This window comes from Aquarana catesbeiana, linkage group LG01, assembly GCF_042186555.1.
Source record: "Aquarana catesbeiana isolate 2022-GZ linkage group LG01, ASM4218655v1, whole genome shotgun sequence".
In the NCBI taxonomy this organism is placed as follows: Eukaryota; Metazoa; Chordata; class Amphibia; order Anura; family Ranidae; genus Aquarana; species Aquarana catesbeiana.
The window spans coordinates 146,875,130-147,003,962 of NC_133324.1; the positions used below are offsets into that span (position 1 = coordinate 146,875,130).

The 128,833-nt window shown below is 42.7% G+C and overlaps 1 long non-coding RNA gene across 1 annotated transcript; it reads right to left on the reverse strand.

The window, feature by feature from the left end:
- Nucleotides 1–64,043: 64,043 nt before the first annotated feature.
- On the reverse strand, nucleotides 64,044–120,293 carry LOC141124275 (uncharacterized). The gene is made up of 3 exons (XR_012240880.1): nucleotides 120,197–120,293; nucleotides 74,840–74,898; nucleotides 64,044–64,183 (listed from the first exon to the last, which is right to left on the reverse strand). It is a non-coding gene; the product is annotated as an uncharacterized lncRNA (long non-coding RNA).
- Nucleotides 120,294–128,833: the final 8,540 nt, after the last annotated feature.

Below are 128,833 nucleotides of genomic sequence, written 5' to 3' on the forward strand. Positions count from 1 at the left end.
AGTTCATTTTGTTCCTCATTAATGTACACACAGCACCCCATATTAACAGAAAAACACAAAATTGTTGACATTTTTGCAGATTTATTAAAAAAGAAAAACTAAAATATCACATGGTCCTAAGTATTCAGACCCTTTGCTCAGTATTTAGTAGAAGCACCCTTTTGATCTAATACAGCCATGAGTCTTTTTGGGAAAGATGCAACAAGTTTTTCACATCTGGATTTGGGGATCCTCTGCCATTCCTCCTTGCAGATCCTCTCCAGTTCTATCAGGTTGGATGGTAAACGTTGGTGCACAGCCATTTTTAGGTCTCTCCAGAGATGCTCAATTGTGTTTAAGTCAGGGCTCTGGCTGGGCCATTCAAGAACAGTCACAGAGTTGTTGTGAAGCCACTTCTTTGTTATTTTAGCTGTGTGCTTAGGGTCATTGTCTTGTTGGAAGGTAAACCTTCAGCCCAGTCTGAGGTCCTGAGCACTCTGGAGAAGGTTTTTGTCCAGGATATCCCTGTACTTGGCCGCATTCATCTTTCCCTCGATTGCAACCAGTCGTCCTGTCCCTGCAGCTGAAAAACACCCCCACAGCATGATGCTGCCACCACCATGCTTCACTGTTGGCACTGTATTGGACAGGTGATGAGCAGTGCCTGGTTTTCTCCACACATACCGCTTAGAATTAAGGCCAAAAAGTTCTATCTTGGTCTCATCAGACCAAAGAATCTTATTTCTCACCATCTTGGAGTCCTTCACGTGTTTTTTTTAGCAAACTCCATGTGGGCTTTCATGTGTCTTGCACTGAGGAGAGGCTTCCATCGGGCCACTCTGCCATAAACCCTCGACTGGTGGAGGGCTGCTTAGAATTAAGGCCAAAAAGTTCTATCTTGGTCTCATCAGACCAAAGAATCTTATTTCTCACCATCTTGGAGTCCTTCAGGTGTTTTTTTTAGCAAACTCCATGTGGGCTTTAATGTGTCTTGCACTGAGGAGAGGCTTCCGTCGGGCCACTCTGCCATAAAGCCCCGACTGGTGGAGAGCTGCAGTGATGGTTGACTTTCTACAACTTACTCCCATCTCCTGACTGCATCTCTGGAGCTCAGCCACAGTGATCTTTGGGTTCTTCTTTACCTCTCTCACCAAGGCTCTTGTCCCCCGATAGCTTAGTTTGGCCAGACAGGCCAGCTCTACGAAGGGCTCTGGTTGTCCCAAACATCTTCCATTTGAGGGTTATGGAGGTCACTGTGCTCTTAGGAACCTTAAGTGCAGCAGAATTTTTTTGAAACCTTGTCCAGATCTGTTTCTGAGCTCTTCAGGCAGTTCCCTGACCTCTTGATTCTCATTTGCTCTGACATGCACTGTGAGCTGTAAGGTCTTATATAGACAAGTGTGTGGCTTTCCTAATCAAGTCCAATCAGTATAATCAAACACAGCTGGACTCAAATGAAGGTATAGAACCATCTCAAGGATGATCAGAAGAAATGGACAGCACCTGAGTTAAATATATGAGTGTCACAGCAAAGGGTCTGAATACTTAGGACCAGGTGATATTTCAGTTTTTCTTTTTTAATAAATCTGCAAAAATGTCAACAATTCTGTGTTTTTCTGTCAATATGGGGTACTATGTGCACATTAATGAGGAAAAAAAAATGAACTTAAATGATTTTAGCAAATGGCTGCAATATAACAAAGAGTGAAACATTTAAAGGGGTCTGAATACTTTCCATCCCCACTGTATATATATTTTTTGGTAACTCCAGTCTTTTTATAGCCTGCTCACCCATTTTTGGCAAATTTCATCATGATTAACAAATGCATCTCATATTAAAATTACTTTTTATAAGAAGAATACTAACGGCAAATACACTGTTCACTTTTCAGTGAAGCTGCGCTCTGCAAAGGAATTTTCCCCAAAGCTTAGTGAATGCAGTGACGCTTCTTTACAGTATGAAAACAACAGATCCTACAGGATGGTGCAAAATGCCTTTCATCCTGCAAAGTAGTTTGTCTGACATGGATTTTTACTTTGGCCACATATTATTCACCCAACGCTCATCAAACCAGATCTATTCACACATTTTTAAGCAAGGTATACGCCATAACACAGCTATACTTTTTTTATCAAAAAATTATTTTCGATACCTCCAGTCTTATTTTTGTCAAATTGCATCATTATTAAGAAATACACCTCTGAATAAAATTATTTTTTTATAAGAAGAACACAGTCTCTTTAATCTTAGTCATGGATTATATCCCAAACATTTTACTCCCATACTTTATTCTGTTGCATTCATTTTTTTTTTTTTTACAGACATCAAACTATTTTTTTTTCCAAAAGTGAAAATTCTTGCCATGCCTTGGTCAGATCACTTACCTATTTGTCTTGTAATTGGTGGTTCAATAATTCATTTTTATCCAGACAAGACATAGTTTTGGAAATACATAACCAGGCCACCTACTTAAACCATCTTCACATCTCTTCACCCAGACCTCTTTGGGAGGTTGATATCATTACTCAACAATAAACTAGAAGATGCCCTCTAAAAGGAAAGAAAGACTTAATTAAAAGACCTCTCCTGTCAGTTATCTACTTGGAAATCCAGTCAATTGCGTTCTTTGAACAACAGATTGAGCAACAGATTGAAGCCACTAAGGCTCGGTTCACACTGGGGCGACTTGTCAGGCGACCTAGTCGCCTGACAAGTCGCCTCCCGTTCTGTGCTATGGAACCGTTCTAATCGGAGCGACGCAAGTCGCTCCGACTTAGAAAAAGGTTCCTGTATTACTTTGGGGGCGACTTGGGGCGACTTGCATAGACTTCTATGCAGAAGTCGTCTCGCAAGTCGCCCCGGCAGTCGTTTGCAGGTCGCCTCGCTGAGGCGACCTGCAAGTCGTGCCGCCCATGTGTGAACCGAGCCTAAAGTGGAGTTAAAGTTATTAATAAAAGGTAAAAAAAAAAAAAAAAAAAGAAATCCTCCGCTGGAAGAAACAATGCTTTTATTCCTGTGTGAATATGCCAGGACCAATCTTATTCAACAGCTAAATTGAAAGAATACTATTACCCTTATAAAAATTACCCTTATAAAACCATGAAGTCTTTAGTCTTCATTTATACCTTAATTACAACACCCACCCTTTCGACCAGACTTCACCAGATTGCTTTTCTGAATCCCTACCTTTCCTAAAATCTCTAAACTATAAAGTAACAGTTCCATAGAATAGCTCTAGCTATTAAATCCATGAGATCTTCACAAATGTCAAGCTCAAGAGGCTTTCTGATTGTATTTTATGAGAAATATATTGATATTCTAGCAGCCTGCCTAGTTAATTTGATCGTCATTGTAAAATCTAACCCTGCCTTACATGCATTATCTCTTTCTGCAAATATTGCAATTCAACACCTGACATTTTAGAAATCCCAGCTCAATTCTCTGTTTTCCTCCTATTGCTTGCTATATAAAAAATGGTTGAGGTTACATCATGGGAGCATCTCTATTACCTGTTCACTTTTGGATATCAGGTCTTGACTAGTCCCACACCTCAGCGGACTACCCCATAGCTGTAAGGGTTGTCCCATTTCCTCAAACTCCTATATTTTCCTGGTTGAGCAATCTAGAACAATCCAGATGTCAACAATGTCAATTACAAATGATCCAGATATCAGCAACATTGAGTTTGTGGGGATTAATTTAAATCAAGTCTATTTCTTACAATATCCTGGAGGCCCTTACCCAATATTTAACCTCCCTCTCCCCACCTCTTTGTATAATAAAAAAGGAGAACAGTTCAAGAGAAGGGAAAAAGAGGGTTGGCACTTTAAATGAAGCATGCAGCATGAAAGCAAACAGGCACTATGGGGGTTATTTACAAAAGGCAAATCCACTTTGCACTGCAAGTGCACTTGAAAGTGCAATCGCTCTAAATCTGAGGGGTAGATCTGAAATGAGGGGAAGCTCTGCTGATTTTATCATCCAATCATATGCAAGCTAAAATGCTGTTTTTTATTTTCCTTGCATGTCCCCCTCGGATCTACAGCGACTGCACTTCCAAGTGCACTTGCAGTGCAAAGTGGATTTTCCTTTAGTAAATAACCCCCATGTGTCTGTAAAATCGTTTATTGATCCATATAACAGTATAGATAGGGTCAAAACACAATGCAAGTAAAACATTTAAATAAATACAAATGAATTCATATATAATACACACATATAAACATAACATGATGGTATTAACTTGTGACGTACCAATTTCTAGGATTTATGTTCACATGATGTGTGAAACAAAATATAATAGTTGTAAACATAACATAGTCAGACATGATTGTATGAATTGGTAGATATGATAAAAATGTAAAACTGTAATTGTGGCATCAGAAAGCTCAACGCGTTTAGTGGCTGCCTGCCACTCATCAGTTGCAGATGCGACAGGGGTATCTAAGAAATATATACAGTATCTCACAAAAGTGAATATACCCCTCACATTTTTGTAAATATTTTATTATATCTTTTCATGTGACAACACTGAAGAAATTACACTTTTCTACAATGTAAAGTAGTGAGTGTACAGCTTGTATAACAGTGTAAATTTGCTGTCCCCTCAAAACAACTCAACACACAACCATTAATGTCTAAACCGCTGGCAACAAACGTGAGTACACCCCTAAGTGAAAATGTCCAAATTAAGCCCAATTTTCCCTCCCCGGTGTCATGTGACTCATTAGTGTTACAAGGTCTCATGTGTGAATGGGGAGCAGGTGTGTTAAATTTGGTGTTATTGCTCTCACTCTCTCGTACTGGTCGCTGGAAGTTCAACATGGCACCTCATGGCAAAGAACTCTCTGAGGATCTGAAATAAAGAATTGTTGCACTACATAAAGATGGCCTAGGCTATAAGAAGATTGCCAAGACCCTGAAACTGAACTGCAGCATGGTGGCCAAGATCCATACAGTGATTTAACAGGACAGGTTCCACTCAGAACAAGCCTCGCCATGGTCGACCAAAGAGGTTGAGTGCACGTGCTCAGCATCATATCCAGAGGTTGTTGGAAAATAGATGTAAGAGTGCTGCCAGCATTGCTGCAGAGGTTGAAGAGGTGGTGGCGGGTCAGCCTCTCAGTGCTTAGATCATACGCCACACACTGCATCAAATTGGTCTGCATGGCTGTCATCCCAGAAGGAAGCCTCTTCTAAAGATGATGCACAAGAAAGCCCGCAAACAGTTTGCTGAAGACAAGCAGACTAATGACATTGATTTCTGGAACCATGTCCTGTGGTCTGATGAGACCAAGATAAACGTATTTGGTTCAGATGGTGTCAAGCGTGTGTGGCGGCAACCAGGTGAGCAGTACAAAGACAAGTGTGCCTTGCCTACATGGTGGTGGGAGTGTCATGGCCTGGGGATGCATGAGTGCTGCCAGCACTGTGGAGCTAATGTTCATTGAGGGAACCATGAATACCAACATGTACTGTGACATACTGAAGTAGAGCATGATCCCCTCCTTTTGGAGTCTAAGCCGCAGGGCAGTATTCCAACATGATAACAACCCCAAACACACCTCCAAGATGACCACTGCCTTGCTAAAGAAGCTGAGGGTAAAGGTGATAGACTGGCCAAGCATGTCTCCACACCTAAACCCTATTGAGCATCAGTGGGGCATCCACCAGCTCCGTGATGTCGTCATGGAGGAGTGGAATAGGACTCCAGTGCCAACTTGTGAAGCTCTGGTGAACTCCATGCCCAAGAGGGTTAAGGCAGTGCTGGAAAATAATGGTGACCACACAAAATATTGACACTTTGGACCCAATTTGGCCATTTTTACTTAGGGGTGTACTCACTTTTGTTGCCAGGGGTATAGACATTATTGGCTGTGTGTTGAGTTATTTTGAGGGGACAGCAAATTTACACTGTTATACAAGCTGTACACTCACTACTTTACATTGTAACAAAGTGTCATTTCTTCAGTGTTGTCACATGAAAAGATATAATAAAATATTTTTAAAAATGTGAGGGGTGTACTCACTTTTGTGAGATACAATATATATATATATATATATATATATATATATATATACACACATAAGCAAAAAAGTCTGACTAAAAAAGGGGAAAATTGAAGGAAGGGGGATAAAGAAGAAAATGTATCCTCCCGTTCTCACAAAATGGATTATGAATGTGGCGTGTAGTGGTGAGCACAGAGAGTGACCTGAGGGCATCGTCTATCCCGGAAGCTGAGGTAGTATGATCTGTGGCACAACAATGGGAAATCATAGAAGGACGAATGGACCATGAGGGCATCGTCTATCCCGGGACCTGAGGTGGTATGATCCGTGGCACAACAATGGGAAATCATAGAAGGAAGAATGGACCTTTTTTGCTTTCCTGCTGCATGCTTCATTTAGTTCCAATCCTATTTTTCCCTTCTCTTCTTTGTATATTAAAAACATATTCAATGACCATGACCCCACCATTAACCATTGAAAACCTTGTGCACTGCCCATTTTATTCCTTGAACAGGGATAAAACCCACCGCTCCACTGATACCCATTATGGCACTGATTTCCACCCTCCACCCACTCTGTTTTGCTCCATGAGAAATTTATTACATTTTTCAAAACTACTTAATATGCCTTGGTTTGGTCGTATTCATTAAACATCTGTTCTCTTAGAGATTTTATTACTGAGATTCTATATTTTTTAATATATGCAAATACATCACGGGTGAATTCCCTTATCTCCAGTACCTTAGCACATCCCTCATGGTGTTTGAACACATTTGCTTATGTGATAAATAGGGGTTGATTTACTAAAGACAAATAGGTTATTCTCTTTGCAAGGGAACTTTCCATTAGCTACATGAATGTAGTGAAATTTTACTTTGAAAAGTATACCCAATACATTGGTACTAGCAGAAACAATTCACAGAATGAATAATACAATGTCCCATGCTAAGATGGTAGCCATCGATCAAAATCAAATTCCAAAATTTGAAAAACTTTGGCATCCTTGGATAAAACAACAGTTCCTGTCAAACTTCAATGACTCTGTCCTGTTGCCATGGTAACAGATTAAATGACTTACAGAGACACCCATTCTAAGGCTTCAAAGAGAACTAAAAAGAATAATAAACTGACGAACGGGACAACCTTGTGGACCATACCTCTACCTTTCAACCCTTTTTCTTCTTTCGCTTTCCTTTTCTCCACCTTACGATTAAAGCTCATTATCAGAATTTATTTGACCTATATATACTCTACTTGTAAACAATATGTATAGTAGGTATAAATCATTTAAATACCTACAAAAGTAACTAAGGAAATGATATATATCTTTAATTTAGGTTTACGTGAACCCAATGTTTAATATTTGAAATTTCATGATATTTACCTATATAAACCCTACTGTAAAACAATGAGCTTACTTTATAGATCCTTGTAAACTTACTTTATGTATCTTTATAACATTGTATACTCAATAAACTTCTTTTGACAAGGAAAAGTATACCCAATTATGTGCAGGGAAAATAAATAAAACTGTATTTTTGCTTGCACATCTTGATCTTTATCTTGATCTTGAGCTTGATATTTTCCTGTTCTTTGGCATCTGCAAGGAAAAATCCTTGGGAGGGGCTTCTATTACTCTGCCGATGTACAGTATGCTCTTTACAGTATGAGTCTGTGTCTGCACAGCCCTGATTGGTGCTGTGCCAGTCACATGACTAAAAAAAACTGTTTCAGAAGAGCAATTCAAATTAGATTATAAATATCAAATAACTGTTTTACCTCCCTATAAATCTTTGTTGAATATCAAATGTGTATTGTAATTACGCCCGCTCGTGGAATAGCGACAAACTTTTACCCTTAAAAATCTCCATAGGCAACATTTAAAAAATTCTACAGGTGGCATGTTTTGAGTTACAGAGGAGGTCTAGGGCTAGAAGTATTGCTCTCGCTCTAACGATCACGGTGATACCTCACATGTGTGGTTTGAACACCGTTTTCATATGCAGGCGCTACCCATGTATGCGTTTGCTTCTGCACGCGAGCTCGGCGGGACGGGGCACATTTTAAAAAAAAAATTTTTTCTTATTTATTTTACCGTTTATTTTTTATTTTTACTCTGTTCTTTAAAAAAATATATAGTGTCACTTTTATTCCTATTACAAGGAATGTAAACATCCTTTGTAATAGAAAAAAAAGCATGACAGGACCTCTTAGATATGAGATCTGGGGTCAAAAAACCTCAGATCTTATATTTACACTAAAATGCAATAAAAAAAATGTTGTCATTTGAAAAAATAAAAAAAAATGGCCCTTTAAGAGCTATGGGCGGAAGTGACGTTTTAACGTCACTTCCACCCCACAATGATATGGAGATGGGTGGGGGCCATCGTCTCCTCACTGATCTCCATACCAAGCCAGAAGAATGATCCGATTGCCTCTGTCGCTACCAACGGCACCGAAGCGCGGCAGGAAGGGGAGCCTCTCCCGCCACCCCGCAGAGACCACTTTTATCTCAAAGCGGACCACCCGCTGAAGAAGAGGATACCAGGGTTATGGCAGCTAGCTGCAGCCATAACAACGATATTCCTCTTCAACTTACTGACGTAAAACTTTGGCGGGCGGTCCGTAAGTGGTTAAACAGGAAAATGGGCAATGATTAAAAGACAAAGAAGTTGCATACTCAGTAATTAAATCAGCTGAAAAAAGTGCTGGAAGGATCATATTGGTGCTGTTTGGTCAGCCCAGTCATATGCTTGTGCTGACCAAAACGCTCTGATCCATCCCGGACAGCATGGTTTTCACACCCCAGGACGGCTCCACCAGGCTGCGTGGACAGTGAAACTGTATCATCCAAAGAAGTAAAAGCAGCAATACACGGAGAGGGAGAATATATAGTGTTCACCTTTTCCTGTTTTCTGAAAAGGTAGAATAACACTTTAAATTCAGGAACCCAAAGAACCAATCAAACGCCATCTTGGGCTGATCTGACTTAAGTAGATTGCATTTTGTTGTGTTTGATATGGAGTACTGCACTTCCTCGTTTTATTGACCAAACTATACACGTTTTAGTAAGCAAGCACTTTGCTTGTTCCTGTTTACTATTTCCTACCAATGTCTTAATATGTGAGGCATTTGCTTTTTGTGGTTGTTTTTAACATGTGACATCAGGGAGAGAGCTGAAGGCTGTCTGACCTGGCTCACAAATAGAAGTCCTGACGCAGAAGATTATTACTTGTGTGGCTCCATCTTTAGAGCAGAGAAAGGAATATCGCTGAGCAAATTGTTTCCTTGGTTACTGCTTATAGAGCTGGAATGGTGCAAATCCTTCTTCCTCAAGTTTGTTTTATAAACCAGTGCATAGCTGTTCTGTTTAAATCCAATGTGTTATTTATTACATAAAATTCAAGTTTGTAATTTCCCTTTGTATGTATTTGCTATAAATCAGTTTATCTTTACAAGTACTCAACTCATGTGGTGTAACCCATAGACATCCACTGAGGTAAGCCAAACTCTAGACAAGCAGCTATCTACACACTTCAATTTCAAGTATGGGAACTGTTTTACCTGCCAAAGGGCTAAAAGAGTTCTCTGGTCACAGCACACACTTTCATTTTATATTATCAGTATTGTGATGGTAATACAAATAATAGTTATATTTGGCAATGCAATATAAGCTTTCTTGAAAAATATCCTTTCAACCCCCTGGCTCTCTTACCTACAGGTGCTGAATACTTAAAGCATAACTAAAGGCAAAACTTTTGTTTTCATTTTGGATAGAGTGGAGAGGGACTAGACCCCATGTCAGTTTTTTTATTGCGGTCTGTGCCCCTATTGAGAAGATTTACCCTCTCTATTTGTCCTGTTTATCATTATCATTTAAAGTGAAAGTAAAAGAAAATCCACAATGTTGGGCTGTCCCCAGAAAAGTAATAGTCAGGGCCGTCTTTAATATTGATTGGACCCTGGGCAAAAAAAAAAATTGACCCTCCCCCCACCCCCCCATGCAGTTTCGCTCTCCACCTGCTTTGAGACACACAATAAAAAGCAGCTAGACTCAAAATCAGTTTACTGAATCAGATCAGATAGCGATTGGTTGCCAGAGGTTACGGTGTATCATTACTACTCACTGACTGGTTGCTAGAGGTTACAGCACATAATTTATGCTTGTTTATTGGTTGCTAGAGATTACTGTACATCAATACTGCTCATCGATTGGTTGCTATAGGTTACTGCACCTCATTACTGCTTACTGATTGGTTGCTAGAGGTTACAGCACATCATCTCCTCACTGCCTGCACACCATGGACTGGAGAGGTGAGGGGGGCCCATTAATAGACAGAAAACTCCTAGGGATCCTAGGACTTCTGTGCTCAGTGGAAGTGCTGGGGGGAGGGGAGGGTTTGATCAATGGCAATGCTGATTTTTTTATACTGACTACCAGTTTAAAGAGGCGTTTCAACACTGGTAACCAATGTAATAGGGGTTTACACTGACCAGTAATATAATAGAAGCATTCACAGTAACCAACAATATAAGGAGGGATTTACACTGACCACCAATGTAAGGGGGACATTCACACTGGCCACTAGTGTAAATGAAAGGATTCTACACAGGCACCAATGTAATGAGAAGATTTACACTGACCACCAATGTAACTGAGACATTTAGCCTGTGTTCACATTTGTGTGTGTTGGGAAAGCATGAAAAATCGCTTTTATGACACCGCAGATACACAGCATGCTGATAATTGTTAATGACACCCTCATGCATCTGCTGACATGTGCCTTGGCACCGTGTGATTTTGGAAAAGGGTTTGGGAGTTTCTTCCGCAATTGTAGCGCATAGAGCAGCCCATTGAAATGAATGGGCTGCCCTACACACGACATACATCTTTATCCACCCTATCAGTACACCTTTGCATCCTTAAACCCATGCTAACCTCTGCACCCCAAACCTCCCCCATCCTGTCCACTCCCCCTCCCCTTTAACTCTACCTGCCTCCTCTGCTCATCTTTGCACCCACTTTCCTTACCTCCATACATCCTATCCTTGCTCACCTGTGCATCCCAAACTGTAATTCCTTCTCTGCCTACCTCTGCATACCCCACACTACCCCCCCCCACACACACACACACGCACACTAATTTGCTTACCTTTGCAGAACAGGCTGATGTTAGGCTTAATGATCACAGTTGTAGGCAGGACTTTCAAGCATGCCCCTTTACCTCCCCAGTGGGCAGCATTCAGTATTGGTGATGGTGGATATGACCTCAGGTGGGCATGATATACATATGAATACCATCTCTATTTACATATGAATCCTGCCAGGCTGCCACTATTTACATATGAATGCCATCACTATAGCAATGTCGGTATTTACATATAAACACTGGGTCTGCAGGTGAGTCATCTATACACAACAATAGGGCAGAGCTGGGCAGCATTAGTAACAGAACTTCACACTGAGATATCAGGACACAGCATGGGACTAAAACCTCAAGGGACAAGGGAATTTAAACTGGGATAGTAACCAAGTATGAGGCAGCTGCTTTGGGCCCCACAACAATGACAGGGCCCAGGGCAGCTGCCCCTTTTGCCCTGCCTTAAAAACAGCCCTGGTAATAGTGGAGAAAACTTCCAATAGGGACACTAGTTCTGGAATTCCTTTAATTTGCAGGGATTTCCTCTCACTTCCTGTTGGCTATGGGACAGGAAGTGAAGTGAAATCTCCGCAATGGGACACAGATGACAAAAAAAAATCTGGCAGGGATTATAACCCTACCTTAAGCCTCATACACACGGTATGATTGTTGGCCAACCAAGCATCTGATTTTTGTCTTAAGGGCGTGTGCCAGGATCTTGTCTTGCATACTAACAGTACACAATTGTCGTGCAACAAACACGAACGAAGTGACGTACTACAAGGAATTTCAGCTCTTTTTTTTTATTATTGTTTATTTAACCACTTCCATACAGGGCATTTTCACCCCCTTCCTGCCCAAGCCAATTTGCAACTTTCAGCGTTGTCGCACTTTGAATAACAAATGCGCGGTCATGCAACACTGTACCCAAATTGGTGGTATTTGATCACCCCTGTGGTTTTTATTGCTTGCGCTATAAACAAAACAAGAGTGACAAGTTTGAAAAAAACACAATATTTTTTACTTTTTGCTATAATAAATATCCAATTTTTTTTTTTTAAACAATTTTTTCCCTCAGTTTAGGCCGATACGTATTCTTCTATATATTTTTGGTAAAAAATATTGCAATAAGCGTATATTTATTGGTTTGCGCAAAAGTTATAGCGTCTACAAAAAAAGGGGATAGATTTATAGCATTTTTATTTATTTATTTTTACTAGTAATGGCGGCGATCTGCGATTTTTATCGTGACTGCGATATTGCGGCAGACACATCAGACACTTTTGACACATTTTTGGGACCATTCACATTTATACAGCGATCCGTGCTATAAAAATGCATTGATTACTGTATAAATGTGACTGGTAATGAAGGGGTTAACCAGGAGGGGGCGCTGTAGCGGTTAATTATGTTCCTAAGGAGTGATTCTAACTGTGGGGGGGAGGGGACTCACAAGGGGAGGAGACCGATCAGTGTTCCTTTGTACAAGGAACACACCATCGGTCTCCTCTCCTCTGACAGGACGTGGATTTGTGTGTTTATACACACAGATCCATGGTCCTGCTCAGTTAGCGGGCAATCGCGAGTGCCCGGCAGACATCGCGGCCACCGGGCACGCGCACCGGGACCCGAGTGACGCGGCGGGCGCGCGTGCCACCGCCGGCGTGTGCGCGCCCCCTGGGGGGCCTGGAAGGCCGTCATGTCATATGACGGCAGCCCAGGATAACAGCTGCGCCGTCCCGCCGTCATATGACGGTGGACGGGCAGCAAGTGGTTAAAGAATTTTTGCATGGCATACAAAGTTACACAAATAACACAAACTCTTCAGGCAATACAGATATACACTGTCTTAGATATCTATAAAAAAACAAACAAAATAAAGAACCTTGGAAACAACAATAATATTGAAGTTGCGGCCTAAATGGACATGGAATATTCATACACATGGATTCGTATCTGCAGGAAATTTACACCATACCTACAGGGGGGCAGAGGGGTGAGGAGGATGCACCACGGACAGCTGTGGACATAGCTTACATCAACAATAGAGTCAGAGCAAGAAGTACTGCAGGTGTCAATTACCAATTAGCTGGAACTGTTTGCTTCAGAGCCATAGTCGGATTCGTCCCATATCTGCCATATTTTTGAAAACTTCTGTATTGAATCATCGGCTAAGGCAGTCAAATGCTCCATTCTATGTATATCTGCTACAATAGAGAAGATTTGTGGGAGTGTGTGTGTGTGGGGGGGGGAGCAGAGAGCCAAAGCCTGGGGATAGCTCATTTAGCAGCTAATAATATAAAGGACATCAATCTCCGTTTAGTTTTGGGGATACCTGGGAAAGGGAGACCTAATATATAATGCATAGGATTTGGGATGGGGATCTTTAGCAACTTTTCCAGAAGTGTTTGGATCTGGACTCAAAACTGATTACTGAGGGGCATTCCCAGAAAATATGGTAATATGAGCCCACCGCATTATTACATCTCCAACATTGTTTTGAGATTGTCTGGTTATGGGCATGTAAGAGTTCTGGGGTCCTGTACCAATATAGTAGGATTTTATACGCGGTTTCCTTATGGGTCACAAAGCGGACTCCCAGATACTCCCCCAATCCAACAAGGAGATGTCATGCTGAAGGATCTGAGACCATTTCCTCATGTAATGGTGACTATCTACCGTTAAGAGGGTGGCTTCATGTAAGATTTTATAAATGGTGGATATTAATTGGGGTTCGTAGGGACCCTTGGCACATAGCATTTCGAAGTCCGATGGTTTCTCCAGGGATAGGGAAGGAGACCTGGTGGAGAAGAAATGTCTGATCTGCAAGTAGGAATAGAAAAGTGTTTTAGGGATTTGGTGTTGTTTTTGCAAGTCAGAAAAGGTAAAAAGGTGTCTTGTAGCCGGATTAACGATTTGGCGTAACTGAAAAATCCCTGCCTGCATGCGTTCGTAAGACAGACTATCTGGGATGTCTGGATTAAAGAGAACGTTTAAAAGTGGTGGGCATGGAGAGGATAGAGAGTGACGCTCAGAGCATCTCTTCCATATTGACAAGGTAAAGAGCATTGGGGCTAAGCATATACCTCTCAGTTGGGGCATATGTTTCTCACTAGATGGCCAGAGCATATAACATGGGTGCACCTGTGCGGCAACACTCATTTCAATCTCAGCCCACCTATTCTGAGCTTTCCTAGCAGTCCAGGAGGTGAGCACTCTTAAATGCGAGGCATAATAGTATTTAATAAAATCTGGAGCTCCTAGCCCCCCCCTAGTTTTACGATCTATGACCACCGACCCCGCCACCCGGTAGGAAGCATTGTTCCTGATAAATCGAAGACTTCTCCTCTGAAGAGCTTTCAATTGTGACAGTTGGATCGCCACTGGGAGCGTCTCAAATAGATACAACAGTTTAGGAAGTATCGACATTTTGAGGACATTAATATGTCCCAGAAGGGAGAGGGGATGAGTGGTCCAATGGGTCAATAAGCGATTAATTTCTATGAAGAGGGGGGGAAGTTAGCTTGATATAAGGTGGAATATGATGATGTGAGCTGAACTCCCAAATACTTCAGTGAGCAGGAACACCAGTGGTAGTTATAATTTTGTTGAAGTATAGCCAATTGAGAGGGGGCGATATTAATAGGTAGGGCTTCTCTTTTGGCAGCGCTGATTTTGAAACCTGAGATTGCACTAAAGGAGGATAAAATATTATGGAGGGAGGGAAGGGACGTGTGTGGATGCGTAAGCGTTAAGAGAACGTCATCTGCGAATAGGGATAGCTCCCTTTGACGCAGTTGTACACCTGTAACATTAGAGCATCCACGTATGGCCACTGCAAGGGGTTCTAAGCTGAGAATAAAGAGTAAAAGCGACAAAGGGCATCCCTGTCTCGTACCATTGCTGAGGGAAAACGTTGGTGATAAATGGGAGGAGAGCTGAACCTGAGAAGTGGGATTCGAGTATAGAGCTCGAAGGGCTTGTATAAATAGGCCAGAGAAACCGTATTTCGATAAAATTGCAAACATAAAGGGCCAACTGAGATGATCGAATGCTTTCTGGGCATCTAAATTAAGTATCAAAGCGGGGCGTTTAGTTCTAGTTAATAGAATTTCAGCTCTTGAGCACCACCCTTTGGGCCCCTTCTTCTAATTCCGTGCTTGGTGATCATTTTCTTTTCTTTTCCTTTGTTAGCTTGGTTTACCCTTTTAATCCAGTACATTTTGGGTCCTTTAGCTGGACCTTTATCCTTGAATTAAGGCTTTTGTTTATGTTCCATATGTGACAAACTACCCTATAGGATTTGTAGCTGATATATTTAATATTCTGTCTATTCTCAATCTTCACCCGATAGCTAAATGAGTCAATGGCTTGGAGCCATAGTGGTTGCTATATTAGATAAAGTTAATTCTTACATTAATTTGGTTTTCACTTGCCCAGTCAAAGGGTTGGGTGGGTGTAGTACTGCTTGACCCTTCCATTGGGCCTATGATGGTGTGGCGAAATAAGGTCTATTTTTTTTGGTCTGGCCTTTTCTAGAACTATAGCTGCATATGTTCTGCTACATCTGACTCTTCAGGGTTACCCACATTGATGTAGTTTCTCATACCAGCTTATGTTATGGTTGTCACGGTCCATACACTGCCTATGCTGACAGTTCCATTTTTGTACTTGAGTTTGTTTACCTACAATGTTCTATTACCATTGGAAACCTTTCTAAAAAGATTGGAAACAGAAATATCTCCTTTCATGTTGTGAATTCCGTCTCTTGGACATCTCTTTCCACAACTTCCTGGGCTCCCCTACATCAGGAGTAGGCAACCTTAAAGAGATGGAGATCTACTGAACAACATAGGAGAAGTCAAAAATCACTGGGAACAGTGTCATACAGTGTTGTCTCCTCAGACCTAATTTAAACCTCTAATTGTCGTACTACCATGTCGCAATTGCATACATTGCATGGCAATCATGGGTTTAAATCAGGTGGTGAGGAGGCAACATATCAACTCCTTACCACCTGTCAAACACACTCATAACTTTTCAGACGAGCAGCAGTGCCTGCTGCACTTAGGGAATAAGTCCTTAGTTGCATTCAGCAGTGGCACCCTTAGGGCTCAGTCACATTTAAAGTGGGGGGGTGGGTGGTAAAACCCTATGGTTGATTTGCAGGTTTAACGCCCCCAATCCCTACCCCCTTTAGCTGCAGAGGCAGCAGCCAAAAGTGTGCTGGAATTAACCCCCCTGTTGCTTTTGGTGGGTGCTACTGCCTGCCAAACGTGACCCATTCAAGTAAATTGGGCCCCTCTGCAAGTCCCCCGCAACTGTATGCTTCTGCGGGGTCCTATGGGTTAAAGAAGGTGGTGAGAAAGCAACACAACGCTGTCTGCTTTAACCCATTTTTTGCTGTACTGCATAAGGTTGCAGGGCATTTGCAGAGTGGCTTCATTCACCTGAATGGGTCATGCTTGGCAGGTGCTACACCCTTCAACCACGACAGGGCATATAACTCTTGCTGTGGCTGCGTTCACACTGATGTGCTGCAGTTTACCTGCGACTCTTCTGGGTTAGCTATGCTTTGCCATAGACCTCTATTATATCCTGCAGGTTTGGTGCACTTTCTGAAAGCAAAACCACAGGCAACCTGTGGTGTGGGAAAACTGTAGAGCTTCAGTGTGAAAGCAGCCCTATACTATTATGCCCAGTGTATTGCTTCACCCTGACCTAAAGATCGTTCCTGCTGCTGGCACCGCTCTGGGGACTGCTGGCCAGGATAAGAGGTGAAGTGCAGTTGGTATCACCCTGCATGGGATAGGAGCCGGCGCTACAGAGGAAGCATTGGCTTATGCAGCTCTTGCTCCCTACTACAGTTCCAACTTTACAAATCTTTACAAATCTTCATTTCACTCTGTTTGATGCCCTAGGATGGATGGTCAGCAAGCCCAGACCGTGATCTACCAGTCACCTGACCTAGATCTACTGGTTGTTGACCCCCACCCTACATGCTTTGCAACTTCTCCTCTGCCATTTACTTACAATTTCTAAGGACTACATATCCCATAGTACCTTGCTGCCTGCAAGCATTGACTCCTGTGTTGACTCCCCCTTCTGAAACCCCTCCCTCGGTGCCTCTGTAGTTCAGAAGGTAGACTGTGTGACAGCAATGTATACCCACAGGGAATAGTGAACGTGTCACAGAATTCAAGAAAGTAAATGTGTGGCGAGCTTCACAAAGTAGGTTTAAAAAGTTCAAGATCATTCAGGTTAATAGGAGTGGGCTAGAAATAATTGAAATACAATGTGGAAATTAATATATTATTTTACATTTTCATCATAGATATGTGCCTGGCTAATAATGTTAAGAGGGCACACTAGGGTTGATTTACTAAAAGTGGATAGTGCGAATTCTAGTGCAGCTCTGCATAGAAACCAATCAGCTTCAATGTTTGATTGTCAAAGGTTAATTGAAGAAGCTGACATTAGAAGCTGATTGGCTACCATGCACAGCTGCATCGGATTTTGCACTCTCCAGTTTTAGTAAAGCAACCCCACTGTTTTATTAAAAAAAGTTAAAAAAAATATACAAAAAATGTGCCAATACTGCATAGAACACAGTTTCAGCACTATGGAGAGCTCCAGCTGGCACATTCGCTGGCCTTCCTATAGCTGCTAAAAACAGTTGCTTTACTTAACTCCAGAAGACCCAAATATAGAAGAAAACTGCAAAAAAATGTTTTCACCTTTTTAGATTGTTGTAGGAGGCCTCTAATGCAGAAATCAATGGGTTTTAACATTTTTTTAATTTTAGAACGTTTTTAAGCAAACGTTGTAATTTTGCAACATTGGGCCTGTTTGGTAGCAGAATTTCATTAATTTTACTCATACTGTCAGAACAAATGTAGAGACCAACAAAGGGTTTTTTTAAAGGGCTTTCTGCTTGATAAATCCTTCAACAGTACCCTATATATCTATACAGTAATTATCACAAATAAATAATGATACAAGTCATATTTTTTATTAATAATCATTTATTCTAAAACTATGTTCGAACTGTTTTTACAAAGCCTACTGCATTGAATGAAAACTTTGACATTTATTATGTTTAGCTATGTTTATAGCCATGCTCAGTTATGATAGTCCCAAAGGCAGTTCTTAACCTCTGAGAAGCAGAGGCAGACATTGCACTTGCTGCAAAGGTTGTTGGTATATCCTTTACCACATTGTCTGCAGCGTCCTCTACTTGTTTTTATAGGGAAAAGTCCATACATGTCCTTGCAAATGTCTTTTGGTGGATGTAGAGTTGACCTTTTGGCTGGGATGCCATTTGAAGGACTCCATTTTTCTGTGTATAGTCTCTTCCTGTCATTTAAGGGTCTCCCTGTCTGTGGAATTGGGCTCCCATGGATTAAACCTGGTTGCCCTCTCTTTGATTTTATGACAGTTGTGCCAACTAGGATGAGAGAGAGAACAGGATTTAAAACAGTCTCCAGTTTAGTATCTTTTTCTTGGGAGCATTCAGTGCTTTGCAGTCTCGTTTGTACAGCAGCCATGCATTGACCACAGCTAGGATGATGGTGTGCCAGAAGATGTAAATGTACCAGCAGCGGGATCTCAAAGGAAACTAATATCTTGCTGCAAATGAGTCCAACATATCCACACTGCCCATGAATTTGTTATAGACACCCACAGTGTAAGGCCTCTAAACTTCAATATATCTTTTGATGGCTTTGTCCCAGTGTTAAATCTTCTCCACCGGTTCTGGGCCAGCAGGGGATGACACAAGTGTGTCCTCCCTGTTGTCAAACCATTTCAATGCACAGATGTTGTGGCTGGCCTCCATTCTGACATCAAAGTTTCCTCTAGCCTTTTTCTTTAGGCTTTTCTCACTGTCAGGGTTACAGTTGGGAGGGCGTACCTGCCTGGCTGTTCCACTGTAATGAATTCCCTGGTCAAGCAGCTTAACAATCAGTGGGACGCAGGTGAAACATTTGTCTGCCGAGATCTTGTAGTTGTGACCTTGTGGAAGTGTGGAGGACAGCTTCATCACAACATCTCCTGACAATCCAAGTTCAGATCTAGCACGTATTCTGTTCACATTGCCTTGGTACACATTAGGGATGGGCGAACGGTTCGGCCCGAGCATGGTTGTTCGGACATTCGGCGGTCAACGAACATTATGTGGTGTTCGCGGCAAATTCGAAAGCCGCCGAACCCTGTTAAAGTCTATGGGACACTAACATGAAATACCAAAAGTGCTAATTTTAAAAGCTTATAGTCAAGTTATTGTCATAAAAAGTGTTTGGGGTCCTGGGTTCTGCCATCAATGTATCAATATAAAAAAAGTTTTAAAAATGGCCATTTTATTTTAATAATGCTTAAGGTGAAACAATAAAAATGAAATATCCTGCCTGGGGGGTGTCTATAGTATGCCTGTAAAGTGGAATAGTTTTCCCGTGTTTAGAACAGTACCACAGCAAAATGAAATTTCTAAAGGAAAAAAAGTAATTTAAAACTGATCGCAGCTGTAATGAATTGTCGGGACTCGGCAATATAGATAAAACTCATTGAAAAAAACAGCATGGGTCCCCCCTCTCAGTCCATACCAGGCCCTTTGGGTCTAGTATGAATATTAAGGGGAACCCCGAACCAGATTAAAAAAAAAAAATGGTGTAGGGGTCCCCCTCCAAATCCATACCAGACCCTTATCCGAGCACGCAATCTGGCAGGCCACAGGTAAAGAGGGGGGATGAGAGAGCGCCCCCCCCTGAACCGTACCAGGCCACATGCCCTCAACATGGGGAGGGTGCTTTGGAGTAGCCCCCCCAATGCACCTTGTCCCCATGTTGATGGGGACAAGGGCCTCATCCCCACAACCCTTGCCCGGTGCTTGTGGGGGTCTGTGGGTGGGGGGCTTATTGGAATCTGGAAGCCCCCTTTAACAAGGGGACCCACAGATCCCGGCCCCCCCTATGTGAATTGGTAAGGGGCACATTGTACCCCTAACATTTCACAAAAAAAGTGTCAAAAATAGTAAAAAAGACAGGAGACACTTTGGGACAAGTCTTTTATTAAAAAAATTAAAATAAAAATGTCCTACGGTGTAGATCCATCTCACGCCGCCTGACGAGCCAAAAAAAAAAAGCCGCAACAGCTCCGCCTCGATGGGAGGCTCCCGCGAGTGATGCTTCTTCTCGATGACAGCTGTTATATAGCTGAGGGCGGCGCCACTCGCTGACGTAAACGGGCGACCCCACTTTCCTCTGACATCACGTGGCGTCAGAGGGGAGTCAGAGGGGGATCTTCCATCTGAGTTTTCCTCCTCTAAAACCTAGGTGCGTTTTATGGTCAGGTGTGTCTTATGGAGCGAAAAATATGGTATGTCAAAAGATCAAATTGTCATTGAGTATTCCTTTGGGTGCATGCAGATATATAATACTTATCCATCCAGATGTCTGTGGGAGTATAAGTCAAGAGTTGCCATAAAGGGGAGACCCCTTCTTGGGTGTAAACATCTCAGACCAGAATGGATCACCAAAGCCCATAAGGAGAGAGGGTAGATGCTAGATAAGCCTGACCGGTTACGCTGGACACAGGCTGGCTGCTTCAGAGGCAAAAAAATTATTTCTCTTATATGTATAGACTGTCAGTTTCTATCCTTACTAACCCAGATCAGTAGTTTTTGTTGGGATAGTTTCAATGCTAGATATTTGAGTGCATAAGATTTGTCACATTGAACTTCACATCGAGAGTTGAGGATCATTTCAGTATTAGAATCATTGTGTAATACTACAATTTTCAACCTATTAATCATTTTCTCTGTGATAAAAAAGGTTAAGGTTATAATAAGTTTAGGGGTTTAGTTTGGGTAAAGTTTAATTTTGGGTGAGGTTAAAGCTCCAGGCCAGGCACAAACATTTTCATTTAAATATGTTCCCCATTAGCCACAAAGGATATGATATATATATCCATCCGTGTGTATGCACTGAATTACTTTGCAACCACAGTTATTACCTTGTAAAAGTAGCAGTTACATCCTCACTATGCAGTACATAGCATGTATAGAGAGAGCATCTGATGGAGTAACTAATTGGAGTAACACCATGCTGTGCTGCTGTGGGGCTCGAGAGTGACCAAAAAGCAAGGGGGATGAAGGACAGGGAGGGATATTACTGTTGCTACAGGTTCTTACCTATAGAACTGATGATGGAGAGGCTGTAACACAAGGGGTTATAGGCCTCCAGAAAAGCGAGTCTGCTGTTTCCATTAAGTGCTGAATCTGATGGGTATTTTTGTGTATGTTGTAATTGAAAGCTTGACTGTAGGGGTACTTGTTGGGGTATCATTGATGCATACAAAAATAGAGTTCTATTACAACCATCTGAACACATGAATAAATATGCCTATGCGTTTTAACATTTCAAAGGAAATATCCTTATAATATGGCAAATCCACTGTGCACTACAAGTGCACTGCAAGAGCACTTGGAAGTGCAGTCGCTGTAGATCCGAGGGGGACATGCACAGAAAATAAAAAACAGCATTTTTGCTTGCACATGATTGGATGCTAGAAATCAGCAGAGCTTCCCCTAATTTCAGAGCTTCCCTTCAGATCTACAGCGACTGCACTTCTAAGTGTACTTCCAAGTGCACTTGCATTTATGTGGATTTGCCTTTATGTGGATTTGCCTTTAGTAAATCAACCCCAATGTGTTGCAGTTGGAAAATGCTGGGGTTAATTTACTAAAGGAAGAAGGGTTGTGCACATCGCAAAGCATGTGTTTACTTTGTCATGCAAATGCTCACTAAGCTTAATAAACTAGGTGTAGCTAGCTGTGTTCAGCCAATCCTGTGCAAAAAATCCAGATTTTAACCTTTATCTTAGGTGAACGTTACTTTTTCTAAATGGATAGACTCTTCTCCTTTTCTAATCCCATGGTTTTTTTTTTTACTTCTTGTAATTTTGTGTCAGTTATTTTTGCATCAATTTTCTTGGAGAATCTGTGCATCCAATAAGAAAACTTCCAAAACCCATGCTAGACCATGTGATACTTAAATACTGTATGTAGACATAGAGTCTGTGTATAGATGTTCATAGAAATAAGTACCGGTAATCAAAGTGCAATATAGACATACCATCATAATGAATAGCTAAAAAACAAATAGCCTGGTGAGCGGTTATAGGCCACTGTCCATACTGTATGTACAGGGCAGTTAGTACCCACTAAGGTCACAGTGGCACTTACCTTGTTATGACCTCTGGTGTTCATCTGTACTGCTGTCTGTAATTAATGACATGCATGAGTAATTATTTGTGCTGACAACAGGCATGATTGGTGACCTGATGTAATTATATGGCTCTGTAAACCACTGGCGTGTTCTCTCCACTCTCAGATAATGTTATTAGTAGTATACTGAGATTCCATAGTACTGCTACATAGTCTGTTAATGAAAATAAAATGTTGCATTAACTTTGAATTACGTAAAAGGTGGAGAGTTCATTGGCTATGTGGGTTAATGTATGTACAGTATATTGTCAAGATAAGCTTTTAAATAATGTCTGGTAAGCATAAGTTGTTTTAGTCAAACAAAACAAAAGAACAGAAACGGAGTAAGTATATTTTTTTACATTTTTTATAATATGTTTATTAAGAATTTTTCATTAAAAAAATAAAATAAAAGTATTGCAAAAACAAATTATTTATCCGTGAAGGCTGTAAGACAGATAACATAACCTTCGCATAGTAGAACAAAAATAACAGTAATATAGAATCAGCCTTGACAGCACAGGTAAATTCAGAACAATCATAGTTAACTAATAGCGCATCTGGTATAACAAGAGTAACTATCTAATAAATTGCACCAAAGTGGAAGCAAGTATACATTCTAACCTGATAAGGGAATAGAGACTATAAGGGTTGATAACAAGTACACATTTTACCTCAAATAGAGCAGCAGAAGAGCAAATGGAATATATGGAATGCTATGGGGGGACGAGCGGATTCTGGTATCCAGGGGCATTGGCAAGGTCTGCAAGCAAGTACCAGTCCGTATATTGGAAGGATGTCATATGTTGAGAGATCTCTTCTGGAGAAAAGGAGTGCTCCATATAGCGTCGCCATCTGGCGATCAAATGTTTCAAGGACTTATAGTGCTGAGTAACAGTTTCCAGCTTTTCCATGAGAAATAGTGTTTGTAGCACACGTTTTACTGAAGCAATATGAGGTGGGGTGGGATGAATCCAGGCTTGCATGAGGACTCTGCGAGCTATCAGAAGGCAAATATGGACCCACTGTGGGAGTGGGTCCCAGAAGTTGGAGGTAGCTTGGCAAGTTCACAGACTATGAAACAGAGACGTTCTAGAGGTGTGGCACCGGGGGCACGTAGAGAGGGGGGGACTACTTTGCTATGTTGAAACGGTATATATGCACGATGAGCGATTTTGAATTGTGTTTCTCGCCATTCTTCGCAGACCACTAGGGAGCGGATTTTTTGGTATCCTGCAAGAATCTTTTCTGGGTCATCTTGGATGTCAAGGATGGATGCCCAGGATTTAAAAGGAAGGAGGCGGTACTTAGAGGCCTAGTGGGTGACATGGTTAGAGTATATTTCTGAAAAAGAGTTTTGATCTCACATAAGCATTGTAGCAATGAATGAGCACTGGAAAGTGTTTTGTCGTGGACCGAAGTAGGATTTGAGGTAGCTGGATAGTTGATAGTGAAACACCTGTGATGGTAGTAAGGATTATTGTTGGGTCAATTCCGATATAGGTCTAAGCGTTCCTTGGGTAGCATTGAAGAAGTTGAAGACAGTCTGTAGGCCGGAGGCAGACCATTGTGCAAAGGCTTTGAGCATCCCCGAGGGGGAGAACATTGGGTTGCCAAGTATGGGCAGGTGGGATTAGATGGTGTAGGGTATACCCAGGAGTTTCTGAACCTCTCTCCTGGCTATACCGGTGTCTCTAATCAATAAATTCGATTTTAAGATAGGCGGCAGAGCGTCCAGCCTAGAATGAAGCACCGCCTGAAGATTGAACGGGGACACCAGGGCACCCTCCAGCATATAATTGGAATATCGAGACCTTTTAGACAACCAATCGATGCCCTGTCGCAGTAGGCAAAAAAGATTATAGAATCCAGTATTGGGCAGGCCTGCTCCACCCTCACTCTTTGGGAGACTTGATTTTTGAAAAACAGTTCTAGGTTTCTTACTGCACCAGAGAAATGTGAGCTAGGCAGTATGTAACCGTTGAACATCTGAAATAATGCACCCCATGATAAAAGCTTTATCTGTTTCCCAAAAGAGGTTAGGGGTAGAGAGATGAGCCCCATTGGTTTTGGCAAATTCCGCCCACGCTTTCCATAGGATGTGTTTAAAGTCTTTGTTGTCAGTCAAGTAGGAGGGGAAGTGCCAGGTGTTAGCGGCGCAAGGTGATGCTATTCCGGAGAGCTGGACACTAATGGGGGAGTGGCCAGAAATAACCATGTCCTCAATGGTCGACGTTGTCATTAGAGGGAGTGCACCCTATGAGCAAAAAAAGTAATCAATACGGGAGAACAAGCCGGGGACGGGGAGAAGAAGGTGTATTCCCGATCTATGGGGGGGCTGAAGCGCCAGATATCCACAAGGTGAAGAGAGGAGACCGATTCAGCCAGCATAGTAGGAGTGTCAGTTAACAGGGTTTGTCTTGTGGGTCCCTGTGTGCGATCTTCAGACATGTTACATAGTTACATAGTTACATAATAGGTGAGGTTGAAAAAAGACACAAGTCCAACCTATGTGTCTGATTATATGTCAGTATTACCTTGCATATCCCTGTATGTTGTTGTCGTTCAAGGTGCTTATCAAATAGTTTCTTGAAACTATCGATGCCCCCCCCTGCTGAGACCACCGCCTGTGGAAGGGAATTCCACATCCTTGCCGCTCTTACAGTAAAGAACCCTCTACATAGTTTAAGGTTAAACGTCTTTTCTTCTACTTTTAATGAGTGGCCACGAGTCTTGTTAAACTCCCTTCCCCAAAAAAGTTTTATCCCTATTGTGGGGTCACCAGTACGGTATTTGTAAATTGAAATCATATCCCCTCTCAAGCGTCTCTTCTCCAGAGAGAGTTCAGTGCTTGCAACCTTTCCTCATAACTAATATCCTCCAGACCCTTTATTAGCTTTGTTGCCATTCTTTGTACTCGCTCAATTTCCACTACATCCTTTATGAGGACAGGTGCCCAGAACTGGATAGCATGCTCTAGCTGCGCCCTTGTAGCCAGTTTTCAATCCATGTACTCACCCTATGCCCCATGCCAATAGACCTTATTTTGTACAGTAAATGTTTATGGGGAACTGTGTCAAATGCTTTTTCAAAATCCAGATACACCACGTCTACGAGCCTTCCTTTATCTAGATGGCAACTCACCTCCTCATGCTGATTACTGCTAATGATACCGTTCTCATTACTAAAATCTTGTATATAGTCCCTTATCATCCCCTCCAAGAGTTTACATACTATTGATGTTAGGCTAACTGGTCTGTAATTCCCAGGGATGTATTTTGGGCCCTTTTTAAATATTGGTGCTACATTGGCTTTTCTCCATTCAGCTGGTACTATTCCAGTCAGTAGACTGTCAGTAAAAATTAGGAACAATGGTCTGGCATTTACTTGACTGAGTTCCCTAAGTACTCTCGGGTGCAAGCCATCTGGTCCCGGTGATTTATTAATGTTAAGTTTCCCAAATCTTATTTTAATTCTGTCCTCTGTTAGGCCCCTTTCACATGGGGCTGTCCATTTTTACCCCTTTCACATGGGGCTGTCGGATCCCAGTGCATACGGGTGCCCACCTCTATTAAATTGCCATTTCTCACGGTATTGTATGCTTGGTCTTAGGTCCGAGGATTCTCTTGGACCCCAGCCCATGCACAGGCGCCACGCCAAATTCTTGGACGTGGCGTTTTTCAGCACCTATGGGGACTGTACTCCTTATATGAATCACCTACAGTATTTCACCTACTCACAATTGGATTTTCGCTATGTGCACACGGCCTGGGATACCGCAGCAGAGCTGATTGTATGTCTTGGATGCCTTTATAACATTTGCATTGGGTAAGTGAGTCCATTCTCACACAGACTTTCACGGGATGTGGGGGGTATACCATCTTATATATGTATGTGATGTTAACCATTTGTTTTTTACTTTTGTAATGTTTAATAGATGATAATTCTCATTTGTCAAACCTTGATGAAGGACTGTTCCGAAACGCGTCGGTTTAGTGAGACTTACCTCATCCTATACCATTGGTCTGTTTTCTTTGCCATGTTGTGGCATTCTTTATCTCATACATGTTGCCCTTGATGCAATTGTTTGTATGTATCATTTGTGTTTGATTTAATAATTTTTTATGGTGTATTTTTTTTCATGTTTACCTTTTTTACCTACAATGTATTATTCATGGTAATGCCCTTAAAATCCCACCCAAGGGGAACCCTTTTGTTCTTTTTCTCTATTATGGGATGTGGCATACCCTCTTTTGTTTACTACTTCTGGTCAGAGCCTTCTTGTTTTCTATAGTATGGTAGTAGATACCAATCCCCATTTTTTCTGACAAGCAGTAGTAAACTACAATCAGTATTTATATTGGGCTGCTATGCCCACTTACTCTGGAGACACTAACATTGATTGTGCTTTGTTGTATCAGTTTCTCTTAGTCAATTCATATATCTTTTTTGTCTACTGTTTCATTACAAATTTGTAGATCATGGCTAACTACATGGGGAGTAATTGGGACAACCTTATGTCCAGCTATCTGGATGAGCATGGTAAGAACGAACACATTGAATCTGAAATTAACGGCCTGTTTTTGAAACTTACCAAATTCCTTGAGAAAAAATCGTCCCTGTACTGGCACATTAGATCCTTTTGGGATTATATTAATGACAACATGAACCCATTGGGACTCAGGGTCCAGATCTTCCCTAACCTGGAGGGTTTGGACACTGAGTTCAAAAATGCCTGGGAAAAAATCCTACGCACTTGTTCCAAGGACATGATGGAACTCCTTATTACCAAATATCAAAAACCGTCGAATGCGTTGGAGGGCGACATACAGGCCATTTGTTCAAAACTCCAACCACTCCAAACCCATAAGATATTTATGGATAGGGAGACTAAACTTAAAAAACACCTTGAGGACTTCAATAAAGACATCCTTATCAAAAAGGAAACCAAATTCAGCAGGGACCGTAGTGCCTTTGAGGAAAACAGGGCGTACAGATGGAATCAACCGCAGTCCAAAAATTTCAATAGATTTAGAAACCGGAGGGACCACTACTCTGCCATTTCCAACTCCTCTTCCAGCGTCTCCTCTGTTTCCTCACAGGTCTCCTCTAAAACCAAAAAGGGAACACGTTCCAACCAAAGTGAAAATAGATCTCAGGGAACAAGGACTCACAACGTGAATACAATAGATGGTCCACAAAATATATCTTCGGTGGCAGGTAGATCATTAGGAGGGGCCAGCGGTTGCCCTACCGCTGCCCCCCCATACCCTTGGTGAGTAACACGAACTCACCTCCGGTTACTAGATCTAAAACCACTCATCAGGGAGGTGATAGACAGGACATTGTCCCTTTAGCAGAGACACTTTTAAACAAACTCACAAACAGAACTTAGATGGGGATAGGGAGGTGGGTCTGTCTGACGGGGCTGATCGGCCCCTCGGGGCTTTCAGCATTGTCAACCTCTCCTCCCATATTCTTACAGAAGGGGAAAAATGCATACTCCAGAAGGGACTGGGGTTTTGCCCAAATGAGAACATGGATAGGTTCGAGGTTGTTAAGGATCTCGAAATGTTCGCACGAAAACTTATGTTAAAAAATATGTACCATAAACCCCAGGGGTCTACAGATCTCACACCTCAGGAAAACCAGGCCATTGATCAGCTGGTGTCGCTCTTGGAGGAGAGCGACACAGCTGATCTCATTGATCGTATTGATTTGCCCTCTGTGCTTTCCCTTCCCTTAGATAGCAGGGAGGGGCCGGCTCGGGAGTCCGCTCAGGGGTCCAAACTTAAAAAGAAATCGGTCCAGTTTCCACCCCCTAGCTCTAATCCAAACATCTCTACGTTTCTCAAACTGGTATACAAAGAGATTGAGAGGCTGCACATTCGTACCCCCAGAGAGATTAATACCAACTTGGCTGACAGACAGGCACTTAAGGAACTTAGTGATAATAAATCAATAGTCATCAAACCCTCGGACAAGGGGGGGAACATTGTCCTGATGGACAATGCTCAATACATTTCAATGTGCCAAAAAATTCTAATGAATAAGAATTGGTACAAAAAAATCTCTAGGGATTTGGTCAATAGGTTCCACCATGAATACTATTCCCTTGTGGACACTGCATATAACAACAAAGTTATTAACAAGACTGTCTGGGAATATATCAGAGTGAAATTCCCAATTGTACCAACTTTCTATTCATTACCAAAAATCCATAAAGACAGCCAGAACCCCACGGGGAGACCAATTGTTACCAGCTTACAATCCTATGTAAAAGATACCATACATTTCCCCCAAATTATAGAAAATCATACCTAGTGACGATCGACGTAGAGGCCTTGTACAGCTCTATTCCCCATGCTGGGGGAATAGAGCTGTCAGGAAGGCCATTTTTCAGAGACGGGATGGGGACTGGGCCTATAACGACTTCATTTTACAGCTGCTGGAATATATTTTGTACCATAATGTTTTTTCTTTTGATGGTTCCCATTTCCTCCAGGTACAGGGGGTGGCAATGGGGACTTGTTGTGCCCCGCCCTACGCCAACCTGTACCTGGGGGAATGGGAAACCACCTTCCTCAGTGATGAAAACTCGTCGATGTATACGAACCACTTTCTGTTGTGGTTCAGATACATCGACGACATTTTCACCATCTGGGATGGTCCTATAGAGCTTCTGCAGTCATGCCTTGTGTGCATGAATAAGAACTGCTTCAATCTCAATTTCACCATGTCATCGAGTCGCAGTGAGATTGCATTTCTGGATGTTATGGTTCATAGGGATCGGGATGGTGGACTCAGCAGTGGCCTCTTTCGGAAGGCCACTGCTGGGAACACCATCCTACATGCCTCCAGCTTTCACCCACCCAGTCTTATTAAGTCAATACCATACAGCCAGTACTTGAGGGCGCGTAGAAATTGCACCGATGAAGCGACTTTCAAAAATTAAGCAAATAACTTGCGCGCGAGACTCCTTGAGAGAGGATATTCACATACCTCCCTCAAAAAAGCCTACAAATGGGCTATTACACATACCAGGCAGACTCTTATTTACTCGCAAAAAAACAAGACTCAGGACAATTCTTTGCGTATCATTACAAAATATTGCAATCAACATGCTGAAGTCAAGAGAATTGTGTCCAAGTATTGGCACATTCTCACTATGGACCCTAATTTACAGAGACTCCTCCCTGAAAGTCCCCTTTTTACCTTCAGGAGGGCCACCTCTTTATCCTCCAGATTGGTGAGAAGTGAATTTAGGGATGAAAAATTTGCACAGCACTGCAAATATAGGGGCACATTCATGTGTGGGGCCTGTGGATATTGCAGACATATGTACACTACTAAAAATCCCACTTTACCTGATGGTAGTATCTTTAGGCCCAAACACTTTGCGAACTGCAAAACCAAGGGGGTGGTCTACATGCTCTGGTGTGATTGCGGATGTTTCTATGTCGGGAAAACCAAATTGGAATTCTGGCATAGGGCATACTGCCATATCAGAAGCATGCAGACATGCGACCCCGACCTACCACTGGGGAGACATACAGCCCTGGTCCATCAGGGAGTGTTTCCGAGAATTAAATTTTTGATCTTGGACCGTGTCCACCCCGGTTGGAGGGGGGGAGACTGGAACAAGGATCTCCTCCAACTTGAACTGAGGTGGATCTATAACTTACGGGCGACCAGACCCCCTGGACTGAATGATACCACATGCTTCAAGCCCTTTTTGGAGGGCTTTGATTCCGGGGGCATGGAAAGGTAGACTTTCACCTCGGTACCTTTTTGGGTGCATGCCCCAGGGTTGACCCTACTAAATACAGGATATCTAATTTTGGCCCCCGCTCCGCCCCATCATATGCTTTTATAACTTATAAGCTTGTCATTGCCCACGCTTTACGTTTAAGATGGATACCAATATGGGGCTTATTTTGTAATGCTAGGGGCCAATCTGCACGCCCATCCCCTTGGGCTGGCAAGATATCCGGGTGGTCCCCTTTCCTTTAAATCAGCCCCCAGAAATGAGGGGCAATTTGGTCTGATCCCTCTCATGTCTGTTTTGTGGCTAAATGCTTTTATTTTTGTTTCTCTCCATGTTACAGCTCTACTGTGGTCTCTCACGCTCAAGGTGCACTGGCAGGCAATCGATTCACTCATGTGACCTTATATTGTATAACATATTGGTGTATATTTATATTTATTTTTTAAGTTGTTACGAATTGATACTTATCCAGTATTTTTCTTTTTTTCCCCTGGATGGCATGATTTCTTCTGTGCCTATCCTATTGCTGTCACTGTGCGTGGACCCGGCACGTTAAGGCTGTCCCTTCTGGGACACATTAGGGGAACTGCCTTCGTTCCTCTATTGCTGATCTGGATCAGCATTTGCTGAATCCAGCTCTGGCTCTCCGTGCCGGTGGGAGTGGACGGCGGCGCGCATCTCCGGGACGCAGCGCCGTGACGTCAGCCGTGACGGTGCGCTCCAGCTTGACTGGCGTGCATGCGCGGTATGGGGTTGGGGCCGGCACCTGTGGGGGGGCATGGCGCGGTCCACGCCCAGGGGGTCCATCTTTGGACCAGGCGTTAGTATGCATGTTTTGAGGCTGACTATCTGTCAGCTGGTGGAGAGTAGGAGGAGTGAGCCCAGGGGAGACACGGTGCGCACAGCTGATTGTTGTTGCAATCAGCTGGTAGCGCATCCAGCGTAGTTAAATACTCTAGCTCATTCACTCTGATCCTGTGATCGGAGGAGGATGATGCACCCACGCTGCACTCTTGGCTGCTAAAGTAAGTTACTGTTGTTGACTGGGGGCACTTGGATTGTTACTCTTTAGACTATTTTTGACATTTTGTGTGGTTTACAATACCACAGCCTGTTCACATTTTTTACGAGTTCCATTTTTCTTCTCAACACCAGGTCTCCTCTTTAGTGTCAGCTGTATGGCTGCCAGCATGGTGTTTTGTGAGCCCTCCTCCCCTCCCCTACGTTACAACTTGTAGGTGTCATCTTTGGCTCTAGTTCCCAGGTATGCTTCCTGTTGCTAGTGTCCACATATATGCATGTAATTTGTACCACCCCTGGGACCCGTTATTTTTTGGCTCCCAGTGCATACGGGTGCCCACCTCTATTAAATTGCCATTTCTCACGGTATTGTATGCTTGGTCTTAGGTCCGAGGATCCTCTTGGACCCCAGCCCACGCACAGGCGCAGCGCCAAATTCTTGGACGTGGCGTTTTTCAGCACCTATGGGGACTGTACTCCTTATATGAATCACCTACAGTATTTCACCTACTCACAATTGGATTTTCGCTATGTGCACACGGCCTGGGATACCGCAGCAGAGCTGACTGTATGTCTTGGATGCCTTTATAACATTTGCATTGGGTAAGTGAGTCCATTCTCACACAGACTTTCATGGGATGTGGGGGGTATACCATCTTATATATGTATGTGATGTTAACCTTTTTTTTTTTTACTTTTGTAATGTTTAATAGATGATAATTCTCACTTGTCAAACCTTGATGAAGGACTGTTCCGAAACGCGTCGGTTTAGTGAGACTTACCTCATCCTATACCATTGGTCTGTTTTCTTTGCCATGTTGTGGTATTCTTTATCTCATACATGTTGCCCTTGATGCAATTGTTTGTATGTATCATTTGTGTTTGATTTAATAATTTTTTATGGTGTATTTTTTTCATGTTTTTGTACTTTGTAATAAAATTACCTTTTTTACCTACAATGTATTATTCATGGTAATGCCCTTAAAATCCCACCCAAGGGGAACCCTTTTGTTCTCTTTCTGTCCATTTTTACTACTCCACTTGCTCAGCGGGGATCGCTCCGTTGATCCCCGCTGAGCCGGCGGATGACAAGTTGGTTTCTGCAGTCTGTGCAGGGACGGACCTGTCAGAGAGTCCTCCCTCCGCCTGTCCGTTTTCATCCGATCTGCCAGACGGATGGAAAATAGGACATCCATCCTTCTGGATTTTGCAGATCGGATGTCAGCGGACTTGTCACCATTGACATGCAATGCTCCATAGAGCTGTATGGAGCGACCATTCAGATCTGCCTAAAAAAACTGACGGGCGGATCTCAATGATCCGCATGTGTGAAAGGGGCCTTAAGCATGGAGGTGCTTCCTGTGATGTGTCATGAGGATAAACACTGCAGTTTTGGTTACTGAAGCCCCCCGATTCCCTCGTGAAGACTGAGGAGAAGAATTAATTCAACCAGATGTCCTTCCTCATTCTTTATGGGACCAAAATGGTCTGTCCTCCCTTTTTTACTGTTTACATACTTAAAGAATTTCTTGGGATTTTTTTTGCTCTCCTCTGCTATGTGTCTTTCATGTTCTATCTTAGCCATCCTTATTGCACCCTTACATTTCTTGTTGCATTCTTTATAAAGTTTGAATGCTGATGATAATCCCTCAGCCTTGTATTTTTTCAAGGCCTTCTTGAAGGCCTTCTCCTTTGCTTTTATATGCATTTTTACATTGGAGTTCAGGCCATCCAGGACTTTTGTTCGCTCTTTTAAATTTATTACCCAATGGGATGCATTGGCTAATGCCCTTATTTAATATGCTCTTAAAGCAAACCCATCTCTTCTCCGTGTTTTTTGTTCCTAAGATTTTATCCCAATTTATGCCTTCTAGCAAGGTTCGTAGTTTAGGGAAGTTGTCTCTTTTGAAATTCAGTGTCTTTGTATTCCCCTTATGTTACCTATTTGTCTGATTTATACTGAAGCCAATTGACCTGTGATCGCTGTTACCTAAATTGCCCTGTATTTCCATATCCGTGATCAGGTCTGTATTGTTGGTAATTAGTAGATCCAGTAACGCTTTATTTCTAGTTGGTGCGTCTACCATCTGACCCATAAAATTGTCCTGCAAGACATTCAGTGTTGCCAACCCCCCAAGTGAAATTTACTGGCAAGATGCCAAAATTTACAAATGGCACCAATTTTTTTATTGGCACTTCAAAAAAGTACCTAAAATGGCTGTTAGTATTTAAACTATAAGCATGTAGCTAGTGCTATTATCAATGTGTTTAAGTTAAACAAAAGTCAAAAAACACATTTCTTTATTTACATGAAGGTCAGGTTAATATAACCCAGCCAGCAAAGAGTTCCCCCTTACAGTGCAAGGGAGAACTCTGCAGACTTTGATGTAAAGGACAATGCCACAGGTCATGATCTAAGGGGGGACTCTGATGTAAGGGGGGGCTCTGCGCTCCCCTTTACATCAGAGTTACCACTTGCATCAGGGTCTGCAGCATTGTCCTTTACATCAGGGTCCGCAGAGTTCTCCCTTGCACTATAAGAGGAAATCCTGCAGACTCTGATGTAAAGGGGCACATTGGGAACACTAAGAAGGGGGGGAATCTGGTGACCAGAGATTACCTTCCGCAGAGTGAATACACTAAGGTAAGGGGGGGGGTTACAGATATAATGGGGTTTCAGCGCCCCCTTAAATTATTGTGTTCACTCCGCCCCTTACATCAGTGACCCCTCCTCAGACTGACCTCCTCTCAGGTGCACCGTGCAGGGCGAAGTCTGGCAACTCCAGCTTGGCGGCTCTGGTTTTATCCTATAGCCTCCTTTAACAGTCCACACACATCTGACTTTGTGATCCCCAATCTGGCGGCACTCCCACTCTTGACTCCTCTCCAGGCCCCCCCCTCAGAGACTAGACATGATAAAAGATGAGATGGTCAAAGATTGCAGACATGATAAAAGACAAGAGATGGTCAGAGATTGCAGACATGGTACAGGAGATGGTCAGAGATTGCAGACATAGTACAGGAGATGGTCAGAGATTGCAGATATGATACAGGACATGGTCAGTGGATACCGACATGGCAGAGGACATGGTCAGAGGATATGGACATGGCACAGGTGGTTAGAGGATGTGGACATGGCACAGGTGGTCAGAGGATATGGACATGGCACAGGTGGTCAGAGAATATTGACAGCATACAGGAGATGGTTAGAGGCTGCGGACAGGATACAGGAGATGGTCATGCGTACAGGATACAGTCATGTGGACAGGATACAGGAGATGGTCATGCGGGTAGGAGATGCTCATGCAGGCAGGATATGGTCATGCGGACAGGATACGCTCATGCAGACAGGACACAGTCATGTGGACAGGACACGGTCATGCGGACAGGATACAGGAGACGGTCATGAGGACAGGATACAGAAGACGGTAATGCGGACAGGATATGGACATGCGGACAGGACACGGTCATGCGGACAGGAGATGGTCATGCGGACAGGAGATGGTCATGCAGACAGGATACAGGAGATATCAGAGAGACTGCCCAGTGTGGTGAGGTGAGGACGGTCATGGGGCGGACATATTAATGAGGGATATTCTCCTCTCCAACAGGTGCCCCTCACTCTCTCACACAGACACTTACCCAAGTTGCAGTCAGTGCCCCCGGTGGTCCAGCCAATGAGCAGAGCCAGGCACACCTGTGGGCGATGCACACATCCGCTCTCGACTCCAGCACAATATCAGACAGGAAGCAAAGAGGACTCAAAGGAGAGAGTGCAGCGGCGACGAATCTTCCATTCAAACAATGGCACCTCATCACTGCGCATGTGCCTGCCAGGCCGAAAATAGGCAAGATTTCCCGATCCTGGCAGGCTTTGGGACGGCGCATGCGCAGTAGCACTGTCAGCCCACAGCCATCATTTTTACTGGCAATGCTGCCCGTAACGGGCATTCACGGGCAGCCCGAAAATGGGCTGAAATTCACGGGCTGCCCGTAAATTAACTGGTGGTTGGCAACACTGAAGATTTTTAGGAACTGGCGAGCCTTAGATGAATGCGTGGTTCCCTCTGCCCAGTCTATGTCTGGATAATTAAAATCCCCCATTATGATAACACTTCCCATCCTTGCTGTTAATCCAATTTGTGATAAGAGATCTGTCGCCCCTTCCTCCCTCAGGTTAAGGGGCCTATAGCATACTCCCAGTATTATTTTTCCCTTAGCTTTGTCCCTTTGGAGCTCTACTCATAAGGATTCCACCTCCTCCCTAGCTCCCTTAGTGATGTCATCTCTCACATTCACTTGTACATTATTGTCACGTACCTGGTGGGTGAGCCTGACGTGTAGAGGAAGGCTTCTCATACAGCTCCGGCTCAAGAGCCCCTGATAGTGGGACAGAAGGCTCAGGAGCATGGTTGGGTAAGAGTGTCTATGATCAGTCCAGAAGTCTGTATCAGCAGAAGCCAGGAACTCGCAGCAGGAAGCCGGGACACAGCAGATAGCAGGCAGGCGAGGTGGCAGATGGCTGGCGGACTTGGCAGGAGATGGGCAGAGATGCACCGCAGGAAGCAGGAGCTTGAAGCAGGCTGGACAGCCAGAAGCAGGATCAGACAAACTGGGTAGACAGCAGACAGGCAGATCAGGCAGATGTGGCAGGCAGAAGCGTAGTCGGGTCACAGGCAGGTCTTGGCAACAGACGGGCAAATCAGGCAAAAACAGCAGGCAGAGGTGTAGTCAGGTCACAAGCAGGTTCGGCAACAGGTGCTAGGTAACAGGAACTGGAGACAGAGAATAGTCCGTGGGAAGCCAAAGGGTCAGGGCAGGAAGCAGGCAGCGGTAGTAGGGAACAAGCCGGATCGGTAGCAGAAGTCAAACAGACAGGAATCAGGATTCAGGTAATGCTGTAGACCAAGCAGCAACCAGCCAGTGTTGAAGCTCCATTTAAATAGACCGACTGGAGCCAGTTCTGGTAACAGGTGCACGCACACTCACACGCGCACCAACGCGCGGTCGCGTTAATGCACGCGCATGCGCATCCGCAGAAGTGCCCGCAGTCATTCTGGACATTCTTGGTTGGTGCCTGTGCTAGGTATGCACCTGGAAACAACAGTTGTACTCTGCAGACGTCTTCCCTGACACTGCTCCCCCTTACGGGCAGCCTCCAGGTGCCCAGTTGGTTCTTCTTCTGAGGGTGGCTGCGGAAAAAGGCGCGGACCAAGTCCATAACGTGCACATCCTGCTCAGGTTCCCAGGAGTTTTCCTCTGGCCCATAGCCCTTCCACTTAATCAGATATTGCAGACGACCCCTTCTCCTCCTGCAGTCTACAATTGCCTCCACCTCGAACTCCTCGTCCCCATTAACGATCACTGGTTCAGACGGTCTAGTCCCCCGATTAGGAAAGGGATCCAGCACTGTGGGTTTTAATAAAGATACATGGAACACTGGATGTATCCTATAGGAATCCGGTAAAGATAGTAGGAAACGTTGTTAATTTTCCTCTTTACAGGGAACGGTCCCAGAAACTTTGGGGCAAGCTTCTTTGACGGGCAAGCCAACCTCAGATTGGTTGTGGCTAACCACACCTGATCACCAGGCTGCAGGATCAGTTCTCCCCTCCTCCTTCTGTCGAAAGCCTTCTTATTATCTTCCTGCGCCTTGGTTTCGGCTTCTTGCAACATTTTATTGTTACGACTGAAGAAGTCTACTGTATTCTGGACGGCTGGAACTGAGGGCTCGGAGACAAGGTCAGGCAAGAAGGTGGGATGGAAGCCATAGTTTGCGAAGAACGGAGACTGCTTAGTGGCTGAATGACAGGAGTTATTATAAGCAAACTCGGCTAATGGTAGGAGAGGCACCCAGTCATCTTGGACAAAAGATGTGAAGCAACTGATATATTGCTCCAAAGTTTGGTTAGCCTATTCGGTCTGTCCGTTAGACTGTGGGTGGTATGTGGATGACATAGAGAGTTTGATCTTCAGGGTCTCGCAGAGTGATTTCCAGAACCTGGATGTAAAAGTGCGTTGCACCAGCTCCGTTGTCTTGCGAATCCCAAAATGCCCCGCTAAGGGATGATCATGGCAAAAACGGAACACCGGCAACCGAACTCCTTCCGGAACAAAAACTCGGTCCCCCTTCCAAAGAAGACCCTCCCTTGCCTGAAGGGTATCCCCGGTGGGAGCAGGGGTAACTGTGGAAGCTTGTTTTAGTTGAGACACCAAGTCAGTCTGTAGTAGTAGGGAGTTTCCTGCTGGCAAAATGGTGTCTGACACTGGCAAGTCCTTAGGATCTTCGAACATGCGCGACAGCGCGTCAGGCTTGACATTCTTAGACCCAGATCAGTAGGTTATATGAAACAGGAACCTTGAGAAGAAAAGTGCCCAACGGGCCTGGCGAGGTTTCAGCCGTTTAGCAGTCCGTAAATACTTAAGGTTCTTATGATCCGTATATATCAATATTGGGTGTGCTACCCCCTCTAGCAAATACCTCCATTCCTCGAGGGCGGCTTTTATGGCAATAAGCTCACGATCGCTGACATTGTAGTTTTTCTCAGCAGGGGCGAGCTTCTGAGAGAAAAAGGCTACAGGGTGAATCAGATTCCTTAGACCTTGGCGCTGGGACAGAACCCCTCCGACAGCACTCATGGAAGCGTCTACCTCCAGAATGTAGGGAAGCGCTGGATCTGGATGGCTTAGAATGGGAGCAGAGGTAAACAGTCCTTTAAGAGTCTCAAAGACAACCTGGGCTTCGGGGGACCAGTGGAAACGTACACCCTGTTTGGTAAGTTGTGTGATGGGTGTGATGATAGCCGAAAAGTTCTTGATGAATCTGCGGTAAAAATTAGCAAATCCCACAAATCACTGGATTCCTTTCTTATCAGTGGGGGCTGGCCAGTTCAGGATTGCTGAGACTTTCTGGGGATCCATCTCAATCCCACCGGTGGAGATGACTAATCCCAAGAACTGGATACTTCGCTGTTCAAACTCACACTTCTCTGGCTTGGCATGTAAGTCCATGTAAGCGGAGGCGGCAGAGAACATTCTTGACATGTTCGCGATGACTTGCAAGAGAAGTGGAGAACACAAGTATGTCGTCTAAGTAAACAATAACAAAGATGTCTAGATAGTCCTTAAAGACGTCATTAATGAAGTGCTGAAACGTAGCTGGTGCATTACACAGACCAAATGGCATGATGAGGTGGCCAAAACGGGTGCGAAAGGCAGTCTTCTACTCATCTCTCTTCCGTATGCGGATAAGGTTGTAGGCTCCCCTCAAGTCTAGTTTGGTGAAAATAGAAGAAGAGCGAAGTCTTTGGAAAAGTTCTGGAACCAGGGGAAGGGGATAACGGTTCTTCACCGTGATTTTATTTAGTTCACAATAATCTACGCACGGCCGTAGAAAATGGTCCTTCTTCTCCACAAAGAATATCCCCGCCCCAGCGGGTGAAGTAGAGGGGCAGATGAACCCCTTTTGAAGACTCTCGTCAATGTACTCCTTCAGAGCACCTAGTTCCTTTTCGGACAGAGAGAAAATCCGACGGAACTAGGTGCGGAATTGCAGCCCCTGACAGGAGTTCGATGGGGCAATCGTAGGCTCTGTGTGGAGGTAGAGTATCTGCCCCCCCCGCTTACTGAAAACGTCCAGATATTCATGGTAGGTCTCAGGCACCCTTTGGTAAAGTTCAGTATCAATGTCCATACAAAGTAGCGCAGTGGGAGACATGATGGGCTCAGATAGACAGTGCTCCTGACAGTAGGATGACTGGTACTTGATGCTGCCAGAGCTCCAATCAATCAGCGGGTTATGGGCCTGCAGCCATGGTAGGCCCAGAATGACAGGAAACAGAGGTGAGGAAATTGCGTCTAGACGTAAAAGTTCCTTGTGATTGGTAGGGGTCAAAGTCAACAATGGAGGGGTCTCCTTAGTCACCAGTCCAGACTTAACACAGGAACCATCGGCCAGAAATACAGTAAGTCCTTGCTCCTTTGGTAGTAGAGGAAAATCTTGCTGACCTGCGAATGCCAAGTCGATGAAGCAACTGCAGGCCCGGAGTCCACAATTGCTGTTATAGACACGCTTCTGCCTGGAAGCTGGAAGGTGATGGGAAGCGCCAGTTAAGCGGAAGTTGCTGGCAGGACTAACTGAAAAAGCGGTGAGACATCTACGTCCTTTAGTTGGGCAATTACGTACATAATGGCCGGCCCCTCCACAGTAGAGGCAGAGATTGCCCCGACAGCGTCGCGACTGTTCTTCAAAGGACAGTGACGGGCAGATCAGGCCAAGTCGTGTGGACGTTGCTGTTGTCAGTTTGGATGAAGGTAACTTAACAGATGTTGGCTGGGCCTGAACTGGAACTTTAGGTATCATCCATATAGATTAATAAAGGCAGAAATAGTCAGCAGAAAGCACCACATCCCATATCAAATATATGTGAAAATGCAAAATGCCAGGGAAGGAGGTTTGAAACAAACACCCCAGGGACTTTTAAGGTGCTTTTAAATGTATAGTAGAAAAAAAAAAGTAGATAAATCTGTACAGTGTTTTTATAAAAAATCTATCATTTTTATTTGAAATTGATTTTTAAAGAAATTTATGTTCCTACAAGTGAGACATCATCATAAAAAAGTGATACAAACAGATCAATAATTTAACCCATTCAAGGGCACATAAAAACAGAGCCACCTAATTCCATGACAATCTGTCACTCGATATGTTTCGCTCTAGTGCGAGCTTCTTCAGGAGTTTATGGCAAAGATTGTAGTGAGCTCTAAACAGTGAATGAAAAAAACAAATATAAGAAATTATATACATCAATTAACAATGCAAAATGTTAAACCAATGAGGTTCGACAAAATAGTGAATCGTACACGTACAGAATAATGGTCATATATTAAAACAAAATATATAGGAGGGAAAAATGATAACAAATTAACATTGATAATCTTACTAGGTTGCCGTATTCAAATAATGTGTTAAACTTGGATAGAATGAATTACTACAGCATTTTCACAGTACAGGCTCTCATAAAGTGGGTTCCCTTGTCTTGATATGGCCACAGAGGGATATAAAGTTTTGTATAATCCTTAAACAATAAAATTATCGAAAATTAGCAAAAAATTAATGAAAAAGGGCATTTCAATTGGCCTATAGCTCAGGAGGGAATTTATTACCTTAAATAGAATCAAAGGATGATTGCTCAAAGTGAAAAACACCTCCCAGCAAACAGTGAGGACGATACCCGTGATGAATTTATATATAATGAAAAAGCCCTGGTGTAGGATATTAGGGATTGAGCAGGGAAAATAATCTTTTTCCATGCAGCAGCTTCTAAATAATGACAATGAAAAAAAACATTGGTTAGGGAGCTTAATAGGTGCAGCTGCTGTCACACAAAGGCAGGGCTGCAGGTGAAGCACTTACTTGTAATCATCAAAAGGCAAATATGCTTGGGAGCAGTCCACACGCTCCCTGTAGTATGGTGCCTGCAGCAGAAAGGTATGCGGTGTAAAAACTGCCTTCATAGACCCCCCATCCCGGCGGCGTCTGACATCACCGCCAGGATGCGGACGTCTATTGAGAATGCCTAAGCCGCGGCTGATTGGGGGAACGCAGCTGCGTGCGTAGTGGATAGTGTGCATGCGCGCAACAGCGTTATATTGCACAGCCTAAAGACGCCGATGGCGTCCTCTTGGAAGGGGGCAAGTGGATGAATAGACACAGCAGTGTCTATGTTACAATGTTAGAAATATTGAAACGTAATTAAGCACAAAGGTGTGGTAGATTACAAAATACATAAATAACGTCATTAAACAAAACAATGGAAAAAAGATGTATATATTCTTAAAGGCCCACCTTCCAATTGCTCAAAGCTAGGCTCAACGTTAAATGGGAATTAAAATAATACTCCCCAGTATGCCGCAGATAGGACTGACATCTCTAGGGCTCCCAATGGAGGAGCGATTGATTATTCACTCGTCGAATTGGGTGCCCCGGGCGTCCATGTGGACCTGAGTAGACAAACGTAGCCATAGATGAGAGACCTGATTAATGATAGATTTTATTAAATTAATAATTATATGTAAATGCATTGTTAAAGTAAAAACAACCTGTAAAGATTATAATAGGCCCTTTATAATTCAATCCCCCACCAATTTGGCGTTAATGTAGTTGAAGGCTTTATTTCTGAGAATCCAGAAGCATCTCATCAATACAACAGATTCATTCTGGACTTGTTGTTGTTTATTCTTTCCAACAATATTTTTTTATTTGGTTGCTCCCACTACCTCCAGATACAGGGAGTAGCTATGAGGACTAAATGTGCCCCCTCTTATGCCAACCTGTATCTGGGGGTGGGGGGGGTGGGGGGGGTGGGAGCGTGAACTTTTTTGTAGGGATGACATGCAAAATTATTTGGAACAAATCCCCTTATGGAGAAGATTCATAGACGATATCTTCTTCATCTGGACGGGTACTAAGGATTTACTTTTGTCCTTTTTGGAGAGTCTAAAGATCAACAACTTTAATCTTAAATTCACATTTGAATGTAGCCAACAAAATCTTACCTTTCTTGACATCTTAATTCTAGTCAATCCTGTTGGTAGCATAGGAACGACCTTATATCGCAAACCATCTGCAGGGAACTCCCTGCTCCATGCCACCAGCTCCCACCCTACTCCTCTCATCACAAGTGTGCCCTATGGACAGTACTTGCGAATCAGGCGCAATTGTAGTGCCGACTCTGATTTTGAAAGAGAAGCTGGTCTGCTGCGATTGCGTTTTCTTAAGCGCGGCTACAGCAAAAAGTGTCTCAAGAAGGCTTACCTTAGAGCAAAAAACCACAATAGAGCTTCCCTTATACACAATTCGAAATCAAAAAGAGTCAATCCTGGTGTTCGGCTTATTACTAGCTTTTCCAGCCAACACCAGCAGATACGAGAAATTCTAAAAAGGTATTGGTACTTGTTGATGGGGGGTGATAAGGTGGCTAAGCATTTAAAACCTTACCCGGAGATTACCTTCAGGCGATCTCGTTCCCTGAGGGATTCCTTGGTACACAGTCACTATGAAAGTCATACAAGAATTACTAGTGAAGCTAATAAAGGTAGCAAACTGTGTCATCAGTGCAACTTCTGTAGGTACATATTGGCAGCACAAAGCCTAATGTTGCCGAATGGCCGCCTTTTTAAACCTAAATTTGCAGCAACATGCCAATCGGTAGGCATTGTGTACATTATGCAATGTGAATGTCAAATGTTTTACATTGGCAAGACTAAGCGACCCTTTTTTTGCCGGATAAGGGATCGTGTTTCCTTAATACAAAAAAAAGAGAATGGAAACCCCCATTAGCCGCCATGTTGGCTTACAACATAATTTTGACAGCAGTTGTCTGCATTTTTTTGCTTTAGAACACAACCCCCCTGGTGACAGGGGGGGAGACTATGACAAACAACTCCTTCAGAAGGAAGCACGTTGGATACATGATTTGTCGGCCCTAAAACATCCAGGCATGAACGATGCACTCAGCTTCAAACCCTTTTTATAAAAATTCTTTTCTCCCCCATTTTCCAACATCGTGCCATTTCTTTCCCTTCCCCCTTTTTTTCTCCCTTTTATGTCTTATTCTTCAAACATATATACAGAGTGGGCACACTCCTTGGTTTACCTGTATGCATATCTTGATTTCCCATGTAATAATTCCCCACTGAGTCGATATTATAATCTTTACAGGTTGTCTTTACTTTAACAATGCATTTACATATAATTATTAATTTAATAAAAGCTATCATTAATCAGGTCTCTCATCTATGGCTACGTTTGTCTACTCAGGTCCACATGGATGCCCAGGGCACCCAATTCGATGAGTGAATAATCAATCGCTCCTCCATTGGGAGCCCTAGAGATGTCAGTCTTGTCTGCGGCACACTGGGGAGTATTATTTTAATTCCCATTTAAGTTGAGCCTAGCTGTGAGCAATTGGAAGGTGGGCCTTTAAGCATATATACATCTTTTTTCCATTGTTTTGTTTAATGCCGTTATTTATGTATTTTTTAATCTACCACACCTTTGTGCTTAATTACGTTTCAATATTTCTAACATTGTAACTGCTGTGTCCATTTATCCACTGGCCCCCTTCCAAGATGGCGGCGTATTTAGGCTGTGTAATATAACGCTGTTGCGCGCATGCGCACTATCCACTACGCACTCAGCAAACGTCGGTTACGACGCCGCTGCGTTCCCCCAATCAGCCGCGGCTTAGGCATTCTCAATAGACGTCCGCATCCCGGGGGTGATGTCAGACACCGCCGGGATGGGGGGTCTATAAAGGCGGTTTTTACACCGCATACCTTTCTGCTGCAGGCACCATACTACAGGGAGCGTGTGGACTGCTCCCAAGCATATTTGCCTTCTAATGATTACAAGTAAGTGCTTCACCTGCAGCCCTGCCTTTGTGTGACAGCAGCTGCACCTATTAAGCCTCCCTAACCGATGTTTTTTTCATTGTCATTATTTAGAAGCTGCTGCATGGAAAAAGATTCTTTTCCCTGCTCAATCCCTAATATCCTTCACCAGGGCTTTTTCATTATATATAAATTCATCACGGGTATCGTCCTCACTGTTTGCTGGGAGGTGTTTTTCACTTTGAGCAATCATCCTTTGATTCTATTTAAGGTAATACATTCCCTCCTGAGCTATAGGCCAATTGAAATGCCCTTTTTCATTAATTTTTTGCTAATTTTCGATAATTTTATTGTTTAAGGATTATACAAAACTTTATATCCCTCTGTGGCCATATCAAGACAAGGGAACCCACTTTATGAGAGCCTGTACTGTGAAAATGCTGTAGTAATTCATTCTATCCAAGTTTAACACATTATTTGAATACGACAACCTGGTAATTTTATCAATGTTAATTTGTTATCATTTTTCCCTCCTATATATTTTGTTTTAATATATGACCATTATTCTGTACGTGTACGATTCACTATTTTGTCGAACCTCATTGGTTTAGCATTTTGCATTGTTAATTGATGTATATAATTTCTTATATTTGTTTTTTTCATTCACTGTTTAGAGCTCAGTACAATCTTTGCCATAAACTCCTGAAGAAGCTCGTACTAGAGCGAAACAGATTGTCATGGAATTAGGTGGCTCTGTTTCTATGTGCCCTTGAATGGGTTAAATTATTGATCTGTTTGTATCACTTTTTTATGATGATGTCTCACTTGTAGAGACATATGTAGTTACATAGTTAGGTTGAAAAAAGACACAAGTCCATCCAGTTCAACCGTAAAAACAATAAATAAATAAAATAAAAAATATCGTACAATCCAATATACCCAATTTTATACCCTCAGTTGATCCAGAGGAAGGCAAAAAACCCCAGCAGAGCATGCTCCAGTTTGCTACAGCAGGGGAAAAAATTCCTTCCTGATCCCCCAAGAGGCAATCAGATTTTCCCTGGATCAACTTTACCTATAAATGTTAGTACCCAGTTATATTATGTACATTTAGGAAAGTATCCAGGCCTTTCTTAAAGCAATCTCCTGAGCTGGCCAGAACCACCTCTGGCGGGAGTCTAGTCCACATTTTCACAGCTCTTACTGTGAAGAAACCTTTGCGTATTTGGAGATGAAATCTCTTTTCCTCTAGACGTAAAGAGTGCCCCCGTGTCCTCTGGGTTGACCGTAAAGAGAATAACTCAACACCAAGATCACTATATGGACCCCTTATATATTTGAACATGTTGATCATATCCCTCCTTATTCTCCTCTTCTCAAGAGTGAATAAATTCAGTTCCTCTAATCTTTCCTCATAGCTGAGCTCCTCCATGCCTCTTATCAGTTTGGTTGCCCTTCTCTGCACTTTCTCCAGTTCCCCGATATCCTTTTTGAGAACTGGTCCCCAAAACTGAACTGCATATTCCAGATGAGGTCTTACTAATGATTTGTAGAGGGGCAAAATTATATATCTCTCTCTAGAGCCCATACCTCTCTTAATACAAGAAAGGACTTTGCTCGCTTTGGAAACCGCAGCTTGGCATTGCATGCTATTATTGAGCTTATGATCTACCAAAACCCCCAGATCCTTCTCCACCTTGGATTCCCCCAGTTGTACTCCCCCTAGCATGTATGATGCATGCATATTCTTAGCCCCCAAGTGCATAACTTTACATTTATCAACATTAAACCTCATCTGCCACATAGTCGCCCAATTATACAGTGCATTGAGGTCGGCTTGTAAATTGGAGACATCCTGTAAGGACGTTATTCCACTGCATAGCTTGGTGTCATCTGCAAAGGCAGAAATGTTATTTTTGATCCCAGACTCTATATAATTTATAAAGATATTAAAAAGTAAGGGTCCCAGCACTGAACCTTGGGGTACACCACTGATAACCTTAGACCATTCAGAGTAAGAATCATTACCCACTACTCTCTGAATTCTGTCTTTCAGACAGTTTTCTATCCATTTACAAACTCATATTTCCAAGCCTGTAGACTTTACCTTACACATGAGCCGTGTGTGGGGAACTGTGTCGAACTTGCAAAATCCAAGTATACCACATCCACAGCCACCCCTCTGTCCAAGGTTTTACTTACATCTTCATAAAAAGAAATCAGATTTGTCTGATAACTTCTGTCTTTCATGAATGCATGCTGTCTGTTGCTTAAAATGTTTTTTTCCAGCAAGAACTCGTCTTTGTGGTCTTTTATTAAACGCTCCAGTACCCTCCTGACTATAGAAGTTAAACTAACAGGTCTATAGTTACTTAGTAACGACTTTGATCCCTTTTTAAATATAGGCACCACGTTCACCCTGCGCCAATCCAGTGGCACTGTTCCCGTCATTAATGAGTCCCTAAAAATTAGATACAATGGCTTTGAAACTACAGAGCTCAATTCTTTTAGGATCCGTGGGTGGATGCCATTAGGTCCAGGTGCTTTATCCACCTTTATTCTGTCTAAATAATTCTGGACCATATCACTTTTGAGCCATTGTGGATCATTCGGGGCTGTGTCACTACCACCCCCATTATGGACATGAGCTCCCCCATGCTCCTTTGTATACACAGAGCTGGTGTATGGTTTTTTAAAAATCAATTTCAAATAAAAATTATAGATTTTTTTATAAAAACACTGTACAGATTTATCTACTTTTTTTTCTTTTCTACTATACATTTAAAAGCACCTTAAAAGTCCCTGGGGTGTTTGTTTCAAACCCCCTTCCTTAGCATTTTGCATTTTTACATATATCATCCATATAGGTTGAGATGGACCTGTAGACTTTTCTTGCCTGCGTTCTCGGAGACGACGGTTGATCTGAATGGATATGGAAATTAAGTCCTCTAGTGAACTCGGCACCCCCACATGAGCTAACTCATCCTTCAGGTCCTCCGCTAATCCCAGGCGGAACTGATGCCGCAATGCTGCGTTGTTCCAACCTGTGTCTGCACTCCAGCATCTGAAGTCCGTAGCATAGTCCTCGACCGCTCGGCGACCTTGCTGGAGTGCATGGAGTGAAGACTCGGCAGTAGCAGTTCGTTGAAGGTCCTCATACAATTGGGACATAGCCTGGAAGAAGGAGGACATGGTATCAAGTTGTGCATCCCTTACTTCCAACAGACGATGAGCCCAGGTTTGGGGTTCACCCTGGAGCAAAGATATGACAAACCTCACCTTGGTAGTCTCGGTAGAGAAAGTGTGGTTGAAGTGAAAAATAGAGCTGACAGGCATTGCGGAATGCTCTAAACCTGGACCGGTCGCCGGAGAACCGTTCGGGACAAGGCACCCGTGGCTCGGGGGATGTCATCACTGTAGAAGAATCAGCACTGGACACTGTCTGGGTTGACACAAGAGTGTCTATGATCAGTCCAGAAGTCTGTATCAGCAGAAGCCAGGAACTCGCAGCAGGAAGCCGTGACGCAGCAGATAGCAGGCAAGCAAGGTGGCAGATGGCTGGCGGACTTGGCAGGAGATGGGCAGAGAAGCACCGCAGGAAGCAGGAGCTTGAAGCAGGCTGGACAGCCAGAAGCAGGGTCAGACAAACCGGGTAGACAGCAGACAGGCAGATCAGGCAGAAGTGGCAGGCAGAAGCATAGTCGGGTCACAGGAAGGTCTTGGAAACAGACGGGCAAATCAGGCAAAAACAGCAGGCAGAGGCGTAGTCGGGTCACAAGCAGGTTCGGCAACTTGTGCTAGGTAACAGGAACTGGAGACAGAGAATAGTCCATGGGAAGCCAAAGGGTCAGGGCAGGAAGCAGGCAGCGGTAGTAGGGAACAAGCTGGATCGGTAGCAGAAGTCAAATAGACAGGAATCAGGATTCAGGTAACGCTGTAGACCAAGCAGCAACCAGCCAGTGTTAAAGCTCAGTTTAAATAGACCGACTGGCGCTAGTTCTGGTAACAGGTGTCCACACGCGCGCGCCAATGCGCGGTCACGTTCACGCACGTGCATGCGCGTCCGCAGAAGCGCCCGCAGTCATTCTGGACATTCTTGGTTGGCGCCTGCACACAGGTATGCGCCTGGAAACAACAGTTGCACTCTGCAGATGTCTTCCCTGACAATTATTCTTGATATATAGGCATACCCCTCCCCCTTTTTTACCCTCTCTATTATTGCGATAAAGGGTATACACGTGAATGGTTGCCAGCCAATCATGAGAGCTGTTGAACCAGGTCTCTGAAATTCCCACAAAATCCAAATCCTCCTTGTACAACATGTGAATGGCAGAGTTAAAATCCCCCCCATAAGATGAAAGTGTTCAGGGCTCTGGAAAACCCAAGAGTTGAAATCTTGGAAAAAGGTTTGCCCGAGAGAGTTAGGTGCATAGCCATTACAGATAGCTATGTCACAGCAGGCAACCGTTAGGAGAAGTGTGAGTCTGCGACTGACCGAGTCCGTCTCTATGAAGCATAACTTGTGGTGGAGATTTTTGTGAAGTAGTATTGCAACTCCAGCCTTACGTTCTACCACTGGAGAGCCATAGACCTTACCTACCCAGAATTTAGAAAAGCGAGAAAAGTCCTCTGCGGCCAGATGAGTCTCCTGTAGGAGCACAACATCTGCACGCAGAGGCTTGAGGTGTCTCAGAATTTGCATGCGTTTATTGGAGGAATGAAGCCCCTTAATATTCCATGAAATTACCTTTAAGTGATTCCCAGCATCCAAAGGAGCCATGGTTGTTGTATTAGGTAAACGTGAGGTAGCCCGGATAGGGGTAGTACCACTACAGACATCGCCCCATAGGGTCCGGTATCAGTAACACTTTGGTGGAGTACTAAAAATAACTGGAGAGAACAGATATTACTTAACCAGACATGTAAAATAACAATAAAGGGGAGGGCAAGCCTCCATGAACCTGTGGGGGACTTCACTTTTTTCCCCATGGAGAACACTCCCGAAAAAGAAAAAGACCTACGCCAGAGAGCACTCTCCCTGAGTATGCAGATATGTGCTAGCTCTGAGGGGGAGGGAGAGGAGGGGGGTAGGAGAGGTAGGAAGGTGAGAAGGAGGGGTGGTGAGGATAAATAGGGAAGAAAAGAAGGGGGAGGGGGGAGAGAAGAGAAGGTGAACCGAAGTTGAGGAAGAAACAACAGGGCAGATAGTTCAGTGTAGTGCTCCAGGCAGCAGACAGCAGTCAGTAGGACCCTCTGGGAGGGGTAGAGAAAAGGAAAAAAAAATAAAAAATGATGAAGAGCCATGGTCCCTCAATGGGAGGGGGCCTCACCTCTCATGGGAGGCAAGGGGCACTTGAAGCCCAGGGTGGAGGACAATAGAAATGGCTGGCTGGGAAATAGAAGAAGCAAAGTCTAGCAACCGCCAGTTATGGTGGGAGCAGGCAGGCAGCGGTGCGCAGTTATCATCTGGGGGTCCGAAGCGCACCCGCTTGTAGGGAGATGATTAGAAATTTGTGTGTCCACAGAGTGGTACTATGGATATGACACTTAGGTATAATTTGCCACGTCCGGATAGTTGGATTATTGGAAAGAGTAAAGTTTTTGGATGATGGTGTTTTTAGGCATAACACAATTGTATTAAAACTGTATTTATTACAAAAATAAAATCAAGACAATTACATAAAATTTCATAGATCATTCACAAAATGTGCCTATGAGCATGAATAACGCACTACCTACATACACATTACAATCAAAAAATTTGGAGGACCAAAGTGATCACTCTAAGATATTAAGAAATTTGACGAGGTAGCGTGTCATAAAAAAACTCAGCTCAGCTCTACATGTTGCGCGTAAACAGAAGGGAGGTTTCTGAGGACTTTGCTAACTTCTGGAAGATGAAGCAGATCTCCTGGATGAGGAAGGATCATGGGATCTTCCTGTTCCATAGCTGACGGTTGTGTAGTGTTAAAGTAGTGCTCCACTTCAGATGGTGAAGTGAAAGAAAGGCGCTCACCAGTGTCTGGTTGGAAATGCAGGGTTGCTGGGTACGCTAGTGTAAATTTGATGCGATGGTTGTAAAGTGAGGAGCAGACGGCGGAGAAGGCCTTGCGCTGGCGCATAACTTCAATAGAGTAGTCTGCAAAGAGTAGCAATGGATGGTCATCAACAGATAGATTGCGCACTCTGCAAAATTTTTGAAGTATGGCGTGTTTGTCCACGTAGTTGAGATACCTGACAATCCCTGGTCGGGGCTTGGAGAGCATTTCTGATGGCTGGCCGATGCGGTGTGCACGTTCCACAATGCATGGAGTGCGTAACCCCAGCTGCTCCGGGATGGTGGAGGAACAGATGGTGGTGAGCCTGGAAGAGGAATACAATTCAGGGAGCCCAATGATGCGCAAGTTGTTGCGTCTCGAGCGATTCTCTAAATCGTCCACTTTTTCTTGTAAATCCGTCTGAACAGTGGAGAGCCTGGCTATAGCAGAAGACATAGCAGTAGCATCATCCTCTATCTCCTCTGTGTGGTCAATATGCAGGGCTTGGAGCCGAAGCTCATTATGGAGGCGTTCTAGCCCTTTAAGGACCGCTTGGTCCACTGCTTGAGTGACCATAGGGGTCAAAAGTGCCACCACAGCATGCTAGCAGGGTTAGGCTGGGTCCGCCTATGCAGGCATTGAGGGAGCCTGCATGATTGTGGGTGTTTCAGCTGTATTCATCACAGCAGAGGAAGCGGGCACCATATTGGCTGCAGCATGTGCTGTGTTACCTATGTCCGAGGGGGAGTGGGGGCCATTCGAGCCGTGGATTGCTCAACAAAGTGATCCATGGAGGTTCCCTTCACAGGAGAGTGGAGGCTGGAGGAATACCTCGGGCGATGGTTGGTCATTATGCAGGATTCGGGGGAGCACGGTGGGAATTTATTTTAAGTTTGCACATAGACAGGCAAAAATTGGGATTTAAGACTTTTCTCATTTGCATGGATCCATTGTGTCAGTTTGGCCAGTGAGTGAAATACTCATTCCCATCTCCTCAAGAAAGAACATTACAACAAACTTAGAAATTACATTTTTTAAATTTTTTCTTTAAAAAATTCTAAAATAGCCTTTTTGACACAGATTTGACCCATGATTTAAAAATGGTAGTAGGAAAAGGGTATTCACAGTCCAACTAATATTTTACAACAGCTCAATGGATGCAGATTACCAGTTATTTATCAGTCACAATGGGGAACCATTCAGAAGTAGCCTAACATTTCTATTTGGATTTTATGTCCACTTTGGGTAATCCTAAATTCTCTGCTGTAGCTAGTCATACACATAAAATGTCTGCCAAACCAAAAAGGTAGACAGCGTAGTAAGGCTATCTGTATGCAGGCACTTTTTCAAGTACTTATGTGTAGGGAGCTTGCAAATGTTCAACATGTACTTCCAGTAGGTAAAGCAGAAGTCCCCTGCTTTGACTGCTGCAAGGCATTATATCTTTGCCTCTCATATCCCAAGGCTTCTCTTGAATCATATGCCCTAGCCTGGTCTCCTATACTTTGATCTCACAACCTTTCCCTGTTTTCTGTGTACCTGTATCCCCTCTATCCAGCGGGCCTTGTATTTAGTGTGTATTATCCTGTTTTGTTGTGTATTTTGTGCAGTTTGGTCTTTCACCTTACCATGTCATCTGTGCTTGCTGTGCCATTATCACTTGTACATAGATAATTTCACAATAATCTAATTGACTCTTAGTTCTGTGTTTGAATTCCCTTAGCTCAGTTGCTAGTCTGGTCACATCTCCTAAACGAGAATTCCTGTGAAGGAATGGTGACATTGTGCTGCACTGCAATAGCCTGAGCTCAGCAAGTACAACACAAGCAAGGAAAGCAGAATCACATAAGGATTTATTAAATTTAGTGTGGAGGCCACCTCATATGTAATAAATCTACTTGAAAATAATGTCATTTGCCCAGTTTTTGCAATAAAGAGGAGATATTTTTAAATAATGAACATATGTTGAAGGTTATTCATGTGAATAACCATTGGTATAGAACAGCCATTGACTAAGGTGAACAGATTTTACATTAGTATATGTACTTATAGCTAGCATAGCTTACATTTAGAAAAGCTCTTAGCATCACTTGGTAGCTTGGGTTCTCTGTTCTTCTGCTTTAATTCTGAGAACTACCTCAGCCCATCTAGCACACCAGCACATGGACACTGCACTGCTGTTGAGTGCACAAATATAGATACCCTGCAAACAACTAAGTTTCAGTATCAAAAAGCAACATCAGACTGGTTAATGGTAAATTAACCCAATATATTGCTATGGGTTGAAGTAAACAGCAAAATGCACATAAATAAATAAGTAAAGAATTAGATCAATCACCGTTCACTAGACAATATGATCACTAGGCTATAGCAGCATAGAATGGAGCTCTATGTAGCTAATTAGTGTAAACCTGGTAATCCACAAAATCAGCAATAAGTGATGGCATTAGAAAACAGTAACAGCCATGATACTCAATACTGCAAAAAACTCCTCTGTAAACAGTAGACTGTGGCGGTATGCGAGGTGAGATACACAATAATAGGTACATTTCACCTCGCATTTGTTCCATTGAAAGGGACTGAACCGGAATCCGGCCCAGTTTTTCCAGCCTCTGTGGCAGGCTGAGTTCCAGTCCGGATGTTCGGGTCCACTGGAGTCCACAGCCAGCTGGACTTTAAATATCCAGGAAGAGAGCACAGCAGGTCTCTCTGGTTTTGAGACTCAGGAAGGAACCTGAGTGAGAGGAGCTCTGGGTGGACTAAAAGGTTTGCTTTTCCGCATGTTTTTTGTGGGTGACAGGGACCAGCCCCGCACTGTATAGAGAGGAGACTATTTGTTTAGTTAGCGCCAGACGGCAAAGATTTAAGTTACTGTTTGTTTTTATTTTGCAAACCTCCTGCAAATAAACCTGGCATCCACCAGATTTTTAAGAAAGTGCCCGTTTGCTGACTGTCATTCAGAAAAGGGGATCCCCACGAGCTAATTTCCCCACACCACTTTAGAGTGACCTCTTTGTAAGAATGTCACTGATGAAATTTATAACTCCCTAAAGAGGAACCTCTTACTATGAAAAACTGGCGAATTTCTTGTACAGTGGCTCTCTGAGTGAGCAGTCTTTAGCCCTAGTTTTTCAGCCAGCTAGCATCTTTACAGTGGCAAAAATTAGTACAGTTCCAGTAAATAATCACATGTCCCATGCAGTAAAAAAAAAAAAATCTACTATTTAAATGGCCAGTCCCTATGTGCTCAGTCTCTGCTAGCAGCAACAGATACTTTTCAGCAGAGTCCTCTCACCATTGCCAGTGGTACAGCAACAGGGGTCCCGCTATTCAGATTTCAGCTTACTTCTGGATCTGCCTGGAACAACTCTGGTCCTCAGTACATAGTCGCAGGCTTGTAGCAGGTTGATGTGCACACAAGAGCAGTGGTGTGCACACCTCAGTCTCCTTGCAGCAAAGAGGAAATCCCTTGGTATTCAGTCTGTGATAATACACCTTTCACTCTCTTTATAAACAACTCGCATTGGGAATTGTAGTACAATGGTCCATTGCCTGCTGTAGCAAAGTTTATTTTGTGAACTTCATCTCCCATGATTCAATGCTTCCAACGAGGTATCTTGAGCTCTTTCTACTTGTCAGCTCCCCCTGGTGAATGGAGGCAAGGTAGTGTTAATCCATTCAGCTGAAGTCCATTGGGAGCACAAAGAGCACTGCAGCACACTGTACAAAATCCCGCTCTGTTTCTAGCCAAACACCTGGCCACACCATCTTTCCTGTGTTTGTTCTGATAGTTGACAAGGAGTGCTAAAAGAGGAGGTGCTACATCACTGTTTTGGTGGATCTACAGCATATACACCAGGAGTGGGTGAGCTTCATGGTAATGCTGGGATTATATTGAGTTTCACAGAGCATTAATTGCATTGTCCTAGTTTTTTAGAACATAGAGTGAATCTTTTTGAAAGGAACCCAACAAGGAAGCTACATCCAGGTAAAGGAACCAGAAGCAGGCACCACTCCAGGTGAGCGCATCAGTCAATAAACTGCTCCGTGTGTGCGTGCTAGCCCTGACTCGCCTCCGAGAAACAGAATCAATAAAGGCAATGGCTGCAAATAAAATTGGAGTCTAAGTCCATTTAATTGCAACATCCAAATGATACACCAGACAACATAGATGACAGCAGGTTGACGTGTTTCACACAGAGATGATGTCCTTATTCATAATTTTCTTTATACATCCAGGTAAAGACAGCCACACATTGACGTAACAATTTCCTGTATAAGGTGCATGGGGCTGAACCAACTTTCCTTTTCTACTTGAAAAAAACTTGTTGGCTTGATGAAATGCTGTCAATACATTGTCAAGCTTAGGATGGAAAGCCAACTTTTGAAAATAATGAAGTATTATAAGCACTTTTATTGAAAAGCTCTCCCTGCACTAAAGCAGCCCTTTCACATTGTATAATCTGCTCCTGGCTAATGTCTCCACACAGAAAAATTTAACATATGGTAGCTGCTACTCTGGACTAGGGATGTGCCGAACACCCCCTCTGTTTGGTTTGCAGCAGAACTCCCAAACAGGGGTAATGTTCTAACCTGAACGGCAAACCTCATTGAAGGAGCGGAACAGGAAAAATCAAAAGTGTCCATTTTGAAGGCTTATATGCAAGTAATTGGCCATAAACGGGGTATGGCGGTCTGGGTACTGCCCTGTGGGACATGTATCAATAAAAAAAAAAAAATGATAGTGTTTTCAGGAACAGTGATTTGAATTATGCTTAAAGTGCAACAATGAAATTTAAAATGACAAGCAGTTACAATTGCCGGCACCCGGCTATTAAAAAAAGGGCGTGGGGTCCCAAGCAGTCCATACCAGACCCGAGGGTCTGGTATGGATTTTAAGGGGAACCCTACACCCAAAACATTTTTGGCGTGGGGTCCCCCCAAAAATCAATACCAGACCCTCATCTGGGCATGCAGCCTGGCAGGTCAGGAAAGGGGGGGACAAGCGAGCGCCCCCCTCCTAAACCATGGGAGGCCACATGCCCTCAACATGGGGGGTGGGTGCTTTGGGGAAAGGAGGGCTCTTACCAACAACCCTGAGCTGTGGTTGTTGGGGTCTATGGATGAGGGGGGTTATCGGAAACCTGGAAGCTCCCTTTAACAAGGGAGGCCCCAGATCCCGCCCCCCCCATGTGAATGTGTATCGAGTACATAGTACCCCTACCCATTCATCAAAAAAGTGTACAAAAGTAATAACCACACAAGACAGTTTTTGACAGTTCCTTTATTAAAAAAAAAAATAGTGTCTCTCGATGTAAATCTATCATCAATCACGCCGCCTGCCAGCTCAAAGAATAGAAAAAAATTTAAAATTCCCCGCCTCCTGGGAGGCCTCCCCCCGTATGCTTGCTCCATGCGTTGACATTTCTTATATAGGCAAGGGGCAGGGCCACCTGGCTACGCCACCCGGTGGAACTGCCCCCTTCTGACATCATGTGACCTCCTCAGCTCCGGTGTCTGACGGTTCTTATATAGCATTGGGGTGTGACCATTCGGCGATGTAACCTGGAGACCCCGCCCCCCCATTGTGACATCATGGACCCAGGCTGACACAATTTTCACTGTCTCTTTTATCTGGACATTATTTATATTATTTGTTTTATTCTGTTATAATTACTAATCATTTTGTCCTGTAACGTAACCCAGAGTGTCAAGTACACTTAGTATGCCTCATTGCCTTGTCTAATTTATTCTTTATTCTTTGATATACTATTTATTAATAGGGGTTTCACTGAGGCATTAAAGTTATTGCCAAGGTTCCTCCATGTTAGAAAATGTTAGGAAAGGCTAAACAACATTTTTTGAGTGTGTGGGACGATCGCTGGTTGCATGCATGCTGGACCGATGTGCGTGTTCACCTCCCTTGGGGTCCAGTCTGCCTCAGTTCCCAGGTCTAGTCTGCCTCAGTGCCTGCCTCTGGTGATTTCCTGTCTGCAGGCAAGCCTGCCTCTGGTTATCTGCTGTCTACTGCCAAGCCTGCCTCTGGTGATCTGCTGTCTACTGCCAAGCCTGCCTCTTGTTATCTGCTGTCTACTGCCAAGCCTGCCTCTGGTGATCTGCTGTCTGCCGCCCAACCAGCTGCTGATGGCAGCATCACATACTAGCACATTTTATAAATATTTACCTTAGAACAAAGTCCTCGAACAGCGAGCTATCACTGCTGACAGGACTTCTGTCTTCACCCGGTCTTTCTTCCGGGTTCGTGGGCACTTGCAGCTTGAATGGTAGAGCCGCAATGACGTCACTCCCACAGGTGCGCGCGGGAGTCATAGGCACGGCACAGTGCACTGATGGAACAGCACATGTATGCCGTTCCTTCAGAGCGCATCCGCTGGTGATTTTACTGACTGTCAAAAGAGCGAATATCTCCTAAACGGTGCAAGTTTAGGAGATATTCATTTTACCTACAGGTAAGCCTTATTATAAGCTTACTTTAATGCTTATGTTATCATCAGCTAAAGGGTCCTGTACCATGAGCCCAATCTTTACACAATCTTCCCAGCGCCGAGGCACTGACCCTAATAGGATATATAGTAGTTTGTTTTCAGGAGGATTTGGCTCAAAGCCAGAATGTTTTTCTTTTTGCTACTACTAAGCTTATGGATACATGAGTCTGTTCAGAACTAACTTCTATGCTGTGAGCACTATGGACTGCAATGCAACATGAAAGCCCCCCCCCCCCCGGGAGAACAGCCGGGACATCAAAGCCTGGCACTTACCCCATCTAGGAAGCAGGCGAGCAGCATGTCCGGTGGCTTTCTTCCTCCTGTGGTGTGGATCACGGCGCCTTCCACCGTGCATCCCCCTCCTCCTTCTCCTAGATGTCCAATAGGATCGCCTGACCCTTCAGCCAATCAGGAAATGGGTATCAGAATGCTCTGCGCTCGGAGTCCACCCTATTTTGAAGCCTATTAGAGCCTATGGTTCTAATCAGGTGCTTAAAAAAAACCCCCGCCACTGTAATTCATGCGCCCAGCGTCCTGAAAGGGTGATGAATAGGGGGTGGCCACGGTGGCCATGGATAGATTCATGCTATACATGAATCTATCCATTAACCATGTAAGGGTTGGCGTGGATAGAGGGGGCAGCGCCCGTGCACCCTTGATGGACGGGCTGCCCCTGTCTTAGGCTCTGTTAACACTGTAATGGATAAAAGTCTGCATGTGTGTTGCATCACACATAAGGGTTCCCAGTTCTGCAGATTACCCGGGCTTGATGGGTGCAATATAACACGTGAATGAAGAAGTACTGAGCAGGTAGCTTGTGCTCCCTGTATAATTTCAAGACTTGACAGTCATATACCTTTAATGCTGCACTGTATGCATCAAGGCAGTCCCATATTATAAAATAGTAAATTTCACCATATTTAGAAATAGGAAAAAATAATATTGAACAGAAACACGTTAATCGGTTTTATGATAAAAAAACAAGACGACAAAGCCGTGAGTAATTATTGCAATGCACCAATAATTGAAAGAGCTTTATTTCATTTTACAAGCCTAAATGTCAGTGTAACATTTGGAAACACATACCACCCAGAAGTATTAAAAAAAAAAGTCTAGATTCCAATTAAGTATTTTTCACAGTAAAATATGAACAGCACTGTGTACTGTATGTTGATAGCTTATTATTTTCTATCTGACAATAAAGTGCGTCCTTGCTGGAAAGTCAGCAAAAATGAAAAAGAGACACAGCGAAGAGATTAAAGTGCTAGTACAGGAGTGAACTGCACATGAACTGGTATCATTGTGAGAAAAACATAACTACATGTCACTCTGGTTGAAAAAAAAAAGACATGCCCCTCCAGGTAAAAAAAATAAAAATTAAAAAAATGAATAAACATCCATTGGTGATCCAGAGGAAGACAATCCACATTTTCATTTGCCCTTGTGTTATTCACAACAACCTTAAAGAGACTCTGCCACCAACTTAAAAAATGATCAAGTATTTTTCATGCTTGCTTGCAATGTTTTCTTTCTATAAATGATTCTTTATTCACTCGCAATGAGCCTTTGAACTTGCTAGGAAAAAACTGTATAGTCAATTCCCTAGCACAGTTTTTACTTGCACATCATAATCCTCTCTTTACCTGGGAGTATCTAATTCATCTCTGTGTGCTGGCCCAACTCCTCCGCCCCTCCCTTCACCTCCATACATAACATTTTATGTAGCTTTCAAGGGAGGAGCAAAGGGGAATCCTATAGCGTGTAAATGAGTGGCAGCTCTGAGAGTGCTTGGGCTGCTGACATCACATGGTGCTCAAAATTTTGGGGGGGGCGCAAACAAACTGAAAAATTCAGAAAAAAACCCCCATCAATTGCAGCCATTGTACCATCAATCTCAGCCACTGTGCCATCAAACGCAGCCACTGTGCCCATCAATTGCCGCCACTGTAACATCAATCGCAGACACTGTACCATCAAATGCAGCCACTGTGCCATCAAACACAGCCACTGTGCCCATCAATTGCCGCCACTGTACCATCAAACACAGGCACTGTGCCACCAAACGCAGCCACTGTGCCCATCAAATGCAGCCACTGTGCCCAGCAAATGCAGCCTCACTGTGCCCCATCAAATGCTCCCATTTTGCCCCATCAAACGCAGCCACTGTGCCATATCAAATGCTCTCAGTGTGCCCCCTGCCCACCGTCTGTACTTATCCTATCTCAGTGGCGGTGGGACAGCTCCTCGATGTCTTCTCCTGTCCTCTCTTCCTGTCCTCTGCTATGATTGGACGCCTGACAGTGCCTGACAGACGCAGCCACTGTGCCATCAAACGCAGCCACTGTGCCCATCAATTGCCGCCACTGTGCTACCAAACGCAGCCACTGTGCCCATCAATTGCCGCCACTGTCCCATCAAATGCAGCCACTGTGTCCATCAAATGCAGTCTCACTATGCCCCATCAAATGCAGTCTCACTATGCCCCATCAAATGCAGCCTCACTGTGCCCCGTCAAATGCTCCGACTTTGCCCCATCAAACACAGCCACTGTGCCATATCAAATGCTGTCAGTGTGCCCCCGCCCACCGTCTGTACTTACCCTGTCTCGGTGGCAGTGGAACAGCTCCTTGATGTCTTCTCCCGTCCTCTCTTCCTGTCCTCTGCTATGATTGGATGCCTGACAGTGCCTGTCATTTCAGCCAATCAGGTGACGGGTAGCGAATATTCATTTGCTTTTCTAACACAGTTGAGTGACCTGCAAGCGCCCAGCATGGTGCTCGCAGATCACCTTTTTTGACGTCTATTAGAGCCTATGGCTCTAATCAGGTGCTTCAAAAGAAAAAAAACCCTGCCGTTATAATTCAGGTGCCCGTACAGGGGCCGGGCACCTGAATAGGGGATGGCAGCGGCGGCCATAGATGGATTCATGCAATGCATGAATCTATCTATTGGTGCTAGAGGGGGTGACAGGAGAGAGGGGGCGGCGCCCGTGCGCCCTTATGGACGCACCGCATCCAAGATAGTGGCACCCAGCAACTGTATCAGGGCTTTTGAATGTATACAAAAAGCAGGCTATGACAGGTAAGTCGTATGAATAAAATGCATTAAATGCACATATGACATTATGGTAAGATTTTTTTTAAATAAATGTTCTGGCCACAGGGTTCCTTTAACAAATCTAAAGGTCTTGTTTAAAAAAGAAAAAAATCTAAAAAAAAAAAGGCCTGTTTACTTAAAGTGGTATAATAGTCAAAATATTTTTATTGCAGCTTACCAGTTCTTATATGTGATGGCTGCATTAGTTTTCTTTTTTAGCCTTCCTTTCTCCTGTTTTCATCTGGTGATCCAGGCAGTTAGTCTGTTGTTTTACAAAAGCTCTAGAACAATATATATCAGTTACAAGGATGAGGCAAACCATTTACCATTGACAGGGGTGCTTACAATGATCAGCTTTTATTTATTTATGTAAAACTTTTACCCAAAGGAAAAAAACATTTTCTGCAACTGCTTATGAAGTGTAAGCTGGAGTTCAGCTTCAATGTGTTTAGTGTATCTAAATCTGCTAGTATATCTAAAACTCTTTCCCCCAAACTGACAATACTGCTGTCCAAAGATGTCCCCTGTGCTTCTTCATCCAGAGTGGGGAGCTCTAATAGAGGAGGTGTGTTACTGGCCAGATCACCAGGTGAAAACAGAGGAGAAAAAAAACTAAGGAAAGAAAACTAATGCAGCCACCCCATCTAATGATTGGTAAGCTGCAATATATTAAATTTTTGGTAAAATATTTTTATTGCTTTAAGTACTCCTCATGCTAATCACATCAGGTTTCAGGTCTTCTTTCTTCTGCTCTGTGGAGTGGGAGGGTTTGGTGTGCACAGCCCATGTTGCTTCCTTTTCAAATAGGTGCTGCTTATTGGCTGCCACAACTGTCAATCACATGTTTCCAACAGGGGGTTCTTACAGGGTCCTGCGCACCAAGAGTGAACGCTAAACTCATTGGCTGGACCTATAAGGAGAACAGAGAGCTGCATCAGATCACCAGCCACTAATACGAGAAGAGGACCAGAGATCACAAAAGATTCATATTTAGATAGACTAGCAGATTTAGAGCATGGGGAAATTACCCCATTTATTGCCTGGAGTTTTAAATTGAACAGTGATGATTAGGTCCGATCTGCCATCCCACTATTTGTACATACGCTTATTTTATTTAATGCACTGAGTTTTAAAAGCGCCACACTTTTTTTCTTTTACATACAGTGGGTATAAAAAAGAATCACCCCCCTTTAAAATAATCACATTTTGTTGCTTTGCAGCCTGAAATGAAGACAGACACCGTTTTTGTTTTGTCCAGCTGTATTTACTTGCAACCTATAATATCCAAGTGAAAGATATACCACCAACATGTCAGAAGAAAAATAATACAAAAATAAATTACTGTGTTGGGAAAAGGATCACCCCCCCCCCCTAAAAATAACTTCTAAACTCAATCAGGTGTAGCTAATCGCCTTTTCAATGGCACACAAAACCATTTGACTTTAAACTGTGATAAGCTGTGGTAATTTGGATTAGCTCAGCATGAGAAGAGCTTTCCTGGAGCATTTTAGTCCCTGGTAGTGCAACTGAAGCAAACAATCAACTATGGGTGGGAAGGAGCTGTCATCGGGATGTCTTTGATAAAGTTGTGGGCAGGTGTTCTGTCAGATTAGGCAACCTGTTAGATTTTGGAATGGAAGTAATATTCCATCACGGTCATCTTGGTGCACCCTGCACTCGTCTGCACTAAGCCTACAGTCAGAAGTTGTCAAGCGGACATCTTTTTACACCCACCGGAGTCTTGCATATCATAGGTATTTTTACCAGTTAACTCAGCTTATATAGTGAAATACAGTATTTTGAAATTTGTCTGACTGTTTTGATGTTGAATTTTAAAAGCAGCGCCAAGCCTGCTGATCTCACAGGTTTGCTAATCTGACAGAACATCGCTGTTTTTAAAATTCAACATCAAAACAGTAAAACGGATCTCAAAATACTGTATTTCACTATATAAGCTCAGTTTACTGGTAAAAAATAAGTGTGAAATGCAAGACTTTGTGGGTGTAAAAATATGTCTGCTTGCTGCCTTCTGACTGTAGCCTTACTGTGGCCAAGTGTGGGGTGTACCAAGATGGCTGTGACAGAACTACACTTCCTTTGCAAAATCGACTACATTTCCATTACAAAATCTGACGGGTCGCCTAATCTGACGGAACACAGGCACAAGTCAGGAGATGGATACAAAAACAATTCAAAGGCTTTATCAATGCCTAGATGCACAGTGAAGTCTATTATTAGGAAGTGGAAGGTATTTGGTAGAACACAGACCCTCCCTGGATCAGGATGTCACTCCAAACTGGATAAAAGAGCCAGGAGGAAACTGGTCAAAGAGGCTACCAAGAGGCCTACATAAACTCTGAAGCAGTTGCAGAAATGTATGACAAAGAGTGGTCATTGTGTGACAACAATATCACAAATTATCCACAAATGCGGCTTGTAAGGGAGGATTGCAAGAAAAAAGCTACTCCTCAAAAAAGGCCACACGAGTCATGATTGAACTTTGCCAAAACGCACCTTGGAGATTCTGAGGCCACATGCAAAAAGGTGTTATGGTCTGATGAGATTAAAATTGAGTTATTTGGCCTCAACACCAAAAAATATGTCTGGTGGAAATCCATCCAAATAACAACATTCCTACAATAAAGCATGGAGGTGGTAATATCCTGTTATGGGGGTGTTTCTCTGCAGCAGGGACTTGTCAGGATAGAAAGAAAATGAATGGGGCAAAATACCATCAAACTCTTGAGGAAAATCTGCTGCCTTCTGCCAGAAAGTTGTCAATGGGGAGAAGGTTTACCTTCCAACATGACAATGATCCAAAGCACACAGCAAAAATGGCCATACAGTGGTTGAAGGAGAAAAAGGTGAATGTCCTTGCATGGTCCAGTCAGAGCTCAGACTTAAACCCTATTTAAAATCTGTGGAATTACTTGAGCTGCTCTGCAAAAAAGAGTAGGCAACTATCAAAGTCTAGATGTGAAAGATAGTAGAGACATATCTCAACAGACTAAAGGTTGGAATTACAGCAAAAGGTGGTTGTCATTTATAATCCAGTTAAAAAGTTTTGGTCTCAAAACTGAACATTACTATTTTAGAACCATTAGGAGCAGAACGTTTTTTTTCTCAGAGAATAGGTGCAGGTACTCCTTCCTTCCAAGTCACCCCTTGTCTCTGTCCCCTACCCACCTTCAATTCCCTGGTTCCACCCCTTGCCCATCTCCCAGTCCTGTCTCTTTCAGAGAATACCAAACCAAGTATAATTTTGTGGCGCTAGGTAGTTTGTATGGAATTTGTTGATGATAACAAGAAAGGTGGTAAAATAGATTCCCTGCAGAAGGCAACAAATAATAGGCCTCAACCAGCAACAATATAACCCCCAACAACAACAGATTTACCATAGCAGCAACAGACCCCCAACAGTAACAATAGATATCCCATCAGCCAGTATCAATAGACCCTCCAGCAACCAGCAAAAATAGACATTCTCCCTCAACAGTAGATCCCTCTCAGCAAAATAAGGCCCCCCTCCCTCCCCAGCAACAATCGATTTCCCACCAGAAAAAATAATCCTCCCCAGCAGCAAAAAATAATCCCCCAGCAGCCAGCAACAATAGACCCATTTCACATACAACATACCCCATCAATTCTTACATTATATACACATAATGCTGGAGCTCCTTTCTCCCATTATTCCACTGAAAAAAGCTCTGATTCATAAATAATTGATCCAGTTCAAGTCCAAGTAAATATAACACATCACCAAACACCCCTTTGCCATAGTTTTTTGGGTTTCTTTAGTTTGTTTTGTATGATAGAATACAGTTCTGTTACTGGTTAATACAATGCCAATGGCATCACACAGTATCCTCCAATGTCTCTTTCCTTGGGTGACCTCAACATATTTTGGTCATTAAAATTTCTATTCAAATGTTCTCTATATAGGGAAATGAACATGTGGGAGCTCTCAACTTCCTACCAGTGCGGCCAAATCTTCCAAAATCAAAGCCAACCTCGGTTTTCTGGGTGAACACATTTTTTTAGAATAGTGATCTTTTACAGTGAAATTGACCTCACAGTTTGGTCCACCTTTATTCAAGCATACGTATGTTTTATAGTAACACGATACCGCTGCTCACAGGTGAGTTGCTATGGCCATAATACCTCATAGCATGATGCAGGCGGTGAGGTGCATGTCCTGCCACTGCTTGCAGAAATTAAGATAAATCAAAAATCGGATGGCTACACACTCACACGATGCAATGTCGGCTTTATTCAATAGTACATAATCCTTTAAAAACAACCAAGCAAAGACAGGCGGGGGTATAAGATGGATGCGTTTCACACGGAATCCGTGCTTTATCAAAACCACAAGGGAATGCAATTACTAACCCAGTATATATGCAAAATTACAAATTCAACACAGATGTTTTCAGTCACAATCTACCAGTCTGTGCTTGGTTGTTTTTAAAGGATTTTGTACTATTGAATAAAGCCGACATCGCATCGTGTGAGTGTGCATCCATCCGATTTTTGGTTTATCTACTTATGTTTTATAATTCTATGAACTTTCTATCATGGTGGCCAATTTCTAAGACTAATACAGCAGATGTTCACTGCACAAAATCTTCTTTTATGTTATTACTAATTCCATTTTTTTTTTGTTAATTGGAAAAAAAAACCCATTTATTCCTTATGGCAATCATAAACACAAGAGAAGTATCCAAGCTGATCTCTGGTCAGCTGTTGTAATAAATATATGTGTCCCCCCCCCCCATGGGTTTTAAGGGTTAATGTGTAAAGGGTAAAGAAGAGGCAGAAGTACTTACCTTATTCCTTGCTCATGCAGACTTCCTCCCTCCCGGACAACCAGTCCCACAAAGCCATGCTTGATTGTGCAGCTGCCCCCTTGGTAATGTTATCACATACAATGCAGGACAGGTGGCCCTGCACTGTGCATGAGGAGTTCTAGCTCCTGTTAAGAAAGCAAAGAAGAGTGATGGCTGTAGTGGGCAGTGACAATCAAGGTAAATATTTCCGCCTATTTATTAACCCCTAGTTTAAAAGAGCGTTTAAACCTAACAACTTAGGAGCGGGAGACAAAAATATGGTTATGTTACTTTTCGACCAGAGATGATTAGAAGTACATGAGTTCTGTTGCACACATTTTTTCCCACAATCTGGAAAACTTTGCTTTCTTCCAGTTGTTGGAATAAAAAGTAACAAGCGCTTCCAATGGTTGGTATTGCTGTAATCACCACACAGGATAATGCTGCATAGCCCAATTCTGGCCTGAAAGTAATAAAGTGATGAAATATTTTATGGCATATGAATTGTTATCATTTTCCTGTGTATTATAGGGTCAAAAGGCCAGCATATTATGCGTGAAATAAAAAAGGAAAAAAAAAGATGCTGTGTAGTACGCCAGACAAATTAAAGATCTTCTCATGGTTATTTAGAAAACTAGTAAGTTTGAGCCAATTTTTTTTTACAACTTTATGTGTAGAAAAATGCCCCAGTATGCCCATCATACAACAAAATTGTTCTCTGTAATAGATGATAACTTCCTAAGGATATCCAAGCAGCATAAAATCTAATAGCTCCCAAGATCATCATAAACTTGCTCCAACATACTAAAATAGACTTCCAAAAAAACTGCATCTATATTTCTAAAATGAATTTTAGGGTACCTGCAGTGCGCAACAGCTAATTTGTAGACTAATTCATAAAACAACATATAAACAACTGCTTAACATGCAATACACACTAAACATAACAACAAATAAATAAATTCTACTCCCTTTTTCTCTCTGAAACTTAAAGTATATCTAAAGCCAAAACTTTTTTTTCATATTGGATAGGGGGAGGTTAAAACTGCTGTTACGTTTGTTGCTTTTTTTGCCCATTGAGGAGATTTGACTTAATTTCCTGTACTATAGATACTACAAAAAATAAGAGAGAGTTGCAGAGACATAGTAGAAGCTCAGCGCACCACAAAGACAGCTGAAGGCTTTCCAGAATGCCTCAACAATCAATGGTGCTAGTTGCCAAAACACTTACCACCCAGCCAGCAAGCTTCAATTTCAACACTGTGCATGAATGTCCAAGAGTGGGTAGCATGAATATCTTGGGGGTGTTGGTGAACGTCACAGCCAAAGTAACTAACATTCAACACCCTGGCCTGCACTGTCATACACAGTCAGTATAGAAGCGTGCAGGGACAATTGTGGCATTGTATAAATGCAAATCAAATAAACAGCCAGCACTCCTTGGCGAGGCACATAGATTTGCAAATATATGAAACGAAATCCAGCCACTCATGGATCGAAAATTCGTCTGATTCAGCAGGTGGCCTTAGAAAGTTAATTTTTTTTTCTAACCCTTAGTGAGCCAAATCAACATTTCTTTTTAACCACAATGACAAGAAAATTCGAAGGAGCAAGATGGAAGAATTTTCTCAAACTCATTTCTAACAGTGTATGTGGGTTTTGTTCAGTACATCCAAAATCTAATGTTAAAAGCAAACAAAATCTTTCAAGCAACAAATTTCCCGGGAATTGTATGAATTTTCCTAAGACTTTTCCTAAGAATTTTTATTTGAAATGCTATTCATCTATGTCCAGCTTAACACACTTCCTATTCTAGGGTGACAATACTGCTCCTTCATAGATACAGTATGTTAGTGATCATTGTTATCTTAGGAGAGGTAGTGTGTTACTAGCAGGATCACCAAGTGAAAACAAAGGGGAAAAAGCCTGAATAAAAATACAGCCACCATCTAAGGGCTGTATAAATCATAAGTGCAGCGCTAATCAAAATCTTGCACAGGAATGCGGTGCAGTTCCTGTACGATTCACATGCGGTTCATAGTGTGAACCATGGCTTAGATTTAACAATGCATCTCCACTTCATCCGATCAACATCTAGGGCTCCACACTTATCTCTTCTCAGTGTAGCAATATCACTCGATGGAATAAAGATACAATTTCATGCTCTCTGTTTAGACAGATTTTATTGTTAAAAACAATCAGAAATACTCACATTTTAATAGTGTATATATTGGCATTTAAATAGTTATGAGCCAAGCCACTGCAAAAAAACAGAGAGTTACAGCTCCAATCTCTGACCACTAGTACACTGCTATCCCTTCCACTGTGTAGTGGCTATTCCTAGCAGCATGATGACATCAGTTTAATAAGCTCCATCCTTACACGTTCCTTCCTTGGGAGGTAATGTCTTCAGAGGGACATCTAAGGACATGTAAGTTGCATTACATATCTGGTAACCTTGGTTAATATTGAAATATCTCCTAAAACACAACCCCTTAACTCTAAACCCAACCTTTACCCAAAAAGGAAGGGTAAGGGGCAGGTTTGTGATCCATCACTGCTTTGCTCTGTACTCAGTTTAGCACACAGTTTGTGCATACATATGTGCAGAATTAGTTCACATCATATATATTTTGTCCCATTCTATTTCTGTTTAAAAGTACATCTGCAATGAGAGAAGTATGGGGGCAGCCATTAATGGCCTCCATTGAAAATGCTTTTTATCTATCTAGCTTCAATACATTTGAGTCCAATACCCCAACAAGCAAGCTATAAATGAGTGTCAGAGAAGTGTCCGCATTTTTTTAATCTGTGTATTTTTGTGGGTCAGTGATTCTGAAATTATTGACACATTAGAATCAGGATGACAGCCAGGGAACCAACCTTATCAAATGAACATTTTGCAATGACAGGATACATACAGTGATTCTCTTATGATAAATATACCATGAGTTCTGCATCAGTCTCTTCTGGTGATTATCAGTCAGGAACACCACTGGAAGACTTTTAGAGGTCAACCTTCTCTCATTTAGTTTCCAATAAGCCAATAACCTTGGGCAGAGAGCTTTCATAATATATCTGTAACCTAAAATTATGAAAACTTGAAACTCTAATGCCCTGTACACACGATCGCACATTCCGACAACAAAATACATGTTTTTTTTCCGACGGATGTTGGCTCAAACTTGTCTTGCATACACACAGTCACACAAATCTTGTCGGAAATTCCGAACGTCAAGAACGCGGTGACATAAAACACATACGACGAGCTGAGAAAAATAAAGTTCAATAGCCAGTGCGGCTCTTCTGCTTGATTCCAAGCATGCGTGGAACTTTGTGCGTCGGAATTGTGTACACATGATTGGAATTTACGAGAACGGATTTTGTTGTCAGAAAATTTGAGATCCAGATTTCAAAGTTTGTGTGAAGGAAATTCCGATGGAAAATGACCGATGGAGCCTACAAACGGTCGGAATTGCCAGCAACAAGCTCCCATCGAACATTTTCCGTCGGAAAATCTGACTGTGTGTACGGGGCATAAGAGTGAAGGGGACAAAAGGGCAAGGGGGGGGTAGAATTTTGCTAAAATATGTAGTGTGATCTACAATATGTGGATGTCCTATGATTGGGTGCATGACTGCGACAACTACAGATCATGGGGCCTCATAGCAAAATTTTTGGGCCCCATGACAACCTCTCTCTATGGCATTTGGAAGTGTCAGCTGTGAAAATACTGATATTACCATTATTTATGCCCACACCAAGGGCAGTTAGCATGAGTACTGCTAGCATAGTCAATACACTGCTAGGAACCAGTGTTGTGGATAGAAGTTGTCAAGGAAGGGAATTCACTTTTAACCTTAATTTTCCATCAAAATGCTTGGTTAGTACTCAGCAGCTTCCCAATCTTTTTCAGATTGGGATCTAGGATCCTAGTGACGTATTGTAAATTCTAAGCCCTCCCACCCCTAAGCAAGCAAGAGCTGAAAGTGGTGGTTATAGAGCTACAGTAGCAATGTTAATAACCATCAAGATATTTCATATGATTACATAATTGTTAATGATCCTGCAATGATCCAGGACTCTCTGCTGTCAGTATGCACTGATCAGTGCACTGATCAGCCTTCGACCGATAAACGGTTTCCAGCGTGATCATTCTAGAAAAGTCTATCTAATGATCAATTTCTTTTGAACAAGGAGGGCCACACACAGATCAAAATTCTTCTGGTTCCTGCTGAACTTGCTAAATTTTGATTCTTCTGTACCCAGCATAACACAGCTAAACAAAACAGATCAAACAAAGGGGAACTGTGACTATCCATACTCATGACTCCTCAAGTAAGCTTTGTAGATTGTAGTCTTCACAGTTTACTTGCTTTGACAACCTCCCTAAGTGGCCCTCTTCCACCCCTAGCAGCTACGTGGGCTGCTATGCCTGTAGTTACACCACTAGTGATATTCAGCTTGGCAGTGTTGGTAAACTTAAATCCGGTGCATTTCAATTACCAATTGCTTAAGCCAGTGTACTGAAACTGTGTCTTCTAATATCCGCGCCAGAACTGTTGCCTCTGGTTGCAATGCAGCTTGGATTCTGGTCTCTGTCATTTGTCTGCCATCTGTGGTCTGCCATCTGTAGCAACCTTCTGCCTAGTAGCTTGACTGGAACTGTCTGCTATCTATCCCCACCTCTGGCCTATACTTGGTTAGGACTCCGCTATTTAATGATTGTGTATCTACCTCTAATCTGTCATTGGTAGGGTAATTCTAAGGACTACAACCTAGGAACTTCCATGCAGCCACATTTTGCAGGGGGTCACCGGGGAGAATGGGCCTATGGCCAGACCACATTCACCATGATGTGTGACACCCATAAAGGATTTGGCACTGGCAGCTAGAAACAAGTATATCTAGTTTTTGGCAATTTACCAGTCACTATATAGTAATGGGATCTCAAATGCATATGAAAAGATAACCCCATCTTAAAAAAACTAAGATATACATCATTGTATGTATGACTCCTAAATGCAGCCTACCCACCCATCAATTTTGAACTGGAAGAGGTTGGTACATTAAAGAACATTATGGGATAGGAAGATATATTTTTGTGGAAATGTACCACTGCAGTTACAAACAAAGATTTTACATATTTATTGTGAGAATTCATAATTTATATAATACATTTTAAAATTGCTATGTTGAAATTATAAGAAAAATTAGGGCACAGAAATACTAAGGAATGGAACATCAGCAATTTTATCCCTTGAAGGTAGGCATTATGGTGGGCTTGACAAGTGAGCATATAGATTACCTTCTGGGATACTCTAATTATTAAGACAGAGGACCGATATTCAGAAGGTGTCATTTTGTTTAATGCTGTACATGCTAGGGCAATAGGTACCAAGACCTTTATTTGATACTATTGACCGATATACTGTAAGTAACATTTTCATAGACTTTAGTGTACAAATTTGTAGAAGAGGATTTTTTTTTTTCCAGGGTTATTGAGCTTGTGGATAAAACTAACAAAGCATCATGGAGGTTACCTGGCAGTCTTACTTATATTCCCTTTTATTCTTAACAAGCACTGCTATGGACCACTCGTATTCAAATTGTCTACATCCCTGTTAGGAAGCCTCCCACCAGCAGGTGTCCAACACAAAGTATGTAACAATGCTGTACTCCAATCTGGTAAAATGAGAATGGTTAAACGATTACTTTTTGTTTCCTCGGCATAGGACAAGAACAGTGCACATGTGGAGGAATGAGTTAATACACTGGAACTTGTTAGGCTCTGTATCTTTGTACACCTCAGACCTCTTTTTCTAATGTTTTGGCTGCTGTTTAGGCTTGCATCAACATTTTTCTTAAAATCTGTCACTCATTTCTCTGTGTGTCCTTAGCATCTAATTACGCAAGCAGAAGTCAATGTTCTGTATTATCTGTTGTCACATGTTGAGACGCGTTGCTGTGCTGTATCGTACATAAAGCATAAAGCCAAGCACCGCACCCTTCTGGAAGAAAGAGAAGAGTGTTTGAGCAAGGGCACCTCACTAATTTAACCCATTCAAGTTAAGATCAGTATACAGGAATCCAAGTTTACACGGAAAACATGTTTTGAGACGTTCTGATTATGTTTTTGTGCTTTATATGATAGACGTGGGAAGGTAGGCAGTAATGACTTTAATAACCAATGACTCAACACTGCTCATTACCTATAGTTTGTCCCTATTCGTTGCAAGATCAAGAGTCTTATTTTCCCCAATTACTTACAATTATGTGTACTTTATTATTTAAATTAGCATATATTTTTTAGTTGAATTATTTAGATGTTTATTATAGGCAAAATTTATTAGGTATACCTAACATGTCATATGCCTTATTAACAAAAGTGGGGGGATTCATTTTATGGCTAGTACTTGATCGTCATCATCAGAGTCTAATTTATTTTCCTAACCTAAAATGGTCCTAAATCCATATTTATTTTATCTGAATGCATTCCCTGCATTAAAGTAAAAAATGTCCCAGTATTTGTATCACCCCCTCACCCCCCCCCCCATACTTACTCAATCCAGTGCTGTGCCCATCTGTAGCAGCTCTGGCCTCTCTCCCTGCATTCACATATAGTTGCCAACAGTCCAGATTTTCCTTGGACAATCTCGATTTTGGGACCCTCATCCCGATCAGAGGCCGCCCCGATTCGGGATTTTGCCTTTTTTGTCCAGAGAAATCGGGAATGTTTGGCTTTGCAGCAGCTGGCTCAAACAAAATGCCCGCCGGCGTCGCCGCTAGATTGTTCAGTGGAGAGGGGAGGGGGCTCGATCCGTGCAGCCAATGAATCGGCTTCTCTCTTCACAATTCTGAAGCCAGGGTTAGCTGCACGGATCGGCCCCTCCCCTCTCCACTGAACACATGGCGCCGCTCGTGGAGTTTGTTCTGCTCTTGTCCCTCTCGGTGTAAAGCCAAGGCCAGCAGCGATGTAACTGTAATGTACAGGGGGGAGGGTAGTAACTATGTAGAGGGGGGGTTACTATGTACAGGGGGGTAACTATGTACAGGGGGGTTAACTATGTGCATAGGGGGTTTCTATGTACAGGGGGGTAACTATGTACAGGGGGGTTACTATGTACAGGGGGGGTAACTATGTACAGGGAGGTTACTATGTACAGGGGGGTAACTGTGTACAGGGGTCTAACTATGTACAGGGGGTAACTAAGGGGAGAGGGGTAACTATGTACAGGGGGAGGGGGTAACTATGTACAGGGGGGTAACTATGGCTCTGCCTGGGACACTGATGTAAACTGATGTGAAGCGCTAACACCAGGTGTTTATAGTATCTTTATCTGCTGATTGTTAAACTCTGGAATACACATATTTCTATTGTGGTGTAGGATCTGGGGCTGCTGTCCCTCCATCCCTCTCCCCCCCTTTCCCCCTTTCGCTCTCCATCCCTCATTCATCTCAGACTCGAACCACACCCTTTTGAGCCATGCCCATTCATGCCACGCCCACTATTTTGCTTAAACCACGCCCATTTTTATTTATTCTACGTCACGCCTACAAATGCATGCCCTGCCCCCTAATTATAATGCGACTCTGCCTACAGCCAAAAAAGTGTCCCTAAAAATGTTTTTACAATGTTGGCAACTATGTTCACAGGCCATTGGCTCCTGCTGCTGACAATCAAATCCTGTAATCAGAGGGTGGGAGATGAGGCTGAGCTGCGCTGTGTGTGCACATGCTCCCCAAGAGGAAGCTGGCGCATGGAGACGAGGAGTAGCCAAGATCGCTGCCAGGAGACTCCAGAAGGGGATGTTCACTGCCGCACTGTGCAATACCATTAGCAGGTAAATATAACATGTTTCTTATTTTAAAAAAATATATATCTTAGCTTAAACAATCACTTTAAATTGCTGTATAGTGACATCTTTCTGCTAAAAATCTTCTGTGAAATATTGTAAGGCCTTGTTTACACAGGTGTTGTTTTTCTGCAAGTTAGCAGATTCCTATTTACCTTAACAGCGCAGTGTGGATTTGCTTTGTGTCTCTGGATGCAGCAAGATCTATTGAAATGCATCCGTATTGAAGGCAAAGCAGGTCAAACACAGACTTTTGTTGTGGTTTGCATTTGAAAGTATGTGTTTGAGAGTAACTGCTTTTGAATGCAAAATACAGTGTTTGACAGCATAGGTAACACAAGTCTACTATTATAATTAAACCAACTTTTTATAGAATAAAAGGGGCCATTGTGCCATCTTAAGCCTACTAGTTTTTTTTTTTTTCAACAATCCAATGCTAGTACAGCAATTTTCCCTGCTAAACTATTGTGCTCTGACAGGGGGAAGCTGCCGCCCCCCCCCCCCCCCCCCCCCGAACACTCGGGTCAGAGATCACAGCCATTGCATTAGAGCACTGATTGGGAGCCGATCGACAGACTTTTTTCGGTCATGAGCCTTTGTCGGACCAGCTGCCGTACACACGGGCCGAATGCCGGCTGATTCCTATTGAACTGGCTGATGCAGTAGGTTTTTGTCTATGGAAACAGAAGCAAGAGGGTAACTTTTGTATTTATCAATAACTACATATTTTTCCCATCTTTGTATTTATCAATAACTACATATTTTTCTCATCATCAGCAGAAATATAATAATCTCATATAAAATATTATTTAGTAAGTGACAACACTCCAAGCTCGATATTGAATGGTAAAACAAGAAAATATTGTGTGCAAAAACAGGGAGAGTAGGATTCCATTAGGCACCAAATGTTGTGTGCTTAACAGGGTCCACAGATGGAATTTGGACATGGTTATCACTGGCCTTGCTGTGCTGGGATCTTTGATTTACTTCCCACTTTTATATCTCTGATTTTCATACATTTCCTAGTTTTATCAGTCTAAAAACATTCTGGTAGGTTCTTTTTTGTGTATGCGTCTCTGTGGCTGTGATAGATGCATTAGGGGAATGGGCTGATATGAAAGGTTCTACTGTGTACTCTGTAAAGAACGTCAAAATGTGTTGGTACATATCAATAAATATAGTATATAATATCTAGCTAGAGTGCGATCATCCACAAGGTAACTATTACAGGTTAGATGAAATAAGCCTTGAGGTTCACTGAGCAATAATTACCCCCAGCATTGGTGTCAGTGGAAGTAAAAGTAACTTCCAGCATTGGTGTCAGTGGCCACAATGAAAGCCCCCAGTATTGATATCAGTGGCATTGCTGGTCAGTGGCAGAGATATTAAACCCCTTCTATAGGTGGTAAGTGGAAGTGAAATTTAAGTTCTCTTTTTGTGCTCAGTGACAGTAAAATGCATTCCCAAACCCTGTGTTTAAATAAGCAAAAATAAATAAAAATAGTTTGTAGATGCTATAACTTTTGCGCAAACCAATATACAGTACATACCAATATACAATATATATATATATATATATATATATATATATCTCAATATACGCTTATTGGGATTTTTTTTACCAAAAATATGTAGCAGAATACATATTGACCTAAATTTATGAAGAAATTACATTTTTTTATTTTTTTTATTGGATATGTTTTATAGCAAAAAGTAAAAAAAAAAATTTTTTTTTTTCAAAATTGTCTGTCTTTTTTTGTTTATAGCGCAAACAAAAAAAAAATGCAGAGGTGATTAAATACCACCAAAAGAAAGCTCTATTTGTGGGAAAAAGGACATAAATTTTACTTGGGGACAGCGTCACATGACCATGCAATTTTCAGTTAAAATAACGCAATGCTGTATCGCAAAAAAAATGGCCTAGTCATGAAGGGGGGTAAATCTTCTGGAGGTCAAGTGGTTAATATATTTAATTACCTACAGGTTACAGTCTAATACAGTAACTTGTATATTATTGTCCAGCATGAAACTACCTTTTTAAATAAATATAATATAATAATAAATGCAACTATTTCACCTAGGAGAGGTGATGGGCCTAATCCACGACCGGTACCTCCTAGGATAGTGGTGTTTGGGCTTAAAATGCTGCTAATTAACTGATACAAGTAAATATGTCATTATTTTGGTTGAACTATTATTATCTCAGGAGTTATGAAATACACTGAAGTTTCTGACTCTACAAGAAAAGATAGACAGAAATGTGAATTTTCTACCTACTCAAGCTAAACTATTTTACGATGGGTAATTGGCTAAGAGGATATCCACTTGCTTTCCTAATTACTTAAACTTATGCAAACATATGCATGGGTACACATGGGCAAAAAAATGTCTGAAAATGGTTGGTTCAGCAGGAACCGACTTTTGGCCTGTGTGTATAGCTCCCTGCCCGACAGAAGCCCATCTCACGACCGGATTCTGACGAATGAGCATGCTGGGAAAACCAGCCTCCGATCTGCATCCGATCAACGTTAACAGCCAATGACTGTGATCACTGACCGGTGTGTACCCCTGTCAGAACACAATAGCACACCGAGTAGATTGTTGTACTAACATCACTTGTGTTAATACAGTGATCTGTGAGAAACTGAGATGTTGATTGTGTTAGGTTCTGCTTATCCTGTCAAAGTACTGAAAAGATTCCTTCCTTGTTTTTGGATTATGTAAAGGGGATCACTGCTGTTATGTGTTACCTATTGTTACCTATTTGTCATGGCTGACTTAGAAATTTGGAACAACACGGCTGCCGTGTTTCGTCTCACACAGTTTTCAGTGGTCCAAGTATGCATTATCATCACAGGGGTACATATTGCTAGTACAAACGACACAAAAAAGGCCTGGGTGTAAAGACTAATTTTGTTCATGAAAAATAATTGACAAAGCTGTTACCTTGATTTTAACTTTTTTTGGGCTGATGAAGTTTGCCTTTTCCTTTTCATCTTAGTGGCCTAAGAAAGAAAGCATGAAAATGGCAATTTCATTATTTTTTCTCAAATTTTTTATCCTTTCTGGAAAATAATTATTTCAGTTATTAAGCTATTCATAAAAATACCTCTAGAATTTTTGTAAATCTATTTGTACACTTTGTTGATTTCAAATTGTGCCTGATTTTTGTTTTTTTGTATTTTTATAATTCCTAGATTTGTAAATCAGAAAAGAGTTTCATTCTAGAGTTTAAATATACTGTTTTTTCTCTCCACTTAGCATATTGTTAAAGAAAAATGGACTCCTTGCAGGACACCATGGCACTATGAGATGACATTTTTTGCCAGTTTTCCCAAGGATTTTACAAACAACGTATGTTACAGATGCAATTTTCAAAAACTTTCTTGAGAGTGTTTATTCTCCATTTCAGTTTCAAAATCTTTTTTTTTGGACCTCCTGGTGTGGGTTTAGCTGGAAGATTTTGCATTGCAGTTTCTGATCTCCCCATGTGATGGTTGCAGTACATACTCGAGATTGTTATTTATTAGACCTATACGGCTTTCTTTTAAAATATAAAGTAAACATCTGTAATAAATGTATTACCTTACAGGTACAATGTGAATATTGTTTTTAAAACCGTATTGTTCTTTATAGCATATCAGGTCAAGGCATAAGATTTAGGTCATCAAGAGAATTAGCTTTGTCTATTTCGGAAAGTATTAATTAAAAAAAAAAAATAACAAAAAGACTATAAACGTTCTCTTAAAAATACTAAAGAATTCATATAATATCCATAGGGAACAACAGGATATTGCAAGCCTTTGTTTACATCTATAATCCTGAACTGACATTTTCACCCAGAGATAACACAATTATGTTGAACTAGATGGACTTGTATCTTTTTTCAACCTGACCATAACATTATATAGTGTAAGGCCCCTTTCACACTGGGGCGGTTTGCAGGCGTTTTAGCGCTAAAAATACTGCCTGCAAACCGCCCCAAAACAGCCTCCGCTGTTTGTTCAGTGTGAAAGCCCGAGGGCTTTCACACTGAAGCGGTGCGCTGGCAGGAGAAGAAAAAATCTCCTGTCAGCCGCATCTTTGGAGCGGTGAAGGAGTGGTGTATTCACCGCTCCTAAACCACTCCTGCCCATTGAAATCAATGGGACAGCGCGGCTATTTCGCGGCTATAGCGCGGCTATAGCCGCGCTATACGAGTGGTTTTAACCCTTTTTCGGCTGCCAGCGGGGGGTTAAAACCGCACCACTAGCGGCCGAATACCACGGTAAAACAACACTAAAAATAGCGCTGTTTTACCGCCGACGCCCCCTACCGCCCCAGTGTGAAAGGGGCCTAACTATGTAAATCCAGGTGCCTGTGCTGTTCTTGACTGTTCTCTGTGGATCATATTTATAGAGTAGTAAATATAACATTCACTAAACATTCACTCCAGGTGAATCAATAATAAAGTAATCAAACATTTAGATCACAGAAGATACATCTCACATTCACTTCTTTTATAAATATACCCCATCTTACACAGATCATCCCTTTGCTGTTGCTGTCTCTCACCTTTTAGCTTTTTGAAAAGTTGCATTGTCAATTACTGATCACTGGGGGAAAGGAGACAGTGGAAAAACTTTCTGCTGCTTGCATCAGGCTGAGGACGTCATCTTTCCAGATTTCTCTTGTCAGCCCAGGCATAGCCAATAGCCTGTACCAGGATAACATTTTAGGGCCAGTTTAGGGCCCATTCACACAACTGCAGTGCAGTAATGCATTTTATATACACTATATTACCATTAACAGTCATGTTGGAACAGGAAGGGGCCATCCACAAACTGTTCCCACAAAGTTGGGAGCATGAAATTGTCCAAAATGTCTTGGTATGCTGACGCCTTAAGAGTTCCCATCATTGGAACTAAGGAGCCAAGCCCAACCCCTGAAAAACAACACCACACCATAATCCCCACCATAAGCAAGGTCCATAAAGACATTGATGAGTGAGTTTGGGGTGGGGGAACTTGACTGGCCTGCACAGAGTCCTGACCTCAACCCGATAGACCTTTGGGATGAATTAGAGTGGAGACTGTGAGCCAGGCCTTCCCGTCCAACATCAGTGCCTGACCTCGCAATTGCGCTTCTGGAAGAATGGTCAAACATTCCCATAGGCACACTCCTAAACCTTATGGACAGCCTCCCCAGAAGAGTTGAAGCTGTTATAGCTGCAAAGGGTGGGTCAACTCAATATTGAACCCTACGGACTAAGTCCGGGATGCCAGTAAAGTTCTTGTGCGTGTAAAGGCCGGTGTCCCAATACTTTTAACAACATAGTGCCTGTTTATGCAGTGCAGTTCATTATAATAAGCATAGCAAGTTGAAAACCGTCATTTACAAAATAATTAGGAATATAGTAAGTAGATATCGGATTGGTTGATCCTAATTACAGTGCTATGCACATCATAGCATAGAAATTTGTGAGCTGCACTGCTAACTTGTATTTGAATATGCTTTAATGCTTTGTGAGTTAGAACGTGTATCTGCCCGTAAAGTACCTGAAAATCTAATATACACGTGCTTGACGGAGATCAATGGTACAATAACTAGTAAAGCAAAGATATGATGAGAACCCCTGAAGTAATGGCTACAGACCCATAGCCTGCACCTTTAAAAACACGTCAACAATGGCAGCTCCCATATTTCTTTCCTCACAGATTCCCTATAAGCTTTCTTACGGGCACCACACCAATGAATGTCAATGTCAAACTGTGTCTGGGAAAAATAAGCAATTACAATTTTACCAGAACATTTCCATGGTGATGCTCAATTCCTGACAATGTCATTAAATATTTATTGCCAAAGGCTCAACACTGGATAAGCAGCTACCTTTCCTAAGATAGCATCTCAAAGAGTACCCATTAAAGTATAGTGGAGACAGGCAATTTTTGGCTTCAACCAATACTTATGAGAACGCGGCATATCTATTTGAAATGTGCAGCAAATTCAAATTGATAGGCTGAATTTTCACACATATCCCAGAAAATGGCTATTTCCAATCTGCGCAGATGATAGAAGTACTTTATTGAATTATTTATATACAAAAAAAGTAATGATATTCCAATATATTACCTACAGAATAATAGATGTCACAACACTTCCATATACTATTTACAGTGACAATAACTATACAAATGTATATTATTTCTTCTGTTTACATTAAAGCATTATTATAGAATTAATTAGGCTGAATAACACCTTCATATCATTATTTTGTTACAAGTACAGTATTTCAGTTCAGGTTCACTATCACTAATTGTACAAGTAGATAACAGAAACTGCCAGTGGATAATCCGGGGGGTAGGGCCATTTTGTCATTGGATGAAAAAGTCAGATGAAGCCCACACACGATCGGAATGTCCGATGGAAAGATTCAGTCGGACCATTTTTGCCAGAAAGTCCGGTCGTGTGTACGCGGCATAATATGTGTTCCAGAACTCACCTGTGTGGATCCCGAACAAGTGGTTCAAACGCATAGACTCCCTAATGAGAGATCTGATATGGAAAAAGAAAAAAGCAAGGATCAGTCTGACCACCCTACAACATGGAAAGGATAAGGGGGGACTAGCAGTACCGCACCCTAAAATGTATTTCCTAGCCTCACAAATTCAACAACTAGCGGGGTGGGGAAGGGACGCAGGTGATGACCCTGTAATTATCCTGGTAACCATGACTAACCCCTCCCTGAAGGCAGCCTCCCATATGGAAATGAATCTGCCAAGTATCCCACACTCAGCCCCCATCAGTGGCCTCCTTAAAAAAGCATGGAAGGGATTTCAGAAGGCGATAGGGATTGAGGGTCCAATGCCTTTCACTCCACTGTGGAACAACCCTAGATACCCAGAACTTCGGGATATACAGGGGTTCTCCCCATGGAGAGAAAATGGGATCTGGTTCTTCCCGCAGCTATACGAAGGGACAGTACTAAAAACCTATGAACAGATATAGGAGTTTCACTTGACCCCAAGGGGCTTCTACAAATACCTCCAACTTAGACATGCCCTGTGTGCACAGCAGCAGACCCAGTCCTTAACAGTGTCATTGTCTCCTCTACTGATGGAAGTCCTCCGGGTTGAGACCTAGAAGGGACTTATAACTAGGATATATGCGGAGCTGTTATCCTCCATCCAGGATCATGCCTCTCTCAAGTGTAGGAGTAAGTGGGTAGAGGATATCGGAGATATAGATGGTGGGATCAGTGTGACGTAGCCCTGGAGTCAATATCTGCGGTATCTGTTTCAGCATCTCATAAACTGTCACAATTATTTATCCTACAAAAAGCCTATAGGAACGCCAATACAACTCCACAGTTGGGGAAGTTGAGACTCCCACCTGTGCCCAAAATGTAAAGTACATCAGGGGGACTTTATACATTTGCTCTGGAGGTGCCCAAAACTCCGCTGGTATTGGGCGGAGGTGTCTCAATGCATATCCAGACTAGCTCAGGTTCCTGTTCCCCTGAATCCCCTGGTGTACTTGCTCGGGGCAATAGCTGAGGAAATGTACCCAATGGGCATGTATTATATGATGACTAGACTAATGTACTTGGCCAGGAAGCTTATAGCACAGTATTGGATGGCACCTGTGGTCCTCACAGGAAAACAGTGGATTGCATATGTTAATTTTTTACTTCTCAGAGAGCAGTTGGCCTACAGCCGCAGGAAGGCTGTGGGAAAATTGAATCTTATTTGGCAACCATGGCTGGACGACCCCAGCCTAGCTCCACCACAATTGGTAATGGATAAACTCCTTCAGTAAAAAGTCATCAACAGATGTGGGGGGGGGGGGGGGGGGGCGGGAGAGAGAGCAAGAGAGAGACAGGAAGCACAGGTTTGGTTAAGTTTAAAGGTTATGCACTAGACTTTGCTTTATCCGTGAACTGAGGAAAAGTATAACACTGTTTTATCATAATAGGTCGAAAGTGCTGGTTAAACCCTTTTTAATTTTTTCTTCTTTGAGGATGGAAAGGGTAAAAGAAATTTATCATCTGCACCATCTTCTGTTATTGCTCAGACACTATGTATACCTACAGAGATATATATTGCATGTATTGTTTTTCTTTGTCTTTATATTGTATGGAGCATATGAGCAATTTATCAATAAACAAGTTTTGAATAAAAAAAAAGATAACAGAAACTGATATGTTTGCCCATAAAGGAAAGTGGTCGGTCTTGTAAACTTGCGGTCGTAATGGACAATTAACATTCGTGACGTGGCAAATGATGAAATCTTGAAATGCAGCGCATATTCTCTTCTTCTTTAATGGGATAATAATGAAGCTGCTTTGCTGGTGATACTGATGGAGTTATTGCTAACAAATTTTCAAAAGCTTTTTTTTTTCTAGTGCTATCAAGAATAATATTATTATGCTTTTCTTTTTTTTATTTGGGCAAGTTATCACAGCACCATTATCCCGTAGTTTTAAGATCAAAGATACAACTATGTTGGTGTCCCTTGTTAATTTTACATTGCATTTTTTTAAATGTAACTGCCTACTCCCAAACTGTCATTTGAAGTAAAACACATAGCCAAGTATTATTCTACACAATTTTTGTATTGTGCATTAAAACGGAGGTCCACCTATCTATTGTTTTTTTTTTTTTTGAGTTCATTCACAAACTTTTCTTCTCAGCATTACATACTCACATATTGTGTGTAATATGTCCGCCTGTGTCAGATTTCTTCGGAAAGAATAACTTATATTATTCACTGCAGGCGGTTTCCATCTTCATTGTGGGCATTTGAAGCATTTATTTCCTGCATGTGGTGAATGCTGTGCTCCCAGCATTCACCGCTCGTTCCCGCACATGCTCAGTGGCATCCTGGGAAGCCTGAGACTAGCTCCCAGGAGTCTGGGAGAGGCTAGAAACACGCCTACTCCCACGGGAGGAGAACCAGGAAGTGCAAAGAAGAATAGAAAAATAAAAGGTAATTACGGCGATTAAAATTTTTTTAAACGGCATGTCAGCATCTAGGCAAGGAAGAGAATACATACAGATATTGTTCAAAATTTGGGTGGAACCCCGCTTTAAAAAAAGAAAAACAAATAAAATTAGACATGCTATCTGCCAATAGAACTTAACCAAAAAGTGCATTCTATGCATCCAAAAATGTAGAAAATATACCAAATCAAATCATTATTCAACCAAAAAAATAATGGCATGCAATTACTCCAAGGCCAATAATAAATAACACTTTATCTCCTCCAATTCCGCAACATGTCTGGCTGACGAATGGCCGTTCAGAAACTAAATGAAAAGCGCAAAATGAAAAGTGTGAATCAACACTCACCAAACTTCTGCTAACACGAAATTAGCAGAAGAAGCCCAAAGGGTGGCGCTAAAGAGATGAAAAACCACGTAGTACGTCAGTACGTTTGTGATTGTTGGCCAACAATTGTGTGGCCATATGTATGCAAGACAAGTTTGGGTCAACGCCCTTCGGACAAGTCCGCGGTTTTGTTGGCCAACAAATCGATCGTGTGTATGAGGCTTCTTTGCTCAGTCAAACATAACCAACAGGACCTTTCATGATAGGGACGATTTACTTTGGGTTAAAAGTGTACCACCCTTTGTTGATGAACGGTGGGTGCAGAACATGATTTATTGTACCACAATTATTGAATGGGGGTGTATTTTTCAGGATTTTGTGAGTGAAAATTAAAAAATATTTAAAAAATGACAGAATTTAAATGCTTTATATTGCTTTCTGCTCTCACACCCAGCAAATTGAATGCGCTGATCAACAAACTTGCAAGCATTGGAATCTAAATTAGTGAAGTTTGTGAGCTTTTCGGTCTTCCTGGTGCCTCTGTGTTCAAGAAGCTGATCTCTTCTATTATTAGGTTTATATAAGATCTTTGGTCAATTAACTGTAGGGCAGACAGAATAGTAAGCTAAGCTCTGATCATGAGAAACTGAAGCTTCTAGAGCAAATTCAAAAAATGTTACAACCTCACAGCCAAATTTGTATTTGAGGATAAAAAACTAGTTGCTGATAAAAATTACTGACTTGGGTTGTGTGGCATATCCAAATCTTGTGGAAATGTAACTTTTCATTAAAAAGCTTATTAGTTAATCTGCTTGCTCTATTAAAATACATGACTACTTTATGTGCACAAAAAGTAAAATCCTCATCTTTATGTTTCTGAAAAGCATTCCATAAATTTTCAGCTAATCAAAAAAGTTGGCTTGTAGCACTTGTGACATTAGGGTCTACAGCAGTAGCTCTGCCCATCTGTGTATCACTGATCAAGGGAGCAATCTGTCTAAAAATTGATGCCAGTGATATGTAGCTGACATCTCTCTATCTGTAACACCTACTCATTTAATTGTGTTTTGTCCATTACTGCTACAGTGAACAGTGCTTTCTTATAATTCCATAACATATTTCTTAATTGTAGAAGTATACTGATGACTGAAACCGTTATTACGGTATATAAAAACATGACAAATTGAATATTAATTTTGCACGTTGCTTACTTTTTAAAATTCTTTTCGTAATTTGCCTTTTTACAATTAATGTGGACCATATGTTTTTTTTATATTTAATCTTTTTATTAAGTATTTGTTGGAAATAAAAGGATATTATGCATATACAAATTATAATTGAACAAATACAACCAGATTTGTTCTTCCCCTATATGATGAGCAACAAACACCATAAAACAGAAACATTAGTACATTAAAGAGTATCTGATATAAACATCTGTTTCAGATGGAAACATAACAGTACAATACCCGAAGTATCAAGCAACACAAAGATGCTAGCTTTCTAATTCAATATATAGGAAAAGTAAAAACAATTGTAATAAGAAAGTAAGAAAAAAGAAAAGCAGAGTGGGGAGGGACAAAGAAGAGGGAAGAAGAGGAGGGAAAAAAAAAAGGGGGGGGATACCATGGGATAATCCCGGAGCAACGAGGAACCTCATGCGATATTGTAAATAAAGGAGCCAAAGTCAGAAGAATATCTGAAATGAGACAAACTGTCCACATAAGTTTGTGTGATTCTGATTTGTCCTCATCCCATATGATCATACACTCCACAAGCTCAGTCTTGTCCAACTCATAAGCCCATTCAGCCATTGATGGAGCCTCGACTTGACGCCACCGTCTGGCTATCACAGAACGAGCCGCTGTGATGAAGTGTCTAACTAGGTTTCTTTTAATTTGTCTGTAAGAGCCTGGCAAAATGGACAGTGCTGTAATCTGAGGTTTATTTGGGATTTTATCTCCCACCAATTTATCAAACAATTGTAGTAGGTTATCCCAAAACGGGACAATTTTCAGAGAGGTGCCCCAATTATGGGTCATTGTGCCAAGCAAACATTGCCAGCAAGTATTAGGGATAGAAGGATCAATATTTTATGTAAAAGTGCGGGGCAGCGGTACCATCTGGATAAGATCCGATAATTTTTCTCTTGTCACAGTAGGGAGAAAAGATGTAAGGCCAAACAGCGGGGTTAAGGGATTTCGTCTGGAAGAGAGTAAGCCTTTATGTAAATAAGTATCCCACAACTGCAGAGTACTGCACACCGTGAGGGGTAATAAGTCTCTTGGGGGTCTCTGATTAGGTTCTAACCAGGGTAAGGAGGTAAGGTCCGAGGAGATAAGCTCATTCTCCAAACGAGTCCACAACTTGGTAGAATGGCCATGATACCAGTCAACCACTCTGAGCAAAGAAGCTGCATGAGAATATTTGGACAAATGGGGAACAGCCACCCCACCCCTACACTTAGGCAAGGAGAGGATGGTTTGTCGAATTCTGGACTTTTTATGTCGCCATATAAAAGTATGGATAGCCCTGTTTAGAGCTATCCCCACTCCTGGTGGGGATATCTGCTCCTGGGGAAACAGCTCATGAAGGTCATCCCTTGGACTCCCCGGATCTAACTCTGAGGTTGGGCAGAGACCAGCGGTGCTCTGCCTTGTAGCCAGCGCTTCTGCTGGGGCACCGGATGCGATACTCTGGACTTTCTGCTGGTTACCATCTACCAGCCTTGCAGCGCCCATCTCAACTTCCCCTTCCAAGACCTTTATGCTATTAGCTTGTCTCGCTGCCTGGGGAACCTCCACTGCATTCCGGCATTCTAGCACTCGCAGTGCCCTCTGTATCATAGTCACTTCTTCCATTGCGGTTAGGACAGGAAAACGTAGGTACACCCCGGCCCCATTTCCTCCGCATCTTCGTGACTGTCTGCTACTGTCAGGGCTGGCTCAGCCCTTCCTTCTCTGAGCTGGCCACTCAGCTGTCGGCTAATTGCCAGCTCTCTTCTCTCTGCACAGTTAACCAGCTGTTGTGGATCTGCTCGTCAGTCCTACCTACTTAAAGACGTCCAGCTCACTTCATTCCTGCCTTCGCCTTGGTCACATCACAAGAAACCATCTCCTGTGTTTCTGTTAAAGACTGGCTTTGCTGACATCACTTCTGGCTCCTTATCCTGCTTGCTGTTCCTCTACTTGGATCCCTGACTTCTGGCCTGGCTGATTACCCGATTTGGTTACTGAACTCTGGCTTGGCTGATTACCCGATCTTGTTACCGAACTCTGGCTTGGCTGACTACCCGATCCGGTTACTGGACTCTGGCTATGCTTTTACTACGCTTACTCTATTTACCTTTTTATTTTTATTAATAAACAAGTGTGATTTTACTGTACTTCTGTCTCAGTCTGGTTCATGGTTTCTGACAGCTACTTCTCCCAGACAGTCCCAGGCAACGGCAGCCATGCTGGGCTGCTGATCACCGTCAAACAGCCACTTGTAGGCAATCTCGAGCTCCCATTCCTGCTCGACCAGGAACTCCAATTCCTCCAGGTCACACGCCTCTTCGGGGAGGTCCAGCACCTCATCTCGGAAGTCCAGTAGGTCTTCCAGCTGCCATTCCCCGTCGCACCCAAAGTCTGGGTGTCCGTACAATTTTTGAAGGAGCAGCCCCATGCCGCCATAGCCAACACCTTCTGTCGGGCTGCCATCTGTTGTACCTGGCCACAGTTGAGCTGTGAACCACCGGAGGGCTCTGTAGCTGACGTCCAGCCTCATCTCCTCCCAGACCAATCTTCTGAGCTCCGTCTTCCACTCGTCTTGCGGTCATTCCCTCAGGAACACCTCTCGCGCATGGTACTGCATTCGGTACATCTCTGTGGAGGAGGGAAGGACCTTCTCCTGATGGTAAAAAAACGATCAAGGGGTTAATATGGCGCACAATGGAGGTAGCCGAGTACATATAACTAAATGGTGGGGGGAAGGCGGTGGGTTGGGGGTTCCTGAGAGGGGGAACTTGATGGTGGTAGTTAATGTTTCACAACAAGTTCAGGTATTAGTCCACGTAAGGATAAAATGATGCTGAATAAATGGAAGGCAGCCAGTCTATAAAAGCTAGAAGAAGCTCTGGAACAATAAAAAAGAAAGAAGGACGGCGCCCTCTAAGTGCAGCATGTATGTTAAAAATATTTATTACAATAGATAAAAACACTCACATTTGAGTTGCTAAAAACCAGCATGTAAAGTAGTTTCATCCGCGTGCTCTCAGGGGATGTGGGTGTCACGAGCCAGTGGAGGGGTTCCTGGGATGTGAGTCCTGTGATCTGGGTCCTTGTAGCTGTTCCAGTGGTGCCGAGGGTCCTCGGAGCCTCCGGGCGGCCAGGATATCGGTCATGGATCCTCCGTGGAGCGCCGTGCTGACCTGCGTCTTCACTTCCGGGAGCGGGGTGAGGCGGGCGGTGCTTCGCGTTCGGAGCATGCGTGCTCCTTCATCAGGCTATGGCATAGCCCGGAGGCTCTGAGGACCCTCGGCACCACTGGAACAGCTACCAGGACCCAGGTCACAAGAAAAAGGAAAGCAGCCCTGGGACTTTAAATGAGGTGAGAGAGATTGGGACACTTCCACAATAGGTGCAATAAAATGTTTTATTGATCACAGAATGCTGTGTAGAACACATGGGAACAGCAATAAATGTGCGTTACCCGGCATAGTGGCCTAGTTCCAAGCATACGTAAAAAACAACTACAATTCATAGCACTTGATATATACATCCATAAAAAACACTGTACATAAGTGCACATACATGATATAAATTGGTAAAGTACATAATACATAATACACATGCATAAAATGAAGCAGTGTGTGACCAGCTTCAGGTACCCAACAATATGGGCGTACACGTAGCATCGATGGTAACCTACGCGTTTCGCGAGTCTTTTCTCGCTCATCAGGGGCCGATGCATAATTAATGTGTCTATAACAAAAATGTTGGAAATAATGAAAATATATAAGTGACTAAATAAATCGGGGTAAGGGTGAGTTGGCAAGGGAGGTCAATGAAACAACGACCTCATACTTACCACTGAGCTGGAGCAGGTCACCAAAACGCTGGGTGTCACAAATGGCGGCATTAAACAATGCCGGTCCGGGGGCTGAGGGGATATGGCAACCAGGAGCCGCAGCAGGGGAACTCAGGATGCATAGCACGGACTGCAGGAGGCATGTGGTTGGTGGTCAGAGTGTATCCATAGCCATGTCTAGAAAAAAAATATATATAAAAAGATGCATGAGTCTCAGCAAACATACTGAAACCAGACTAAGCATCAAAAAATATTCTCTAGCCCTGAGAAAAAACCAGGGAGGGTTGTGTTGAAAATAAAAAATGTATATATATGAGATAAAATAGGTATCTAGTATGGAATATGGTGGGTGATGTAAAGATCGTCATGATGACAGATAATTAAGGGCAGGGCTGTGGAGAAGTGCAAGCACTTATTGATATGTGATGGAAATTAAACCCAAAATGTATGTGGGTAAACGTGTAAACAAACAATACTAGGTGAGTAATATAGTGTGTAGTGAGATAGTACCACATACACAACAAAAATTGAGTGAGAGGAACCACTGAATGAAGGATATTGCCTGAGTGAGAGTGATGAGTCCCAGGCATGTAAATGCACTGCACAGACCTCTGACCATAACCGCAGACCAACAGAACACAAATGCAAGCTGCGGCTGCGCCGAGCGTCAAGATATGCCCACAGCAGCCACAGAAGCTCCGCCCCCAGCGTCATGTACGGATGGCGTACATGCTTGGAACTAGGCCACTATGCCGGGTAACGCACATTTATTGCTGTTCCCATGTGTTCTACACAGCATTCTGTGATCAATAAAACATTTTATTGCACCTATTGTGGAAGTGTCCCAATCTCTCTCACCTCATTTAAAGTCCCAGGGCTGCTTTCCTTTTTCTTGTTGCATTTAGGGATGGAGGTGTTAGAGTGTTTTCTCCAGACCATTATCCCCTTTTCTCGATATTCGGGTGGAAGACACCCATTAAGCCCAAAAACTTGGTCTGCTCCTGCCACGGGTTCATTTCCACCTTTACATCCGATCAATATCGGGGCTTACTCCTGGGCTGGCTTGGTTCCCTCTCGCTGGTTCTTGTCTGATGGTGGCATTGCACTTCCGGTATGGGGGGCTGCGACGTGCACAAGGGAGCTTTACTTGACCTCCTGCTGTCCTCACGGGTGGGTGGGGCCACCTACACGTCGGCGTCATGTTTTCCACGCCCACTATGTGATGACCTCACATCCTTGGAGCTGTGTGGAACATCCCGGATGGGCGATTGATGGCTGACACGCTCACCTGGTCTTCCGGGTTGGCGGTTTCCATGTCTGCCTATCGCCATCCGTACATGACGCTGGGGGCGGAGCTTCTGTGGCTGCTGTGGGTATATCTTGACGCTCGGCGCAGCCGCAGCCGCAGCCGCAGCCGCAGCCGCAGCTTGCATTTGTGTTCTGTTGGTCTGCGGTTATGGTCAGAGGTCTGTGCAGTGCATTTACATGCCTGGGACTCATCACTCTCACTCAGGCAATATCCTTCATTCAGTGGTTCCTCTCACTCAATTTTTGTTGTGTATGTGGTACTATCTCACTACACACTATATTACTCACCTAGTATTGTTTGTTTACACGTTTACCCACATACATTTTGGGTTTAATTTCCATCATATATCAATAAGTGCTTGCACTTCTCCACAGCCCTGCCCTTAATTATCTGTCATCATGACGATCTTTACATCACCCACCATATTCCATACTAGATACCTATTTTATCTCATATATATACATTTTTTATTTTCAACACAACCCTCCCTGGTTTTTTCTCAGGGCTAGAGAATATTTTTTGATGCTTAGTCTGGTTTCAGTATGTTTGCTGAGACTCATGCATCTTTTTATATATATATTTTTTCTAGACATGGCTATGGATACACTATGCCCACCAACCACATGCCTCCTGCAGTCCGTGCTATGCGTCCTGAGTTCCCCTGCTGCGGCTTCTGGTTGCCACGTCCCCTCAGCCCCCGGACTGGCATTGTTTAATGCCGCCATTTGTGACACCCAGCGTTTTGGTGACCTGCTCCAGCCCAGTGGTAAGTATGAGGTCGTTGTTTCATTGACCTCCCTTGCCAACTCACCCTTACCCCGATTTATTTAGTCACTTATATATTTTCATTATTTCCAACATTTTTGTTATAGACACATTAATTATGCATCGGCCCCTGATGAGCGAGAAAAGACTCGCGAAACACATAGGGTACCATCGATGCTACGTGTACGCCCATATTGTTGGGTACCTGAAGCTGGTCACACACTGCTTCATTTTATGCATGTGTATTATGTATTATGTACTTTACCAATTTATATCATGTATGTGCACTTATGTACAGTGTTTTTTATGGATGTATATATCAAGTGCTATGAATTGTAGTTGTTTTTTACGTATGCTTGGAACTAGGCCACTATGCCGGGTAACGCACATTTATTGCTGTTCACATGTGTTCTACACAGCATTCTGTGATCAATAAAACATTTTATTGCACCTATTGTGGAAGTGTCCCAATCTCTCTCACCTCATTTAAAGTCCCAGGGCTGCTTTCCTTTTTCTTGTTGCATTTAGGGATGGAGGTGTTATGCCGCGTACACACGGTCGGACTTTTCAGCTACAAAAGTCCGACAGCCTGTCCGACAGACTTTCGACGGACTTTCGACGGACTTGCGGCGGACTTTCTAACGAACAGACTTGCCTACACACGATCACACAAAAGTCCGTCGAATTCTTACGTGATGACGTACACCGGACTAAAATAAGGAAGTTGATAGCCAGTAGCCAATAGCTGCCCTAGCGTGGGTTTTTGTCCATCAGACTAGCATACAGACGAGCGGATTTTTCGACCGGACTCGAGTCCGTCGGAAAGATTTGAAGCATGTTTCAAATGTAAAGTCCGTCGGATTTGAGGCTGAAAAAGTCAGTTGAAAGTCCGGAGAAGCCCACACACGATCGGATTACCAGCCAGCTTTAGTTCGTCAGCGTCCGTTGGACTTTTGTAGACGAAAAGTCCGACCGTGTGTACGCGGCATTAGAGTGGTTTCTCCAGACCATTATCCCCTTTTCAGGACCCAGGTCACAGGACTCACATCCCAGGAACCCCCCCCACTGGCCCGTGACACCCACATCCCCCGAGAGCACGCGGATGAAACTACTTTACATGCTGGTTTTTAGCAACTCAAATGTGAGTGTTTTTATCTATTGTAATAAATATTTTTAACATACATGCTGCACTTAGAGGGCGCCGTCCTTCTTTCCTTCTCCTGATGGTGACGCTCATTGCTTAGCATCTCTTGCCAGAGTTGGCAGCGGATCACATCCCCCCAGCCGAGCATGGTGCGCTCCGTCGCTGGTCCACGATGTTGCTTCCGCATGCCTTGCAGCCTCCTCCCGAACTCCGCTCTCATGCTAGCGGGTTGCCGTACTGCTCCTCGGCGGCTGCCCGGATCTTGAATCCTGGTGGTGGTTTGGATGTCCCGGACTGCAGGAGACATCCCACTGCTGCCACCACTGTGACAGATCTCGGATACCCCGGCTGGGCATCTCCGCCAGACCTGTGTCTCCTGTTCTCCAAACGCACCCGCAGCTGGCAGACTCAACCCCTCAATCACAAGGCAAATCACACAGGTGTTGAGGGTTAAACATGCAGAGCATAAACTGTTTATTAAGTACAAAACATACACCTTTAAACACAGTTAGGGATACTCTCCTTAGCCTTGTCATAGAGGGGGTAGGGGACAAAGAAGAACCAATGGAAACGCGACACTTGTATTCAAACAACTACAGATGAAACACACCAAGGGATTATGATAAGCAGGCAGCCCCCTCCTTACACATCCTCTGCTGGGATGTGTCTCCACACCTTTTGTCTACGTGCCATGACCTAACATAGTTAAACACAATAACAAAAGGGGGGATGAGGGAAAAGGGATGCAACTTACATAGATACCTCATTACATTGCCATTTTGTCCCCAGGGCTCTCATTCTCTGCTGGGCCATAGTCTGTGGGTAGGAGGCCAGCCCATAGCCCCTTCCAAAACACACAGTGACAGTGGGTTCTGTCACATGTGCCATTGCGGATCTAGATAGGATCTGAGAGGAGACCATTGGAACGAATCTTCACAGAAGGGCCCGTATGTAAAGACAAAATATTCACTATTAACTTAGGGCCAACGCTGATCTGTTGAAGCGTCTGCTGTAGGAAGGACCAGTGAAAGGATTAACAGTGAGATTTGATACAGGGAGAGAATTTGATATTGACATAACTATATAAAGATGGAAAAGGAGATGCATAAAGTAGGAATTCTTATTTTAAAAGGAACATTTAATGTAAGTATTTTGTTTATTATAGTCACAATAAAAAACACTTTTAGAAAGCTTAAAAAAAAAAAATAAAATATAGAAATGTTTTTAACTAAGTAAATATGAAATATTGCATAATTTAGAGAGACTGATCTCTGGAAGCTGTGCCCAAGAAAAGACAGGTAGTGGACAAAGGAATAATCACCAGTCTGTGGTCTCCCTAGAGCTTCTCATTTCCCCTTTACTGATTTACTATACCTTCTTCATGTCAGAGCCTCCAGCAAGGAGAACAGTGAGCAGCACAGTAGGGATATAACCAAATCTCGAAATCTCCTGAGACTAGCAGTCAGAGGGAGCAGTGCCTTAGATCTCACACTGTAAATATACAGCTTGCAAGGCAGTAGGTGCCTAGGCACCCTCAAACACCAGGACATACATTACTATTTTTCTGGTGGAATTTCAGATAGAAATACATTTTCAAGATACTTCTTAGGCACAATTAACATTTCTTGATGCCTCCTATAAGATAGTAGTGATGATTTTGGGTCTGGGCTTGCGTTCAGTCATACATAGAGTACATAGTTACGTAGTGCTTAGTTACATAGTTGGTAAGATTAAATAATTATATCAGTATATTCAGTTCAACCTAAGTGTATATGTGTATGTCACTACCATTTTCTCGCCTTGTAATCTAACCTTGTAGTTTTTTTGAATTTCTCTACACTTCCTGTTGACAGCACCAAATGGAAGGGAGTTCTACATCCTTACCACTCTAATGCCCCGTACACACGGTCGGACTTTGTTCGGACATTCCGACAACAAAATCCTAGGATTTTTTCTGACGGATGTTGGCTCAAACTTGTCTTGCATACACACGGTCACACAAAGTTGTCGGAAAATCCGATCGTTCTAAACGCGGTGACGTAAAACACGTACGTCGGGCCTATAAACGGGGCAGTGGCCAATAGCTTTCATCTCTTTATTTATTATGAGCATGCGTGGCACTTTGTCAGTCGGATTTGTGTACACACGATCGGAATTTCCGACAACGGATTTTGTTGTCGGAAAATTTTATAGCCTGCTCTCAAACTTTGTGTGTCCGAAAATCCGATGGAAAATGTCCGATGGAGCCCACACACGGTCGGAATTTCCGACAACACGCTCCGATCGGACATTTTCCATCGGAAAATCCGACCGTGTGTACGGGGCATAACAGTACAAAACCCCTTACTCAGTTTAAGATTGAACCACTTCTCATCTTCTCACTTTATTGTGTGGCCACGTGTCATTTCTAGAGATCTACTATTAAATTGTTTTTTTACCCAGTGCTAGAGCCACCATTTAAAGATTCGTATGTCGCTATTATATGCCCTCCTATGCGCCTTTTCTCCGGAGAGAATGCATTTAATGTTTGTAGTCGTACCTCATAACTGAGGTCCACCAGCCTCTTTATTAGCTCTGTTGCCCTTCTCTCTCCAGTTTAAGGGCATCCTTCCTGAGGATCGGTGACCAAAACTGGACAGTTTTGGTCACTGTTTTTCAGCTACCATCACGGCATGTGGGATTCTTTATCCTGATATACCATCTTGGAATATTCTTAGCCTTGGGACTATATAATTTGAAATACACATTTCAGGATTCATTTGCTCACATCATGGTGTCATTTTGATTTTTTTTTAACCACTTCAGCCCAGGCCATTCTTTGTGATACGGCACTGTGTTACTTTAACTGACAATTGTCAGTTAAAGCCCGTGAGGAGGACGGGAGCAGCACATAGGAGGAGTACTGGGGACGGGTGTGGTGCAGGAGAGAAGAGAGGCCCCTGTTAGTCGTGCTGACCGATTCCTCCCCCCTATGGTTTGTGTGACGATAGCATCTGATCGGATAATACGTCCAGACCTGTTGGTCACTAAGCCTCTTTGACCTGTATGGCATATGCTATTTCAGGCCACAACTTCCGGTAAGCCTCCATAACTTCTGGTGATGGTCCTGGCACTGCTTTCAAACTTCCGTGCACCTTTGGTTTTTTATGGTCCACTTACCTACCAGGCTACCGGGTTGAAAGTTCTCCTATATATACAAGAAAACACCTGCCTAAAATCGTTCATGCACTGATGCCACGAATTTTTGGTGTTTTTGGACTTTATATTTGATAATTGTTTATGCACTGTTATCACAAATTTTCTTTGATGTTTTAGATTATATGTATATATTTATATGTATAATATGTAAATATTTGTATTGAACACATACATTTATTTACCACTTTTGCTTACTGGTCACTGTCACATGTGCTCACGCGACAATTTTGGTTCACATTGTAAATTTTGTGATATTATTTCATGTCTAATTTTTATATTGCTATTACTAGCGCCACACTTTGAATTTAGTGCTATTAAAATGCACTGATTACTGTATAAATGTCACTGGCAGGGAAGGGGCTAACACTAGGGGGCGATCAAGGAGTTTAATGTGTTCCCTCTTGAGTGTTTCTAACTGTGGGGGATGGGACTCACTGACGGAGGAGACCGATCTCTGTTGCTAAATAGTAGGAACAGACGATCTGTCTCTCCTCTCCTGTCAGAACGGGGATGCGTGTGTTTTCCATACTAGACCAGACCTGAAGGGCCTGGTATGGACCCCACGCCGTTTTTGTTTTTTGCTGGCAATTTTTTTTTTTTTTACATTCAGCTGTCAGTGGGGAATCCCGCTGACAGCTGATAACTCATAGGATGTTAAGGACATGGCTTTCCAACCCCTTGCTTAGCAACCAGCTATAAACTGTGAAAATAAAAACCGCAAAGCTTACATCTTAATCAGCAGCATATGCTCACAATAGCCAACGCCACATGAGCATGGTTGTTATAATATAATGCCTCAAATGCAAAACATTATTGTATAGAATTAAAAGAATTAAACATTAGAGCAGTACATGTATTTCCTGTGTATGATTGTGGTCAGCTCAGTAGTGTAGTGGCCCTGCTTCCTTCAAAGGTTCAAGCCACGGGTTTGAATCCCACTGATGATATCACATGCTGAAATCTTGCATTGTACTCAGCAGCATATTCCAAAAATCATGCACTATTTAACGTGCAGGGTGTTTACTTTTCTCAGCCTTACCTGTGCCCATCAATGCAGCCTGATCAGTGCCCATCAGCTCAGCTTAACCTGTGCCCATTAATGCAGCCAAATCGGTGCCCATCCACACAGCCTCACCAGTGCCCATCAATGCAGTCTGTCCAGTGTCCGTCAGTGCAACTTGATCAGTGCCCATCAATGCAGCCTGATCAGTGCCCATCAATGCAGCCTCACCAGTGCCCATCAATGCAACCTGACCAGTGCCCATTAATGCAACCTGACCAGTGCCCATCAATGCAGCCTGACCAGTGCCCATCAATGCAGCCTGACCAGTGCCCATCAATGCAGCCTGATCAGTGCCCATCAGCTCAGCCTTACCTATGCTCATCAGCTCAGCCTTGCCAGTGCTACCATGGGGAGAGGAGAGCCGCTGGTTTACACAGAGCAGGGAACTCTTGCTTACCCGGTGCTCGAAGTCACACAGAGTCCGGCCTCCTGGACCGGCTCCTATGATGGATGTCGCACGTCCCGGCATTGGACAAGTGTTGATGTCCATCATAGGTGCCGGTCCAGGAGGCGGGACTTCACAGCACCGGGTAAGTGGGAGATCCCCGCTCTGTGTAATCTGGCAGTGCTCGCCCTCTTCTCTTCAGAGGCAGCCTGTGCAGCCCCAGGATCGGCCCTGCAAAGCGACCCCAAGGCAGTCTGGCCCTGTATAGCCCTGAGTTCCCAGCCAATCCCAGGCTTTGGAACTCGGAGCTAATAATTCAGAACAAGAAATACGAGACCCAAGGCTTCTTGGAGGCCCACTAGGGGCTATAGCCTCGGTCAAGCCCCCCCCCCCTCCCGACGCCACTGAATGAACCTCATCTATCATATAACTGTCCACCCTTCTATGTTAATCAGGTCTTTTTGTAAAGTGTTTATATAATTTTCCTAAGTTATTCCCCTGCTTAGTTTTGTAACATCAGCAAACACTGAGATTCAACTATTTATTCCGTTCTCTATATATATTGTTTATTAACAAGTTAAACATAATCGGTTTTGGGATAGAGCCCTGTGGTTTCCCTCTCACAAATCTAGACCATTCAGAAAATATGCCATTAATAACAACCCCCTGGATGGGCTCCTGCAGGCAGTTTTCTATCCAGGTATATATAATATCATTAATGTAAACTTTTGTAAATTAGGCATTTATGGGTTACTGTATCAAATGTCTTAGTGAAATCCACATACACTGTGGAGAAGTATAGTTAAAGAGCTAGTCTGTTAGAAAGACTCAGTTTAGGCGCCACATCCCTTATTTGCAAAGATAAATAGAAAAGGAGGAATTGGGACTTTTCAAGCACAAACATAAACAAAAATTAGAAAAATAGAAAAGATTTATTTGGATTAAAAATACATAAATGAAAAAAGTAAAGCCATAGTACATCAGTAACAAATATCAACAGAAGTATAATTGTATCTCTACATGTTTCGCCATTCATGGCTTCTTCAGGAGATTCTGTTACAATAAACTCTGTATGCATAGACTGATCACTATAATAGAAAAATATACAAATCCGAGAAAAACTCAATTTAGAAAAAACAAACAATACAAAACAACAAACAACAATCCTAAATTTTAATATTATGAACTGATAAACAGTGAACAGTAAGCATGTTCTGACCACTGCACCAACCTTCAAAGTTTCAAAAACACAATCATCAAACAGTTGTGGAAAGGCATGCAGAGCCATTTGGGAGCATCACAGAGAAGGGTAATAGACTGGGAAGAACTGAAAGTCCATCTGAATTGAAGGTAAATATGCAAAAACATAAACATAAATGAATATTTGGACATTTCAGAGAAAAAAAAGGGGTGCAAAAGCACACTCCTTATTAATAATAACCTACCTCAATAAATTTTTCAGAACCAGTCAAGGTCTTAATATCACCAGCAGGTTACAATTGCTCCATTTGCAAACAAGGGAGAAAAATAGACTTTTTGATTCTGGAAAGTTTCTCAAAGTGTTCCAAACTTCCCTTAAATAGAAATACAAAAACAAAGTTGCAATAAAAAAAAACTATTTTTGGATGAAGACAGAAATAGCAAAGTCCAAATTAATCTTTACCTATTGTTTTCTGGAGCCCTAGGCAGCATGCCTCCTTCCATGGACCGAACCTAACAGTAACTGAAGATTACTTCCTTTTATACCCCCCTCCAGACCGTTTGGCGCCAAAACATAGTCTGAAGACACACAATTGGCTGGATTAGACCAGAGACTAGTTGCATAGGAAATGACACTTCCATCCATTCCGGTGCGCCGGAAGTGACGCCACGGCGGCCAAGGGAGCAAAAGAGGAAGTGGAGGATCACATAGAGTAATCCCTCAACTTCCTCTACATCTAGATGGAAAACTTATGGTAGCCGGGAGGGGGAAAAAATCAAATAATGCGAGGATGGAACATAAAGAGGAGCTAGAAGCCCAAACAGTTGTAAAGAATATAAATAATATAAAACAGGGACCCAGGAGAAAACCAGCTAAGGTGGCGTTCACCCTATTGGATAAACGCCTTGGGTGTCCATATGATGCATCTAGCCCACAGCCAAACCTCCAACATCAGAAACCAAGATAAATATCCACGAAAGGTGGAATAAGAATTCCAAAACATATGGAAATCAAGAAAAAAAAACAAAAAACATTTTAATTCTCAATTATTAATAATACGGTGCCATGAACAGTCAGACATACACAATGTTCAGAGCAGAATCAGTCTAAACTATAAATGAAGTAAATACAACCTCAATTTAACAATTGAAAATCCACAAAAAATAATTAATAAAGGCAGAGAAATATTAATTTCTCAATAAACAATGGCTGAATCCCTACAGAAAAGGCTTGAAGCTCAAAGACTCATTCAGGCCAGGATGCATAGTAGCAGATAAGTTGTGTATCCATTTTGATTCTCGATGAAGAAGTGTTTTGTCTATATCACCACTCCTACCGCAATCTGGTACATGTTCTAATGCAAAAAATGGCATCCTTGAGGCATCGAAGGCATGATAAAGCCCCATGTGCCTGCTGATCAGAGTTTTCATTTTTTTTTAATTTAATAACTTGACATGATCTCTTATCCTGTGGAAAAAGGGCCTTTTGGTTTTATCCACATAAAATGCACTACATACACACTTCATGTAGTAAACTACACCAACCATTTTACAGTCAACAAAGAAATTTGATTTGTAAAGGATTTTCCCCTACATATTTAGATAAAATTTTATCCGTAGCAAGTAAGTACCAATATTTTTGAACAATTCCGCGAATTCCGGGGTGGGAGTGGAAGATTTTTTCCTCGGATGATTTTTCTGCTGATTTTAAAAGGGTGTTGTTATGGAGAGGATTCATAGATGACATTTTTGTCATCTGGCTGGGCACGAGGGATAACTAATGCATTTCCTGAAGAAGTTGGAAACAAATACTTACAACTTGAAATTCACTTTATCTTGTGACCAAAAGTCTATAGACATTACAATCTTTACCAACCCAGATGGTGCTCTTGGTTCATCGGAAACCACTGTCCGGCAATACTATTTTACATGTCACTAGTTCGCATCCTGACTCTCTAATTCAGAGTATACCTTATAGTCAGTATTTGCGACTAAGGAGAAACTGTAGTGTGGATGAGGACTATGAGCAGGAGGCTAAGGCACTTCAAATTCGTCTTCTAAATAGAGGATATACCAAGACTTGCCTAAAAAAAGTTTATCGGAGAGTAAAACAGAAGGATCAAAAAAGTTTAATCCACTCTAAAAAAAATTCTAAGAGTGGACAACCTGTACGTCTTATTACCAGATTTGCTGGGGAACATAAAAAGGTTTGCGGAATTGTTTAAAAATATTGTTACTTACTTGCTACGGATTAAATTTTATCTAAAATATGTAGGGGAAAATCCTCAAATCACCTACTGCAAATCAAGATCTCTGAAAGATCAATTAGTACATAGCCATCTTAGAACTAATACTAAACGTACAGGAACCTATGCCTGTGGAAGATGCGACTTCTGCCATTTACTGCAGAGGTGATTCTTCCTAATGGCCAAGTCTACAAACCAAATTTCTTTGTTAACTGTAAAACGGTTGGTGTAGTTTACTACATGAAGTGTGTATGTAATGCATTTTATGTGGGTAAAACCAAAAGGCCCTTTTTCCACAGGATAAGAGATCATGTCAAGTTATTGAATAAAAAAAAGATGGAAACTCAGATCAGCAGGCACATGGGGCTTTATCATGCCTTCGATGCCTCAAAGATGAATTTTTTTGCATTAGAACATGTACCAGATTGCGGAAGGGGTGGTGATATAGACAAAACACTTCTTCAACGAGAATCTAAATGGATACACAACTTATCTGCTACTATGCATCCTGGCCTGAATGAGTGTTTGAGCTTAAAGCCTTTTCTGTAGGGATTCATCCATTGTTTATTAATATTTCTCTGCCTTTATTAATTCTTTTTTGTGGATTTTCAATTGTTAAATTGAGGTTGTATTTACTTCATTTATAGTTTAGACTGATTCTGCTCTGAACATTGTGTATGTCTGACTGTTCATGGCACCGTATTATTAATAATTGAGAATTAAAATGTTTTTTTTTTTTTTTTCTTGATTTCCTTATGTTTTGGAATTCTTATTCAGCTTCCGTGGATATTTTTCTTGGTTTCTGATGTTGGAGGCTTGGCTGTGGGCTAGATGCATCATATGGACACCCAAGACGTTTATCCAATAGGGTGAACGCCACCTTAGCTGGTTTTCTCCTGGGTCCCTCTTTTATATTATTTATATTCTTTCCAACTGGGCTTCTAGATATTCTTTTGTTCCATCCTCGCATTATTTGATTTTTTCCCCCTCCCGGCTACCATAGGTTTTCCATCTTGCTGTAGAGGAAGTTGAGGGATTACTCTATGTGATCCTCCACTTCCTCTTTTGCTCCCTTGGCCACCGTGATGTGACTTCTGGCACGCCGGAATGGATGGAAGTGTCATTTCCTATGCGACTGGTCTCTGGTCTAATCCAGCCAATTGTGTGTCCTCAGACTATGTTTTGGCACCAATTTTTTGGCGCCAAATGGTCTGGAGGGGGGTATAAAAGGAAGTAATCTTCAGTCACTGTTAGGTTCGGTCCATGGAAGGAGGCATGCTGCCTAAGGCTCCAGAAAACAATAGGTAAAGATTAATTTGGACTTTGCTATTTCTGTCTTCATCCAAAAATAGTTTTTTTTTATTGCAACTTTGTTTTTGTATTTCTTTTTAAGGGAAGTTTGGAACACTTTGAGAATCTTTCCATATTCAAAAAGTCTATTTTTCTCCCTTGTTTGCAAATGGAGCAATTGTAATATGCTGGTGATATTAAAGGGGTTGTAAAGGTAAAATTATTTTTTTTTTTTAAATAACAAACATGTTATACTTACCTTCACTGTGCAGCTCGTTCTGCACAGAGTGGCCCCGAACCTGGTCTTCTGGGGTCCCTCGGCGGCTGTTTCAGCTCCTCCCCGCAAGCATTCACCACCTTAATGCGAGCTCCCGTGATACAGCCGGCGGCTATAGCCGCTCGCTGTATCACTCGGCCCCGCCCCCCGGCGCGCCGCGTCATCGGATGTGATTGACAGCAGCGTGAGCCAATGGCTGCGCTGCTTTCAATCCATCCACTGCAGCCAATCAGCGACCAGGCTGAGCTGCAGTGGAGATGACGAGAACGAGCAGCGAAGATTCGAGGCGTCAGGTAAGTAAAACGGGGGGGCTGAGGGCGGCGGTATTGTCAAAAGTTTTTTCACCTTAATGCATAGAATGCATTAAGGTGAAAAAATTTTTACCTTTACAACCCCTTTAAGACCTTGATTAGTTCTAAAAATTTATTGAGGTAGGTTTTTATTAATAAGGAGCGTGCTTTTGCACACCCCCTTTTTTTCTCTCAAATGTCCAAACAGAGGCAGCTCTAGGCTTTGTGAGGCCTTAGGCAAATCTTAGACATGAGGCCCCACTTGGGATGTGTGTAGGGCCAGTACCGGAGTCAGAGACCTGCGGTGCACGGCAGGAGGGAGGAGCCGGGGGAGAGGAGTACATGGTAGCAACCCACTGACCCTCCGACCCGGGCAGTGGTCAGTGACAGTCCGCCCCTGGGTGGGGAAAACGAGTTGTGGCCCCGGATGCAAGACGGGGACACTGACCGGGGGAAATTCTTTGCAACTCCCACACACGCATTATTAAGCGTGTGTGGGAGTATTAAGGCATATTAAGCGGCCCCGAGGCCCCTGGGAGTGTGAGGCCTTAGGCGGCCACCTTATTTGCCTAATTAGAGAGCCACCTCTGTGTCCAAATATTCATTTATGTTTATGTTTTTGCATATTTACCTTCAATTCAGATGGACTTTCAGTTCTTCTCAGTCTATTACCCTTCTCTATGATGCTCCCAAATGGCCCTGCATGCCCTTCCACAACTGTTTGATGATTGTATTTTTTAAACTTTGAAGGTTGGTGCCGTGGTCAGAACATGCTTACTGTTTACTGTTTATCAGTTCATAATATTAAAATTTAGGATTGTTGCTTGTTGTTCTGTATTGTTTGTTTTTTCTAAATTGTGGTTTTCTCTGATTTGTATATTTTTGTATTACAGTGATCAGTCTATGCATACAGAGTTTATTGTAACAGAATCTCCTGAAGAAGCCGTGAATGGCAAAACATGTAGAGATACAATTATACTTCTGTTGATATTTGTTACTGATGTACTGTGGTTTTACTTTTTTATTTATGTATTTTTAATCCAAATAAATATTTTCTATTTTTCTAATTTTTGTTTATGTTTGTGCTTGAAAAGTCCCAATTCCTTCTTTTCTATTTATCTTTCCAGATACACTGTGTCCACAGCCTTCTTCTATCCAATTTACAACTTACCTCCTCATAAAATGTCAAAAGGTTGATCTGGCAAGAATTTTCTTTTAGAACTCTATGGTGGTTTTACAAATGATACTGTTTTCATCAGCAAAATTCTTGGATATGGTCATATTAAGTCAATGATGTCACAAGTATCTCCATCCCTATGTATACATGCAGGAGTGACAACTCTGATTGCCCTTTTGTTACCCTATGCCATGAAGTGACATCCAGAAATCATTTTCTGGCAGAATTGGCAGGTAAATTCTCCTACATCGTGAACTGACACATACAGATCACAGAGTACTTTGTGATAGAAGTGCTCTATGACATGTGGACAATTTTCTTTTGTGCATATAGAGTATATATCTTAATGTAGTAAACCATGTAAAAAAAAACATTTTATTAATATCAAAGAGTAAAAAACAAAACAATACAATATGTTCCATTTTACACATAGAGTATAGAGAATAGTTACAGAAAATGTTTCTGACCCAGGCTGAGTCAGATCCCATGAAAAGTTCAGGTAGGAACGTACAAAAGAAAAATAAACCGCAGTACAAACACAAGGCAGGTAAAAACAGACAGCAACTCTCTTCTGAAAATATTAGGTGTTACAAGATATATCAAAAGGGCATATATATAATCAGAGCAGCATAAAAAACAATAAAAAAGCTGGTGGGAACATACATACCATTGCACCTTCTAAGTGCCGGTTCACACTTGTGCGAGTTTATAACGAATGCGTTGCGTTAAACAAAAACTAGATTCGCATGTCATCCAAAAAGTAATTGTTTTCAATTACGGTCGTTCACATATATGCGTTGCGATTCCTCTCCGAATGCGATGCGATAAAAAAAAGGGTCTTGTGCGAGTTTACAGTGTTGCGTTGCGAATTTAGTCTCCATAGACATCAATGTAAATCGTTCTGGAAGCGCATTGTTGGTTCAGATATGTGCAAATTCTTCACCTCCAGCTCCTCCTTTCAACAGTTCAGTTCAACTAGTTCTGCCCCCTCACTTCCTGTTTCCTGTCTCATGTCCATCTGTAAGCAGTCAAGATAGCCCCCAGGCGTCGGAACACCATTGATAATGAGGAGCTCATCAGACTTGTTCGTGACAGGCCTTATATATGGGACAGCCGGATTGAAGAATACAAAAACAATGCCCGGAAGAGCAGAGGCTGGGATGAAATTTGTAAAAGTCTGTATGGAGACTGGGATGACTTCACACCCCAGGTTCGCAAACATAAATGTAAGTATATTTCTATTTATTCATCCCACTGACCACCAATGTAAGGGCATGCATCCCACTGACCACCAATGCCACTGACCACCAATACCACTGACCACCAACGCCACTGACCACCAATCCCACTGACCACCAATGCCTCTGACCACCAATGCCGCTGACCACCAATCCCACTGACCACCAATCCCACTGACCACCAATGCCACTGACCACCAATCCCACTGACCACCAATGCCACTGACCACCAATGCCACTGATCACCAATCCCACTGACCACCAATCCCACTGACCACCAATGCCTCTGACCACCAATGCCACTGACCACCAATCCCACTGACCACCAACGTAAGGGCATGCATCCCACTGACCACCAATGCCACTGACCACCAACCCCACTGACCACCAACGCCACTGACCACCAATCCCACTGACCACCAATCCCACTGACCACCAATGTTGTGGAATAATATTGCATGCTCTGTATGTTGACACAGAAAGTGCAAAAAATAGATGGACACACTGTCGAACAATAAAACTTTATTACATTTATAGAAAAAAGTACAGATAGTAGACGATGCAGCATTGACAGGGAAAAAGTTATTGGTCTTTATTGAATGGCATCAAGCTGCCATGATACCTGACCGGCAGGACTCATAAAGAAGTCAGTAAATTTCTCACGGATGCTGGCCCCTCTGTAATTGCCCCTTGTATGTGTTCAATCTGCGCCTTCCATCTCATCCATTAAAGAGTCCTCGAAAAGGTATCCATCTCTTTCGCAGACAAAATTGTGGAGTGCACAGGCAGCTTTTACGGCAATTATGGCGTTTTCCATGTTTAAACTTATTGGCATGTGAAGAAAACGCCATTTGTTTGCCAGGATTCCGAAAGTACACTCCACAACTCTTCGTGCTCTTGTTAGCCGATAATTAAAGACCCTTTTCTCCACAGACAGTGACCGGTTAGCATATGGCCTGAACATTTTTTCTGAAAGAGCGAAAGCCTCATCACCGACAAATATTAAAGGGAGAGAGGGTTCTGATGTTCCAGGGAGTGGTCGTTAGTTTGGGAGGTCTAGTGCGTTCTCCCGAATCATTCTTCCAAAACTTGAGTGGGAAAAAATGCTGGAGTCAGAACTGCTCCCATAAGAACCAATGTCGATGTAGGTGAACGAGTAGTTTGCATCAGCCACTGCCAGAAGAACGAAAGAAAAATATTTTTTATTTTTTAAAAATTTTGTCCCACTACCGACTGGCCTCACAATTCTGATGTGCTTGCCGTCTATGGCACCAACACAGTTAGGGAAGTTGCAGCGCTCCCAAAACAACTCAGCTTTGGTGTTCCATTCCTCTTTGTTTGGTTTTCTCATGACCACATCTCTTAGGACCTCCCAGATGGCGATACAGGTGTCACGCACAATTATGCTCACTGTAGATTTTCCCACTTTGAACTCGTAGTGTAAGCTGGCAAATGAATTTCCAGTTGCTAGGTACCTGAAAAAAATATAAAATAAATTAGTTATGTTTTTTTTTTTATTACAGAAGGACTCATACGCACTAGGTGGAGGAGCCTCAAGGACACACTTCACACCAGACACCAGAGACTGCAGCGTGAATCAAAGAGTGGGTCTGGTGCTCCCCCAAAGCGTCCCTATGCCTTCGCCAGATATATGAATTTTTTGAAGCCAGTACTAGGATTGAGGAAGTAAGTTATGATACATGAAATCGGTCACTCTACCATCTCTATCTAATTAACCAGTCCTAACCCTAACCTTTACTTCTCCCCCTATCAGCTATACTTTTTATTTCATAACAGAGTTTCAATTTAAATTTTTTGTATTGCAGCACGGATGCAAGTTGGGAGGAGGAGGAGGAGGAGGGGGAGGAGGAGGCGCATGCTCCTAGTGTTGACGATGATGAAGGAGTATCATTTGCTTGCACAAATCAGGAGGATTCATCTATGGAGCTCCAGGGTGAGCTAATTGAGGTACACGAGTCCTCTGCTCAGGAGCGGGATAATGAGGATACGGATGTTTCGACACCGTCCAGCAGAAGGCAAAGGCAAGCATCTGCTTCCCGCAGGAAGAAAAGCAGCAGGGCAGCAGAACAGGTTGAAGACCAGGACCAGACCAATAAATTACTAAACATAGTGTCAGGTATCACTGAACAAATCGATGCCCAGCGATGCCCTCACACTATGTTTTGCCATTAGTCTGGTGCCGCTTCTCAAAGAGTTCTTGCCAGACCATTACTTTAATATGAGGATTGCAGTGCAACATTGCATCCATTCATTCGCTGTGCCACGCCATGTTTCTGTGCCAATGCACGACATTCCTAGTCCTCAAATATTTACTCCCATTTCTTCTGCCTCAAACACTGCACCAAACCCTTATCCCTCTAGTTTTGCAGAACCCTCTAGCATTTATGAGACCCCCAGATCACGAATCCCATATCCTATTCCTTCACCTGTTGCCTCAGTAATTTCACCCCCAAGTAGAACCACGGATATCGGCAGACAAATGGATATGAGACAACTTGACTCAACATCTTACCATGTCCCGACACAAAACAGTCCAGTACAGCTCTACGAGCAAATACCGTCCGTGACAAATCAATTTCCACCTGTAACAAGACCAATGGAACAGCAGAAACCGACAATTCCAAGTCATTATCCATATCACAATCGATCGCTTGAAGTAGCCTCAAACATGCTTACACATTATCGACAATATGGGTCCCCAAGTGTACCACCAGATAACGAGATATCCCCACCTGTGTTATTGAGGAAATATCCCTCAACACAAGGTGAAGCCTTGCAGCTAACACCACCAAGCTCCTCAACAGCAACACTACAATGGCACACCAAGCCTGATGAACATAGTTCACCAAGTTTTTCGAATTTGTAGATGACTACCTGCTAATGCCGCTACCAATTTCATGTTGAAAATTTATACTTTCTTTGTTAGCGTTATGTTTTTGTTAAATTATTTTTTATAATTTTGAATAGTGTATTCCAAAATGCTATCATATTTTGAATGGCTCAGGGAAATAGAGATGTAGAGAAAAAAGCTTAGGGGGAAAGTGGAGATGAAGATGCGAGGGAGGGAGGGAGGGAGGGAGGATGGAAGAGTTGGAGATGACAGGGAGGATGAGTTGGAGAGATAGAGTTTGAGTTACTAAAATTTTGTAACTTAATATTAAAGTTCAGTTACGTTCAAGCTAGACAGTCAGAGGAAGCAAGACAGTCAGAGGAATTAAGAGAGTCAGGGGAAGTTAGAGAGTCAGAGGAAGTAAGAGAGTCAGAGGGAGTTAGTCAGAGGAGGTTAGAGAGTCAGGGGAAGTTAGAGAGTCAGAGGAAGTAAGAGAGTCAGAGGAAGTAAGAGAGTCAGAGGGATTTAGAGAGTCAGGGGAAGTTATAGAGTCAGAGGAGGTCAGAGAGTCAGAGGGAGTTAGAGAGTCAGGGGAAGTAAGGGAGTCAGATTGAGTTAGAGAGTCAGGGGAAGTTAGAGAGCTAGAGAGTCAGAGGAGGTCAGAGAGTCAGAGGGAGCTGGATTGTTTCCAAAATATTTCATGCCAAGTATGTATTCCGAAAAAATTACGTATTACGTTTTTTAAAATAAAAAAATAAATACTTTTTTTGGAACACAATTTTGTTGTCATATCTGTCTGCATTCTTTGCATTCCTTACTATAGCTTACTATGGTGCATAGCATAAAATTTCACACACAAAGTATATCTATAAAATTTACCTTAATGTAACAAGCAACCTTTCCGCTGGCTCCACACTATTCCGAAAGGCGGTGTTCTGATAATCCAAACGTGTACCAAGCAGCCGAAGCAATTCATCAAAACTAAGGAATAAACCACAAATTCAATGTAAGTGACAGGCTAAAGCCCATACACAAAATCAAATAAAATGGTAATAGGAAAGAGTTCTAGTAAAAGGAGAAAAGCGATCAAAAGTTGGATTGGTGGTCAGTGGGATTGGTGGTCAGTGGGATTGGTGTTCAGTGGCGTTGGTGGTCAGTGGGATTGGTGGTCAGTGGCGTTGGTGGTCAGTGGGATTGATGGTCAGTGGGATTGGTGGTCAGTGGCCTTGGTGGTCAGTGGGGTTGGTGGTCAGTGGCATTGGTGGTCAGTGGGATGCATGCCCTTACGTTGGTGGTCAGTGGGATTGGTGGTCAGTGGGATTGGTGGTCAGTGGGTTGGTGGTCAGTGGCGTTGGTGGTCAGTGGGGTTGGTGGTCAGTGGCATTGGTGGTCAGTGGGATGCATGCCCTTACGTTGGTGGTCAGTGGGATTGGTGGTCAGTAGGATGCATGTCAGTGATAGATAGTAAGAAGGAGGGAGGAGGAGAAGGAAGAAGGGTACAGGTACTAACCTATTTACTGACATCCGGGAATAGTTGAAGAACTTCTCCCCATGCTGCCTGAGATCATTGTAGAGGATCCTGAACTGGCCTCTCTCTTCCCTATTTTGAATAATTGGATGGACCCAATATCTTCTTGTACTCATCAGTCTCTTCCTCATCCTCCTCCTCCTCCTCTTCCTCCTGGCTTTGTCCATCAGGACTGCAGCAGTAGCAGTAACAACTGCTACCATGATCAACGGCATTTGATGAAACATAATGATCAAAAATCAAAATCCTCACTACTCACAAACAAACCACACTCCTCATGACAATACTCTCCCACAAAGGAAAACAAGGAAGAGCACAGGAAGTTAAAACCCATTTTTTCTTGCCTTTTCGATTGACCTGAGCACAAATAGCATCTGTGCCTAATTTACATTGAAAGTGCATACAATTCGCATTGATTTCGCAATACAATCGCGCTGGTAATAATCAAACACGCAATGAAAAAATTTGCATCAAAATTGCATCGCACAAGTGTGAACCGGCACTAAGGGGGGCCGTCAACACTGATATCTGCAGCAGCTTATCCATTACTAATCTCTATGAGGTCAAGCCAGGAGTGTCTTACCAATTCTGCCAAATCAAATTTGCGCAAAGTATTACAGTGGCAGTAGGTAAGCTGTTCTCTTAGTAAAAGAGAATTAACATAATCCATCCACTGTGTATTACTAAATAAAACTTGCACTAAATGGAATAGTGAATAACAATACAAAATAATAAATAATAAAGCAGCTATTACAAAGGTGCTAGAACCTTAAAAAATGAATACATGAATTAACAGCGCTAGCAGAATATTGAACATCAACTTAGTAATGGGCTCAAAAAATATTGACTGTGACAATATTATTAACCACTTCAGCCCCGGAAGGATTTACCCCCTTCCTGACCAGAGCACTTTTTACAATTTGGCACTGCGTCGCTTTAACTGCTAATTGCGTGGTTATGCAATGCTGTACCCAAACAAAATTTGCGTCCTTTTCTTCCCACAAATAGAGCTTTCTTTTGATGGTATTTGATCACCTCTGCGGTTTTTATTTTTTGCGCTATAAACGGAAAAAGACCGAAAATTTTGAAAAAAAATGATATTTTCTACTTTTTGTTATAAAAAAAATCCAATAAACTCAATTTTAGTCATACATTTAGGCCAAAATGTATTCGGCCACATGTCTTTGGTAAAAAAAATGTCAATAAGCGTATATTTATTGGTTTGCGCAAAAGTTATAGCGTCTACAAACTAGGGTACATTTTCTGGAATTTACACAGCTTTTAGTTTATGACTGCCTATGTCATTTCTTGAGGTGCTAAAATGGCAGGGCAGTACAAAACCCCTCCAAATGACCCCATTTTGGAAAGTAGACACCCCAAGGAAATTGCTGAGAGGCATGTCGAGCCCATTGAATATTCATTTTTTTTGTCCCAAGTGATTGAATAATGACAAAAAAAAAAAATTACAAAAAGTTGTCAGTAAATGATATATTGCTCACACAGGCCATGGGCATATGTGGAATTGCACCCTAAAATACATTCAGCTGCTTCTCCTGAGTATGGGGATACCACAAGTGTGGGACTTTTTGGGAGCCTAGCCGCGTACGGGACCCCGAAAACCAATCACCGCCTTCAGAATTTCTAAGGGCGTAAATTTTTGATTTCACTCCTCACTACCTATCACAGTTTTAAAGGCCATAAAATGCCCAGATGGCACAAAACCCCCCCAAATGACCCCATTTTGGAAAGTAGACACCCCAAGCTATTTGTTGAGAGGCATGTTGAGTCCATGGAATATTTTATATTTTGACTCAAGTTGCAGGAAAGTTAACATTTTTTTTTTTTCACAAAGTTGTCACTAAATGATATATTGCTCACACAGGCCATGGGCATATGTGGAATTGCACCCCAAACTACATTTAGCTACTTCTCCTAAGTACGGGAATACCACATGTGTGGGACTTTTTGGGAGCCTAGCTGCGTACGGGGCCCCAAAAACCAATCACCGCCTTCAGGATTTCTAAGGGCGTAAATTTTTGATTTCACTCCTCACTGCCTATCACAGTTTCTGAGGCCATGGAATGCCCAGATGGCACAAAACTCCCCCCAAATGACCCCATTTTGGAAAGTAGACACCCCAAGCTATTTGTTGAGAGGCATGGTGAAAATATTGCAGCTCTCATTTGTTTTTGAAAAAGAAGAAAGACAAGAAAAACATTTTTTTTTTCTTTTTTCAATTTTCAAAACTTTGTGACAAAAAGTGAGGTCTGCAAAATACTCACTATACCTCTCAGCAAATAGCTTGGGGTGTCTACTTTCCAAAATGGGGCCATTTGGGGGGTTTTGAACTGTCCTGGCATTTTATGCACAACATTTAGAAGCTTATGTCACACATAACCCACTCTTCTAACCACTTGAAGACAAAGCCCTTTCTGACACTATTTGTTTACATGAAAAATTTTTTTTTTTTGCAAGAAAATTACTTTGAACTCCCAAACATTATAGATTTTTTTAAAGCAAAGGCCCTACAGATTAAAATGGTGGGTGTTTCATTTTTTTTTCACACAGTATTTGCGCAGCGATTTTCAAACGCATTTTTTTGGGAAAAAAACACACTTTTTTAAATTTTAATGCACTAAAACACACTATATTGCCCAAATGTTTGATGAAATAAAAAAAATGATCTTAGGCCGAGTACATGGATACCAAACATGACATGCTTTAAAATTGCCCACAAACGTGCAGTGGCGACAAACTACATACATTTTTAAAAGCCTTTAAAAGCCTTTACAGGTTACCACTTTAGATTTACAGAGGAGTTCTACTGCTAAAATTAGTGCCCTCGATCTGACATTCGCGGTGATACCTCACATGCATGGTGCAATTGCTGTTTACATTTGACGCCAGACCAACGCTTGCGTTCGCTTTTGCGCGAGAGCAGGGGGGGACAGGGGTGCTTTTTTTTTTTTTTTTATTATTATTTTTTTTGCTTTTTTATCCTTTTTTTAAACTGTTCCTTTCATTTTTTTTTTTTTTTTTTTTATCATTTTTATTGTTATGCCAGGGAATGTAAATATCCCCTATGATAGCAATAGGGAGTGACAGGTACTCTTTTTTTTAAAAAATGGGGTCTATTAGACTCTAGATCTCTCCTCTGCCCTCAAAGCATCTGACCACACCAAGATCGTTGTGATAAAATGCTTTCCCAATTTCCCAATGGCGCTGTTTACATCCGGCGAAATCTAAGTCATGAAATGCTTGTAGCTTCCGGTTTCTTAGGCCATAGAGATGATTGGAGCCATTCTGGTCTCTGATCAGCTCTATGGTCAGCTGTCCAAATCACCAGCTGCATTCTCAGGTTCCCTGTTGGAACAGGAGAGCCAGAGAAAAACATGGAAGACGGTGGGGGGGGGGGGACATTCCCTCCCACTGCTTGTAAAAGCAGTCTAGAGGCTAATTAGCCGCTAGGATTGCTTTTACATGAAAGCTGACCGCTGGCTGAAAAGAATGATACCAAGATGATACCTAAACCTGCAGGCATCATTCTGGTATAACCACTCAAAGTCGTGAATGGCATACCTGAAAACAAAAAAATGGTTAACAATAAAACACAGTAAACAGTAAAGTATAAAAAGTTACATACCTGAAAAGTAAACATGATAAAACATAACAACAATAAAACATTGCAGAATAGAATACAGTAAAAAAGAGCAGAACAATAGAGAGAGAGAATAGAGCGAGAGAGAACAATAAAACGACAACTATTTTTGTTTTTTTTATTTCATATATATTTTTTTTTTTTACACTTTTTTTGTAACTTTTATAACTGTAACCGGTTCTAGGTTTGGGTCTCTCAAAATGCGATGGCATCTTGGGAGACCCTGTGAAAGTGTGCCTAGTCTGTGCAGTGCTGTACCCTACGCTAATAACTAGTGCATGGTAGCGTTCAAAACATTCACCAATGCAAAGACCAGGATTGTCAGGACAGGAGGGACAATAGTAGCGGGTGTCACGCCTATATCCGCGCTTGCTGCAGACACAACATCTTTTTTGCGGAGGTTCATCGGGTAGGGGTACTCGGGAGGACATAAAGAAAATGCCTCTCATGCCGCCGACTGCATTTGGTTGGGGATGTGAATGGGGGAAGTACGGGCGCTGCAGAAGTGGTGGGTTCCCAATTAGGATTGGCGAATGCAGCAGGAAGGGCATTATGGGCATGACGGGCCTGTGTTTGTCTTCTTCTTGGTGGCAGCAGGACACTACTTGTGCTTGCCACCTCACCAGCTTGAACTGCACTTATGGGACTCGCCACATCACCAAGTGTTACTGCAGTGCTGGTTTGACTACGACCGGGGTGTACTAGGCCGCTGGCGCTTGCCAGTTCACCAAAACGCTACCAAAAAAACTGTTAGCGATCGCAGGGATCAGGCCTGACTCTGTGAACGCTGCAGTTATGTGTTTAGTGTTTTGTAAGTGTCAGTGATCGATCGATACTGCACTTGGGTTGGCTAGGCTGGGCTGGGCCGGGCGGAGGGGCAAAACGCAGGTGCTAGCAGGTATCTGGGCTGGTCCTGCTAACACTGCGTTTTTGGGAACCCTAAACTGCTGGGGAAGCTAGTATAGATCTGATCGGATCAGATATTGATCCGTTCAGATACTATACCACTAAGGGAGGTGTATGGTGCGTCCGTGGGTGTTAGCGCTACTGGCGCTAACCTGACGCTGCCTGGGGCGACGCATATCACCGCCGGGCGATCAGGGGGCTAAACCTTTATTAGGTCATAAACGGCGGGTGCCCTGACACTATAAAAAATAAACTAACTAACCAGCGTCACCTGTAACAGTTATATGGTGATCACTGGTGAAAGGGTTAACTAGGGGGCAATCAAGGGGTTAAAACCTTTATTAGGTAGTATATGGGGGTCCCTGTCGCTATAAAACGCTGACGGCGAACCTAAATATTTACCTCCCTAACTAGCGTCACCAGTGACACTAATACAGCGATCAGAAAAATGATCGCTTAGCGACACTGGCGACGGGGGGTGATCAAGGGGTTAAAACTTTATTAGGGTGGGTTAGGGGGGTATCCTAGACCTAAAGGGGGCTAACACTTACTGCCCTACCACACTAACTGTCACAAACTGACAACAATGCAGTAATCAGAAAAAAAAAAAAACTGCTTGGTGTCAGTGTGACGGGGGGGAGGGGTGATTAGGGGGTGATCAGGGGGTAATCGGGGGGTGATGGGGGGTGTAATGTATGCCTGGCATGTTCTACTGTGTGTGTGTGTTGGTGTAACTCACTCAGATGTCTTCTCTCCTCGGCGCCGGAACGGAAAATACCGAGCCAAGGAGCGATGACATCACTTCCTCTGCCTCTGTGTACTATACAGAGGCAGGGGAAGATTCTCATTGGCTGGGAGCGATCGTGAGGGCGGGCCACGAATGGATGGTCTCCCCCTCATCTCTGAACGCTCCCAGACAGAAGCCGACCGCCTCGGGCACTGGGGGGTGGTCCGATAGGTTCGTGATTTTGCCTGCCCGTGCCATTCTGCCACAGTATATCTGCGTTAGGCGGTCGGCAAGTGGTTAAAATAGATAAATATATAATGAATAAAGTGCATAAGGTGTTTCAAGTGCCACACTCCCCTCTTGTGACCCCTCTCACCAGAGTTAATGGACTCTCATCTTTGCAGTCTAGGGGTCAATAAGGCCGTGATGTATATAAGCTGGACTCTCAGAGAAACTTCCATACGGGTATTCATGTGGATGGACCAAGGTAAATCATTCATAATGGGAAATAGAAATAAAAAAGCCAATAGTGAATTACTGCTGGTACTAAATAAAATGCGCAATCAAACAACGCCATTCACGAGACAGCTCTGTAAAACAGGCATCAGTAAGTTCAGGGTTTGCCACTGGATGGTGTGCGTTTCAGGGATAGCGGAAGTTGTGACACTGGTTCGGGAAACCGGAAATACGTTGAAGTGTTTCACTCCTTCTCCAGGGCATCATCAAGGACGCCCTGGAGGAGGGGCAAAACGCATTGACGTATTTTCAGTTTCACGTCTCGTGAGTGGCGTTGTTTGATTGCGCATTTTATTTAGTACCTGCGATACTTCACTATTGGCTTTTTTATTTCTGTTTCCCATTATGAATGATTTACCTCGGTCCATCCACGTGAATACCTGTATGGAAGTTTCTCTGAGAGTCCAGCTTATATACCTCAGATCTCTTAGATCACGGCCTTATTGACCCCTAGACTGCAAAGCTGAGGGTCCATTAACTCTGGTGAGTGGGGTCATAAGAGGGGAGTGTGGCACTTGAAACACCTTATCCTGAACCACAAAGTACTTTAATTTGGAGCACCTAGCACTTTATTCATTATATATCTTAATAATATTGTCACGGTCAATATTTTTTGAGCACATTATTAAGTTGATGTTCAATATTCTGCTATCGCTGTTAATTCATGTATTCATAATCCATCCACTGTTTTTTGGTAGGTACCATGGGGGACATCCAATATCGAGCAACTAACTTTATGGCTACCAGCAGAATTTATTTAATGTTGTGTACAACTCCAGACAAGCTCTGTTCACTGATTTTTCTTTTTGATAGTAGTATAAACTTCTTTTGGTTTTACCTACAGTACAAAACTTTTTTGTGGTAGGCACAAATAAATCCCATGTGACAACACAGTAGCAATCTACTTCTAAACAAACTGCGGCAACATTACTATGTACCAAGTACTGTATGTTTTTAAGGCAAGTTATTGGTCTAAACAAGTTATTTTTTATTGTTTATAATACTTTACTGAATTTTAAAGAGCCCTTAAAAAACTATAGCGAAAAGTACTATATTCTGGTAAGTAAGTGTATGGGGTTATGGCCTGTAATGAAATCCTTTTTTTATATATGCCTTTATAAATAGTTTTCCATCTTAACATGCAGACTAAGATGCCAGCAAAAGTGACAGTAAGAGGGGTTGCGACAAACCATATAGCACTGCCAGTATTGCTTATAATGTTCAGCTTTTATGTATATGGTTGAAACCTTTTTACAACTCCCAAAACAATTGCTGTAACTGATGAAAAGGTGCTAGCTAGAGGTAGGCTTTAATTTGTTTTTTATTATTTAAAGTGTTACTAAACCCAGGACCCTGCATTCACTATATCTGGTCTCCCACAGTATACAGAACATAGAAATGCAATTATTTTAGTAAATATAAACTGCTAAATACCATTTCTAATCAGCAGTATATAACAGTCTTGTGATTTCTATCAGTGTCTGGTTAAAGCTTGTAGGAGGAGTTTTCATTCTCTCTGATTGCCCTGTGAGGCTGCCCCTGACCCTCTGTCTGGACAGTGCTGATTGCCCCTGTGCTGATCACATGCACTCTGCCAAGAAAAAAAAAAACCTCTCTAGCAATACTACCAAACTGAGCATGTGCAGCTTGCCCCCAAGGCTCTGTTCTATTACATGGATTGGGGACTGTGGAAGAAGGGGAGCATCAGAGAATACAGGATCAAACAGCCTTTTTACACAATGCAGAGGATTAACCCCTTAGGTTCCACAGAGTATAACAAGCATGCTTTACTGCATATACAGTCTGGTTTTACTGTTGTGGGTTTAGTAACACCTTTATGTCCATTAAAATCTGCATGTCCATCTAAGACTATCATGTAAAGAGGGTGACAATGCTGCTGTACAGATTCACTGCAGAAAGAGCAGTGTTGTCACCTTGTTAAAGAAAGTAGAAATATGATAGATCTACTGACAGAACGGTGATAAAATGTATATTTCAGGAGGGACAGGGAGAAAAACAAAAACTACTCTGTTACAGTGGTATTAAAGTGGAAAGTTTAACTTTGTCTTACAGGTAAGACAATTAAAAGTCTTACTTGTAGGTTCCATTGAAATGGCTTGAACTTGCACCGTTAAGTAAAAAGTGGCATCGGCTTTAGCTCAGGCAGGCTGGATGGTGTGCTTAGCTGTGAAAACCCCTCATCCCTTTCTGAAGATTCTGGGATTGTTTGGCATCATTTGCCTATGCTTGGAAATAACTGAAGAATTATTTAAAACAAGTAAATATGATATACTTTCCTATCTATTTACTAATGCTAAAAGCACAAGGATTAAAATAGTCCATGTTGATTGAGAGTGAAGTTCCGCTTTAACAAAAATAGAAAAGGTAAGTTCCAAGAGGAGTAAACTTAGATGCACAGTTATTCTTTGTGGCAAATATGCCGTCAGTAATGTGATTCTTTAACAATTTAGGACAATCCCAATCCAATAACCATTCTGGTTGTGATGGGGATGGTGTCTGCAGTGCATTGAGATGGAGAATTGCCAGTTTAATAGAAGGAATCTGTGGTGTGTAAGCTCTAACGTTAATTTGAAGACCTGATTCCAGTAGGATCGAAGTAGGGACGTACAGTACCACAGAGTACAGATTAAGGAACCCAAGTAACCACAATTTCACCAGCACTGTTCGATATTTTAGAAAGTTTATATAGGTGTGATGTACTACCTGTGCAATTTTTTAAAGCAATTCCCTATGATCTGTGCATAGGGTAGAGCTATAAGACATCCTAATAGCAGAGTCGTAGAAACAGGACAGGTCTACTTCCAAAGAAAATGTTGGTAGAATTAGTCAAGTACTACTGAATACATGTGAAATTTGCATATGGCAATAAATCTCCAAAGCAAGTAAGTGATATGTCCTTTCGAAGGTTATCAAAGGATGACAATATTTTGTTTATAAATAGATCTTGGCTAGTTTGAATGCCTAGAGGAGACCATAGAGGCCTAATTGAGGAATACAGTGTTATAAGTAGGCCAGAGGAATCGGGCACTTGACTGAAATGGGAAACTAGTGTTTTTTAATTTAGTTTGTTTACGTATCGCTTAAAAAGTGGCTTTTATAGATGGAGTGACGGACTCTGGACACCTTGTTGGGTATTTCAGTCAAGAAGGTGCTTCCCAAGTCCTGGTACACTAGACCAATGGATCTGGCTATAGTAACCCACAAGAACTAGACAACACCGGTCTTACAGTACACCCGAAATAGCCTGCTTTATTTGAGATCTCACACAAATATATACACCAGGATAACAATACAAACTGTAACCAGAAACCTAATTAACATGAGCTAATTAACTAGTCATTTAACCAGACTAGGTGACTCAGAGATATAACCTTTCAGGTCAGACTTGTCGTGTCCTGGCTCACTAACTACAATAACATTATCATAAATATCAACACAGAACTCCTTCACACAATGGCAGAGTTAATTAGCACAAACAACAATGGGTGAAAGTCCCTTTAGAAGCCACACTAGACTTATTTACAAAAAAAACCATTATAGCAGACAACAGACAGACAAGTGGCTGATGATATCGGCATCTGCTATGAGTCCCAATAGTATGAAGCAGTCACTATTTCTATAATGGCATATAGGCCCTATACAGAGTTCCCAGAGTCTGTGTGTCTTGGGGGGACATGGACTTGAATCCAAAGTAACATTACTTCAAGCAGGGCTAAAAATTTCAAGTCCTGAGCTACTAGCCGCCAGGCCTCAAGGGTTACTCGCCACCAGTGGCCCACTCAACCCCTACCCTGCCCCGCCCCTAATTCCACCCATAAACACGCCCTCATAAATGATCTCATGAAATGACACTTAAATGTTTTATGCAGAACTAAGTTACAAAAATAAATATTAACAACAACTTTATCAGTGCAGCCTCACCTGTGCCCCTCAATGCAGCCTCACTTGTGCTCATCAATGCAGGCTCACCTGTGCCCACCATTGCAGTCTCACCTGTGTCCACCATTGCAGCCACACCTGTGCCCATCAATGCAGCCTCACCTGTGCCCACCATTGCAGCCTCACTGTGCCCACAATTGCACCCTCACTAGGCCCACCATTGCAGCCACACTGTGCCCACTATTGCAGCCACACTGTGCCCATTGCACCCTCACTGTGCCCATTATTGCAGCCACACTGTGCCCATTGCAGCCTCACTGTACCCACTATTGCAGCCTCACTGTGCCCACTATTGCAGTCTCACTGTACCCACTATTGCAGCCACACTGTGCCAACTATAGCAGCCACGCTGTGCCCATTGCAGCCTCACTGTGCCCACTATTGCAGCCTCACTGTGCCCACTATTGCAGCCACACTGCGCCCACTATTGCAGCCACACTGTGCCCATTGCAGCCTCACTGTGCCCACTATTTCAGCCTCACTGTGCCCACTATTGCAGCCATACTGTGCCCATTGTAGCCTCACTGTGCCCACTATTGCAGCCTCGTCTGGGCAGAGGAATGCATAACTGGAGGAAGAGGAGAGCCGCGTGATCACAGAGCGGATAGCAAGCTGTTACAGCTTACATTATAATTGTCTCTGCTCTGCTCGACACAGCCCCGCCTCCTCCTGACCCCGCGCCTGTGATAGACAGAATGCATCCCGCCATTGGACCGGCATTCTGTCTATTACAGGCACGGGGTTAGGAGGAGGCGGGGCTGTGTCGAACAGAGCAGAGACAACTGTAATGTAAGCTGTAACAGCGTGCTAGCCTGCTCTGTGATCCCACGGCTCTCCTCTTCTTCCATGCTCTCTTCCCCCCTGGGAGAATGGCTCCCAATCAACCCCGCATCCCAGCGGTGCTCGCCCCCCCTGCTCCCAGGAAGCCCAGCTCGCAAGCCCTCATTTTCCACTTGCAAAATGCGAATGGAAAATTTGAGGGATGACTTAAAGGGTCCCCAGGCATACACCTCACAAAGAGTGTTTCCTTAAAATCCAGGGCCCATAATCTGTAGGCAAGAGACTAGCATTTGGTCACCTCGAAAAGCCTCTGTCCCGGTTGAGTCTATCACAGAGGGGTACTGGGATTCATGGAGCAGGTCACTTATCAGGCTTGCGAGAAGGAAAGTTCTCAATTGTCTTTAAACAAAAACGAAGGCCTAAATGATGGAGAAACAATTTTTGTGGGTTGGTGTTCCACCAATAGCGTGTTTAGTTCAGCAAGGAGGAAAGGTAGCAAAAGAGATTGGGGAGGGAAAGACAATGAGCCGCAAAAGATCAAGCCTCAAGGCTGGTGAAGGAAGCAATTGGTCTTTCGAAAAATGTTCTATGATCCTTTGCAGCTCACAGCTCTTCCACATTGAGATGAATCTGTCAAGAGGCAGCGGCCCACGGCGGGGCAGTGTTCCAGGTCCCATTGGCTTTCGGTCTTCATTCTGCCATCCTGCTGACATCCTCTCCCACCTGTTTTAGCCGGATCTTCCATCTAGCTATGCCCTGGACTTACATCCATTGTGACAGGCTCTCACTAAGCCTACATTTGTGAGTGCAATTCATTTTTTTTTAATTGTTGACATTAAATAAATGTACTTACTACACTGCCTGGTGCCTCTCTCTCCCCTGCCCACCCTTAAAAAGCCAACTTGATCTGGATGGATCAGAGAGGGAATAATGTTCAGAAGCCTGAGCTCCAGGGCCTTTGCATAGATTTGATATCCAAGTTCAATAATGTAAACAGTCTGTAATTGCTAGGCAGACTGGGATCTTTGTCTGGCTTGGAATTGGTGGTAATTACAGCCTGTAGCATTTCTTTTGGATTCGACCTGTGGCCAAGCCTAGGTTATAAATGGCTACTAAATGAGGAGTTAGAGTACCCTTAAATATCTGGTAATACTCATTGGGGAAGCCTTCTGTACCAGGTGCTTTTGAGGAAGGCAAACTGTTTATGACAGTTAAGATTTCAGGCTCAGTGATGGAATGGGATAGCTCAGTAAGCTGATCATTGTTTAATTTAGGCAGTGACAGTGGTTGGAGAAATTGTTGGATCTGCTCCAGGGTAGGCTGAGGCATACAACCATCAAATATCAGATCATATAAGGATGAATTAAATATCTTAAAGAGTTCCATATGTTTTTTTTAATATTTTTTCTATAGTTCACCTTTAAAAGAATACAGTATCAAATGCTAAAAATGAATTGGAAGTCCTGAGGTAGTGAAAAGTGATGATATGTAACTACATCTAGTATGAACTGCCATTTTTTCAAAGTGCTAAAATACAGTTGGACCCATACATATTTCAATAAATATCCAGAAAGTGCTATGCACAGTTACAGTGCCTTGCAAAATTATTCACCCCCCTTGGCATATTTTGTGTTTTGTTGCCTCACAACCTGGAATTAACATGGATTGTTTGAGGATTTGCATCATTTAATTTACAGAACATGCCCACAACTTTGAAGATGTTTTTTTTTTTTAATTGTGAAGCAAACAACAAATAGGACAAAATAACATAAAAAGTCAATGTGCATAACTATTCACCCTCCTAGAGTCAATACTTTGTAGAGCCACCTTTTGCACCTACCACAGCTCCAAGTCACTTTGGATAAGTCTCTATGAGCTTGCCACATCTTACCACTGGGATTTTTGCCCATTCCTCCTTGCAAAACTGCTCCAGCTCCTTCAAGTTGGATGGTTTACGCTTGTGAACAGCAATCTTTAAGTCTGACCACAGATTTTCTATTGGATTGAGGTCTGGTCTTTGACTAGGCCATTCCAACACATTTACATGTTTCCCCTTAAACCACTCAAGTGTTGCTTTAGCAGTGTGTTTGGGGTCCTGCTGGAAGGTGAACTTTCGTCCTAGCCTCAAATCACACACAGAGTGGTACAGGTTTTGCTCAAGAATATCCCTGTATTTAACACCATCCATCTTTCCCTCAACCCTGACCAGTTTCCCAGTCCCGACTGCTTAAAAACATCCCAACAACATGATGCTGCCACCATCATGTTTCACTGTGGGGATGGTGTTCTTTGGGTGATGTGATGTGTTGGGTTTGCGCCAGACATAGCATTTTCTTTGATGGCCAAAAAATTCAATTTTAGTCTCATCAGACCAGAGCACCTTCCTCCATACATTTTGGGAGTCTCCCACATGCCTTTTCGCAAACTCAAAACATGTCATTTTTTTGCTGAAAGTAATGGGTTTCTTCTGGCCACTCTGCCATAAAGCCCAACTCTATGGAGCGTACGGCTTATTGTCGTCCTATGTACAGATACTCCGGTCTCTGCTGTGGAACTCTGCAGCTCCTCCAGGGTTACCTTAGGTCTCTGTGCTGCCTCTCTGATTAATGCCCTCCTTACCGGTCTCTTGGCAGGTTTGCTGTTGTGCCATGTTCTTTGCATTTGGTTATGATAGATTTGATGGTGCTCCTAGGGATCATCAAAGATTTGGATATTTTTTTATAACCTAACCCTGACTTGTACGTCTCAACAACATTGTCCCCTTACTTGTTTGGAGAGTTCCTTGGTCTTCATGGCAGTATGTTGGTTAGTGGTGCCTTTGCTTAGGTGTTGCATCCTCTGGTTCCTTTCAGAAAGGTGTGTATATGTAATGACAGATCATGTGACACTTACATTGCACACAGATGGACATCATTTCACTAATTATGTGACTTCTGAAGGTAATTGGTTGCACCAGAGCTTTTTATGGGCTTCATAACAAAGGGGGTGAATACATACGCACATGCCAATTATCAGTTTTTTATTTCTGAAAAATAGTTCTATGTATATATTTTTCTAATTTTACTTCACCAAAAGAGACTATTGTAATCTGATCCATCACATATAATTAAGATTTAAAAAACATTGAACAAAAGGCTGTAATGTGTACAAAATATGTAAAAAGCCAATGGGGGTGAATACTTTTGGAAGGCACTGTAACACAAAGGATGTGTCAATGCCGGTTTGTGCCAAGTTACCTGCCCTTACAAGATATTACTGATCCGTAGACTTCTTTAGCTCTATGGATCCTTTATTAAGTCCTGTTAAATATTTAAATTAACCCTGCCACCCATCCAACATGGCTTCTATAACCTTTCTCTTTTTGTCCTGCTAAATTTACTAAGATCAGCACAGCATTATTATCTGTATTTACTTACCATTTACTTCATGTCAGCACTGAGGTCTCGAATCTGACTTTTATTTCAGTATATAAAAATGTTAAGCTCTGCGTTTTGTTAAAAAGTCTCCTGGTAAAATATGCAAATTGGAGAGCTTAGACTCATTTCCCTGTGCTGTCATTTAGCATATTCATATGACTGTTTCCCATATTCATGTGTCAGTGTGTGCCAATTAAATCTGCATCTACAGCCCCATCAATATGCATGTGTCTATGCACTCAGACACACACAGATGTGCAAGGGTATTCACATATTCACACACTGACACTGTATCAAATGAGAGCAAGGAAGCAAAAAAAAATATTTTGTACAGGTACTGAACATAATGACATGTACATATGTAGCACCCTGAAGTCCTGCTTCTGCTACTGCTGAACAACCTTGTCTCTTTATGTTCAGAAAATTCACATATTAGACTCTTTACTAAGCTGTGCAACGTATCGCATCCAGACATTATGTATCTTCCCTAAACAAACAGAGCAATTCTCCCTTCCTCTATTCTACTCCTTTGGAGTTAGATAAAGCAAACCTCTCATTATTCTGAGTGGAAATGCAACCTTATTTACATGTTTGTTGTAGAGGTACATCCCCTGTTAAGACCAAATGACCACTGTTATATGGTGCTTCACCTTTAGCAGTCAACTTTTATGTTGGTGTCCAATATCTAGTAGAAAACAGAAGTTAGTCAGACAGATCAAGGTCAATACAAGATGGGCAGACAGAGTACAAAAAGGATTATACGGGATGTGTATCCAGACAAACCAAGAGTCAAAGACATCTTAGCCGTGTTGTACCAAAAAATAAAATTCAGCCATAAGTTGAGGAGGAACCAGTGGTCAAGTTCAGGAAGTCCAAACAGTCAAGGTCAGGAACAAATGGGAACACAATAGTCAGGGGAATGAAAGGAGCAGGGTCAGGGCAGACAGAGAGTAACCAAGGACTAGGAGTGTGGAATTTGTTTCCCTTTTTTTTTAAAGATATTTTTATTGATTTTAGGTCACAAACCAACAAACACAAAACAATCACAAATAAAAATAATAATTGTAAAAAACAAAAACACACATTAAGCATACAAAAGTGGTATCCAATCTGTAATTAAAAAACAAGTAAAAAGGCGCAAAGCAGGTATACCTCACATAACAGATCCCAAATAGTCCAATGGCAGGGTAGGTGACTGTAGGTGTATATAGACATATACACAAGAGGAAGTCTATCAGGGCTGCCACCAATAAAAGACCAGAAGCAGGGTCCAATAGGCTGAGAAAGATAAAAACAAGGAAGAGGGGCGCCTCTGAGTATAAATCAATAATCATTTATTACAACAAACAATATCCACTCACATGGAAGACTGTAGTATTGCGTTCCGGTGCATCTCTGAGTAGAGGAGAGGTTGGAGGACCACAAGTCTCAGCGAGTCCGTGCAGTACTGGTCACACATCAAGTCCTGGCAGGGATGGATGGTGATGGCAGAACACGGTGGAAGTTCCCTCGGGTCTCCAGATGGCACTTCAGAATGGGTAGTAAGTTAAATAACAAAGACCAACGGTCTGTGGGTTCCAGGGAGGGGGTGGGGGGACGTCAAGGCCGATCGCCGGGCGCGCTGCCGTCTGAGGCTCGTACGGCTCCGTGGAGAGAGATGGTGACGGCCGTACAGGGAGCCAGAACGAGGCCTGGAAAGCAAGCGCAGCGCGGCGCCGGGCCGTGACGTCACAGCTCTGCGACGCGTTTCCGAGTCTGCGCGCTATAGATGACAGGAATAGCGGCACTCCTTTTTCAAGCATAGGGGGCAGATGTGATGGCAGTCCTTTTGTAGTCTTTGGGAGGGAGGGGGAAGGGGCGGGGCTGAGAATAATAAACAGTATCCGGATACAATGCAGCTGTTTGGCAATACTAGATATAATGCACATGGAAGTGGGGCACAAGTAGATAAAATTTAAGCATGGAGTATCTGTACATACATATATAGAAGACATATGAGCATAGTTATACATAGAATTGGAAAATGGAAATTAAAAAATTAAAATTGTTTGATTAAAAACCAGTACACATCCACCTGCAGAATAAAACCTGGTGCATATGCAACTAATATGGACCATATATAAGAACATGTAAGTGTATCAATTGAGAATTGGGATGGTACTAAAAATTAATAATAATAATATTAATGATCATGGACCAGTGCAAGATAAAAGATATAAATATATATAAAAAATAAGAAATTTATATATGTAAAATACACAAGAGATGGTGATTATATAAACATAAATATCAGTACATACTGTAAATATAATTAGCAATGTAACACAGTCCGCAAGGGAAGAACCAGGAGAAAGGAGCAAAGGGAGGGGAAAAAAAGGGGGGGGGGGGAAAGGGGGGGGGGCGGGGAGGAAAAACAAGAGGGGAAAGGGGGGGGGGGGGGGGAAAGAAAGGAATGGAGAAAAAAAAAAAAAAAAAAAAAAAAAAAAGGGGGGGGGGGGGTTAGAGGGGTGATGGGAAAGAATGAGGGCAGGGGAGGGGGCGGGGGATGGAATATACTTACTCGTGGACCCGCCACCCCCACAATAATAGATATGTTAGTGTGTATACAACCTGTGGTAAGGATGATAAAGATACAAGCAATGAATATACACATACCATATATAAGCAAATAAAAGCAATATATATCTATAATATGGTGGCAATCTCGATGCCCTCATTCAAGCCCCCAGGCGAGAGGACGTCGAGATTGTAAATCCAGAACGTTTCCCTTGCACAGAGCTTTTTGAAACGTTCGGCGGGAGTATATGACTTGGGGATTTGTTCAATTACCCATACAGTGAGGCCCGTGGTGGATTTTTGGTGAAAACTAGCAAAATGTCGTGGGACACTGTGCATATCTTTGCCACCCTCTATCAGTCTCCGGTGTTGACCGAAACGCTGTCTGAGGGGGCAGATTGTTCTACCGACATAGATCAGTCCACAGGGGCACATAAGGCCGTAGACTACAAAATCGGAAGAACAATTGTAGAATTGGTCTATTTGGTACGTTTTACCTTTGGAAAGGAATGACTTTTGTCCATGTTTAACAAAGGCACAAGTTTTGCATAGGGTTTTTTTGCATCGATACATGCCAACCAGAGGTATAAGTGTGGTGGCATGGTCGTTGGTCACAGTAGTTTTGAATTTGCTTGGGGCAATTTTACTTTTCAAGTTAGGTGCTTTACGGTAAGTGATTCGTGGTACTGTAGGGAGAAGAGTTTTGAGAAGGGGGTCCTGTAATAGAATCCCCCAATGTTTTTTCATGATGTTTTCCATTTTTTTATATTCAAAGTGAAAGGTCGTGATAAATCTGGTGGAGTGATCAGTTGGGCAAGTATTTGTTTTGGCTGGTTTACCCTTGGAATAGGATGCACAAGCTACATCAACCAATTCTTTAGGGTATTGTTTTTCAGCGAATTTGTTTTTTAATGGAATGCTAGAGGCTGCATAATCGCTATCAAGGGTACAGTTCTGTCTGAGACGGCAGAACTGTCCCTTTGGTATATTTTTCGTCCACTTCGGATAGTGGCAGCTGTGAAAATGTAAGAAGGAATTCCCAGCAGTTGGCTTGGTGTAATTTTTAGCAATGATTCTATCGTCCATGTGACCCAATTCCAAATCGAGATATGCTAAATGGGTGGGGTCAGAGGTGTGGGTGAAGGCAAGTCCATAGGGATTATGGTTACAGTGGTCCACAAATGATGTAATCTGATCTGGGGAGCCGTCCCAGATCACGATCAGATCATCTATATAGCGCCCAAAGAAAATGATGTTTGCTGAGTGTGGGTTATTGTGCCATATAAAGTTTTTCTCCCAGTAACCCATAGCCAGGTTGGCATAGGAGGGGGCGAAATTAGCTCCCATGGCGGTCCCCTGTGCTTGCAGGAAGAACTCACCATTAAAATCAAAGTAGTTATGGGTTAAACAAAAATTGGTAGCCTCCATGATGAAAGCAGCTTGTCTGGGGTTTAAAAGAGGGTCCTGGGCAAGAAAGAATTCCAGAGCTAATAATCCAAATGAGTGGGGGATGGAGGTGTAGAGTGAAGTAACATCCAATGAAAGCCACAAGTAGGTGGATTCCCACTTGTACGGTGCTAGGAGTTCTAGGAGATGTGAACCATCTCTGATATATGACGGTAATTCCTTAACTAGTGGCTGTAAAAATTGATCAATATATTGGCTGAATCCCGTGGTAACACTGTCCATCGCCGCCACGATGGGTCTTCCCGGGGGAGTGGTTGTGTTCTTGTGGATTTTGGGCAAATAATAGAAATAGGGAACCTGGTAGAAGCTTTTCAGAAAAAAGGAAGCTTCCGTTTTATTAATCACTCCATTATTAAGAGCTGATTGGACCAAATTGCTCGCCTCCAGAGCAAATTCGCTAGTGGGGTCTTTTTTAAGTTTAATGTATGTGGTTTGGTCTGAGAGGAGTCTATGGGCCTCTTTGATGTAGTCTGCTCTGTCCAGTACCACTATACTTCCTCCTTTATCTGCTGTTTTGATGACTACATTAGTGTTTTGAATGAGAGAATCTAATGCTCGAGTTTCGGCGACTGTAAGATTGTGTTTATGAATAGGAATGGTGGAGGATGATTGACAAAGCTTCACAAAGTCAGCGTATACCACTCTGTAGAAGCTTTCTAGGAAAGGGCCTTTCGATTGGGCAGGGAAAAAAACCGACTTCGGTTTAAAAGAGGAGTGAATGATGGGCGGGGAGGTGGCCATGTGTTGTGTAAAAAGATCAAGCAGGTCCTCTTCTTCCCTGATGGAATCTAGGACATCTATGACATCACCGTCATATTCGAAAACATTGGGGGGTGAAGTACATGTAGGTGGGTCTGGATCTTCTTTTACGGGTTTATTTTGTTTTGCATTAAAGAACCTTTTGAGGGTTAGATTACGGATATAACGGTTGAGATCTTTAAACAAGAGGAAGGGGTTGGGCTTGTTTATGGGAGCGAAATTGAGTCCTCTGCATAGCAGACTGGTGTCTGCAGTGGAGAGTTCTAATGAAGACAGATTAAAAATCTTCATAGTTTGTGGAATTTGAGTAGGTTGCTTTTTGGACTTGGTTCGTCCTCCTCTACAACCTCTCCGGTGAATTTTCTTTTTCTCCGGTTGGTTGGAGGAGGACAATGAGCTAAAAAAGAAGGGTCAGTGGGTGAGAGGGGACCTGGGGCATGGGGCATGTGTGTAGATGGGATGGGGGAGGAAAGGGGAGGGATGTGGGAAAGGGGAAGTGTGGGGGAGAGCAAGTCTGTGGTGGAATGGCTGGGTGTGTCCCCAAGATTAGGTCTGGACACGTATGTAGTTATGGGAAGATCAGTGGTAATACCTGACGGTACTTCCATATGATCATCATTGGTAGTACTGGGTACTTTGGAATGACGTGGGTCGGTAGCATTATTCGAATGAGCTATCCCAGGTATAGCTCCTGGCTGGTTGTCTGACGTCTGACAAGAAGTCAGTGTAGCAGTTGTGGCAGCATTGGTGCTTTTTGTAGCACGTGATGGTCTGTTGTAAAATCTGTTGAGATCAGTTAATAGATTACTGGTTTTATGTTTATTTTTAGTGGTAATGGGAGTTTTGCGTACCGTACGATCATGGGTATTGGACAACAGATGTACAGAGTTTTTGTAAGGGAAACGAATTCCCATTAAGGGAGGGGGGTGATTGGGAGGTTGGATGGGGGGTGGTGGATGTGGGTGAGAAACATGTGATGATATGTAGGGTGGGGGAGGGGAAGGGAAGCAGGGATGAGAAGGACACGACGATTTAATGTCGTGGGTGGACTGTGGCAATTTTTGTTTCCAATTGAAAACACGATCTAAATTAAAATCGTCAAGATCTCTCTTGAATTTACCTAGTTTGCCTTTTAACATAAAGTCCTCATCGGACTTAGTGTTTTTCTTCAAGATCATGAACCAAGAGAGTGGGATAATGACTTTCTGATCAATGATGGTCTTAGCTATGGCATTGGCTTCTAACCTGAGTTTTTCAAAAAGATGTAATCTATGTTCAACCAGGATTTCCATCCATTTTGAGGTACAAAATTCGGAAATATTTTCCCATTCTTTTTTACGAACAGTATCAAGAAAGGGGCAGTCCTTGGTGACTCTAAGACCTCTGGGCGAGATCTTAGTGGAGATGTACCTTTCCAGAAAGAATTTATCCCACCATTGTAAATTAATGTGTTTGATAATTCTTTCTAGATGTTTAAATTTGCCACACAGAGAATATCTAGTAGTGCCGGTTAGCTTGATGTCATTGGAGAACATATGAGAAGGTAGAATGGCATATAGTTCTTCCAATACCTTATATTTATAAGTTTCTATGTCATCTAGGAATTCCATGATAGATGACCAAAGCTAGGTTAAATGAGGGGGGGGGGGGGGGGGTGAAGGACGGACGGGGGGAGGAAGGGAGTGGAAAGCACTATAGAGGTTATTGGTATACGTATATGTCTATAGGGACACTACAAACAAATAACAGTGCAGATGCAATAAATTTAAATAAAAAATGATGTACAAGGAACCATTTGTAATGAATTCATAAGGCAGGTAATTACAGACATAGTGATGTTAAATGTGAGTATACATGTGCATGCAGCACTAGGAGCTTCTATGTAGAACAAAAAACAAGTAAAAAGGCGCAAAGCAGGTATACCTCACATAACAGATCCCAAATAGTCCAATGGCAGGGTAGGTGACTGTAGGTGTATATAGACATATACACAAGAGGAAGTCTATCAGGGCTGCCACCAATAAAAGACCAGAAGCAGGGTCCAATAGGCTGAGAAAGATAAAAACAAGGAAGAGGGGCGCCTCTGAGTATAAATCAATAATCATTTATTACAACAAACAATATCCACTCACATGGAAGACTGTAGTATTGCGTTCCGGTGCATCTCTGAGTAGAGGAGAGGTTGGAGGACCACAAGTCTCAGCGAGTCCGTGCAGTACTGGTCACACATCAAGTCCTGGCAGGGATGGATGGTGATGGCAGAACACGGTGGAAGTTCCCTCGGGTCTCCAGATGGCACTTCAGAATGGGTAGTAAGTTAAATAACAAAGACCAACGGTCTGTGGGTTCCAGGGAGGGGGTGGGGGGACGTCAAGGCCGATCGCCGGGCGCGCTGCCGTCTGAGGCTCGTACGGCTCCGTGGAGAGAGATGGTGACGGCCGTACAGGGAGCCAGAACGAGGCCTGGAAAGCAAGCGCAGCGCGGCGCCGGGCCGTGACGTCACAGCTCTGCGACGCGTTTCCGAGTCTGCGCGCTATAGATGACAGGAATAGCGGCACTCCTTTTTCAAGCATAGGGGGCAGATGTGATGGCAGTCCTTTTGTAGTCTTTGGGAGGGAGGGGGAAGGGGCGGGGCTGAGAATAATAAACAGTATCCGGATACAATGCAGCTGTTTGGCAATACTAGATATAATGCACATGGAAGTGGGGCACAAGTAGATAAAATTTAAGCATGGAGTATCTGTACATACATATATAGAAGACATATGAGCATAGTTATACATAGAATTGGAAAATGGAAATTAAAAAATTAAAATTGTTTGATTAAAAACCAGTACACATCCACCTGCAGAATAAAACCTGGTGCATATGCAACTAATATGGACCATATATAAGAACATGTAAGTGTATCAATTGAGAATTGGGATGGTACTAAAAATTAATAATAATAATATTAATGATCATGGACCAGTGCAAGATAAAAGATATAAATATATATAAAAAATAAGAAATTTATATATGTAAAATACACAAGAGATGGTGATTATATAAACATAAATATCAGTACATACTGTAAATATAATTAGCAATGTAACACAGTCCGCAAGGGAAGAACCAGGAGAAAGGAGCAAAGGGAGGGGAAAAAAAGGGGGGGGGGGTGGGGGGGAAAGGGGGGGGGGGCGGGGAGGAAAAACAAGAGGGGAAAGGGGGGGGGGGGGAAAGAAAGGAATGGAGAAAAAAAAAAAAAAAAAAAAAAAAAGGGGGGGGGGGGGGGGTTAGAGGGGTAATGGGAAAGAATGAGGGCAGGGGAGGGGGCGGGGGATGGAATATACTTACTCGTGGACCCGCCACCCCCACAATAATAGATATGTTAGTGTGTATACAACCTGTGGTAAGGATGATGTATCGATGCAAAAAAACCCTATGCAAAACTTGTGCCTTTGTTAAACATGGACAAAAGTCATTCCTTTCCAAAGGTAAAACGTACCAAATAGACCAATTCTACAATTGTTCTTCCGATTTTGTAGTCTACGGCCTTATGTGCCCCTGTGGACTGATCTATGTCGGTAGAACAATCTGCCCCCTCAGACAGCGTTTCGGTCAACACCGGAGACTGATAGAGGGTGGCAAAGATATGCACAGTGTCCCACGACATTTTGCTAGTTTTCACCAAAAATCCACCACGGGCCTCACTGTATGGGTAATTGAACAAATCCCCAAGTCATATACTCCCGCCGAACGTTTCAAAAAGCTCTGTGCAAGGGAAACGTTCTGGATTTACAATCTCGACGTCCTCTCGCCTGGGGGCTTGAATGAGGGCATCGAGATTGCCACCATATTATAGATATATATTGC